Consider the following 123,992-nt stretch of genomic DNA (forward strand, 5'->3'; position numbering starts at 1 on the left):
GGGAAGACAGAGGAAAAAAAATCACCAATGCTACACACGTGATACATATACTTTTACTAGTTTTTGTGACTCATCATGGGATATCACAACATTACATTCAATGGTTTAGTCCATCATATACTTACTTTTAATACTGAAGAACTCAATACTTGTTCTTAAGTCTGCTACTTATCAATCACTATTTGTCAAATCACTAAGTTACAGCATGCTTTTAAACATAAACACACTCATACATGAGCTGTGTGCTAGCATCATAAATAAAGGAAATTAAGTGCAAATGATAAGAATGTATCACAGGCAGAACAAAAAAAAAATGCTAAAACAAAATGACCCCTAATCATGTTTTCTTAAGGATTCTAAGATTCAATGTGAGACAGAACCACAACCTTAGAAAAATCAACAACAATCAGATACAGTTGTGAAATATCTCATCATCATCATCATCATTTAACATCCGTTTCAATATTCTATAAATCTTGACATATATATGTATGTGTGTGTGTGTGTTGTGTGTGTGTGTGTGTGTGTGTGTGATGGTGCTGAAAATTTTCTGGCTTTGGGCAAAAGAAAATGCAGGAGGATCAGTTAATTATGATTTTATTCAACATATTCCCCTCCTCTCAGATTCCCACACTTATTGCAGTGGTCCTTCAGTTTTTCTAAACCCTGTAAAATAACTTGGAAGGTTAGGTCTCCAACCAGGCCTTTTGTGATACCCTTAAAGCCAGGATCTTTTCAGCACCACTCATACATATAGAAAGCAAAAGAACTGCTTAAAAAGCACAGAGCTACATCAATAAAAGATGAAAAGCACCTAGCAGCCACAGGGGAACTGATTAATCCAGATTAGATCTGGATTTATGAGTAATATCATCTGCTTCTGAGAGAGGGTCAAAGAGTATGGTAAGTATCTAGAGACAAGATAGAGAGTTACTAATTTAAAGGTTATTTCTCAGAGCAAACTATATTTTGTTATTATTATTTATGGGCGACCTTTTCTTTGGGATGTTGATTTCAAAAATCAAACTTGTTTTTTCGAGGATGTCCCATTGCTGACCTTTTTTGGGGTAAACATAAATACATAACCACATTTATATAGCTGAAGATATATTTATAGCTTTCATCTTTTATACAACTAGTTTTCCATGTTAGTATAGACTGAACAGGTTTGTTTTTTTTTTGTCACCAGTTCTTTTAGTCACACCTTATGACACACAGGAACAGAATGTACTTATTCTAATTTTAGTCAATTTCCAAACCATGTGGTTTTGAGTTCAGTTCCACTGCACAGCAACATGAGTAAGCACCTTCTACTATAGTACAGGGATCTTTTTTAAATAAACCAATATTTGTCTTCCTTTAAAATATTAACCCACACCCCACCTCACCCACAAATTTGTCCAAAAAATATAATCAACAATTAAAATGTTTGAAGAAAATAATTTGGAATTTTTTTAATAGTCCCTAGGGGTCATATGTAACAAACACTCTATCCCCGTGCCCCTGGAATCTACCAGGACGTCGTTTCTACTGGAAACATCCTGCAGGAATCAACTCCGCCAGTTAACCTTCTTGGCGTAGGACGGTCGTTGTTGAGGTATAAATTTTGGTAAGTGCAGGGGCACTTATCAAAATTTACTGTTGTTTAAACCCCTAAGCCAGTCCTGATCAAGCAAACTTATGTTTCAAGGTATTCTGTGTTCTAGTTACTATGATCGTTGCATCAGTTTAAATATCAAGGACTCGGGGACTCCAAAAGACGGAAGGGTGATTGGAAGATGATTTGACTAGTTGATAATTATAGCAACTTAAGCGACCAAGGAGATGTTACATCATAGGAGGGGTGTCTTAGACAAGACATATACCAGTAGTATATTAAGGACCGATTCAGTCGACTGTGTCCTTCTAGAGAAGTCCACCCTTGATCAATGTAGGAAAAAAAAATACGAAACATTCCCAGAAAGTGGTTCGTTACTTGTTTACTTTCGGTGAAAACTTGACTTAATATAACTAAAATTCAGCCTTTGGTTCCAACAGAATTAAGGAATCGCTGTTAATATCTGGAATTGTGTGGTTCTACACATGTTCAGCATTAAAAGTAGATTGTCAAAAGTGTGAAGCGAGGAAAGAAAATAGGAAATATATTTACAAAAAACCAGTCGATGTTTTTTTTTTAAATATAATAGTAACTGGAATGATATAAGTGATTTACAAGGAGTCTTTAAAAGTATTTCGAACTATTACCGCTAATTGAATCCCTAAAGGAATTCTTAACAAGACTGGAGTAGTAATAAAGGGACATATTTCGAGAGAATAGAGGGAAAAGTCGGTTTTTTTTCTTCTAAATTATACATGTCAAATATATGAATATATATATAACTATATATTAATATAAACGAACATTTATATATATATATAAATAACCTGAACTATCTTTGTAAAAGAAAAGTGTTATTTATTAAGGCAATTATTAGTGGTCAATGACGGGGTTTAATAAAGGAGTAAATCTACAGGTCAGAGTAAATCTAGGCGTGAGAAGAGAGCAAGAAATTAGTTTAACTGGCAATATAAGAAAGATATTCATGCACCACCCCGGATATAATAAGAGTATTATAAGAGAGAGTTGAGGCTTGTAATGCTTTGTTAATGTTCTCGGCTTTGAAAGGTCCATGCTGTGAGAACACAAGCAACAGAGGTCCGACGTGGATCTTTAAGAAAGAAAAACAAAAATAAAACTCCCCTCCACTAACCTTCCAACAAAGTCAGAGTTGGTATTAAAGCATTAGGTATGAAATAACACTTTGCATCGGAGATTCTTTGCATTCCAGATTCAAAACACAAAATCTCCAACATAAATACCGGAAGTGAACTGAGCTCCATACTAGTATCTCGGAGCAAATGATAAACGAAGAAGAAAGGCATCTTTTCTCTTAAATTACGGTTATTTTTTACAATTTTCACTTCAAAATTTATATTATATCATAAAAATGACATTAGGTTGCAATTTTGCGAATAGTAAAATATTTTTATTATTATAAAGATATTCATTTGGTGTACCGGGTTTTCAAATTGGTGATACCAAAATTTTGATTGGACATAATAACTGTTTTCGTTTCGAAAAACTCCTTGCTACAAAAATCCCTTTTAAGACGAAAAACACTATAATTTGTTGCGACAAAGAAGTGAAAGGTTCAGAAGAACAGTAGAAATTATTATATAACGAACAAAATTATTTGTTATATTTAGTTACGTCCCTTTATGGGCTAAACACAGATCCAGCAAGGGTTAATTTTAACTTCTTCCGGCTGTAAAATTCAAGATTTTGTATACTGTCTACTCTTCTCAAAAAGGCATGGGAAACTTCTAGTTAATTTATAAAAAGCCGGATCAATTTAAAGCAGCAAGAAAGATAAACTTAATGACCTATTCAACTAATTGATTTGTACTTTAGTTGTTCTCACAGGGTTAGCAGTGTGTATTCCCTCCCAAATACTAATCTGTGTCCAGCTTTATTATTTTTTTTTTTACCGTTTACTTGTTTCAGTCATTAGACTGCGGCCATGCTGGGGCACCGCCTTGAAGAATTTTTATTCGACTGAATCGACCCCAGTACTTTTTTTTTTTATAAGCCTGATACTTATTCTGTCGATCTCATATGGCGAACTGCTAGGTAACCGAAACGTAAACACAAACGGTGATGGCGGACAAAGACACCCACACACATATACATTTGAAATTTATAGAAAAACAAAAGGCGAAGACAGGTGTATGAACAACAAGCAAATGTATAAGTTTGACACTCAGGAAAAATAAAGAAAAGTCTTTTACGTTTCAAGCCTGTGCTCTTCAACAGAAAGGAATAAGAGAAAATAAAGGGAACGGAGAGAGAATGAAAAAACTTGTATATATATATATATATATATACAAGTTTTTCCATTCTCTCTCCGTTATATATATACATATCCAAATTGAGGGAGCCGAACAGGTAAAGTTCAGACATATGTTTCCTAGTTCGAAGCTTACAAACTTCCTACACTTAGATCCTTGGATCTTATAATTACATATCCCATCCAAGGGACATAACTCCTGGCCCCTTTTTCGTTTCAGCACCTTTATTCACAGCAGTTACTGACTGATTGTGCTAATCCACCTTCAACAATAGAGAGCAGTCGCTATACTCCTTTCCATATCTGCTAACCCTGATGAGTGTAAAGTTATATAATCGGATTGTTACCTAACACTCCATTGTATTCTTTACACAAAGCCGATTGGAAATATCAGCCATGATAGATATTTAATACTATAATTTTCGGATAATATATATATATATATATATATATATATACATATATATATATACATATATATACATATATATATATATATGTATAACGGGAAGCTTTATGAAAATAAACAAAAGACGAAGGCAGGTGGAAAACAAACGAACAATTGTATTAGTATGTATTAGTATGTATTAGTATGTAATTGTATTAGTATGTATATATATATATGTAATATATATATATATATATATATATATATTATATATATAATATATATATATATATATATATGTATATATATGTATATATATATATGTATATATATATATATATATATATATATATTATCCGAAAATTATAGTATTAAATATTTATCATGGCTGATATTTCCAATCGGCTTCGTGTAAAGAATATATTATATATATATATATATACATATACATATATATATATATATATATATATATATATATATAATATATATATATATATATATATATATATATACACAGCGCAAGAGTGGCTGTGTGGTAAGTAGCTTGTTTACCAACCACATGGTTCCAGGTTCAGTCCCACTGCGTGGCACCTTGGGCAAGTGTCTTCTACTATAGCCTCGGGCCGACCAAAGCCTTGTGAGTGGATTTGGTAGACGGAAACTGAAAGAAGACCGTCGTATATATGTATATATATATGCGTGTGTGTGTCTGTATTTGTCACCCTAGCATTGCTTGACAACCGATGCTGGTGTGTTTATGTCCCCGTTACTTAGTGGTTCGGCAAAAGAGACCGCTAAAATAAGTACTGGGCTTACAAAAAGAATAAGTCCCGGGGTCGAGTTGCTCGATTAAAGGCGGTGCTCCAGCATGGCCGCAGTCAAGTGACTGAAACAAATAATAATAAAAGAGTAAGAGTATATATATATATATACATATGTATATATATATATAATTGCATAATAGTGGATTTTATCTAATTTATATATTACTAGCAGTATCGCCTGGCATTGCTCGGGTTTGTTTCGACTTTTTAGAATTGGAATTTTTGAAAAGTAAAAATTTTGTTATTCTCTTTAAGTGAACATTTTTCTGGTTGAAATACACCGAAAAATGGCAACACAACAGTCAAAAATTCATAAAAAATAGGGATTTTCATAGGAAAAAAGCATCTTTTTGATGTAAATAATTTTTGGTGTTAACATGGTTCGATTTGAATTTTATCTTCTATGGAATGAAGAGCAAGCCTTCTCCTATCATACTCTCAATTTTGGTCAACTTGCACCACAGGGTGTCGGAGGAGATAGTGTTAGTTGAAGGCTACCAAACCTGCCATACACAGACAACTTCAGCTTTATATATATATGTTAATCAATTTGTGTTGCAAGATCCCTGATGTGAGATCATGTGTTGAGACCGATTGTTGTATTTCGGGACAGTCATTTATTATTGTTACTTTTTTTTTTTTTTTGCACTATAAAGTTTTTCTTCACTCGCTTATTACTGTTCTTATTTTATTATTTTAACTCATGTCCATTGTCCAGAAATCTTTCATCGCAAGTCTGTGACCTCTTCAGTGACACTTTTCTTTTTCATGTGTGTTCTTGCTCTAACAACAGCAACAACTACCATTATGGCAACACCGTGAGCTAACACACATACACAGAGGAATACAGGAACTGTACCATAATATCGGGTCTTAGGACAGCAGCAGCACAATGGGGTGAGAAGATGGAGTTGAGGGGAAAGCCTCACTGCTGCTAAAAACTATGACACTCACGTAAGCATACACACACAAACAAACAAGGACACAAACGCATGCACGCATAAAGATACACATCTCAGAAGAACAGAATGAAGTAAGGGGAGCAAGAACACATGAAAACAAGAAGTGTTACTGAAGAGGTCACAAATGTGTGATGAAAGATTTCCAGACAATGAACGTGAGTTAAAATAACAAAATAGGAACAGCAATAAATGAGTGAAGAAAAGATGTCTAGTGCGCATGTATATTTGGCAAAAAAAGAAAATGACCATCCCAAAAAACAGCAATTGTATATATATAGGAATGGCTGTGTGGTAAGTATCTTGTTTACCAACCACATGGTTCTGGGTTCAGTCCCACTGCGTGGCACCTTGGGCAAGTGTCTTCTGCTATAGCCTCGGGCCGACCAAAGCCTTGTGAGTGAATTTGGTAGACGGAAACTGAAAGAAGCCCGTCGTGTATATATATATATATGTGTTTGTGTGTCTGTGCTTGCCCCTCCCCCACATCGCTTGACAACCGATGCTGGTTTGTTTACACCCCAGTCACTTAGCTGTTCGGCAAAATATACCGATAGAATAAGTACTAGGCTTACAAAGAATAAGTCCTGGGGTTGATTTGCTCGACTAAAGGCAGTGCTCCAGAATGGCCACAGTCAAATGACTGAAACAAGTAAAAGAATACACATATATATGATGGGCTTCCTTCAGTTTCCATCTACCAAATCCACTAACAATGCTATGGTTGGCCCAAGGCTATAGTAGAAGACACTTGCCCAAGACGCCTTGCAGTGGGACTGAACCCGGAATCATGTGGTTCGTTAGCAAGCTACCACACAGCCACTACTACGCCTATCATCATCATCATCATCATCATCATTTAGCGTCCGTTTTCCATGCTAGCATGGGTTGGACGGTTCAACTGGGGTCTGGGGAGCCCGAAGGCTGCACCAGGCCAGTCAGATCTGGCAGTGTTTCTACAGCTGGATGCCCTTCCTAACGCCAACCACTCCGAGAGTGTAGTGGGTGATTTTATGTGCCACCGACACAGGTGCCAGACGAGGCTGGCGAACGGCCACGCTCGGATGGTGTTTTTATGTGCCACCGACACAGGTGCCAGACATATATATATATATATATTATATATATATATATATATATATATATATATACATATATATATATATATATATATATATATATATATTAGATTCAGATGAATATGGTACTTAAGTTAAAGGCACCAGAAATTGGCATGGTATTATCCATATAAATCAAATGGGTTAATTACAATCAAAATCAGCAACAAGGATATCCAAGGTAGTGCAGTACAATCGTTTCATGCTACTTCATTTTATTAAAGAATGTAAATATTACATCAGTTTTAAAATGTAGAGCAATCTTCAGCCACATATAGAATTTTTTTAATTAAATAGACAATGTACATTTTTATACTTATTCCATTTGCCAACATTACAAAGAGGGTAGATATATAGACAGAGGGGTTAATTTCATCATTAAGAACATGGTAGTAGAAGGTCCTTCCCCATGGGCAGATTTTTTTAACACTGATTTCACTTTGTTATTTAGATTTATCAATGGGGAGGATTTTTTTATTTGGTTCAATGGAGACAAACAAGAATTTTTTTCTATTTATATTTCTTGTTTGTCTCCATTGAACCAATTGTTAGCTTTATAGAAGACTAACAGTATAACCCGGCTTTGCCCAAGATTAAGTTAGGATTATTAAGCTAATCAAGTCCTTTATTTCAAACCAAACTAAGTAACATCAACGTCAAATTTGGGTGAAATCCGATGAAATTGGTTTTTATAGGTGGGAATGATGGTGAAGATGGATTAATAAATAGTAACCCTAATTTGCATATCAACATGATCACTAATAATGAAAATAATACTAATACTAATAATAATTTAAATAACAGTAATGTGAGTGAACTATCCTTAAATAATTGAATACTATCCCCCAGTTGTAATTGTAGGATTAGATCAAAATGTCCGGTATCTGGTCTCCAAAACGTAATTTATAAATGCACGTTAATAACTTCTAACAATAGCTTTCTTTATTTTGGATGTTCGGTGGATTTTAAAAGACATCTTAACAATCATTTTTCCTCTTTTAGACTAAAACATAAGGCAGGTTGCACAACACTATCTAGCAAAATTTGGGAACTAAAAACAAATAATATAGGATTCAACCTAAAATGGGATATAGTTAGAAGGGCGAAACCTTATAGAAATAGTAGGGAAGGTTGCCAACTTTGTTCTATGGAAACTTATGAAATTTTAAAACATCAGAGTAATATAAATCTGTTGAATAATCGTCTGGAGTTGGGAATTATCTTGCATACATTCCACAACCCGAACGTTTAAATACTTTAAATAAAAATTGTGAGTATTCCTATATTTTTCAAATTTTAACTTTTTATTATAATAATAATAAGAAATATACTATACTAGCCTTCAATTTAACTTTCATAGATGACTAGAAAAACTTCACTGTAAACTTGAAATTGGAATTTTTTCTAAATCTAAAAATTAATAAAGCTGTCCCCCAGTTATAAAATACTATGCTTACTCATAATAATAAGTGATAGTTTTTTCCCTACTCTCTGTAAAGGGGATTAATGACCATTTGACATTAACCTAGTTTCTTCTCACCAAATAGCAGTAATTGGCATTTTGTTAGTGGCAACTTGAATTCCTTTTATGGTATTCTAAAACCTCCTTTACCCCATTCCTACAACTAAAAAAATTCTTTATTACTTCTAATCTTATAGCAGTTAGATACAACCATAGCTTGGTCAGTTAGTGGCTGGACTTCACAACCTCATATGTTCTTAAAATTTAAATCTACATCTTTGTCTGTATATCTACCTTCTCTATAATGTTACTACTTGATTTGAAAGCTTTTTTATTATTGGAAAACCTACATAATTGGCTGATTAGCACTCAGCATCTTAAATCTGCTGTAATACTTACAACTTTTAATAAAATGTTGTAGTGCGAAACAATTGTACCAAATTACTGGAGTCATTCTTGTTGCTTATTTTTTATTATAATCACCCCGCAAATTTTTATGGATAACACCATACAAAATTCTGGTGCATCTAAATTAAGTACTATATTCATTTGAATCTAAATTGTTGCTGAACTTATATATATATATATGGGCAACACACACACACACACACACACACACACACGTACGTACACCTATTGCATACATGTTTTTTGTATGCATTCATGTCTGTGTGTGTTGCCCGTATATCAACAAAACACATTTTTCCTCAATGGAAAAAAAAACAACAAAGGTTTTAACAAAAACCTACTCGTCGCTAGAAAGGGACTTAATTCCTGTTTGCAAACAATGGTGATTTCTCCGACTTGAAAATTGTTAAAAGTTTTGGTTGAAAATTTATTTTTACTGCTATTCACTGGTGTGTCTGGGAAAAATAAGTTGACGAAAATACAGCTAGGATCATGACGAATGTCCTCCTAAAATTGGAGCGACATGCGTGCTAATTTGTGGACATGCACAAATTACATTCACGTACACACATACACACACACATCCTGTCTTTTATATATACAGATATAATAGACCAAACTTATACATCTCAATAGATGTATACATATGCATCAATATATAAATATAGATATGACTGGCGTATGGGATTACCTGGGGTTTCATGTCCATAAGGTGTTTGGCTTTACAGCTTTCCTTCAGACCCTAAACCCATTGACCTATCAATAGATTTCAAATTTTGGCACAATACCTGCAATTACAGAAGAGGGGATAAGTCGATTACATCAATCCATCTACTCAATTGGTATCTATTTTATCGATCCAGAAAGGATGAAAGTAAAAATCGACCAAGACAGACAAAACGCTGCTGAGCCCTTTGCCCGACATGCTAACGACTCTGTCTGCTTGCTGCCTTCACATATCTCATTATTAAACAGGATATATGACAAGTGAGACATCAAACCCAAGGAAAGTTGGAAGATGAAGAAAATGAGTTAAAATCCTTGCGTGGGTTCAGAAAGACAATGGAGAATCCAGTTCAATGTAAGATTGAGCTACCATTAACCATTTATGTATGATGTTCTTGATGTTTAGATATTGGTGAAACTCAATTGAATTTTACATCTTTTATTTGTTTCAGTCCCTGCTGGGGCACTGACTGGAAGGATTTAGTCGAACAAATCGACACCCACCCCCACCAGTATTTATTTTATCGGTGTCCATTTGTTGACCCGCTATGTTTCGGGGATGTAAACAAACCAGCACAGAGTATCAAGTGGCAGACACACACATATTTGATGGGCTTCTTTCAGTTTCTATCTACCAAATCTGCTCCCAAGGCTTTGGTTTGCCTGGGGCTGTAATGGCAGATGCCTGTTCAAGGTGCCACTCAGTGGGACACGGAACCACTGTGGTTGGGAAGCAAGCTTCTTACCACATAAGCATGCCCAAAGATCAATGATGTTCCAGCCATTACTATCGCTTATTTTTTGTCTCCGAAAAAGTGCATCTAGGGTTATATTTGAATTGTTTAACCACATTCCGTCCGTGATGTATCCCGCAGCTTTTGATACTGAGAGAAAGAGACTTCAGACATTTACCAAATGCTATTAGAACTTTAAACTCTGCAAAAGACGAGCGCAACCCTTTCCCACTATTCTCTGGAAATGTTATTCCTTCTCTTTAACTACTCTAGTCTTGGCGATCTAGTAAGCCTGTGGTTGTTGTGATTAAATTTTTGACAATACAACAAAATAACCAGATGTATGATTCTATTGTAGCATATGAGATTTTACACAAACTCCATTAACTGAATATTGCACGCAGTGTTTACACCAACTCTTGGTGCTCTTTTGTAAGGTATGGCCCAGAGGTTAATTAGACAGAGGACATTCTTGTAAGGTCCCGCATAGTAGTTATGTTGAGATAGGATGATCTTGCAAGGTGCGGTGCGGTGATAATAAACTAAAGCAGTGTTTCCCTTGGTGGAGAAGAACCATGAGGATTGAAAAAGTATGGGCAAATTTCTGTGTTTTATAAAACTACGATGGTTTTATAATTTTTAAACTTGTCCAAGTTATAGTGAAGAAAGAATGGTGCCACTTTGGTGTGTGATCTACAAGGGAGATTACTTAGCATTGTAAATGTATTTTTTCCAAATTCTTACTATTTTAATAAGAAAACCATGTTTCATTTATGTCTTCATAAATAGTAACAAAAACCCAAGAATCATCATCATCATCGTTTAACGTCCGTTCTCCATGCTAGCATGGGTTGGACGGTTCGACCGGGGATCTGGGAAGCCAGAAGGCTGTACCAGGCTCCAGTCTTATCTGGCAATGTTTCTACAGCTGGATGCCCTTCCTAACGCCAACCACTCCGTGAGTGTAGTGGGTGCTTTTTACGTGCCACCCGCACAGATTGGTGCAATTTACGTGCCACCGGCACGGAAGCCATTCGAGGCGGCGCTGGCATCGGCCACGAGTCGGATAAACAATATAATAATTAAAATAAGCAGTAGATCACTCAGCAAAGTAAATTTGTTCACATAGATTACATGGCAAAGTAACATTAACACAAAGTAAGCTAAAAAGTAACCCAAAGTAATCTCACTTTAAATTGTAGATCACACACCAAAGTGGCACTGAAAGAAATACATTCTTTCATTAGTTTCAGTCACTTGACTGCGGCCATGCTGGAGCTCTGCCTTTAGTCGAGCAAATCGACCCCAGGACTTATTCTTTGTAAGCCTAATACTTATTTTATTGGTCTCTTTTGCTGAACTGCTAAATTACAGGGATGTAAGCACACCAGCATCAGTTGTCAAATGATGTTGGGCGGGGGGGCAAACACAGACACACAAATATATACATACATACATATACAACAGGCTTCTTTCAGTTTCCGTTTACCAAATCAACTCACAAGGCTTTGGGCGGCCTGAGGCTATAATAGAAGACATTTGCCCAAGGTGCCACGCAGTTGGACTGAACCTGGAACCATGTGGTTGGTAAGCAAGCTACTTACCACAGAGCTACATCCAAACTCTGTTTTAATTTCTCATTAATAAAGATGGGGTGGGGGAATAACAATTTCAATGATATTCGAGGAAAGAGGCTTGTATTCGTCCGTTTGAACTAAAAGCACCCAAGGGTAATGGATTAAGCTTACAATGGGAAGAAAATAGGGATCTGACGCTCTCTGCTTTCATTTTATGTTGAAAATCCTAGCGGTTAGTTCAATATGAATAAGCTGATATGAAATATATATTCTCAGTGTCCTTATTTGTTGTCAAATATTCTGTCTAACCATGCAAACATGGAAAAGTGGACGTTAAAACAATGAGGGCAACGACAATGATGATAATGGTGATGGTGACGATGATTATGATGATGACGATGCTGCGACTGCCGATGTCATCGATGATGCAAATGTACCACTATTGCTAGGACTGCGACGACAACCACGTGTCACACTCACATGAGCTATTTTTCCATATTATTAGCATTCATAATCAGCATCACTATATTTTGTCTATTAGCATGACTGTGTAAGTGTGTGTATGTGTAATGACTGAACCTGATAAGCTAAGTTTCTGTAAGGGACCTAAGAAACATTAAGTTGCATGGAGCCGAAGGCGATGAGCTGCCAGAATTGGTATTACACTGGGCACAATGCTTTGCAACATTTTGTCTGTCATTACATGCTGAGTTCAAACTCTGCCGAGGTTAACTTTGTCTTTCATCCTTTCGGAGTCGATGAAGTAAGTGCCATAAGAGTGATGAGGTCATGTAATCGACTTTCCCGTCCCTGAAATTAAAGAATAGTTTCAAATTTTGTGCGCAAGGCCCGTAATTTCAGGGACGGGAAAGTCGATGTAATCGACCTCATCACTCTTATGGCACTTATTTCATCGACTCCGAAAGGATGAAAGACAAAGTTAACCTCAGGAGAGTTTGAACTCAGCATGTAATGACAGACAAAATGTCGCAAAGCATTTTGCCCAGTGTACTACCAATTCTGGCAGCTTGTTGCCTTCGCCACTTTAAATAATCTTTTCTACTATAGGCACAAGGTCTGAAATTTGGCAGGAGGGGACTAGTTGATTACATCGACCCCAGTGATCAACTGGTACTTATTTTATCAACTCTGAAAGGATGAAAGCCAGTCGACCTTGGCGGAATTTGAACGTAAGGGCGGACGAAATACCGCGATGCATTTTACCTGGCGTGCTAAAGATTTTGCCAGTTCATCACCTTAACAGCTTTAAATAATAATATATGTATCTCCTACCAATGTGTTGAGTGCCTCTTACTTTTGTTTGTCCATATCTTAGGCTCTGTATAGGTCACACATCAACAAACTGGACGTCTTTCGTAAAGGCTGACTTTGGGCAATCTGTAGTTGCATTCATGAGGACAAAATAACACCAACCTCTTCATGAAGCGTAAAATTACATGCATTGAGATCGTTCTGATGCAGTCACAAGTACACGGGGTTGTCCATGTCACTAAAGCCTTTGTAACGGTGAAGTTTTATTCAAGTTTTAAGGAAATATTTATTTACCGTTATGTTACAATACCTTGCCTCGACGGGCAGGTTATGATAAATCCAAAAGCATGTGAAGTAAAGTTTGTTTGTGTTCTCTGCATTGTTTAGTAGTAATTAAAGAGAGAGATAGAATGATGCAAGAGAAGAGAATTTGAGCAAGTGACAGCATGGTGCAGCTGTGCATTTAGTTGAGCAAATTGACCCCAGGACTTATTCTTTGTAAGCCTAGTACTTATTCTATCAGTCTCTTTTGCTGAACCGCTAAGTTACGGGGAGGTAAACACACCAGCATCAGTTGTCAAGCGATGCTGGGGAGACAAACAGAGACACACAAACATATACACACACATACATATATACAACGGGCTTCTTTCAGTTTCCGTCTACCAAATCCACTCACAAAGATTTGGTCGGCCCGAGGCGATAGTAGAAGACACTTGCCCAAGGTGCCATGCAGTGTGACTGAACCCAGAACTATGTGGTTGGTAAGCAAGCTACTTACCACATAACCACTCCTACGTCTATTTATATATATATATGTGAAATCGAAATTGGACCAAATTCGATGACTGGCACTCGTGCCAGTGGAGCGCTAACAGCTCCATCCAAGCGGGATCACTACCAGAGCAGCTGTCTGGCTTCTGTGCTGGTGGCATGTGAACAAAACATTCGAGTGAGGTTGTTGCCAGTGCCGCTGGACTAACTCCTGGGCAGGTGGCACATAAAAAACACTATTTGAGCGTGGCTGTTGCCAGTACCGCCAGACTGGCCCTTGTGCTGGTGGCACGTAAAAGCACCCACTACACTCTCGGAGTGGCTGGCTTTAGGAAGGGCATCCAGCTGTTGAGACTCTGGCAGATCAGATTGGAGCCTGGTGCAGTCATCTGGTTCGCCAGTCCTCAGTCAAATCATCCAACCCATGCTAGCATGGAAAGCAGACGTTAAATGATGATGATGATATATATATATATATATACACATATATATATGTATATATACATATATATATATGTATATATATATATGTATACATATATATATATATATACATATATATATATATATATATATATATATATATATATATCTATATATATATATATATATACATATATATCGTTGAAAGTGAAAGTCGATGCATGTAAGTCTGTGGTCTTGACAACATTGCTTTATGGTGCTGAGTTTTGAACTTTGTACCGAAAGAACATCAATCAGCTTGACACTTTTCATATGCAATGCTTGAGTACTATCTCCAGCATAAAACTGAGTGAGCATATTCATAACAGTGAGGTACTAAGAAAATGCAACGTATCAGGTATTGAAGCTGTCCTCATTAAAATACAGCTTGGATAGTCAGGTCATCTCTCATGTATGAGTAATATCAGAATTCCAAAGCCACTTCTCTTTGGCCAATTCCCAACAGGAAGGTCAGTTGCGCTTCAAAGACAAGCTAAAAAAAAAAAATCTGAAGCGATGCAACATTCCCTTTTCTTCCTGGGAAAACAAAGCATCCAAACGCAGGACCTGGCGCCAGTCCTGCTTCTCCTCATTTCGAAGACTTGAGCAAAGGCGACTCTGACATCGGAACCAACTTCGTGGGAGCATGAAGTCAATCTGGCAAAACACTGCTCCTCTAAATGGAAACCTTCCCTGTCATTGTGGCTTTGTGGCACGAAGCAAAGCAGGCCTTGTTTTCAATTCAAGAAAACATGAGATAAATGATCCACAAGCACTCGAGCAAACCAAGTCCTCACCTTGTTCCCTTTGCCTAAAGGTTTGCAAGGCACCAGCAGGCCTCAAAAGACACATTTGTGTTCATAGAATATGATTACCACTTTATTAACTGATACTTATTTTATCGCCTGAAAAGATGAAAGGCAAAGTCAATCTCGGCAGCATTTGAACTGATAACGTAAAAATGGATGAAATGCCGCTAAGCATTTTGTTAAGTTTATTAACGATTTTGCCTGCTTGCCGCCTTTTGAGGAGTAAGTCGATTACATCAATTCCAATACTCAAATGGTACTTATTTTACCAACGTCGAGAGGATGAAAGGCAAAGTTGACCTCGGCGGAATTTGAACTTAGAACATTTTGTCTGATCAGTTTAACGATTCTGCCGGCACACCGCTTTCATAGCCCAAGAATTATATAAAGTAAAACATGAGCAATTCATAATAATCAGGAAGAGGAAATGAGATTGTACGGTATTCATGCCTTTCCATAGTTTTTGATATGAAATGGCTATAAATGAAGAAAGAAAAACAATATCGTAAAGCCAACTTAGTCAGTTCCCATGCGACTCCGCAATCGTTAAAAATAGGAATGGGACAATAAAGTCCGTATCATTTCTTAAGAATTTCACTGAATAGTATTTTCCAACCAATCGAATAAAAGACAAATTTTAATATATATGCAAAAGTATTTATGGAACAATTGGATGAAAGACAAACAAGATTTTTAGATAATTAATAATAATTTTCTTTTCAGTTCCAACACCTTTTGTTTAAGTTTTCTATCAATTTCGTTTTCGTTTTTCGTTTTTCCAGTCCCATTTATTAGATCCGGTCTCTTGTTATCAAAATGGCGGGCCTCGTGTGCCGTGTTCATCCCGTGGTCTTATTTTCCATCGTCGATGCTTACGAACGAAGACAAGAAGATGCACACCGAGTTATTGGAACACTATTAGGTACAATTTATTGTTGAATTTTATTAACATGTCTTATCACACTCTCCCCAACCATCATAAAATAGATGTCTTTTCTTCCCCCAAAGCACTCGTTGCTCATCTTTTATTAATTAACAAACACTAAATTTCAAAACTATTTCCTTTTTACTAATTTATACGTTCTAAGATTATTCATTATAAATCATTGAATTCTTTTCATAGTCACGCTGCTGTGTTTTTTTGTTTTTTTTAATGATCTTAATTTTGTGACGTTTTTATCTTGTTAATTAACCGAATAAAGCATATGTTGGTAATTGCTCATCAGATGCTCCAAATGTCGGAAGTTTAGTATTAAAAACTAGGATTAAAGTATATTTTAACGACGTAAAATCCGTTTGTGTTATTTTTCAGTTTGTTTCTTCACAAGTATTAAAAGGATGGTCTGTGTTATAAACCCGAGTATATTTTAACTCGGCCTTTTTCTAAATTACATAGAATAAAACTATATTGAAGTTCTTGTTTCGACATTAGTAAAAACAATTTGGTTTGAAAGATCACACTCCACATGTTACCCCGCTAAAATATATTTTAGCCAGAATTGAGTCAAGGTTGGAATTTTGTTTCGATTTCTTGTTAATCGGTTCAGAATATGACAATATATTATTTGTCATCCAATTATCTCGTACACGTAACATGTTAAGTACGAAATTGATAAATCAATGTATAACTAAGTAGAATCGAAATGGTAATTCATAGTCGTGTTTGTTGCCACAATTGTTTCGTTCATGTATTTGAAGTACTTATCTGGCTTTTCTGGAAAAGTAGACTAGCGTTTTATCCAGGAGAGATAATTATCTCTTCAATTTAGCAATAAGAGGAACCACAAAATTATGTACTCGTTGTGATTTTTGGAAAAGATTCAGTAGTTGTGTGGTAAATAGTTTTGTTTCTTAACCACAGGGTACCGTGTACAGTCCCTCTGCATGGCACCTTTGGTAACACAAATGTCTCTTGTTATAGCTCCGGGTTGACCAAACTAGTGTGAATGGATTTTGTAAGTAGAAACTGAAAGAAGCACGTCGCCTGTTTATGTGTGTGTGTGTGTCACACCATCGCTTGACAACAGGTGTTCACTTGTTTACATTCATGTAACTTAGCGGTTTGGTAAAAATCCCCGATAGAATAAGTATCAGGCTTTAAAATCAGATAAGGGGCCGATTTTTTCAACTAATCATTTTCAGGCTGTGCCCCAGCATGGCCACACTCCAATGACTGAAAGAAGTGAAAGGTAAATTACTTAAACTCAGAAAAGGTTTCTGAACCACATGATTATAGGTTCGGTCTCACTGTATGGAAACTTGGACAAATGTCTTCTGTAGCTGACCAAAGCCTTCTGAGTAGATTTGGTACATGGAAACTGAAAGAAACCCAGGCATTCCTTCGATATAACTCGACAAAATCAAAACATTTCACTTGAGGTATTTCCGTGGGTTGTGGTGTATAGATATAACGAAATTATACCAGCAATGTCTCATTTTAAACTTGAAGAGAAAAAGCCTTGCATATTTGTTCTTACCTGTTTCAAGTGTGTATGTAAAATCCGCAAATTTCCAAGCAGAAAACAGAATCGAACTGTCATTTGCTTCCACGGAAATCCCCGAAGAGAAACGTTTTGATTTTGTCGAGTTATATCGAAAGAGTGCTGAAACCCATTATATGTGTGTGACATTGTGCGATAGCTGTAAATAAGTGTCACTGTCATACAAGCAGTGTCGTCCATTCCGTGTAAATGTCAAGCTATGGGGTAATATTAACTTGCTTTGACACAGGTGAGGGTGGGTGACAAAAAGATCATCTTGCCATTGAACGTCTGCTTCAATAAAACTGATCCATTGCAAGTATGGAAAAAAAAAATAACATTGTTTAACATCCACTTTCCATGCTGGCATGGGTTGGACAGTTTGACTGAGAACTGGTAAGCTGGGGAGGCTGAACCAGGCAAGGTTTCTGCCAACTACTCTGAGTGTGATGGATGCTTTTTATGTGCCAGTCAGGTGGCACTGGCATCTGTCCTGGTTGGATGGTGCTTTTTATGTCACCAGCATGGGTGCCAGTCAGGCGGCACTGGCATCAGCCATGCTCAAATGGTGCTTTTTATGTGCCACTAGCATGGATGCCAATGAATAGTTGTGAAATAAAATAAATTATAAAAGAGCAAAAAATTTTTGTTGTCTAGCAACCAAGGTCAACCTCTATGGCATGGACACAACAGTTCAAAGGCATTCCACTTCTGTGGCCCCTGTCTTTTTGCAGGCACAATATCTCTAAGGATATATTTAAGATAGATTTTGGTTTGTGTGTGATTTTGCTACTATTTTGAGCAGGTAACCTCTTAGACTAAGAATTGAAGAAAAAAATGGTTATTTTTTTACATGGCAGGTATGAACGATTGGAAGGGGGGAAAAAAGGAAAATTTATAAATATCTTCATAGTTTTTTTGTTTAGTTTTCTTTTTAAATCGCATCTTTGATGTAAGTACTTGAAGCTGACAACATAACCATCTTTCCTTCCTGTCCCTTGACTGTGGGGTACTGTGCTTGGAGCCATCGAGTGAGAGACAAGGAATTGATTGAAGATCAGTGATGTCTGTCCACCTGACCATTCCTGGTTAGTTGCAGCTACCACATACCAAAGGTACTACCTCTATTCAGAGCCCCTTACACTCCAACTGTACCATAATATTGTGACAACTAACAGCACCAATCTTACCAAATTTTGAGGGTATGTGAAAGCAGTGGACATTGCCTCATTCTTCAAGCTAGTGGTGGGGGGAAATTCAAAGGCTGTAGAGGCTACCTTTTTCATGCTTTTATGTATGAGAAAAATAGATTTAAGTGATTTCCTTTCATTGAATAAGTAAATATACTGGTTTCGACCAGCTGTACCTCTCCTCAAATTTGTAGCCCTCTGCCAAATTAAAATGTTGTTGTGTTATAAAGTTGGAGAATTGTCTCTTGTGAGAATAACAAATGAAACCTTCTGGATCTTTGTCTTCAGTTCCATCATTCTCAGTTCGGTAGCCTTTGATTTATTGTTCATCTGTGATGTGTGTGTTTTGTTTGTAAGTTTGAGGTATTGAAAGAATAGCGCAGGGGTGGCTGTGTGGTAAGTAGCTTGCTTACCAACCACATGGTTCTGGGTTCAGTCCCACTGCGTGGTACCTTGGACAAGTGTCTTCTGCTATAGCCTTGGGTCGACCAAAGCCTTGCAAGTGGGTTTGGTAGATGGAAACTGAAAGAAGCTTGTTGTATATATATATATATATATATATATTATATATATATATATATATATATATATATATATATATGTCTCCCCCCACCAATCGCTTGACAACCGATGTTAGTGTGTCTAGTTAGTAGTTCAGCAAAAAAGACCGATAGAATAAGTACTAGGGCTTACAAAGAATAAGTTCTGGGGTTGATTTGTTCAACTAAAGGCAATGCTCCAGCATGGCCACAGTCAAATGACTGAAACAAATAAAAGCGTAAACGTGTGATGTATTCTCTAATATATCTAGTAAACATATTTTTTTTCAATTATTTCTCTTGATTTAGGTACCTGTGAGAAAGGGGCAGTTGAAGTTTCTAATTGCTTCACCGTTCCACATAATGAATCAGAAGATGAAGTAAGTATAGATGTACATAAATCATCATCATCATCATCATCGTTTAGCGTCCGTTTTCCATGCTATGTGTGTGCTTATGTCTTTATTGTTATTTATCAGCTTTTAACCTTTTTGCTACCAACCTACCTGGGATTGCCCTTTATTGGATGATACCAAGTCCTTCTTTAAAGGGATCTAAAAACTTGCCATAAAAATTTCGTATTAATTTATGCTTCAAACACTTGATTAATAAGTACAAAGTTATTTTACTAAATTCTTCATCATCGTCATACATCTGTTGTCCATGATGGCATGGGTTGGACAGTTTGACCAAGGCATGGTTTCTATGACTCGTTACCTTTCCTAATGCCAACCACTCTGAGAGTGTAATGGGTGCTTTTGCATGCCACTAGCACGGGTGCCAGTTGCATGACAGCAATATCTACATGACTATGATTTCACTTGGCTTGAAAGATAGGTCTTCTCAAGCACAGCATATTGTCATAGGTGTTGGTCATTTATCATTGCCTCCATGACTTCGCTTGGCTTGACAGGTCTTCTCAAGCACAGCATATTGTCATAGGTGTTGGTCATTTGTCATTGCCTCCATGATTTCGCTTGGCTTGACAGGTCTTCTCAAGCACAGCATATTGTCATAGGTTTTGATTACTAATCATCATCATCATCATCATCATCATTTAGCGTCCGTTTTCCATGCTAGCATGGGTTGGACGGTTCAACTGGGGTCTGGGGAGCCCGATTATTTTCAAAATTGATTGAAACAGAAGCTGTGTATTTGAATTTGAACAGAAATATAGTAACAAAAAAAGTTAAAAGACAATGATATATATGCCTTCTTTAGCTTTCATATCAAAGCAACCATTATGATCGGTTGTTATTCAGTTCTATTTCTATCCCCCTCTTTATCATAACCTTCTCTCTAAAATACCCTTCCACTTTCATGAGAGCACCCATTTAGGATGAATAGCTATTCAGTTTCACATCTATTTCCCTTTTTTCCATAATCTGTTCCCTCCACTTTCATACAAGAGCAGTCATTATGAGCAATTTATATTAAGTTCTAATGTGTCCCTCCTTTTGTAAGATGGAAAAGAACGGCTGTTTGGTAGATTTCTTGCAGATGGAGCTTGGTCCTGCAGTTGGGCTCTTTACCTCCTTTTTCTCTTGACTTGGTGCCAATTCTTTTCTGATACTTATAAAAAATACAATAATGCCTTGGTATACCAGTTAATTTGTTCCCGGAGATCACTTGTAAAGCGAAAACTCATAAAATTTCCCATAGTAGCAATGTTATAAATTGTAATTGATTCCCAGAAAAATATTTTGCCTGTGAGATTTATAATACTTGTAAATAAATGGCAGTAGAATGTAAAGAATATTTTATGTAAAACAAAAAGAATGTCAAGTTCATTTATAATAAAAAATATTATAGGCGTAGGAGTGGCTGTGTGGCAAGTAGTTTGTTTACCAACCACAAGGTTCTGAGTTCAGACCCACTGCGTGGCACCTTGGGCTAGTGTCTTTTACTATAACCTTGGGTCGACCAAAGCCTTTTGAGTGGATTTAGTAGATGGAAACTGAAAGAAGCCCGTCATATATGTTTGTGTGACTGTTCCCCCCCCCCCCAACATCACTTGACAACCGATGCTGGTGTGTTTACATCAAAGAGACCAATAGAATAAGTACTAAGCTTACAAAGAATAAGTCCTGGGGTCGGTTTGCTCAACTAAATGTGGTGCTCCAGCATGGCCACAGTCAAATGACTGAAACAAGTAAAAGAGAGTAAAGAGTATTATTATTGTGTTCTGAATCACTTTCACTCACACTAGACCAGCGCACAGCATCGCTTGTAGATGTGATCACCGATTCACAAACATTCATAAACGACTTGTAGATTTCTTTTTAAAAAACAAATCTAGAGTTGTTTGCTAAGAAGAAACTTTTTTCGCTCTCTCTAAATTTCTCAGTAACATGCAGAAGCATTTGAAGGTAGTAGAAACTTTAGCACTTTGTTCAAAATTTGGATTTTGTGCTGGAAAAATATTAAATTGTAAAACCAGGGTCTTGTATAGCGAGTCCTTGCAAAGTGAAGTACTACTGTATTGTTTAAAGATGTATATTCTCTACCTTCCACTTGAAGTTGACTGAAGGGTAAAAATATACATCTCTTCTGAAGTTAAGAACTGTTCTGGTTAAGTTAGCCATGGAAGCTGAAAAACAATGCAGAGTTTTATGAATAATTTTTGTGAACTTTGTGGTTATAATGGAATAATGGAATGGTCTGCTGGGACAAATGGGAAGCAAATCCAGTGCAATGGTGTGAGACCAATGTTCAAGAAAGGATGTGTTGTCATGCGTGTGTGTGTGTAGTTAAGAAGTTTATTTCCCAACCACATTGTTCCAAGTTCAGTCCCACTGTGTGGCACCTTTGGCAAGTGTCTTCTACAATAGCCTCAGGCTGACCAAAGCCTTGTGAGTGGATTTGGAAGACGGAAACTGAAAGAAGCTCATCATGTCTGTATTTGTCTCCCCCATTATCACTTGACAACTGGTGTTGGTGTGCTTATATTCCTGTAACTTGGCAGTTTGGTAAAGAGATCGATAGAATAAGTATTGAGACTTAAAAAAATAAGCCCTGGGATCAAATTGTTCAACAAAAATACTTTGGGGTTGTGCTCCAGCATGGCCGCAGTCAAATGAATGAAACTAGTAAAAGAATAGAATATACACGCACAGAAAGAGGAACAAGAAATAATAGGCTTTTGTTATATAATGTTTACAGGGTTTTACACCTAAAATTATGTAATTATCTGAAACGATAGTTGAATGGTTTCACTCCTATTACAAGCCTGGTTCTAATTTCTTTCTTAAATTGGGACTTATAGGGGTTAAAATTCAAATTCAGTCATACTTAATTTTTGCTTTTTGTTTTTGCTCTTTCTGGATTGATGAGATACCAGTCATATACTGTGTTTAGACCAATTGCCTTAATAGCTCAATTCATTATATTGTGCAGTGATAAAGAAATTGTTATTTTCATTCAGGTTGCTGTTGATATTGAATATGCTCGAAATATGTACGACCTTCACAGGAAAGTCAACAGTTCGGAAGTCATAGTCGGCTGGTAAGTTGCTAAGTTCTGTGATCATTTATCTAGAAAATTAATACGGTTATTATAATTAGAAAGATGGTGGTGATGGATTGGCTGAATTGTTAGAATGTGAGAAAAAAATACCTTGCAGTATTTCTTCCAGCTCTTAATATTCTGAGTTCAAATCCTGTCATAGGAGTGGCTTTGTGGTAAGTAGCTTGTTTATGAACCACATGGTTCTGGGTCCAGTCCCACTGCGTGGCACCTTGAGCAAGTGTCTTCTACTATAGCCTCGGGCCGACCAAAGCCATATGGGTAGTTTTGGTAGACGGAAACTGAAAGAAGCCCGTCGTATATATGTATATGTATATATATATATATATATATACATATATATATGTATGTTTGTGTGTCTGTGTTTGTCCACCCAACATCGCTTGACAACCGATGCTGGTGTGTTTACGTCCCTGTAACTTAGTGATTCAGCAAAAGAGACCGATAGAATAAGTACTAGGCTTACAAAAGAATAAGCCCTGGGGTCTATTTGCTCGACTAAGGGTGGTGCTCCAGCATGGCCACAGTCAAATGACTAAAACAGGTAAAAGAGAGTAAGTCAGCTTTGCATTTTAACCTTCTAGTACCAGTAAAATAATTCTGGGGTCAATAAAAACCAGGTGTTTCCTCTCCCTTCCAAATGTCTGGCCTTGTGCTAATGTTAGTTAGTTAATTTTTTGGCTCAAAAAGCAAAAAGCAAGGCCATGTAGGGGGACATGGAGTTATGTACAGGGTGGTGTTCATGTAAAGAGTTCAGGCCACTTGAGGTCAAGGGAGACTTTGAACCGAGTGGTCGTCGACATCTTCACCATCTCGTCTGGCAGCTTATTCCACGGATCCGCAACCTGGACGAAGAAAGCCTCTCTCCTTCGATTGAGATGAAATCGTCGCAGATAGAGCTTTTCGGAATGACTCCGCAGCCGACGCTCTGGAGCAGGAGTGAAGAACAGCTTTCGAGAGGTTACACTTTCCGCTTATGATGTTGTGAGCAAGAATGAGATCTCCATGGCGGCGGCGTTTTTCTAGAGAATAAAGGTCGAGCGTCTTCATCTGTTGTTATGAAGATGAATACTTTTCTCTTTGGCTAATCCCTGATCACTTGAAAAGAAAAATAAAGTTCAAGAGGGAAGTGTTATCTTCTAACCATTTTGCTGAGAGGTGGGTGAATGGGCCTATCCTGAGCATACACCTGTAGTTGAAAAAAAAAAAGGGCACCTGCCCCAAAAGTCAGGGTACCTGTGATTTTTTTTTTTATAGGTTTTTTTTTTTTCCATGAGCAGCCCTCAACTGTCTCCTCCATATTGAAAATAATACATTTAAAAAAAATTTTGTTGGTCTTATATACATGCAAAACCACACACACACATTCTTTGTTTTATCCTCTACTGTCCATAATGTTTTTCTTAATGTAAACCCTTGTGGCTGATAAAAAAAATCATTATCATTATCATTCCGCCGAGGCTGACTTTGCCTTTTATCCTTTCGGGGTCGATAACATAAGTACCAGTTGAACACTGAGATCAATATAATTGACTCACCCCTTCCCCCAAAATGACTGTCCTTGTGGCAAAATTTAAAACCATTATTATTATATAAGGTGGCAAACTTATAGAATCGTTAGTACACCAGACCAAATGCTTAGCAGCATTTTGTCCATCGTTAGGATCTGATTCAAATTGGTTCAAATTCTGCTGAGGTCAACTTTGCCTTTCATCCTTTCAGGGTTGATAAATTAAGTACCTGGCATTGATGTAATCGGCTACCCCATCCCCTGAAATTTCAGGCCTTGTACCTATAATAGAAAGAATTATTATTATTATTATAAAGTAAGGTGGCAAGCTGGTAGAATTGTTAGCAGGCAGAGCAAAATGCTTAACATTTTGTTCATCGTTGCGCTCTGAGTTCACATTTTGTCTAGGTTGACTTTGCCTTTCATCCTTTCAAGGTTGAAAAATTAAGTACCAGTTAATCTCTGGGATCAATATAATCAATTTACTCCCTCCCTTGAAATTGCTGGCCTTGTGCTAAAATTTGAAAGAATTATTATTTATTTACATTCGACGAATATTTGTCCTCATCTTCTTTGTTGTTAACACAATGTTTCGGCTGATAAACCCTCCAGCCTTCATCAGGTGTCTTGGGGAAATTTTGAACATGGATTCTCATTCCTAAGGTATTTTTTGATGTTATTATTATTATTGTTTAGGTCACTGCTTGGAATCAAGCTCGAAATCTTGGGGTTAGTAGCTCGCGCTCTTAACCACTACGCCATATGCATAGTGGTTAATAATAATGATTTTATTATTTACTAGCTGGACCCACGAAAATTTCACGGAAAACATAAGAAATGTCAACATCTGTAAATTGTGTGCTGGTACCATAGGAAATGTTTCCATACTGTGACACAGAATATAGAAAGACATGTAAAGCTGATAACTGTATAATCCACCCAGAATATCTCAGTTACACGAATGTAAACAGAATTACTATTTAGCTTTAAAATACATCGTACATATTCAAAGAACCTTCTTGGTTTAGCGGTATGGAACGTTCTTCTGGTATTCTTTTACTTGTTTTTGTCACTGTGGCCATGCTGGAGCACTGCCTTTTAGTCGAAGAAACAGATTTTTTCTTTTCTTGACATGTATATACAGTTTTTTTGGCATACTGTGTGTGTGTTGTCCATGCTGGCATGGTTTGACCAGAGCTGGGGAGCTTCACCAAACCCCATTGGCATGGTTTCTATGACTGGATACCCTTCCTAACACCAACCACTTTACAGAGTTGGGTAGGTGCTTTTATGTGGCACTGCACAAATGCTTTATGCCACCAGCAGGGTCAGCCTTAACACTTCTGCTACAGGGTATGGGTCTTGAGTACAGTCAAATATCTCGGTCCCTTGTTTCCTGAACCGTTCAGGGTAGGCTTCTTTCAGTTTCCAGAAGACACTTGCCCAAATTGCCAGGCAGTAGGACTGAAATTGCAACTATGTCTTGTTTGTTTTTTTGATCTGATCTGGCTTTTTTATTGTTGAAATGTTTTTCTGTTTATTATTATTATTTTTCAATTTATAGGTTTTCCAGTAGTGGTGAAATATCCGAGTACTCTGTGCTCATTCATGAGTATTATGCTCGTGAAGCGAAAAATCCTGTACATATTACAGTAGACACATCTTTGATGACTGGAAAAATGGGTGTTAAAGCTTTTATTAGGTAAGTAAACAAATTAACCTCTTAGTATTTAAACCAGCCATATCTGGTCAAAATATTCTGCTTGTTTTATATTCAAACTGGCCAGATCCAGCCTCTCACACCTACCAAACAATGTCATTTTAAAAATAAAACAACCACACCATCAAAATCTTGAATCTACAAGATAGGAGTGACTGTGTGGTAAGTAGCTCGCTTACCAACCACATGGATCCGGGTTCATTCCCACTGCGTGGCACCTTGGGCAAGTGTCTTCTATAGCCTCGGGCTCACCAAAGCCTTGTGATTTGGTTTGGTAGACGGAAACTGAATGAAGCCCGTCATATATATGTGTGTATATATATATATATATATATGTCTGTGTTTGTCCCCGATTTGGCAACCGATGCTGGTGTGTTTACACCCCAGTCACTTAGCGGTTCGGCAAAAGAAACCGATAGAATAAGTACTGGGCTTACAAAGAATAAGTCCTGGGGTCGATTTGCTCGTCTAAAGGCAGTGCTCCAGCATGGCCACAGTCAAATGACTGAAATAAGTAAAAGAGGAAAAAAGATAATGCATGATTAATTCAAAACAAAATGAATAACTAAGTATTACATTTGACAGGGTTAAATCTAATATTTTAAACCCTTTTGATAACTACTCCACCCAAGATTCCCTCTGGTTCTATGTTATATGCTCCTTGTTTTAAATTCAAAATCTCCATCAAAATTTTGTTATAATTGCTGATGCAAAAATCAGCTTAATTAGTGGTGAAGTTATTTCATGAAATTTTATGTTATTTTAAAAGTTAACTGAAACAAAATGCATCTTGACAGAAATGTAGTATCAAAAGAATTAAGAACTTTACGCTGTAATGAAGGCTGCATTTCTCAGACATCTTAAATACATATAAAAATGAGTTAACAGTTTCTGATGGAACTTTTCTGCTGTCACTTGACTGGCTAGAAAGAGAAGCCGAATTTGTTTAGATTTATACTGTATAGTCTCAAAATGGGAGCGCGGTTAGGACTTTGATGATGTATACCTAAAAAATTGGAATGGTTACAATTGACATGTCTTTGTTCAAATGTGTGGTGGAACAGGGATGACCACAAGGTCATCAATAAAATAAAAAAGAAAAAAATTAAACTTAGTTTTTAATCTTTTAGCATTGTTTACTCCATCAAATGTAAGGCTTATTTATCCACATTGTTTTAAATTAATCATGCATTGTCTCATACCTTTGAAATTTCAACGACGTGATTGTTTATTTTTAGAATGACATTGTAGAGTAGGTGTAAGGTGCTGGATCTGGCCAATTTAAGCATAGAATAGGCAAAATATTTCGGCCGGTTTAGACAGTAAAGAGTTTAACCCAAGTATAATAATGCTGTCACAGGGTGAATTGTCACAGCTGGTTAATTTCGTCAAACAGCTGTCAAGTCATATTCTATAATATAAGCAGTGAACCATCAAGAATTTCTGGCTGTAGTTCCTGTATCTACCAGCGCACAAGTTGAAATTTTCTGACAAAATTTTACAGCCAAAAAAATGATTGGTTGATGACGAAAGGAACATACCATGACGATTTTGGAGGACCAAAAATTCCATAAGAAATGCTGCAAGATTTTGAAAGCTAGTTTACACTACATCATCATTTAATGACCATTTTCCATGCTGCTGTAGGTTGGACAGTTTAACGGGCTGGCCAGCTGGAGTGTTGCCTGGGCTCCATTTGTCTATTTTGGCATGGTTTCTACACCTGGGTACCTTTCCTTGTGCCACCCACTCTACAGAGTGTACTGGGTGCATTGACTGTGACACCAGTACATGTTTACACTATACTACATTGACTTATATTTCAGAAAATATATATGTATGTATGTATTTATGTATGTCATGGTTGATGCCAGTGCCCTCTGGCTGGCTCACGTACTGGTGGCATGCAAAAAGCACCATCTGAATGTGGTCGGTGCCAGTGCCGCCTCGACTGGTTTCCGTGCTGATGGCATGTAAAATGCACCCACTACACTCTGAGTGGTTGGCGTTAGGAAGGGCATCCAGCTGTAGAAACCTTGCCAGATCAGATCGGAGCCTGGTGCAGTCATCTGGTTGCCAGTCCTCAGTCAAACTGTCTAACCCATGCCAGCATGGAAAGCAGACATTAAACAATGATGATGTTATGTGTGTGTAATATTTTTATAAATATTTAGGCATGTGTAGAGATGTATTTTGAAGTATGAAGCATAACTGTTTATTATTTTTCTCTTATTGTCATATTCCAGTACACCGATGGGTGTTGCCAACAAGTCAACCGGTATCATGTTTACACCAGTTAATGTAGAAATAATTAAGTACGAGACAGAGCAAGTTGCAAGTAAGTAGTTCTTTGAAATATCTCTGTCTGTGATTCCACTGCCTGTTATATGCACTCATAATTTACGTGAAGTACACAGAGTACTGAAAAACGACCTCAAGACACTGAACCTCTCAGGCAGGATGACAACGGACTGAGATGCTTGGTGCCTTGCTGTATTCAAGGAGACCTGTACTCTGTAGCAGAAGTGTTAAAACTGGATCCTCTGGTGGTGTCATGTAAAAGTGCCTGTGCAGTGCCACATGAAAGCACCTGGCACACTCTGTAAAGTGGTTGGCATTAGGAAGGGCATCCAGCAGTAGAAACCATGCAAAATCAGACTGGAGTTTGGTGCAGTTCTCTGGCTTGCCAGCTCTGGTCAAACCGTTCAACTCCTACCCAAATGGACAACAGATGTTAAACGGTAATGATGATCAGCTGCAATGGTTCAGTACAGAAAGCCTGGCTACTTTTTGTCTATATATTGAATCTTTTGTGCTTCTTGAATATGACTGCTTTGTTGATGGTTGCTGAGTCCTGTCTTCTTGCTAGCTAAAAAACATTTGCCTATGATAGATTGACTGTTAGGCCTTTCAACCCCCAGGGCTTGTTTACATGTTTAGTAGTTTTTAAAATTCTTTGTTGGATTCAGCTGCAAGAATGATACCATCACTATGTGGCAGTTCTTACAAAAAGGCAATCTTAAGCTCCTCTGTTACAACCTGGAGAATAGGAGGGGGTCTGAGAACTGAACTGTAGTGGATAGGAAGTTTTCACTGATGTTTTCAGAATGGTTCACCTTGAAATGGGTGTATTTTGGGGTCACGTCCATTTCAGTAATACCATTGTATGCACCCCATAAATCAATATATGGTCGTACCGCCTGACTGGCCCTTGTTCTGGTGGCACATAAAAGCACCCACTACACTCTTGAAGTGGTTGGCATTAGGAAGGGCATCCAGCTGTCGAAACTCTGCCAGATCAAAATTGGAGCCTTGTGCAGCCATCTGGTTCGCCAGTCTTCAGTCAAATCGTCCAACCCATGGTAGCATGGGAAGCGGACATTAAACGGTGATGATGATGATGATGATGTGCATGCTATTAGCCTGTTACGTTCCCACTGGAACTTTGCTCCATCTGCAGATAAGGTTTATATATTTTTAGTAGCTTGTTATGTAGAAATATGTGGTTTGAGTAAGAGAAATTGTTAAAGTGATCTAAATTAAAACCTTTCATCATCATCATCATCATGTTTAACATCCACTTTCCATGCTGACATGGGTTGGACGATTTGACTGAGGTCTGGTGAACCAGATGGCTGCACCAGGCTCCAATCTTGACCTGGCAGAGTTTCTACAGCTGGATGTCCTTCCTAATGCCAACCACTCCGAGAGTGTTGTGGATGTTTTTACGTGCCACTGGCATGAGGGCCAGTTGAGGCAGTACTGGCAGCAGCCATGCTCAAATGGTGCTTTTTATGTGCCACCTGCACAGGAGCCACTCCAGCGGCACAGGCAATGACCTTGCTCAAATGTTTTGTTCACATGCCACCAGCACAAGTGCCACTAAGGCGACGCAGGTGATGTTGATTTATGTTCCAAACATCAGATTAATAATGATAAAGTTATTTTTCTAAATTCTTCATTATTATCATTAATTGAGATAAAGGCAATGAACTTCAACAGAAATATGTTAATGAAAAGGGGTCAACTTGTGACGGTCACTTGGGTGTGGAGTTCATTTTAGTTGGGTTTTTTTTTCTTTTGTTTTGGATTATTTTCATTTTATATTGACAATATTTGTTCATGATTTTTCCTTCTGTTTCTTAATTACAGTCAACTTGATTCGGGAAAGCCAGCTTTCTTCTAAAAGGTCCGTCTCTATGGTAACTGATTTACAACAAGTAGACATACTTTGTGGACGACTGCAGAGCATGCTTGCAATTGTTCAGCAATATGTTGAAGATGTTCTGGTAAGTTGGTCCTGAACTCTCTCTCTCTCTCTCCTCCCCCCCTCCCCACTAGGACATCATCTTCAATGAAGGTGTGAGACAAGTGGGAGTTGTCAGACTGGAATAAATTTCACTTACACAAAGTGGTCAGTTTGCTAGTTCTGGATTTGTGTGTATGTGTAAATATTATTGAGTGTATATACTCAATTTATATCTTTTTACCCATTGAGACTCGTAGATTATGTGATGCGAAGTAGAATTCGCATCCATTCCCTCATAGCCATGTGCAGTGTGTTAAAGATCAAGTCTGCAATTAATACAGTTTTGATCAAGGAGTAAATATTTTTTCCAATTAATTATAATAATAATAAAGGGTAAAATCATAAATGAGTTTTACCAAGTGGTCAGTGTGAAAATAAAACCTTGTAGGTAAATTAATATAAATATTTTATAATTATATACATAATTATAACAAGGGCTTGGCTTGCGCCTCACCATGCACTTAAAAATAGACGTCTAAAGACACTATTACCACCATAAATTCTCTAAGAAAAACACATAAGATAAGCGATGGCGAAGCTTGCTTACATACTCGTAGCCACTCGTATTTATATGGCTGAGTATACCGTCGCTGACGAAGGCAAAAAGGTAAAGTTTTGTATTACTTTAAGCCCGAAACAAAGTTTGTAATTCATGTTCTTTCTTCTGCTGGCATATGTGTAGTGTGTTTTTCTCAGAGAATTTATGGTGGCAATAGTGTCTTTTGATGTCTATTTTTCAGTGTGTGTGGTGAGGTGCAAGCCAAGCCCTTGTTATAATTATGTATATACTGTGCGTATATATATATACACACACACACAGAGGCTCTACCATGGCTGTGTGCTTAAGACGCTTACTCCCCAACCACATGGTGACATGGTGCCTTCTGCTATAACTTGTTTGACCCAAAGCCTGTGTGAATGGATTTGGTACATGAAAACTGCATGAAGTCTATTGTGTGTGTTTCTTATTTCTTTATTGCCCACGAGGGGCTAAAGACAGAGGGGACAGACAAAGGGTTTAAGTTGATTACATCGGCCCCAGTGTGTAACTGGTACTTAATTTATCAACCCTGAAAGGATGAAAGGCAAAGTTGACCTCGGCGGAATTTGAACTGAGAACGTAACGGCAGATGAAATACCACTAAGCACTTCGCCTGACGTGCTAACATTTCTGCCAGCTCACTGCCTTAATTTGTATTTGTATGTTTCTGTCTCTTTGACATCACATGGCACTTGTAAATGAGAGTCCCTGTCATATAAGTGGTGTTGGTCATGGAGAAGTATTACCTTACTTGGCAACAGGAAGGGCATCCTACCATACAACATCTGCCTCAACTACCTCTGTCTGATCCATACAAGCATGTAAAAGTGGATGTTAAAATGATGGTACATTCAATTGAATTATTAAAACTCTGAAACTGAGAAGAAAATTTGAAGCAGGCCTATTTTGCACAAAATTTCTTTTTTTTTTCTTTCTTTCATTTCTCTGCGCCACTTTGGAATTAATGATGCACCAGTGCCATGTAAAAGTGCCTTTGCCGGTGCCATATAAAAAGCACCCAGTACACTCTGAAGTGGTTGGTGTTAGGAAGGGTATGCAGCCATTGAGACCATGTGTAAAGAGACAGTTTGAACTTGGGCAGCTGCTGTCAAACCGTCCAACTGTCAAAACGCCAGCATGGGATGTGGACATTAAATGATGATGATGATGATGATAATATGTATTATACACTGCTTAATTACTGTTGCTAATGGAGTAGTCAAATTCAGAGAACTACAACCCTGCACAGTGGGACTGAACCTGAAATCAGATGGTTGGTGGGCAAATTACTCATCCACACGACCAAACCTGTGTCTGTTTTTGTATGTGTATGCGTTGGGTAATTAGGATTAGAAACCGATACCAAAAATTAGGTTACCTAAAACCCTTCGGGTCTCTAATCATGTTTACCATACAAACTAATCACAGTTATTCAGTTAAGGTACAGGTGTGGCTGTTAGGTAATAATTTTGCTTCCCAGCCACATGGTTCTGGGTTCAGTCCCACTGCATGGCACCTTGGGGAGGTGTTTTTCTACTATAGCCTCAGGCCAACCAAAGCCTTGCAAATGGATTTGGTTGACAGAAACTGAAAGAAGCCTGTCGTATGTGTGTGTGTGTCTTTGTTTGTCCCCCATTACTGCTTGATGACCAGTGTTTGTGTGTGAATGTCACTGTAACTTAGTGGTTTGGCAAAAGAGACTGATAGAATAAGTACCACACTTTAAATAAAAGAAAAGTCTTGGGGTCTTATTCTTCAAGGTGGTGCCCCAGGATGGCTGCTGTCTAATGACTGAAACAACCGGTGAAAAAAAAAAGGGTGGGGGGAATGGCATTTATTTATTTTATTTTATTTTCTGTATAATTCAATTCAGGATGGTAAAATTGCTCCAGATAACAGCACAGGACGCTTTCTGATGGAACTTATTCACAGTGTCCCAATGATTGATCCTGACGAATTTTCTGCAATGCTAAATGCCAACATAAAGGTGAGTATGGTTATGGTCGCTTCTCTGTCTCTCTCTCTCATAGTTTGAGTGCAAGAGATGATGACTACGTTGACTCCAGTGTTCAACTGGTAATTTTGTCGACCCCACTGAAAGGACGAAAGGTAAATTTTACACCTCAGCAGCAGACTTTGAGCTCACTACATACAGATAGGTAAAATGTTGCTGCACTTTCTGTCTGCAGTGTGCTAACCATTCTAAGACTCAGTATTAATAATGTCACTCTTTGACTCTTTTAACAAGGGTGACTGTCCATTTATTGACGACTTAATGTAATTGTTTTGTATGGTAGTAGAATATGTTGGGCTGGATCGGCCAGTTTAGATGCCAAAAGCTTAAATATAACCAAGTATTCAGTGGTTTAATCTTAAGTTAATGGTTCAGAAATTTAATTTAGAGTTTCGTTAACTTTCAGTATTATTTGTGAATTGATTTTTATTCTTTATTTCTTTCCAGGATCTTCTGATGGTTACTTACCTCTCCAATTTAACTCGTGCCCAACTGGCTCTGAACGAAAGGCTCACTATGTTTATAGCTATGGGTGCTAAAGAGTAGGCAAAGATTCAGGATGCATTTAATTATTAATACAATGACTCTTCAAAGTAATTTCAATTATATTGAAATAAAATTAAAATGTAATAGAATTTTGAGTTGCCTTTTTAACTATTTTATTTTATTTATTTATTTTTTTTTTGTCTTTGGTCAGTAAGTGTTATTTCCTTTGCTTCTACTTAGAAATCAAAAGAAAGGACTACTATTCCTTTTATACCTTGGTTTTATGACCTGGACATCAATGTTGTGAAACTGACCTTATTTTTCCATTACGTTTCAGACAGATTCGGTGTTGAGTTGCTGAAGCAGAAATATCGTTATACCAAATCTTCTGCTCAATACCACAGATTTGCTTCTCAGTTGCTTGACCATAACCTCTTGAGCATGTCCCTTAGCAGCTGATAATACGTGCATCTCTGATCATGAGCAGGAGTAGTGGGAGAGCATCATAGCCATGTGTTGAGTGGGATTCTTTGGGGTTTGAATAAATGTTAGCAAAGTTTGAAGGAAATATTAGCTATTTATCATTCTTTCTAGAGGTAAGCAAATAGGAAATAAGTTATTACTCAAGGACAAAAACCGTGTTAAGCAGTGCAATGTTTCATTATATGCCTCATTATCAATGGCTTAGATGGGAAAATATTCTGATTTGTAACTAGTCTGGTACTGTTTACACGACTAGGTGTCATACACTTAATGAGAATTAGATCAAACCTATTGTATAGGTATTAATTTTATCTTTTACATGTTTCAGTCATTGGACTACAGCCATGCTGGGGCACAAATTGATCCCAATACTTATTTTTTTAAGAACTGGTACTTATTCTGTAAGTCTTTTTTTGCCAAACAGCTAAGTGACAGGAATGTCAAACCAATACTGTTAGTCAAGTGCTGGTAATGGACAGACGCAAACAGAAATACACATGCACACTCACATACAATGGGCTTCTTTCAGATTCTGTCTATCAAATGTAGAAAAGGACGCTTGTCCAAAGTTCTGCACTGCAGGACTGAACCAAGCACCATGTGGTTGGGAAGCAAGCTTCTTAACGTACAGCCACAGAGGCACTTGTAAAAAAAAATACCTCTTTGGGTGAAAACTGCAAAGGGCATGTCTACTAAATATTAAATATTAACATAACAATTACTAAATAATTTTAATGTTTAATTTCAGATTTAAATAAATTTTAATGATTATAAGGGTGTCTATTTACTTCTGGCGTATGTGTGTGTGTGTGTGTGTATGTATGTACATCATCTTCATAATACTAAAACTCTAGGGATGTTTGTTTGTGTGTAACTGAAATATCTCAGAAATAGTATATTTTATCTTAAGTTTTTTTACATATTTATTTTCATACTTACCTTCAGCAGTGCAGTACAAATTTTTGTGACATTTGGACCTCTATTTAAACTATTAAACAATTTTTGTTTTTTCTTGGCTTCCGTGACATCAACAGACATACAGATTAGACATACATATAATGAAAGTCAATCAACACAAACACATGTCCGCTATCTGTGACATATACACACACATAGTCTTTGCACTGTCTAAGAAAAAAACTGTCGACTTTGATATACCTAAATGATTAAAATATTATTTTAATCATTTAGAAATATTTTTAGCTGAATGTGATTTCATCATCCGGAGTTCGTTAATTTCCATAAAAATGTTTTATTTATTTACTTTTGTTTTAAAATGAAAGCGAGGAGAAAGTGAAAGATGTATGTACGTATATACGAAATAGATGTACATATGTGAAAGAGAGAGAGATTGAGTGAAAGGGTGTGTTGTCATGTATATGTACATATATCAATACATATGTGTACATCTTATTTGTATGTACGTGTGAGGTGAGTGAACATGTATGTGTAAGTGGCACACACTCTTTCTCTCTCTCTCTCTCTCTTATACACGCACACATCCATTTCATATAATGTTCATACATCTTTCACTTTCTCCTCTATTTCACTTCAAAACAAAAGTAACAGTTGATTTTCAGGATAAAAATTATATTAAAAAATAGCTTCTACTCATGTAAATTGATTACTATTGTTTGGATAGTTCCCATTAAATAAGTCCAGAAGTTGGGTTAAATATACACACATGTATAAGTACCATGAATCCCCATTCTACAAAATGGCAAACAATTCAGTGAATACTTTACTGGACAACACTGGGTAAGCTCACAAGGAATGAAGCCAGTATGCTCCGATGGATGTGTAATGTCAGTGTGCATACTCGACAGAGTGTAAGTACCTTGAGAGAAATGTTGTACCTAAGAAGCATCAGATGTGTGCAAGAGAGATGACTGTGCTGGTATGGTATGGTGAGAATGATGAGGACAGCTGTGTGAAAAGTGCCACACCCTAGCGGTTGAGGGAACCTGAGGAAGAGGTAGACCTGGGATGAAGTGGTGAAGCACGACCTTTGAACTTTGGGCCTCACCGAGGAAATGACTAGTGACCGAGACTTTTGGAAATATGCTGTGTTTGAGAAGACCCGGCAAGCCAAATGAGACCATAATCTCGTGGCCTATGCCAGGGGCATTACCAGCCCACTTATGCATACCTTTTCCTTCTTTGGACACTAAAACTCTGCTTGCGAAAACCTGTTGAGACAAGTGAAATCAAAATCAAATTCAATGAACGGCGTCCGTGCAAGTGGGGTACAAAGAGCACCATACAAGTGTGATCATTGACAGCGGCTAACCGGCTTCCGTGACAGTGGCACTTAAAAGGCACCATTCGAGCGTGATCATTACCAGCATCGCCTTACTGGCACTTGAGCCCCGTGCTAGTAGGGTATTAAGAGCACTATCTGAGTGTGACCATTGCCAGAGCAGCTCTCTGGCCTCCGTGCCGGTGGCACGTAAAAGACATCATTCGAGCGTGATTGTTACCAGCATCGCCTTACTGTGCTGGTGGCATGTGTAAAAGATTCGAGCGAGGTCATTGCCAGTACCACCTGACTGGCCCCGTGCCAGTGGCACGTAAAAGCACCCACAACAGTCTAAGAGTGGTTGGCGTTAGGAAGGGCATCCAGCTGTAGAAACTCTGCCAGATCAAGATTGAAGCCTGGTGCAGCCATCTGGTTCGCCAGCCCTCAATCATCGTCCAACCCATGCTAGCATGGAAAGCGGACGTTAAACGATGATGAGGATATATATATATATAATGAAATTATTGTGTATAGTGCTCAGGTGCACTACAACTCATGTACAGTACATAGAATTGTGTACAAAAGTGAATAGTGTACGGGTCATAATATGCATCTGTACTCAAGTTCCACAGAAGTAAAGTTGACCTAACAAACTTAAAGAATTAGAGAAAAATGCTGCATAGAGAGGGTGGTGATATAAAATTGTCACCACCCCAAGGAATTTTAGAAGGAATACAAGAGAAGACTATCATCTACAAGGTTTATTCTATAGAGGAAAAGAAGATAGAAGTAATGGCAATAGAAAAAGCCTTAAGACCAATCTGGCAAGATATGTAATATGTTGCCAGGGGAAACAGATATGGCACAGTGGTAGTGTGTCTCAGAGTGGCAGTGAAGGCAAAGCTAATTTTGGTGACCCCATTGAGAACAGAAAGCGTGGTGCTTCTACCAATGTACCTTGCAAGGAGGGCTTCCAGATTGAGGATAGAAGGAAATCCACCAGAAATTGATGTGGCCTGGGTAGCGGCTGCTGTTCTCCTAGGCAATGAGGATGAAATAGCAGTCCTCCAGGTCATTAAGACAGAAGTAATGAACTGGAAGGGGCAGACATTGGGGTTGATTATCCCAGGATTGGTAGAGAGCTCAAAAAAATGGTGGTGACATGGTATGAAGAGTTAGGGTAGATGGCAGAATCCCTCGATGCTTCAGATGTAGCCTAAAGGGCCACATTAGAGTGGACTGCCCTTCACCAAGAGAGAACACAAGAAGAGCTAGCAGAGAAAGATGTACCAACGGAAGAGGTAAAAGATGATGTATCATGGAAAGTTGTAGAGAATAGAAGAAAAAGGAAGAAAGCGAATCAAACAGGTAAAACCCACACCTTTTCAACCTCCCCTCTCTCCACTGACACCAGACTCACCCACTCCCTTCCGACACAAAAATAAAAAGGAAAAGCGCTGACACACAGGAACCCCCAAACTGCCCCTCCCCCCAGCCAAAGAAGAAAGTTGTTTTGCGTGTGTGTTGACCGAAGGTGCAAGTGAGGAACTGATAGGGGAAGCAGTGAGTATGAAAGGCGCTGTGTCGGTTGATTTAGAGGGAGATGTGAACATTAGTGGGAGGCAAAAGGAAAGAGTGGAAAGATATAAAGGTGGGTTCACGGTGTGGAAGGTGAACATAAACATAAGCAATTTGCCGGGTGACATATTCTACACGGATCTCACAAAAAAGAGGAAAATAGACATTCTAAAATAAGCGTTCAAAGTGGAAGGAAGTAAGTGAAGTTGCTTGGAGTGGGACGAATAACTTTGTTTTCTTTGTCATTCATGTTTTGTCATACGCTTTTTCTCATTTTTTTGTAACGTTTTGTGTCCCCACATGTCTTTCTTTTGTCCCCTCTATGTTCGTCCTTAGTGGGCAATAAAAAATCAGTCATGATATACATATGTGCATGCGAGGATATCAGGTGTAGTATTGGCGAATTTCAGGAAGGATGCAATGCCTTGGCAACTAACAACTGATGCAGATAGTTCGTTCCGTATCCATATCAGCTATCTGAAAAAGAAGCACACTTTAAAGCATTAGATCAGTAATATATATACATATATATATATATATATATATATAATATATATATATATATATATATATATATATATATTTAAGTAGTTGAATGAATTATCCTAGTATGGATAATTCGGTTAACCGATACCCGGGTAGCAAATTTACGTCAGAAATCACGGTTGAAGCTACATGCCAAGGGCAGAAATCACGTGCTTTCGTGTGGAAATTTGTGTGTTTTTTGTTAAATGGTCGTTCGACTCCATTCTTTCATTTATATATATATATATATTCATTCATTCAGTTAAAAGTCATGACCATCCACCCTATAGCTGTGCACGTGTCTCTCTCCCTCCCTCTTTCTCTGAATAAATCAATTGCGAGTTACCTGCCCCTGTCCACTCGGTGCGTAATTTAAATCTTTTTCCGTCTCTCACCAGATTTCGGATCAGAAAATGGAATCCGTTTTATGTTCTGGACACAGTAAGTTTCAAAAGTATTTTAAATATTTCTATAATAGACATTTTAATTAATTTTACAAATATTTTCAAAGAGCTATGTATCGTTTTTCAAGAGCGTTTTCCCATTTATTTTCAATATTTGTTTTCCGATATGAACATGTGTGTAGTTAATTTCGTATATACACACACACACATATGTATATATATATGTATATATATATGTATATATATATATGTATATATATATATATATAAGGAATGGTAATGAAATATTTCGCGTTATCGGAGATTAGTAGACCAAACTCACGCTGGTATTCCTTAAATATTAGCATATATACTGACTGACCTGTCAATGTTTTATGTCTGTCTTATTGCGATAAATATGACAGCAAATAAACCGAGAGATATAAAATATTTAATGCAACGAAATAGTCAAGGTGTACAGTTACTATTCTATTTATCAATTTGCTTTTCCTTAAGTTTTTCTTTTATTTAATTCCAAATTACGTTCATTAAAGAGAAACTTTAGAGATCAAATGTCATCTTTGTCGTTAAAGTAGCAGTGAAGGATCGATCGGGATTGACTGCTTTGTCTATCACTTCTTCATAACATTGCTGGCCATGTACCTAAATTAAAAACCGTTTAAGAATAACTTTCCTCTGCTGACGTCTGTCTCCATATATTTTAATTTGCTTATCCAAGTAAACAGTGCAAGATCGTGTGCGTTTTTATGTAACCGTTTATCTGTCTTGAAAAATAAATTAAAGTTTGCTTCCAATAAAAATGATGATGATTTCTCTCATTTGCCATCGGGGTGTCAGATGATGGGTAGGTTACAAGAACAGTTCACAATTTGTGTGGGAGTTAACATAAAAGGTGAAGGAAAGAAAGGGAGGAGAAGGTGAAATGAGATAAAGTTATCCTTAGTATAGAAAACATGTGAACACAACTATGATGCAGACCTCCTGAAGGAGAACCTTCAGTTAGGGCCTATCAAAGAATTCTACAGATGCAGGATCACCATGACCACCTCGGATACAATCCTTCACCCAACTGTTGTTCTCCAATCTGTATGCACATGCTTAGAGTAGGTTTCACCCTAGCCATTTTTGCTACTATCCTTTACCCTTTGACAAATTCTCTGGGAAATAGAACACTTATCTTTTCATCCTCACTTTCTTTTCCAAGTAGAACTTAACAAAGTTGATGAGCGCTTGACTGAAGAGGAATGTATATTTCTTTGATCTTTTTAGCCCTGTCCACCACACAACCTCTCTTTCACTATTGCCTCTAGACAGAAGAACAATGCCAGCCCTGTCTTGGTAAAGATTGGTGGTTGGGCAAGCCTTATGATGGACTTGACGAGTAGCTGGATTCATCCTAGATACCACAACAGCTGTTTGACATAACAGCAATGCTTGGACACTGCAGTGCAGTTATTTTGCTCTGTAAATATCTTGGGCTGTCCCATTTGTGTTTATCTCAAGCTGGCAAATGCCCCTTAGTTGTTCTGCCAGGCTAAGGATTCCTGGAAGTTATCCGTAATAGTTTCTGGTTAAGAAGTCCTGAAACAGACCGGCGAGTTCATCCTTGTAAACTCCCAGGATTTCCCTGAGAACATCACTCTGACCCACCACTAGATCACTATATATTGCTAACATAGAACTTCCACTGACCACATTTCCTGACTGGTAGAGAGTGGTGAGTGCCTGATGACATTCCAGGTACCAGACACCCAATTATGCTCTTTTCTTGTCTCAGAACTACAACTTCATCAAAGATTTGAGCTACAGAAGGACATGTCTTACAAATGGGTACTACACCTGTTCAATGTCCTGGAAAATCTTCAAGTAGTGTAGCCTTAGCATGTATTTGCTCATCAGCAGCCACAGCATGCCAAGCCTGCCTTTCAGAGAGCACTGGTACCAGATAGACAACTGCCTGACCAGTTGAATGCATCCTTTCCACAGGAAGTGCCTTACAAATCTTGTATGGCATGGACTTGCCTCTCCATATGCCAAGCTGACTCTTGATTAATTTTTGCTCTAGTCAGCATTTTTAGCTCCATAGAGCAATGCTGATTACCTCAAAGTGCCTTCTGTCCAACACTGCATTGGTGACATCATCTGCATTGATTCTTCCACATCCTAGTTCATCCTTCAATCTTATTAAAGGCTTTTGATTGATCAAAATCTATCATGTTTCCACCCATGTCAGATTCCTTACTCATTCTCTCTATAATACATCACATTGAGAAGAGGTTATTGTGGATACATCTGTTTGGGATGGCACATATTTGTGTATCTCCAGTCAGACAATCGGTGATGAGTGCCAGCCTCTTTGCTAACACCTTGGCCAAAATTTTGAAATCTGCATTTAGCAGAATCATGAGTTGAAAATTATTGTAAATCTCTTTGTTTGGGTCCCTTTTCAGTAGTGCCACCACTTCTCAATTCACAGAACTGGAGATTGTTCCATTCTGCTGCTAACTGCTAAGAGTCTCCAAAGAAAACAGTTTGCCCACTAATGCATCCAACCATTGCTTCCTGTATTTCCATGGCTGTTATCAGCTTTTTGCAACACTCTACCATTCTTGCTGAAAGTTGTGACTGGCCATCAAGGCAGACACCTACATCTATTCTGCAATCTGGCTTGCTACACACCCCAAACAGTCGAATAAAATGCTTCTAAAAGCTGTGTGTATCTGGTTGGGTTCAAGGAACACATAGCCATTATCATCTCTCAAAAACTAAATTGTTGCTTTGTTTCCATGTTGTGCTTCTTCCACTCAAGCACATTGTGTCACACTTGGAAGAAAGAAAGAAGTAAACAAGCTTAGAAAAGTGGGGGGGGGGGAGAGGAAGGAAAACAAAAATTAAGATTCCTCTCAGAATTTCAAGGAAGAAGGACTGGTTACTTTCAAACCTTAACACATAAGATTTGGAGTAAAGGGTAGAATCGCTACCATGAAAAAATGAGACGTAGCTGTGTGCATAAGAAGATCAATTTGCAATCATGTGATTTTGGGTTCAATCCCGTTCGGCAGCAGCTTTAGCAAGCATTTTCTACTCTAGCACCAGGTTAACCAATAGAGGGAATCTGTGCAGAAGCCCATTGTATATACACACACACACACACACATATATATATATAAGGCGCATGGCTCAGTGGTTAGAGCGTCGAGCTTACGATCGTGAGGTTGTGAGCTCGAATCCCGGACCGGGCTGCGTGTTGTGTTCTTGAGCAAGGCACTTTATTTCACGTTGCTCCAGTTCACTCAGCTGTAGAAATGAGTTGCGGCGTCACTGGTGCCAAGCTGTATCGACCTTTGTCTTTCCCTTGGATAACACTGGTGGCGTGGAGAGGGGAGGCTGGTATGCATGGGCGACTACTGGTCTTCCATAAACAACCTTGCCCGGACTTGTGTCTAGGAGGGTAACTTTCTAGGTGCAATCCCATGGTCATTCATGACCGAAGGGGGTCTTTACCCTTTATATATATATATATATACAGGGGTTGGACAAAATAATGGAAACGCCTAGCATCATAGTATCGTAATTTTGAAATATCTATAAAACCATCAAAAGCTTGTTTATTTTTATGCTTTTTGATTTATTATTAGTGTTGCTTAAGATGTTTTGCTAAAATTGCTGTTTCTTTTCAGATATCATGAGAAAAAAGTATTTAAAATTCATTAAAATGATAGATCTATCGGACTTTCAAAGGGGTCAAATTGTTGGTGCTTGAATGGCAGGCACTAGCGTAACGCAAAACAGCTGAAATGTTTGGTGTATCAAGAGGTATTGTCTCGAAAGTAATGATAACCTTTGAGAAAGAGGTCAAAAAATCTTCTCATTGAAACAAAACTCTGGAAGAAAACCAAACTTTCAGATAGGGACCATTGGACTCTTACGCAAATTGTTAGAAAGGATCACAAAAGTGCAGCTTCCAAAATTACTGCAGAGCTTAATGACCACCTCAAGAAGCCAGTTTCCACAAAAACTGTTTGCCAGGAGCTGCACAAAGCTGGATTTCATGAAAGGTCTGCAATCAGAAAATCACTACTTTCAAAAACAAATGTTGCAAAGTGTTTCGAGTGGAGTAAAAACCTACAGATTTGGTCCCTAGAGCAGTGGAAGAATGTTATTTTCTCAGATGAGTCGCGTGTGGAGGCAGCAAAAAGAAGCATTTGACCCAGACTGCCTTCTTCCAACTGTTAAACGTGGAGGAGGATCTGTGATGATCTGGGGGAGGGGGGCTATATCTTGGAAATCCACTGGCCTAATGGTTTCCCTTCATGGCAGAATTAATAATCAAGACTATTTAAGCATTTTATTTGATCAAATTCATCCTATGGTTGCGGAATTGTTTCCAGAGGGAAACGCAATCTTTCAGGATGATAATGCACCAATTCACACAGATAAATGTGTTATTGAATGGCTCGAGGAACATTCTAGTGAAGTTGAACATCTTATCTGGCCACCACAGTCCCCAGATCTCAATATTATTGAATATTTATGGTGCATTTTAGAAAAGCAAGTAAGGAGTTGATATCCTCCACCATCACCACTACCAGAACTGGAGACTGTTTTAGCTGAAGAATGGACAAAAATTCCTCTGGAAACAATTAAAACTTTGTATGAGTCTATACCTCATAGAAATTGAGCTGTAATTACTGCCAAAGACGGTCTTACCCCATATTAAAATAAATTGCTTAAAATTTTAAGGTGTTCCCATTATTTTGTCCAACCCCTGTATATATATATATATTATATATATATATATATATATATATTTATAACATATTAGGGAATAACAAGTATTCCAGGTTGTCAGGAAGTTAATTAATTTACATGAGGGTATCCTGAAATTGTAGTTGCTTATCTATTGGTAAATATCCCAAATTTGTAATAATATATATATATATATATATATATATATATATATATATATATATATATATATATGTACATACATACATACATCATCATCATCATCATTTAACGTCCGCTTTCCATGCTAGCATGGGTTGGACGGTTCAACTGGGGTCTGGGGAGCCCGAAAGCTGCACCAGTCCAGTCAGATCTGGCAGTGTTTCTACAGCTGGATGCCCTTCCTAACGCCAACCACTCCGAGAGTGTAGTGGGTGATTTTATGTGCCACCGACACAGGTGCCAGACGAGGCTGGCAGACGGCCACGCTCGGATGGTGTTTTTTTATGTGCCACCAACACAGGTGCCAGACGAGGCTGGCAGACGGCCACGCTCGGATGGTGTTTTTATGTGCCACCGACACAGGTGCCAGACGAGGCTGGCAGACGGCCACGCTCGGATGGTGTTTTTTTATGTGCCACCGACACAGGTGCCAGATGAGGCTGGCAAACGGCCACGATCGGATGGTGCTTGTTACGTGCCCACAGCACGGAGGCCAGTCGATGCGGTACTGGCTACGGCCACGTTCGGATGGTTTTCTTATGTGCCACGTGCCACCGGCACTGGTATCACAAAGATACAAATTCCATTGATGTTCATCTATTTTGATTTGTTTTGATTTGATTTTCACTTGCCTCAACAGGTCTTCACAAGTGTCACAAGAAGGAAGGTATGCACAGGTGGACTGACTACGTCCCAGGTAGGGGCCATGGGTTATGGCCTGACTAGTCTTGCCGGGTCTTCGGATGGTGTTTTTATGTGCCACCGACACAGGTGCTAGATGAGGCTGGCGAACGGCCACGATCGGATGGTGTTTGTCATGTGCCCACCGCACTGACTACGGCACTGATGGATTTCTTGTGTGCCACAGGCACTGGTACCACAAGATACAAATTCCATTGATGTTCATCTATTTTGTCTATTTTGATTTGATTTGATTTTCACTTGCCTCAACCGGTCTTCACAAGTGTCACAAGAAGGAAGATATGCACAGGTGGACTGACTAGTCTTGCCGGGTCTTCGGAAGGTGTTTTTATGTGCCACCGACACAGGTGCCAGATGAGGCTGGCGAACGGCCATGATCGGATGGTGTTTGTTACGTGCCCACAGCACGGAGGCCGGTCGATGCGGAACTGGCTACGGCCACGTTCGGATGGTTCTCTTGTGTGCCACCGCCACTGGTACCACAAAGTGTGTGCCACCGGCACTGGTACCACAAAGATACAGATTCCATTGATGTTCATCTATTTTGATTTGTTTTGATTTGATTTTCACTTGCCTCAACAGGTCTTCACAAGTGTCACAAGAAGGAAGGTATGCACAGGTGGACTGACTACGTCCCAGGTAGGGGCCATGGGTTATGGCCTGACTAGTCTTGCCGGGTCTTCGGATGGTGTTTTTATGTGCCACCGACACAGGTGCTAGATGAGGCTGGCGAACGGCCACGATCGGATGGTGTTTGTCATGTGCCCACAGCACGGAGGCCAGTCGATGCGGTACTGGCTACGGCCACTTTCGGATGGTTTTCTCTTGTGTGCCACCGGCACTGGTACCACAAAGATACAAATTCCATTGATGTTCATCTATTTTGATTTGTTTTGATTTGATTTGATTTGATTTTCACTTGCCTCAACAGGCCTTCACAAGTATCACAAGGAGGAAGGTATGCACAGGTGGACTGACTACGTCCCAGGTAGGGGCCATGGTTTATGGCCTGACTAGTCTTGCCGGGTCTTTGGAAGGTGTTTTTATGTGCCACCGACACAGGTGCTAGATGAGGCTGGCGAACGGCCACGACCGGATGGTGTTTGTTATGTGCCCACAGCACGATGGCCAGTGATGCGGTACTGACTACGGCCATGTTCGGATGGATTCTTGTGTGCCACCGGCACTGGTACCACAAGCGGTACTGACTACTTTTTATGTGCCACCGACACAGGTGCTAGATGAGGCTGGCGAACGGCCACGACTGGATGGTGTTTGTTATGTGCCCACAGCACGATGGCGAGTGATGCGGTACTGACTACGGCCACGTTCGGATGGATTCTTGTGTGCCACCGGCACTGGTACCACAAGCGGTACTGACTACGGCCACGTTCGGATGGATTCTTGTGTGCCACCGGCACTGGTACCACAAGGATACAAATTCCATTGATGTTCATCTATTTTGATTTGTTTTGATTTGATTTGATTTTCACTTGCCTCAGCAGGTCTTCACAAGTGTCACAAGAAGGAAGGTATGTACAGGTGGACTGACTACGTCCCAGGTAGGGCCCACGGGTTATGACCTGACTAGTCTTGCTGGGTCTTCGGATGGTGTTTTTATGTGCCACCATGTTCCCACAGCACGGAGGCCAGTCGATGCGGTACTGGCTACGGCCACGTTCGGATGGTTTTCTTGTGTGCCACAGGCACTGGTACCACAAAGATACAAATTCCATTGATGTTCATCTATTTTGATTGATTTTCACTTGCCTCAGCAGGTCTTCACAAGTGTCACAAGAAGGAAGGTATGCACAGGTGGATCGACTACGTCCCAGGTAGGGGCCACGGGATATGGCCTGGCTAGTCCTGCCGGGTCCTCTCATGCACAGCACACTTCCATAGGACTCGGTCTTCAGTCATTTCCTTGGTGAGACCTAAGGTTCGAAGGTCGTGCTTCACCACCTCGTCCCAGGTTTTCCTGGGTCTACCTCTTCCACAGGTTCCCTCAACTGCTAGGGTGTAGCACTTTTGCACACAACTATCTTCAGCCATTCTCGTCACATGACCATACCAGCGCAGCCGTCTCTCTTGCACACCACAACTGACACTTCTTAGGTTCAACTTTTCTCTCAAAGTACTTACACTCTGACGATTATGAACACTGACATTACACATCCATCGGAGCATACTGGCTTCATTTCTTGCAAGCTTACGCATATCCTCAGCTGTCACGGCCCATGTTTCACTACCATGTAGCATGGCTGTACGTACACACGCATCATATAGTCTGCCTTTTACTCTTAGCGAGAGGCCTTTTGTCACCAGCAGGGGTAAGAGCTCTCTAAACTTTGCCCAGGCTATTCTTACTCTAGCAGTTACACTTTCAGCACACCCACCCCCGCTACTGACTTGGTCTCCTAGGTAGCGGAAGCTATCAACTACTTCTAGTTTGTCTCCCTGGAACGTGGTAGAAGTTGGTCTCTGCACATTTCCAGTGTTTATTTCTCCTGAGCATCTGCCACAGACAAAAACTATTTTCTTAGTTAGCCTTCCTTTGACATTGCTGCACCTCTTATGTGTCCATAGCTTACACTTGGTGCACCTTATAGAGTTTCTACCTACACATATATATATATATTACATATACATACATATATATATATATTACATATACATACATATATATATATATATATTACATATGTCTAAAACTTGTGGACATGCTTAAAAAATACAAAAAACATCATAGCATGCTTGACTTTCGGAAATATTTGTTTATGCTGAGAATTGCTGAACCATGGAATAAACTACCTTGATCAGTTGTTAGCAGCTGAGATACTACATCCTTCAAAATTTCCATGCTTCTTGAAATTTACCAACACTTCACCTGATGTCCCCCGCTGTTTCTTTTCTTTTCCTTTTTTCTTAAGACTTTTTCACCGTTCACTTCCTATGCATATTGTATATGCTGTTCATGCATATATATGTGTATGTGTGTTTATATATATATATATGTGTGTGTATATATATGTATATATGTCGCTTTACTAGCATGTGAAAAGACATTCGAGCAAGGTCATTGCCAGTGCTGCTGGACTGGCTCCCATGCAGGTGGCACATAAAAAACACCATTTCACCATAGCCGTTGCCAGTACCACCAGACTGGCCCTCGTGCCGGTGGCACGTAAAAGCATCTATTACACTCTCGGAGTGGTTGGCATTAGGAAGGGCATCCAGCTGTAGAAACTCTGCCAGATCAGATTGGAGCCTGGTGCAGCCATTTAGTTCGTCAGTCCTCAGTCAAATCGCCCAACCCATGCTAGCATGGAAAGTAGACGTTAAATGATGACAATGATGGTAATGATGATGATGATGATATATATATATATATATATATAAGACAAGGCATACATAATGGTCATTACATATTTTTCTTTATTGTAGTAAATTTGACTTTCCCTTGTTTTGCATATTACTCTGTGCAAAACCCAGTGTGACTGGAGCACAATGATGGATTTACAATATAGAATGGTGATGAACCTTGGGCCCTGCCACAAGAATATGTGGAGTTCTTTACTAACCTAACCAATATTGATAGTCTGGTGTACTAACAGAAAGCTTATAAAGTATTGATAACCCATCACGAATCTCTCTCCCTCTCTCTTTTCAATTATTTCCTTTTAATATTTGCAGAAAAAGAATGTTACCTGAAAACAGGAGGAAAACCTGGCCCTAATTTCAAAAGGAGTTTTTATGTGTGTAGCGTACGCGAGTCTCGTTGTGACTTTGTTCAACCTGTCAGGTAAGTCATCGGAGTTACTTAAAAATCTTATATTTCATTATCTTTTTTGCTTGTCAGTCTTTGTGGTATTAAGGTACTGGTTTAGTTTAGTCTCAGTCATAATTCCAATTCCTTTATAGTAAAATGGAATCCTTCTCAATGTTGCTGTGATTTTTTTTCTGTCTCTGTGTCTTTATCTGTCAGTCTGTCTCACTACTGTATTATAAGATCTATTTATTTGTTGTGTCAACCTAATAGCTTATATGTACAATCTCTCTCTCTCTCTCTCTCTCTCTCTCTCTAATCACAAATGAAACCCATACCCATACAATGACAAAACTCCCCCATACCCTATTTACACCTACATAGTAATCCCAATATATTCTTCCATACATGGACGCAAGTGCGTGAAGCACATGAACATAATTAGTACGTACAACCCCTAATACACACTAATATATACGTATCAAGCTCGACCTCCACAGTGATAAGTTTACACACAATCACAACCAGATGGGTGAATTGCAAAACCAGTGAATGCTCACACATACGGGCGCGATTACATTGTTGCATATATCGAGCCAAAATAGTATGCATATGTACATGTGAGGGGTACACGTAAATGAAGTGAGCGTGTACCCCCTGTATTTATACCCGTGCGTGAATATACACATGGAGACTAATTTTTGAGTGGTGTTCGTTTTGCCACGTGAATAACCGGGTGGTGGACTAGCGTTGCTTGGAATGTGAATGGAATAGTGTAGTAGTGAGGTAGGCATAGAGAATGGGATTGGGTTACTGCAAGTTGTTTGTTAGAGATGCTAAGGTGAGTTAAAGCTCATAAATGTATATAATGTTTTTTGTGGGTGTGTAAGTATTGTTGTATATGTCGAGTTTAGTGAGTATGTATAGGCGTATATGTGAGGGAGTATATGTATCTTTTGTGTGTGAGTGTTTTGCGTGTGAGTGTGTGTTTTGTGTGTGAATGTGTATATGGGTTTGTTATTTAGGTTTTGGGATGTATGTGTTAATTTGTCTGTGTGGGGAGGGAGTGGGTTTTGGTGTATATTGAGGTTTATAAGTTAGTATACGTATGTGTATAAGTCGTGAGTCTGTGGTTTACGTGTGTGTATTTGTGTGTGAATGTTTAGGTTAGGGGGTTTACTTTATAGGTTTGTTATAGAGTTTAGTAAAGGGAGATTTTATCGTTATATGTTTTTAAGAGTTTTGTTTTATCATGGTTTTTTTAGGGAATTCGTGGTAATTAGTCTATATTTTCGATATGGATTATATATAGGTTATATATGGATTATATACTTATATTTTTTCATTTATACTTTAATTATTTAAAAGTATTATTTTTATATTTTAAAATTTTGATTTTTTAGATTGGAAGTCCACCTGAAGATTGTCGATCAAGACAAGAAACGATTGTAGTGGCAGTTTTTTTGACTATTTATTAAATTTTATGTATTGATTAAGTCTTTCCTTGTTTGTTTTGCAAAATAGTGGTTTTGTCTCAAATAATATTTTATATATATATATATATATATAATCATCATCATCATCATCATCATCATTTAATGTCTGTGTTCCATGCTGGCATGGGTTGGATGGTTTGACTGGGCTGGCACACTGGAAGGCTGCACAAGACTCTAGTCTGATATGGCATGATTTTCTATGGCTGGATGCCCTTCCTATTGCCAACCACTCCAAGAGTGTAATGGGTGCTTTTACGTTCCACCGGTACAAGTACCATTTGCACGACACCAGGGTGTGTTTACGTGCCTCCAGCACGGGTGCCAATTTGCATGACACTGATATCTGCCATAACTGTGAATTTACTCAGCTTGATGGGTCTTCTTCTCAAGCACGACATAATGCCAGAGGTCTCAGTCATTGCTTCCGTGAGGCCCAACACTCGAAAGGAACTCAACCACTTTGCCTTCATGAGGCCCAACCCTCAAAGCAGCTCTAATGTAATAAATATTGTTAAATACATATACTAATGTATATGTTACCAGCGTTGCCTTATTGGCACTTGTGCCAGTGGCACGTGAAAAAACATTCGAGTGAGGTTGTTGCCAGTGCCACTAGACTGGCTCCTGTGCAGGTGGCACGTAAAAAACACCATTTGAGTGTGGCCATTGCCAGTACCGCCTAACCGGGCCTTGTGCTGGTGGCACGTAAAAGCACCCACTACACTCTCAGAAGGGCATCTGGCTGTAGAAACTCTGCCAGATCAGATTGGAGCTTGGTGCAGCCTTCTGTCAAATCGTCCAACCCATGCTAGCATGGAAAGCAGACTTTAAATGATGATGATGATGATGATGATGATGCTTTGTGTATTTTCTGGTGGCTGCAATGGCATAGCAGAGTGTATAATTCTCATGTCACCTTTTATTCAGTCGTGATTGAGCTAACCATCATCATTCAGTCAGTCAAGACTGAGATAGAACTAAACATAATCATCATCATTCAGTCAGGATTGAGGTAGAGCTAAATATCATCATCATCAGTCACCACCAATCGTCAACCATCACCAATTATCATTCAATCAAGACTGAACTAGAACTAATCATCATTCAATCAAGATTGAGGCAGAACTAAATATTATCAACTATCATCATCATTCATCAATCATCATTCAAGCAAGACTGAGCAGGAACTAAACCTTATAATCATCATCAATTATCATTCAATCAAGATTGGGGTAGAACTAAATATCATCATTACCTACAATCTTCAACTATCATCATCAACTGTCATTCAATCGAGACAGAACTGGAGCGAAATATGATTATCACTACTACTGCCACTACAACCCCCTCCTTCATCTACATCCCGCTTAAAGATGACGATAATTTTCTTCCTTTTCTTTCCAGCGTAACTCCTAGAAACTGTGATAAACATCCATCAGCTATTGTTGAGTTGCAGGCCATTTGTCGCAAAGATGGCGAAAACCGGTAAATGTTTCCCTCCTGTTTATTCTATCAATTAATGTTGCGTGCATTTAATGGTTATCACACGAATACATGAACATTGAAGAAATATTAAAGTATTGGATATATTCTGGCAGCATTATTAATAGCAGAACTGGCAGAATTGTTTGCACATGAGGCAAGTTGCTTAGCAACATTTTGTCCATTTGTACATTAAAATTCTGCTGATGTTGACTTTGGCTTTCATCCTTTTAGGGTTGATAAAATAAGTACCTATTTCTTTACTACCCACAAGGAGCTAAACACAGAAGGTACAAACAAGGACAGACAAACGGATTAAGTCGATAATATCGACCCCAGTGCATAACTGGTACTTATTTAATCGACCCCGAAAGGATGAAAGGCAAAGTCAACCTTGGCGGAATTTGAACTCAGAACATAGCAGCAGACGAAATACCGCAAAGCATTTCGCCCCGTGTGCTAACGATTCTGCCAGCTCGCCGCCTTCATGATAAAACAAGTACCAGTTGAGCACTGGGGTTGATGTAATCAACTTATTCCTTCTCCCTGAAATTGCTGGCCTTGTGCCAAAATTTAAAACCAGTATACTCTTGCAGGGAATGCATATATAAGTGTATTGGGTTGGAAAGAAGGTCTTGTCATATCTTTGACGTATCATTTTGGAGGTACTTTTTCAATATTTACAGTAAAGTAAAAAATTTTATATTCTACTGTTTCCTTGTTTCTTTGTAGATTACTTTATACTACAGTGGTTCAATTCATACCAATTTTACCCTTTTAAAATGAAATTAGGTTAGTCCTATGTCAGACACTTCATGCTGTACAAATTCCTTTGGAGCTCTTCACCAAAGGAAGCAGCAAGAAAAATTCATTCTGTTTATGGAAATGAAGCATTAATTGTCTGGTTATGCCAACAAGGATTTGGTCAGTTTGGCTTTTGGAAAATTTTTTTCTTGCAAACTCTCTTTAATCTGGAGAGCCAAGTTCTACCCACAGTGAACTTCTGGAAACAATAGCTGGAGAAAATTTGAAGCAAAATGCACAAGAATTAGAGAACCAGTCAGTTCAGGTTACACTTCGATTGTAAAATATTTTCAGGAACTAAGAAAAGTGTTAAACTTGTTCAGTGGGTTCCTCATTATGTGAGTGCTTCTCAGCTCAAAGAGCTACTGCCTGCTTCTCATCGAAGAATAGACTTGCTACTAAAGCTTTCATGGATATAATCATAACAGATGGAAAGTGGGTTCTCTATAATTACTTCCAGTGAAAACAAGAATGGTTAGTAATCAGTGTAAAAGAGGAATTCACAGACAAGGACTACAGCCAGAAAATGTTTATGTTCTGTGTTTGTATTTTGCTTGTTTTTGTCAGTAGACTGCGGCCATGCTGGGGCACTGCCTTGAAGGACTTTAGTTGAACAAATTGATCCTAGTACTTATTTGTCTTTCCTTAATCCTTTAGTATTCGGATTATTCTGTCAAATGTAATGCTTATTGATTCACATTGATTTGAATTAATCATGTATTATCTTGTAGCTTTGATTTTTTTTTCCAATGACATTATCAAGTAGATGTGAGAGAGGCCAGATCCAATCAGTTTGAACATAAAACAGGTGAAAAATTTTGGGGTGGATGTGGCCGGTTTAAATGCTAAAGGGTAAAAGCTTGGTAGTTATTCTATCAGTTTCTTTTGCCAAACTGCTAAGTTACAGGGATGTAAACACACCAACACTGGTTGTCAAGTGGTAATGGGACACACACACAGCCAAGAGTGAAGCAGAAAGGGAGAAGTTTGCCAATGTTCTGCAGTGTGAGGACTAGCAGTTTGAAGTGTTTTGGCTTGCAGAACTGTGTGCCAGGGAAAATTGTGATGCCGTGGGAGAGAAGTGTATTCATAGTGATGTGGGTTATGGCCTAATCACCCATATAGTTAACCAGGTTGCACACGAGGGAGTCATACTGGTGTAGCAGCATCATAGTCAACTGTTACAAAGGTAAAGGCAACGCCTTAGACAGAAATAATTACAGAAGTATCAAACTGTTAGATCAGGCAATGAAAGTTACAGAGAGGGTCTTAGTCCAACTAATTAGGAAGTGAGTTAGTCTAGATGGGATGCAGTTTGGTTTTGTGCCAGGAAAAAACACCACTGATGCTATATTTCTGGTAAGGCAGCTGCAGGAGAAGTACCTAGCCAAAAATAAACCTCTGTACTTGGCTTTTGTTGACATGGAGAAAGCCTTTGACAGGGTTCCCCATTCCCTTATCTGGTGGTCAGTGTGGAAATTAGGGATAGAGGAGTAGCTAGTGAGAGCTGTACAAGCCATGTAGAACTCAAGAGATTCTGCTGAGAGCCAAATGACAGTTGGCAACAAGCCACTAGTGACGAATTCAGGGTACAAGTAGAGGTTCACCAAAGATCAGTCCTCAGTCCGCTTTTGTTCATCATAGTTCTCCAAGCAATAACAGAGGAATTTAAGACAGGCTGCCACTGAGAGCTGCTCTATGCTGATCACCTTGTTCTCATAGCCTAATCACTTCAGAACTAGGAGAAAAATGTCAAGTGTTGAAGCCAGGTCTAGAATTAGAAGGTCTTGGAATTAATCTAGCAAAAACCAAAGTCTTAGTATGGAGGAAAGTGGACAGATCACAAATCCCTTCAGATAGATGGCCCTACTTGAGCTGTAGAAAAGGCGTAGGCAGGAACAAAATGTAGCTGGTGCAAGCTATGGATACATAAGGGGTGCAGCGATAACAGAGGAATGTTAACAGGAAAAATAGTCTTTGTGTATGGCAGATGTACAGGTACAGTAAACATTACAAATGTACAGAAAATAGACTCCATCATATGCTGGTGTGGAAAACTAGAAGTAGTTGGTAGCTTCCGGTACCTAGGTGACTAAGTCAGTAGTAGAGGTGGATGCTCCAAAGGCGTAGCTGCTAGAATAAGAATAGGCTGGGCAAAGTTCAGAGAGCTTCTACCTCTTCTGTTGGTAACAAAGGGCCTCTCCTTCAGAATGAAAGGCAGTCTGTATAATACCTGTGTGTGAACAGTCGTGCCATAGGACATGTGAAGGGTTGAAAGAAATGAAGCCAGTATGCTTCAGTGGATGTGCAATATCTGTGCATGTACAACAGTGTAAATGTCTTGAGACGAAAACTGGGCATAAGAGGCATCAGATTTGATATGCAAGAGAGACAAATGCACTGGTATGGTCATGTGATGCATATGGATGAGGACAGCTGTGTGGAGAGGTGCTGAACTCTAACTGTGGAGGGAACCTGTGGTAGAATTAGACCCAGGTGATGAAGCACGGTCTTTGAATGTTGGGCCTAACAGAGGTGATGACAAGTGACTGAGAGTTTTGGCGATATGCTGTGCTTGAGAAGACTCGTTAAGACAGGTGAAATCATAGTCATGATTGTTAATGAAACTGTAATTGTGGCTGAAAACAGAAGCAAAAATACCCACCTATGCACACACGCACACACACACACGCACACACGCACACACACACTCACACACATTTGTGTGTATATGTACATTCATCCATTTACATTATTTTCTTATATTGGTTTCTTTCTCACAGGTGTTACTTCCGATGTCATCAAAAAAAGGAAGGAACAGACTGGTGTGGTTTTAAGATAAGAAAAGCTCTGCAGGTAACATCAATTTATCATCGTCATTTAATGTTTGTGTTCCATACTGGCACGAGTTGGATGGTCCAAGAGGATCCAACTAGCTCAAGGTCTGTGTTGGTCTTCAGTGTCTGCTTTGGTAAGGTTTCTGCAGTTGAATGCCTTTCCCAATGTTACCAACAAGGCATTCATGACAAATGACAAATGACTGCCTTTATGGAGACCTGCCAAAAGTTAGCAAGATCAAGCAAAGATGGCTGCAACAACCTGGTCACTGCAGGTGTTACCCTGAACTGGAAGCATCCAATTTAGTCTTGAGGAACCCACTTACATCAACAACTTGATTGCAGACACTGGCCTGGAATGTGTCCAGGACATAGAGGCAGTGATGATGGAGCGAGAAGTGTGGCAGGTAGACTTTGTTGCTGTGACCCGAGTTGGAACCTGGCAATAATGATAATATTAATAATAATAATAATAAATGCCCTGATGCAGTACCAGGCAGTGGCTCTCATGGCTTCTGAAAATTCTAACTGGGCCCCACCTGCAAGGTCATGTGCTGTTTATCTTGATATGAGATCACAATGTCGCGCACATATGGTTGTGATGCATGTGCCTAGTGTATCCTTATCAGATGAGTAGTCATGATGGGTATACTGGGCTTCGTATATTTTACCCGAGTGTCACTTTGATGGCATGCACTGCTCTCTCACTCAATAATAATAATAATAATAATAATGCTACCAGGTGTTTTTTTTTTTTTGTGCCACCAGCACAAGTGAGGTAACCGTGCATCTTGCAAGACTATAAAACTCAAGAGAAGGGGCAGCCTAATGCAAGGAGATGAGGAGTTAAAGTATGAAAGAAGCAGGGAGGAGCAGAGCAGGGTCTTGTAGAGAAGTTCAATGGCTGTTTACATTTAGTAAAGTGTGTGAGAATGATGAGTGGGACATCGTCATCATTTGTTTCCCATGCTAAAATGGATCAGATGGTTTGACTGGGGTTGGTAAACTGGAGAGCTGCACTGGGATTTAGTCTGATATGTCTTGGTTTCTACAGATGGATGCCCTTTTTAACACCAACCACTCCACAGTGTGTAGTGGGTGACATTCATGTGCCACAGGTGCAGGTGCCTTTTACACGTCACTGTCACTGGTGCCTTTCATATGTCACTGGCACTGGTGCCTTTCAAGTCCCTGGCACAGGTGCCTTTTATGTCACCAGCACTGGTCACGACTTTGCTTTCACTTAGCTTGATGTGTCTTCTCAGGCATAGCAGCAAATCACCAAAGGTCTCTGTCACTTGTCATCACCTCCATGAGACACAACATCCAAAGATCATACTTCCCCACCTTGCCCCATTCCTTCCTGAGTCTGCCTCTTCCACAAGTTACCTCCACATTTAGAGATCAACACTTCATTACGCAGCTCTCCTCCTCAAATAAAGGTGATGAGGTATCCAGGCAGTTACCTCCAAACTTATACAATGCTCCTGAACCCTCTCGCATTCAGATTATTCTGGCAAATGTAATGCTTATTCCTTCACGCTGTTTTCAATTAATCATGCATTATCTCATAGCTTTGAGATTTCAACAATGTATTTGATTTGAATGGCATTGCTAGGTAGGTGTGAGAGGCCAGATCTGGCCTTTTTGAACCTAAAGCAGGAAGAAAATTTGGGGCTGGATATCATCATCATCATCATCATCGTCGTTTAACGTCCGTTCTCCATGCTAGCATGGGTTGGACGGTTCGACCGGGGTTCTGGGAAGCCAGAAGGCTGCACCAGGCTCCAGTCTAATTTGGCAATGTTTCTACAGCTGGATGCCCTTCCTAACGCCAACCACTCCGTGAGTGTAGTGGGTGCTTTTTACGTGCCACCTGCACAGGTGCCAGGCGGGGCTGGCAACGGCCACGGTCAGATTGGTGTATTTTATGTGCCACCGGCACGGAAGCCAGACGGGCGGTGCTGGACCAATTTAAATGCTGAAGGGTTGAATTGATAGACTACTGACGAAATAGGTGTCAGGTCACCGGCTTTAGACTTGGCCCGCTTCTTAATGGCTGTTTTTAAATCCTTGCTTACCTTTTACAGTGTTCTTTGAGAGTGGAAACGGAGCATTAATTAGGGATCTTATTCTTCCAGGGAAATGAGAAACCCGTCAAGAGTAATAAAGAAGCAAAGCCATCATCCAAGGTAAGGATTGTTTATTAAACGAACATCTTTTATGTTTAATAACTTGTTTCAGCCATTTGACTGCAGCCATGCTGGGGGCATTGCCTTGAAGGGTTTTAGTCAAACAAATTGACCCCAGGACTTATTTTTTAAGCTTAGTACTTATTCTGTTGGTTTCTTTTGCCAAACTGATTGTAAACTCACTGACACTGGTTGTCAAGTGGTGGAGGACAAACGCACACATGCATGTACACACACACACACACATACACACACACACAATATCCATCATCATCATCATCATTTAACGTCCGCTTTCCATGCTAGCATGGGTTGGACGGTTCAACTGGGGTCTGGGGAGCCCGAAGGCTGCACCAGGCCAGTCAGATCTGGCAGTGTTTCTACAGCTGGATGCCCTTCCTAACGCCAACCACTCCGAGAGTGTAGTGGGTGATTTTATGTGCCACCGACACAGGTGCCAGACGAGGCTGGCGAACGGCCACGCTCGGATGGTGTTTTTTATGTGCCACCGACACAGGTGCCAGACGAGGCTGGCAGACGGCCACGATCGGATGGTGTTTGTTACATGCCCACAGCACGGAGGCCAGTCGATGCGGTACTGGCTACGGCCACGTTCGGATGGTTTTCTTGTGTGCCACCGGCACTGGTACCACAAAGATACAAATTCCATTGATGTTCATCTATTTTGATTCTCACTTGCCTCAACAGGTCTTCACAAGTGTCATAAGAAGGAAGGTATGCACAGGTGGACTGACTACGTCCCAGGTAGGGGCCACGGGTTATGGCCTGACTAGTCTTGCCGGGTCTTCGGATGGTGTTTTTATGTGCCACCGACACAGGTGCCAGATGAGGCTGGCGAACGGCCACGATCGGATGGTGTTTGTTACGTGCCCACAGCACGGAGGCCAGTCGATGTGGTACTGACTACCGCCACGTTCGGATGGTTTTCTTGTGTGCCACCGGCACTGGTACCACAAAGATACAAATTCCATTGATGTTCATCTATTTTGATTTGTTTTGATTTGATACACAAACACACACACACATACATACATACATATATCTGAATAAAAGGCACACTCTAAAGCAGGATTTCTCTATCATTTTTTATCTATGGACCCCCTTGATTACTATTTTATTCTGGTGGGCCCCTGTTGCCATTAAATGTTTAATAACTAGTTTCATAGAAACTTCTTTCAAGATTCCTATTTGGTTTTTCACACATTGACTTGTGAAGGTTGAACCATGTATAATGTTAGAGAAAGAAACCCAGCTGTTTCTTGCAATACATACCAATCCATACATCTAAAGCAAATTTTTTTCAGGGTCCCTTAAAATACTATTGTGGATCCCAATTTACTATTTTGCTCTGTGGACCCCAAAAAATCTTATATGAGCTCCAGTTGAGTGACCAGTTTCGCATCCATCAAAGCTGCAGCCTTATGGACAGCTCATCAGTCTCTATACAAAGACAAGTTTAACTTTTCACTAATGAGTGAGTCAGTGTAGTTAAGGAATATACTCATCAAGAATTATTAAAAAGCACCCACTACGCTCTTGGCATGGTTGGTGTTAAGAAGGGCATCCAGCTGTAGAAACCTTGCCTGATCAGATTGGAGCCTGGTCCAGCCTCCTCGCTTGCTAGTCCTCAGTCAAACTGTCTAACCTATACCTCCATTTTAAGTGCTGCAAAATTGGGATTCTCTGTTTGCTGATTAAGCTCCATGAGATAGATTCCTATTTCCCAATACTGACTTGTCTAGGAGAGGCAGACCGTCCTCACCAATGTTAGAACTTTCTTTCGCTGATGTCTGTTTGACCAATTGACCGTAACATTTTTCCACTCCTGAAAGATGAAGAGTTAAACTTGTCTATAGAACCTGATGAGCTGTCCACAAGGCTGTGGCTTTTGTGGATGCAATACCATTGGTCGCTCTATGACCAGACTCTAACTTCACTGATTTAATATACATATATCTATCTATATATATATATACATATATATATATGAATTTATATAAGTAAGGATAAGATCGATATTTAAATACCGATCTTATCAGGTGGCCAGCATGGGAATAAAAACCTTCTAAGGTAATAATTATTTAAATTATAATTTAGGGTATCTAAGAGATACCACCACGCTGGAAACAGCTGTCAAAACTTGACTCTAAAACCACATTAAGTGTTCATACAGCACCAGGAGGGAAGACAAAGAGACAAAATAAACTAGCAAAAAAATTACTGGATAATTCCAGATCCCGGATTTCTGACTCTGCATAAGAAAAGCTTTGCTTCATCAGTGGAATATACACAGATAGTAACATAAATACACACACACACATACACATACACATATATATATATATATATTTACATACATACAACATACGATATACTTACACATACAAACGTATATATACATATATATGCACGTATGCACACGACCAGTTTACATTGCCTGCCTATATATATATGTATATATGTATATATATAATGGGAAGCTTTATGAAAATAAACAAAAGACGAAGGCAGGTGGAGTACAAACAAACAATTGTATTAGTATGGCGCCCAGGAATATAAATAAAACAAGTCTTTTACGTTTCGAGCCTACGCTCTTCGACAGAAAGATACACAGAAAAGAAACACGGAGAGAAACAAGGAGAGAAAAAAAATGCGTGCAGAAGCTAGCAATTCAACATGGCGATTCAACATGGCGATATATATTGTTTGTTTTTTGTTTTTTTGTTTTTCCAGTTTCAGCTCTTGAGCTGTGGCCATGCTGGGGCACCGCCATTGTGGTGAAAGAGTACAGCAGGGATCACCACCCCCTGCCGGAGCCTCGTAGAGCTTTTAGGTGTTTTCACTCAATAAACACACACAACGCCCAGTCTGAGAATCGAAACCGCGATCCTGCGACCGCGAGTCCGCTGCCCTAACCACTAGGCCATTGCGCCTCTACTATAGGCCATTGCGCCTATATATAATATATAATATATCATCATCATCATCATCATCATTTAGCGTCCGTTTTCCATGCTAGCATGGGTTGGACGGTTCAACTGGGGTCTGGGGAGCCCGAAGGCTGCACCAGGCCAGTCAGATCTGGCAGTGTTTCTACAGCTGGATGCCCTTCCTAACGCCAACCACTCCGAGAGTGTAGTGGGTGATTTTATGTGCCACCGACACAGGTGCCAGACGAGGCTGGCGAACGGCCACGCTCGGATGGTGTTTTTATGTGCCACCGACACAGGTGCCAGACGAGGCTGGCAGACGGCCACGCTCGGATGGTGTTTTTATGTGCCACCGACACAGGTGCCAGATGAGGCTGGCGGACGGCCACGATCGGATGGTGTTTGTTACGTCCCCAAAGCACGGAGGCCAGTCTATGCGGTACTGGCTACGTCCACGTTCGGATGATTTTCTTGTGTGCCACCGGCTCTGGTACCACAAAGATACAAATTCCATTGATGTTCATCTATTTTGATTTGTTTTGATTTGATTTGATTTTCACTTGCCTCAACAGGTCTTCACAAGTGTCACAAGAAGGAAGGTATGCACAGGTGGACTGACTACGTCCCAGGTAGGGGCCACGGGTTATGGCCTGACTAGTCTTGCCGGGTCTTCGGATGGTGTTTTTATGTGCCACCGACACAGGTGCCAGATGAGGCTGGCGAACGGCCACGATCGGATGGTGTTTGTTACGTGCCCACAGCACGGAGGCCAGTCGATGCGGTACTGGCTACGGCCACGTTCGGATGGTTTTCTTGTGTGCCACCGGCACTGGTACCACAAAGATACAAATTCCATTGATGTTCATCTATTTTGATTTGATTTGATTTGATTTTCACTTGCCTCAACAGGTCTTCACAAGTGTCACAAGAAGGAAGGAAGGTATGCACAGGTGGACTGACTACGTCCCAGGTAGGGGCCACGGGTTATGGCCTGACTAGTCTTGCCGGGTCTTCGGATGGTGTTTTTATGTGCCACCGACACAGGTGCCAGATGAGGCTGGCGAACGGCCACGATCGGATGGTGTTTGTTACGTGCCCACAGCACGGAGGCCAGTCGATGCGGTACTGGCTACGGCCACGTTCGGATGGTTTTCTTGTGTGCCACCGGCACTGGTACCACAAAGATACAAATTCCATTGATGTTCATCTATTTTGATTTGATTTGATTTGATTTTCACTTGCCTCAACAGGTCTTCACAGGTGTCACAAGAAGGAAGGAAGGTATGCACAGGTGGACTGACTACGTCCCAGGTAGGGGCCATGGGTTATGGCCTGACTAGTCTTGCCGGGTCTTCGGTTGGTGTTTTTATGTGCCACCGACACAGGTGCCAGATGAGGCTGGCGAACGGCCACGATCGGATGGTGTTTGTTATGTGCCCACATCACAGAGGCCAGTCGATGCGGTACTGGCTACGGCCACGTTCGGATGGTTTTCTTGTGTGCCACCGGTACTGGTACCACAAAGATACAAATTCCATTGATGTTCATCTATTTTGATTTGGTTTGATTTGATTTGATTTGATTTTATATATATATATATATATATAGCGAAAGCCACTATACACAATTTAAAACCGAAAAGGAAAAATTCAATTGTCACTAATTGTAACTGAAGGTGCCAGGTAGCACCTATATTGCTAGAAATGAGAGTTAAAAACATTTAGAACTACAATTACACATATTTTCATACACTGACAGGGGAGATAACTGTCCTACAGTAATGGAAAGTACCTAAGAGAGACAACTCTGAACAAATTTTATAAAGCAACAGCTTTATGTGAAATATAATCAACGTTGTTGACTGATTTATGCTGGTAGTTCACCCTATGTGTGTATGTCTTTGTATCTGTTTATCCTCCATCACAACTTGGCAGCCGGGGTTGGTGTGTTTACGTCCCTGTAACTTATCGGTTCAGCGAAATAATCGATAGAGTAAGTATCAGGCTTAAAACGAAAAAAAAATACTGGGGTCAATTCATTTGATTGATTTTCAAGGTGGTGCCCCAGCATGGTCGCTGTCTAAAGACTGAAACAAGTCGAAGATAGGAGATAAAAGCAAAAGTGTTGTTAAATCGTGAACATATAATGCGTGGCTGTTCTGTTTAAGGAGCTTGCTTTGTGATCATGAGGTTTCAGGTTCAATCTTAAAGTACAGCACTTTGGACAAGTATCTTTTACTGTAGTCCTGGGCTGATTAATTCTCTCTGAGTGAATTTAGATGGAAACTGCGTGGAGGCCTGTGTGTGTGTGTTGCATTTATCCTTCACCCCACTGCGTGACAACTGTGTTGGTTTGTTTACATCCTTGTAACTTTCTGGTTTGACAAAAGAGATTGACAGAATAAGCATCACCCTTAAAAAGAATAATTGCTGTGGTTGATTTGTTTGGCTAAACCCTTCAAGGCAATACCCCAGCATGGTTGCAGTCCAATGACTGAAACCAGTAAAAGGTAAAAGATATGTGAATTAGTAAATATCAAATATGTGTAAATTACTAAACCTGTGGAAGAGTCAACATAAATTGTAAGTAAATCAAGGAATATGAAATATGTATTTTAGCATTCAGAATACTTTGTCAAATTTCAAACCTATTTATTTACATTATTTTTAATTAATCATGCATTATCTCATAGTTTTGAGATTTCAATGATGTGATTGTTTATTGTAAGAATGACATTGTAGGATAGGTATGAGAGGGTGGGTTTAGTCAGATTGAACATAATACATGTAGAATATTTTGGGCCAGATATGGCCAGGTTGAATATTTATTGGGTAGAATATTTTGGGCAACATATGACCAGTTTGAATATAAAACAGGTAGAATATTTGGGCCAGATATGGCCAGGTTTAATATATAACAGGTAGAATATTTGGGCCAGATATGGTCACTTTGAATATATAACAGGTAGAATATTTGGGCCAGATATAGCATGTTTGAATATATTTGGGCTAGATATGGCCAGTTTGAATATAAAACAGGTAGAATATTTGAGCCAGATATGGCCTGTTTGAATATATTTGGGTCAGATGTAGCCAGTTTAAATATAAAATATGGTATAATACTTTGGGCCAGATATGGCCAGTTTGAATATGTAGCAAGTATAATATTTGGACCTGATGCGGCCAGACTGACTGTTAAAAGGTTAAACTGCAAAATATTATGTTTATGTATACAATGAGAATTACATTCAGAAAATAGTTTTTCTTTTATTTTTGATTAATTATTGCCACCATGAAATCACGAAGGAATTGGCTAAAGGTGAAAAGAAAGAGCTGCCATCATTTTCATCATTGAGTAATTCTGAGCACAAAGCACCATTGTTTGGAAAACAAGATAAGTTAGAAGACATTAAACCTGTGAAGGATGGTAATGATAGCTTCACGCAATGGAGGGACAGTCCAGTCAAAGATACTTCAAGGCAGAAGGAGAAAGCCAATCTTACATCTGCTCTTCAAAAACAAAAGGTTTGTGATAAATTTAATGGTGATCTTTTAGATGGTTGTGGTGGTTGTTGTTGTTGTTTACTTTTAATATGCATGTTTGTTACAATTACTCACCGAGACGCACCCAGCGTCCTGGAGTGAGTGAAGGATAAAAGATGTTACAGTATGACTGGAAACTTGGGGAGGGCATGATGCTTCCCTACTATTCCCCAACATAATTGACTCGCCATCTCCCGTAAAATTTCAGGCTTTCTGCCTATAGTAGAAATGATGATTATTGTTGTTGTTATCATTATTCTTATTAAGTTGGCAAGCTGGCAGAATCGTAAGCACACTAGACGAAATGCTTAGCGATATTTTGCCTGCTGCTACGTTCTGAGTTCAAATTCCACCAAGTTCGACTTTACTTTTCATCCTTTTGAGGGTCAATAAATTAATTATCAGTCGAGTACTGGGGTTGATGTAATTGTCTATCACCATCCCCCAAATTTCAGGCCTTGTGCCTAAAATACGAAGGAATATTATTATTATTATTGTTATTGTTATTTATTTCTTTATTGCCCACAGGGGGCTAAACATAGAGGGGACAAACAAGGACAGACAAAGGCTTTAAGTCGATTACATCGGCCCCAGTGAATAACTGGTACTTATTTTATTGACCCTGAAAGGATGAAAGGCACAGTCGACCTTGGCAGAGTTTGAACTCAGGACGTAACGGCAGACGAAATACCTCTAAGCATTTTGCCCGGTGTGCTAATGATTCTGCCAGTTCACTACCCTATTATTATTATTATTAATACTACTAAGGCAGTGAGCTGGTAGAATTGTTAGTGCGCTGGACGAAATGCTTAGTGGTATTTCGTCTATGGCTATGTTCTGAGTTCAAATTCTGCCGAGGTTGATTTTACCTTTCTTCCTTTCAGGATCGATAAATTAAGTATCATTTGCGTACTGGGGTCAATCTCATCATCTGGTCCCCTCCCCCAAAATTTTGGGCCTTGTGCCTAGAGTAGAAAAGATTATTTTTATTATTATTATTATTATTTTTATTATTATTATTATCATTCGAGGGCTGAAGCAGTGCGAGCGCATTGTGGCCGGCGATGTGTGATAGCATCTGATGGTCTGGTCGGTCGCGTGATCACGTGATATATATATATATATATATATATGTATATATATATACATAGGTGTGGGTGGCACGTAAAAAGCACTCACTACACTCACGGAGTGGTTGGCGTTAGGAAGGGCATCCAGCCGTAGAAACACTGCCAGATCAGACTGGGCCTGGTGCAGCCTTCTGGCTTCACAGACCGCAGTTGAACCGTCCAACCCATGCTAGCATGGAAAGCGGATGCTAAATGATGATGATGATGATGATGATTATTATTATTATTATTATTATCATCATATGCGTAGGAGTGGCCGTGTGGTAAGTAGCTTGCTTACCAACCACATGATTCTGGGTTCAGTCCCACTGCACGGCACCTTGGGCATGTGTCTTCTTCTATAGCCTCGGGCCGACCAAAGCCTTGTGAGTGGATTTGGTAGATGGAAACTGAAAGAAGCCCGTCGTATATATGTATATATATATATGTGTGTGTATGTTTATGTGTCTGTGATTGTCCCCCCCCAACACACACATATGTACATACTAGCAGAAATAGAACAAGGGGCGTCAGAGCTGGAATAGTTGAACAATGTGAGAGGTTACAACAGGTAGGCAAAAATTCAAAAAGGTAATACTCAAAATATAATCACAAAAAAATTAAAAAAAAATAGCAAAAATGTTGTAATAGGGAATCCTGTATCAAGAAAAGAAGTGGACGACTAATGTTTTGAGTGAACGCCTTATCAATGTATTGGAAGAAGAAAGAAATGAGCAAAAAAAAAAGAAATATAAAAGAAATATAACTGTTTAAAACACAAGCACCTTTTGAACACATGAGGTAGTGCTGAAAGGTTCCTGGTTTTAGGGGTGTCACGAACTGCCTGGCTGGAGGCCCAACCTTCCAAGTTCTTTTACAGGGCTTAGAAAAAATTGACGGACCACTGCAATAAGTGTGTGAATCTGAGAGGGGAACATGTTGGATAAAAACATCATTAACTGACCCTCCCGTATATTCTTTTACTCAAAGCCAGGAACTTTTCAGCACCTCCTCATGTGCTGCAGAATGGTTTCTTGACATCACGTGATAGTTTTAAATGAGTGTAATTGTTGTACAAACAGTGTCCTTCGTGTCCAGTTTTCTGTGAGAACATATCTGACTATGAGGAAATATCTTGCTCGGAAATAGGTGAGGGTTGTTAACAGGTGGGCAGCCAGCCATTGAAACTTCACTTAAAGAAATTCTATCCAACCTGAGTCTAGAAAAATAGACATTAAAAAAAAAATTAAATATTAATAAAAATTAGCAATGAAATACTGTATGCATGGGTGAGAGGTATGTATACCTAATTTCTCTGATTGTCTGTAATACAGGAGCTGTTGTCTCGTGTGCAGTTGTCAGCTCTCCCTGACAAAGGTGCCCGTCTCAAAGAAAATATTCAACACTTGGAAAGTAAGATCCAAAATATAGATCTGAATAAAGATGTTTCCAGAAGTTCTAAGAGTAAGTTTTATTTTCAAATATTCTCCTACCTTATCACACTTGGATCACTGCTTATTTTATATTTTTGTTACTTGTTTGAAGCAAATTTTTCATGCTTAATTTTCTTATTTCATTACTGCCCACAACGGGCTAAACTTAGAGGGGACAAGCAAGGACAGACAAAGGGATTAAGTTGATTAAGCGTAACTGGTACTTAATTTATCGACCCCGAAAGGATGAAAGGCAAAGTCGACCTCGGCGGAATTTGAACTCAGAACGTAACGGCAGACGAAATACCGCTAAGCATTTCACCCGGCGTGCTAACGTTTCTGCCAGCTCACCGTCTTTCATGCTTAGTTTTCTATCTACACCCAAGGGAGTGGGTGGTTTGAGGCAAGTCTTCCTGCGTTGTAACGGGCTAGCTGAGTATTATAGAGAGTGGTGTGAAGCGACTAGAGTATTATGTTCTATCATATTTGTCTACTGAATCAAATAGTGTTACGTTTTATATTATAGTGTAAGGGGAATATTGTAGTATAAGGGGGCTTGAAGCAAGTACAATATTGTGTTATAACTAGGATTGAAGCAAGTATGGTATTGTATTTTATATTATAGGGTAGATGAAAGTAAGGAGAATATTGTGTTCTTTTCTTTTAACCTCTGGTCAGTCCTGATCTAAAACATTTTAGACATGACCATCCTAATACTTTTTTTCTTCTAGAAGTAATGTCTTTAGATTTACATTATTCAATGTGTCCATTCTTTATTAAGACAGTTTGTGATCTTAGAAAGATTTAGACACTAAGGCGGCGAGCTGGCAGAATCGTTAGCATGCCAGGCGAAATGCTTAGCGGTATTTCGTCTACCGTTACGTTCTGAGTTCAAATTCCGCTGAGGTCGACTTTGCCTTTCATCCTTTCAGGGTCGATTAAATAAGTACCATTTACGCACTGGGGTCAATATAATCGACTTAATCCGTTTGTCTGTCCTTGTTTGTCCTCTCTGTGTTTAGCCCCTTGTGGGTAGTAAAGAAATAGAAATAGGTATTTGGTCTGCCGTTACGTTCTGAGTTCAAATTCCGCCGAGGTCGACTTTGCCTTTCATCCTTTCGGGGTCGATTAAATAAGTACCAGTTACGCACTGGGGTCGATGTAATCGACTTAATCCGTTTGTCTGTCCTTGTTTGTCCCCTCTGTGTTTAGCCCCTTGTGGGTAGTAAAGAAATAGGTATTTCGTCTGTCATTATGTTCTGCATTCAAATTCCGCCGAGGTCGACTTTGCCTTTCATCCTTCCGGGGTCGATAAATTAAGTACCAGTTACTCACTGAGGTTGATGTAATCGACTTAATCCCTTTGTCTGTCCTTATTTGTCCCCTCTATGTTTAGCCCCTTGTGGACAATAAAGAAATAAGATTTAGACACTATTTCTAACAGGTAAAGCAACTACATAGGAGCTCTTTCGATGATCAGTGAATGTTGTTGTTTCCTATATTGTAGACTGGAGAAAGCAGAGCATTATTTATGTGAAACAAGTAGAGCATTGTTTACATATAAGTTGGACTGAGCTATGTTATGTATAAGGTGGGCTGAAACATGTGTCTTATTTCTTTTCCTGTGTGGTGGACTGAGGCAAGCAGGCAGAGATTTATCGACTGTGTATTTCTATATTGGGTGCACTAAAGCAAGCAGAATTGTATGTTATAGAATGTCTTTTCTTATAGTGTCACAAGCAAACATGTATATCTTGGTCAGTTGTTTAACCCAAGGCCTGGTCTGATTGAGCACACATAAAAGCATCCCAACCGTGACTGTCCTGTTCTATTTTTAACATAGTAGAGTGCAGTTTGGGAGAAATTTGGCTGAATGACCTTATCGAGAAGCTTTTGTTGCTTGGACTCATAGATGTGTCCATAAAACAGTGAGTCAGGGATGCAAACATATCTTTCCATAAAATGAGATAAAATAAATTAAAACGTTAAACATTTTTTTTTTCATCATCGTTTAACGTCCGCTTTCCATGCTAGCATGGGTTGGACGATTTTGACTGAGGGCTGGCAAACCAGATGGCTGCACCAGGCTCCAATCTGATCTGGCAGAGTTTCTACAGCTGGATGCCTTTCCGAATGCCAACCACTCTGAGAGTGTAGTGGGTGCTTTTATGTGCCACCGGCACAATGGCCAGTCAGGCAGGACTGGCAACGGCCACGCTCAAATGATGTTTTTCACATGCCACCTGCACAGGAGCCAGTCCAGCAGCACTTGCAACAACCTCGCTCAGATGTCCTTTCATGTGCCACCGGCACGGAATCAAGTCAGCTGCTCTGGCAACGATCACGCTTGGATGGGGCTCTTAGCACTCCACTGGCACAGGTGCCAGTCATTGAATTTGATTTAATTTCGATTTCACTTGCCTCAACAGGTCTTCGCAAGCAGAGTTTAGTGTCCAATGAAGGAAAGGTATGCATAAGTCAGCTGGTTACACCCCTGGCATAGGCCACAGGTTATGGTCTCATTTGGCTTGCTGGGTTTTCTCAAGCACAGCATATTTCCAAAAGTCCCGGTCACTAGTCATTGTCTCGGTGAGACCTAATGTTCAAGGGTTGTGCTTCACCACCTTATTCCAGGTCTTCCTGGATCTACCTCTTCCACAGGTTCCCTCAACCACTAGGATGTGGCACTTTTTCACACAGCTATCCTCATCCATTCTCGCTACATGACCATACCAGCGCAGTCTCTCTTGCATATCACATCTGATGCTTCTTAGGTCCAACTTTTTTCTCAAGGTACTTACACTCTGTCGATTATGAACACTGACATTACACATCCATCGGAGCATACTGGCTTCATTCCTTGTGAGCTTACGCATGTCCTCAGCAGTCACGGCCCATGTTTTACTGCCATGTAACATGGCTGTTCGTACACATGCATCATACAGTCTACCTTTTACTCTGAGCGACAGGCCCTAAGTAATTTCTCTTTCTTCCCCTCAGCACATAATGAACCCGAAATCATCAGAGTGCATCCACCAAATGAACCAGGAGGTCAACCCATACACAAAACAGTGAAAAAGCCAAGTATGTATGAGATTAGTTTTACTTCATTTATGAGTGACCGGTTATATATTACAAGTTTTGAAATGAGCCCAAGAGACAAACTAATCCAAATGAATAGGGGTTCCTGGCACAATGGTTAGGGTATCGAGCTCCCAGCTCAAATCCTGTAAATTCAAATCCTGCTATACTGTTATAAATAACGTTTGCTCTCATCAGCCTGAATGTAATTGCACTGTGTTCCTGCCGGAGTGGGAATAGTTTAAACGTATTCTCTACCAGATTCCTGTTAAAGCAGTCACGAACAAGAAATATAGAAAAAGATGATAAAATACTAAAATTAGACGACTGATTACATTGTAGTTTTGTAGCCAAGTGTGTTTATGCCTCATTGTTAACAGTGTCCCTCATACCTGTTGCTTACTTTTGTTTTTAATTGGGGAAAAAAAAACAGATTTATTTTTTGTGATGAAATGAGTGTGATAAACCTAGCACTTTGGTAAACAAGCAAAACCTAGACTCTTTGGAGTTGACGAAATTATCAATGATGTTTATTCTTCAAACAAAGAGTTTATCCTCATGCAGACAATGAGATTGATTCTGACAATCAAACTGGTGAAAGTGATGAGGAAAGTAGGGATCTTTTCGGTTTGAACAGCAGTTTTTTTCTAGCGGTGTCATATGAAATTATCACCCATAATTATGACCCTAGAATCGATCTATTGCACTTCAATCTCTTTTAGGGTTAGGGGAAGGATATCTTTTTTTCTTCACAAATGTAAATAAACCCAATCTGTTTCTTAAACGAGGGACTTTTTCATACGGGCACAGAATGCTTTTTACCTCAATAGACGTCACTGATTGGTTGAAATTGCAGAAATTGAAGAAAACAAAACAACAAATATCTTACAAACTATAGAATTTTCTCAATAAAGGCAAGAGAAAAAGATATTTTATAAACACATTCTACCAGTATACAAAGTTTAAAATTTTTTAATTACCTAGAAATTATGTTAAAAACTGCTGTTCAAACCGAAAAGATCCGAAAGTAGTGATACAGGTGAACAAATATGATAGTTGAGAGACAGACTTCTTATTCTTATGAATTTCTTTTTGCAATTCTATCTATTAGTTTGCCTGTAATGAACAAATATGGTAATTGAGAGAAAGGTCTGTTATTGCTGTTCACCTGAATATTTCTGCGATTCTGTCTATTAGTCTTCCTAACAAATATGGTAGTAGAGAGAAGGGCCTGTTATTATTATTCTCCTGAATTTTTTTCTGATTCTGTCCATTGAACAAATGCAGTAGTTGTGAGAGAGGCTTATTATTGTTATTCTGAATTTTTTTTGTGATTCTGCAATCGTTACTCTTGAGCTGCGTATGCAACTATTTTTTTAGCTTGGGAGTCCAGGTGGAGGGTAAAGTTAGATGCCGGGTCCTAGGCCTGTGAGGGTTAAGCATAGTTCACTCTTGCTCCTTACAGCAAAAGCTTTCCATCTGTCTTAATTTCTCTTTCTTCCCCTCAGCACATAATGAACCCGAAATCATCAGAGTGCATCCACCAAATGAACCAGGAGGTCAACCCATACACAAAACAGTGAAAAAGCCAAGTATGTATGAGATTAGTTTTACTTCATTTATGAGTGACCGGTTATATATTACAAGTTTTGAAATGAGCCCAAGAGACAAACTAATCCAAATGAATAGGGGTTCCTGGCACAATGGTTAGGGTCCAGTGCCTTGCAAAAGTCTACACCCCCCACTTGAAAACTGGATGTATTTTGTTTATTTTGATAGGAACAATTAATATTTTAAACTCCTATAATTTGCTTTAATAAGCAGATCTATCTCACTTTTATTTAGTACACAAAATACAATGCCTGGCACAATGGTTAGGGTATTGAGCTGCCAAATCAAAGCATGTAAGTTCACGTCCTACTGTACTGTTATAAATAATGTTTACAGTCATCATGTCCCTGGTATGGCGAGAGTAGTCTAAATGTAATCTCTTCTGGATCCCTGTTAATGTGCTAAAGAATATGAAATGTAGAAAAAGAAGATAAAACTGTATGGCTGCAAAGTAAGTTTGTTAACAACCACACAACCATGATTGTAACATCTTGGTTGGAGAGAGACTCCCTCATCTCCAAGCTATGTGCCGCCTTCCAACACAGGAATATCCATAAGTAATTACTGAATGCAAAGAAAGAAAAAAAAAATGAAGAAGAGAAAGAAAACTATTAGAATTTTTGTCCAATTTTTTTTCTCTAGTTTTATTAAGTAGTCATGGCTATGTGGTAAGAAGCTTGCTTTGCAACCACATGGTTCTGGGTTCAGTCTCACTGTGTGGCATCTTGGTCCTTGGGCCCACTAAATCCTTTTAAGCGGACTTGGTAAATGGAAACTGACAGATGCCTGTCGTGTGTATATATATATATGTGTGTGTGTGTGTGTGTTTGTCCTCCACCACGCACTTGACAACCAGTGTTGATGTATTTATGTCTTTGTAACTTAGCAGTTCAGCAAAAGTGCCCAATAGAATAAGTACCAGACTTAAATGAAAAGTGATTAAAAATTCAAGGCAGTACTCCAGCATGGCCGCAGTCAAATGACTGAAACAAGTAAAGGATAAACGGTAACTGTTTTAGCCTACATCTGTAGTTCTCAACCAGGTTTCATATTAGGTTTTTGGGGTACTCACAAGAATAATAGTAAACTGGGGACCCACTGCAGTATTTTAAGGGACCATAAAGAAAGAAAAAACTGATTTAGATGTATTTATTGCAAGAAACAGGTCTCAGTTTCTTTCTCTACTATTTTACAGAGTTTACCATGTTTCTGGCCATTGAAACGTGCTCTCTCGGAGAGTTCTATTACAAACCTATACAAGTGAACGGGTGAAAAGCAAAATAGGGATTTCGAAAGGATATCAGGTGTGACTGCTTGGTAAGAAGCTTGCTTCTCAACCACATGGTTCCAGGTTCTATCCTACTGCATGGAACTTTGGGCAGGTGTCTTCTACTATAGCATCAGGTCAACCAAAGCCTTCTGAGTGGATTTAGTAGGCGGAAACTGAAAGTAGCTAGTCAATATACATACATACATATGTATGTGTGTGTATCTATGTATATATGTGTATGTATGGGTATGTATATCTGTGTGTCTTTGTGTTTGTCCTCCCGTCACTGCTTGACAGCCAGTGTTGGTGTGTTTATGTACCCATAACTTAGTGGTTCAGTAAAAGACACAAATAGAATAAGTACTCCGCTTAAAAAAGAAATATAAAGCGAGTCCTGGGGTCGATTTATTTGGCTAAAACCCATCAAGGCAGTGCTCCAGCATGACCACAGTCAGATGACGGAAACCAGTATAAGATAAAAGGTAAAACTAGTTTTTAAACATCGAATGGCTGTGGGGATCCGCCAGAGTGAAACGGTAATCAAAGGAGTCCATAGTTAAAAAATAGTTGGGAGCCACTGATTTACATGATTTGTGAATTTCATTTCTTTCTCCAGGCCAGCAGGAGGAAGTTGATAGTGATGATGAGGATGGACCATTGTCAGCTTCTAATTACTCTGAAAACTCACAAATACATAAACATCACGATCCTAAAAATTTAAGACAAACCAAACTCACTGAGGCTTTTGCTTTACCAAAAGAATTTCTTGAAGGAAGTTATTCACGTAAGTTTATCATTTGTTTCTACATCTTTCTTGAATTCTTTTAGTCCTTTGTTTCATCATCATCATCATCATCATCCAGTTCTATATTTAAGAGATGAGGAATTATGTACATTATTTACATTTGATGGATATTTGTCCTCATCTTGTTTGTTGTTAACACAATGTTTCAGCTGATATACCCTCCAGCCTTCATCAGGTGTCTTGGGGAAATTTCGAACCTGGGTTCTCATGCCTAAGGAATTTTTCGATATTGTTGTTGTCGTCATTGCCACCGCTGCCATTACTACTACCGCCGCTGCCGCCATTATTATTATTATTCCGGTCACAACTTGGAATTGAACTCGGAATATTGGGGTTAGTAGCCTGTGCACCAGGTTCAAAATTTCTCCAAGACACCTGATGAAGGCTGGAGGGTATAATAACCGGAACGTGTTAACAACAAACAAGATGAGGACAAATATCTGTTAAATGTTAATTATGTAAATAATGTATCATCATCATCGTTTAACATCTGCCTTCCATGCTGGCATGCGTGGGACGGTTTGACAGGAACCTGCTAGGTAGAAACCTGCACCAGACTTCTGTGTCTGTTTTGGCAGGATTTTTACAGCTGGATGCCCTTCTTAACACCTCCCACTCAGCAGAATGGACTTAGTGCTTTTTATGTGACACAAGCACAGGCAAGGTCAGTTTTGGCAAGGTTTTTACAGCTGGATGCCCTCCCAAACACCAACCACTTTACAGTGTGGACTGGGTGCATTTTAAGTGGCACCAGCACTGACAGGGTCACCAAGTACTTGCAAAACATAAAAGAAAAAAAACCCTTTTAAGAGGGGAAGAGGCATTGTTTCTTTTTGTTCTGTTCTGTTGTATGGTTTTGGAGCAGCAGCTCAGACTGTTTGGCCATGGTGGATGATTTTCCAAGTTAGGCTCTGCTAACCTGAGGATCTGGCTGGGTCGACTGCTCGTGTTGGTTGACCACACGGTCATGGCAGATGAGGATGTATCTTGCGGATATGGGGACTGACTTGGACTGCAGTAAAGAGGGAGGTGGCTTTATGGTATGGGATGAAGGATTAAAGTGTGAGAGAAGGGTCCAGAACAGAACAGGGGCTACATGGTGTGGCAGTAGTTGAGGTGGGGAGCTGGAAAGAGAGAAAAATGGAAAATAGTGATGATGAGGTGTTTTGTGGGAACCCTCAAGATATGAGGTGAGTGGAAGCAAGGGGGGGGGGATATGAGAATGGAAAGTGTGGGCTGGCAGAGGTTTCAAGAGTATGTGAAAGTGTGAGGGATGGTTAGAGATAGGAAATGGGTGAAAGGGTAAATATAGGTGCAAGCATAGCTGTGTGGTAAGAAGCTTACTTCCCAACCACATAGTTCCAGGTTCAGCATCTTGTACTATAGCCTCAGGTTGACTAAAGCCTTGTGAGTGAATTTGGTAGATGGAAACTGAAAGAAGCCTGTTGTATGTATGTATATATATGTTTGTGTGTCTCTGTTTGTCTCCTCCACCACCACTTGGCAACTGATGTTGGTGTGTTTATATTCCTGTAACTTAGCAGTTCCGCAAAAGAGACCGATAGAATAAGTGCTAGGCTTCCAAAGAATAAGTCCTGGGGTTGATTTGTTTGACTAAAGGTGGTGCTCCAGCATGGCTGCAGTCAAATCACTGAAACCAATAAAAGAATAATGAACAAGCCTTCAGGAACGATAAGTTTCTTATTTCTTTATTGCCCACAAGGGGCTAAACATAGAGGGGACAAAGAAGAACAGACAAAGGGATTAAGTTGATTACATCGACCCCACTGCATAACTGGTACTGAATTTATCAACCCCGAAAGTATGAACGGCAAAGTCGACTTCGGCGGAATTTGAACTCAGAACGTACCGGCAGACGAAGTACCGCTAAGCATTTCGCCCGGCGTTCTAACGTTTCTGCCAGCTCACCACCTTCAGGAATGATAAGTTTCTGATTACCAGACCCACATAGAAGGCTTTGGTCAGCCCAGAGCTACATAGCCGAAGATGTTTGCCCTGTTTGCTGTACTGTGGCACTGAACCCAAACCATCATGGTTGAGAAGCAAAGTTTTATAACTACACAGCCATCACCAGGGCCTAAATACCATCATCATCATCATACTTGCAAGTGCTTGTGTATAGACGTGCAAACTTGCTTTGTTATGGGTATGTACTAATACTTATTTGTATATTTTTACATGTATTGCACTGATGATGAGGAAAAAAATCTGTCTAAGATTTTAATCTTTGAAATTAGCTAATTTGCAATTAATGTGGAGTCTTTTTTAAGTATCTTTTCACTTGCCTGCTTTCAATTGCATGTATTTCTGGAGTTTTTCTTGGTAGCTTCGTAATGTTTAGACATTCATTCAGCATGGAGGAGAAAAGTCATGTTTCAACTTTCTCCTTTAATATAATTATATATACATAATCAAAAGTAAGCAACAGGATATCCAGAAGTGATGCAGTACAACCGTTTCAAGCGGCTCCATTTAATTGAACAATGCAATCGTTACATCAATTTAAATGCAGGGCTATCCTCAGCTACATAAATAAATAGAATTTTTTAATCAGTTGGACATATTAATACAATTTTACTTAAATACTCAAATAGAGTAAGACGAGAAAGTCCATGCTGTCACCATCAGCTTAGAATTTACTAGACATCAGGAAAAAGTTTGTTGGGGTCATAGCTTGTAACAGATTTTGGTTCAGTTTTAATTTATTAGTCTTGTTTAAAACTGAACCAAAATCTGTTACAAGCTATGATCCCAACAAACTTTTTCCTGGTGTCTAGTAAATTCTAAGATGAAGTGGTGACAGCATAGACTTTGTCTGTCTTCTTACTCTATTAGAGTATTTAAGTAAAATTGTATTAATATGTCCAACTGATTAAAAAATTCTATTTATTTATGTAGCTGAGGATAGCCCTGCATTTAAATTGATGTAACGATTGCATTGTTCAATTAAATGGAGCCGCTTGAAACGGTCATACTGCATTACCTGGATATCCTGTTGCTTACTTTTGATTTTATTCACCTTATTTTGAAGTTGTACGGATAATACCGCACTAATTTTTGGTGCTTCAACTTAAGTACCTAATTGAACTGAATCTCAATTATTTTATATATATATATATATATGTATATAATTATTAATTTAATATGTATATATTTGTGTGTGTGTCCCTCACCACCACTTGACAACTGGTGTTTGTTTATGTTCCTCGTTTAATGGATTTGGTAAAAGAGACTGATGAAATATGTACAGGGGTCGATTCGTTTGGCTAAAAGCTCTTCAGGGTAGTGCTGCAGCATGGCCACAATCCAGTGGCAGAAACAAATGAAAAATAAAATAAAAAATAAAGCTTTTCTTTTATTTGAATGCACTTTCTTTTGGAATCATTAACCAAATAAAGGTTATCAAATTCTTGTCTTTTCAGAAGCCAGTTGGCAGCCTGTGGCGCTGTATGGAGGTCGAATGACTGTAAAGCGTCTGGAAGAAGTGAGGAATGCAATGGATAAAATTACAAACTCTTTGCACGAGTAAGCTCTTATTCTTGGAACTGAATTTCTTAAGATCTCAATCAAAGACAGACTTAAAAATTCCAGTTTGGTGTGGTGATTGTGTTGGTGTGGTAGTATAGTAGTTATATAGGAATTGTTTTAAACATGGCTGTTTTTGTGTGTCTCTTTGTGAAAGCACATAGTCCAGTGGTTAGGGTGTTGCACTTACAGTTGTCAGATTGTGAGTTCAATCCCCAGACAGGGTGGTGTGTTATTTTTCTTGAGTAAAACACTTCATTTCATGTTGCCTCCAGTGCAGCATGTATGTTGTAAAGAGGCAGCCTAAAAGGGGTAGAGGTAAGATTTGCACTCTGACCTTGCAAAACCCTCATCAGCAATGACTATCCATGCAGACCCATGGGTTGGAAGGCTGTCGCCTGAATGGTCCAGGTGTCATCCGCCAAGGAGTGGGGAATGACCAACAAATGGTGGATGCAGCGATGTAGTGTTGCATCACATGCCCCCTTACTACTACTGCTGTAATGTCTCAGACCTAATAGATGGACTTAAATTCAACACTGCAAATTCACAAAACACTTGTTATTTGTACAGTGTTCCTGCTATTAATGTGTTTAATATGTATTGGGTTGTCTGGAAAGTTCATGTCGATTTTTAAAGGAAAGAAAAAGGTCAATAAATACTTGCCATTACATTTTTAATCAACCAAATATGAACCATTTTGTTGCACAATGCATCTCCATCTTTCCTTTAACTTGAAATTAACCTCTTCCCAGAATTGAGGGGGTTTCATGGCAAAGAATTCATCAAGGTATCTTTTTACATCATTCAAAGAATTGAAACTTTTACCATTAAGACTATTCTGCAGAGACCTGAATAAGTGGAAATCCGAAGGAGCAATATCTGGTGAATATGGAGGGTGGGGTAACACATCCCAGCCGAGCTGCAGCAATTTTTGTCTGGTTCCCAAAGCATCAAGTGCCGAAAATGAACTTTCTTATCTTCCATTTTAAAGGGTTACAGAATTAACACAGGTTATAGGAACATAAACCTTCTTCCACAAAAAGATAGCTTAAGCTGTGCTCTAAATGGAGGTGTAGTCAAATCCTATTTTATGGACTCAACAATGTTCTAAAATAAGTCGAAAGATAAGCTACTATAAATCGGCACGAACTTTCTGGACAACCCAATATAATTGTTATATCATCATCACCACCATGATCATTGTCATCATCATCATCATTGTGGGTTTTATAGCCATTCATTTTGCATAAATGTTTTTTTCCCCCCCATCCTTGCTTAGGTTGATTGGTTATGGAGAAAGTTGACCTCTGAAAGACTGACTTCTTACCCATATATGCTGGAGATGCCTACCATCCTTTTGAACTATCATTAAATGGTGACAATACATGCAAATGAAACGCATGCTCAGACACACACACACACGCATTCAATGGTTTCATAGTTTGGTACAAGGCCAGCAATTTCGGGGGAGTTGGGTAAGCCAATTACATTGCCTCCCCAATGTCCAACTGGTACTTCTTTTATCAACCCTGAAAGGACAGAGAGCGAAGTCGATCTTGGTGAAATTTGAACCCATAAATTAAAGGCAGATGAAGTGCTGCTAAGCATTTTGCCTGGCAGGCTAACGAGTCTAGCAGCTCACCACCTTATATACTAAACGATACAAATACATAATCTCTCTCTCTGTCTGTCTCTCTCTCTCTCTCTGATATAAATATTGGTATTTTACAGTCAGAGGGGAATCTCAGATTAATATTGATTCTTGTCTATCTTTGATCATCAGGCAACTCAAAACTTGTCCAAAGGAAGATGAAGAAGAAGAAGATCCTCGAGGGTTGAGGGTCTCTTTGATGCCTCATCAGAAACATGCTTTAGCCTGGTTACTCTGGAGGCAGAAACAAAACCCTTCAGGTGGTATTTTAGGTAAGGAAATCATGATTATTTTTGTTTTTTTGTTTTTGCTTGTGTGTCCAGTTGGGGTGCTGGTATGCCTAAATGGTTAAGCAGTTTGCTTTGCAATCATGGGGTTTGTGGTTTCATTCTTCTTCACAGAAGATGAAAATTTTCATGAAGCTGCTTTTGTAACCGTGTGGTTTTATCACAGTCCTACTGCGCAGTAATACCTTGGGCAAGTTCCATTGTAACCTCGGGTTGACCAATGCCTTGTGAGTGAAATTGGTAAAAGAAATTGTGTTGACTGCAGCCATGCTGGAGCACCGCTTTTAGTCGATCAAATTGACCCCAGGACTTATTTTTTGTAAGCCTAGTACTTATTCTGTCGATCTCTTATGCTGAACCACTAAGTTATGGGGTACATAAGCACACCAGTATCAGTTGTCAAGTGATGGTGGGGGACAAACATAGACACACAAGCATATATGTAGATATACGTTGGTTTTCTTTCAGCTTCCGTCTACCAAATCCACTCACAAAGCTTTGGTTGGCCTGAGGCTATAGCAGAAGACACAAGGTGCGTTGCAGTGGGACTGAACCTGGAACCATGTGGTTGGGAAGCAAACTTCTTTATTTCATTAAATTTGCCACAAGGGCAGCACACAGAGAGAGGCTTGAGGGCTAGACAAAGACATTAATGGGTTGAATGATGATGATATATGGATGATAAGGTTGGGAGAAGACGAAAAGCGCCCACCAACTTTCGCTTCTCTAAAACATTGTTCTTTTTTGCTTTTTTTTTTAAAAAAACACAATGAGGCAATAAACCTCTTACACAGTTCAAAATTAAAAATAAAACACAAACACGAGGCAATAATCCTCTCACTTTTTACATTTTTACTCTCTTTTTGAGGTAATACACCTCTTCAATTTTTCCGCCCGGCCAGGCTCCTTGCTTCATCGAAGCACCTGGTCCGTTTTGAACTTAAAGGTTTCAACATAAATCTGAAGGAGTCCTTCGGGAAGGAGTTCGTTATCTTCCCTAGATCGTTCTCCCATAAGACCTCCGCAGCCACCTGCGAAGGCCACTCAGGGTCCTCCGTATAGGACAGAAGCCCTTCCCACCGGCACTTCCTTTCGATTTTTTTATTTCATTTTGCAAGGTTCCTCCCTTGTGGAAGAGGACCAAAAATTCCTCCTCCAGCAGCACACCCGCCAAAGGAGAATCGAGACACGCCGGCAGCGTGTCACAACCTGCCGGCGATGTCCCGTTTTTCTTTTTTCTTTTCTTTTTCCCTTGGGCTGCGGGAGGATGGTGTTCCCTTGCTGTGTCCAGCAGGTCCTCCTTTTCTCCCGCAGCTCTCGGGTTCTTCGGTGGGCAACCATTGTTGCCCACCATTCGCTTTCGTTTTTTCAAGGAGGTGGAATCCTCCTTGACATCTTCCTCCTTCTCTCCCGCCACTGAGGGAGCAGGGAGTGGTTCCTCTGTTAACTTCTCCAGGATCCTATTTTGGTCCTTGGGGCAGTTTTTCTTGATGTGGCCGGTCTCCAGGCACAGGTGACACTTGGGGGGGGGTGTCCCTCGAGCATCACCAGATACCTAGATCCGGCCATCCTCAAAAAATCTGGGAAAACCAGACTTTTGGCTGATTGGGTCCATAGGGTCAACACAGCTTTTGACCCCTCCCAATCAGCCGCAGGCAAAATTTTTACGTTGAGCAGCTTGATACTGCTACCACCCAGACCCCGGCGGATAGAGTCCTCTATCCACTCGGGCTCAATTCCGGGTGGCAAACCGCAGATCCAAGCTTTCAATAATTTCTTTCCACAGTAGCTTGGAAGAAACATTATTTCCTTCTCCTTGAGGGGCTGGCTTGCAAAATCGCAAGCTTCTTTGGGGGAGTCAAATAGCAACCAGACCGTTGCAAATTTGACTCCCCGTGAAATAAATTTAATAGCTGGCATGTATTCTGCCAGCTCTTTCAAAATTGTGGCTTTCGGGAAGACGGTTATGGTATTGAGTGACTTTGAATAAGTCCTCAACACCACCGTCTTCCTTTCGAGCTCTTTTAGCCATGATTTGGGAGGTGTTAATTCCCCCACTAATATTTCCTTTGCCATTTTTTTTTTAAAATAAAAAGTTCAAATACAGTTCGTCAATACGTTTTCAAATAAAGAAAGATACACAAAAAAAGAAAGAAGACACAACAGAAGGGAAGAAAAAATAAAAATAACAGTTCAAATAAAGTTCTTTTTTTTTTAAATAAATGATAGCTGTGAAAAGAGAGTTCAAATCCAGGCAAAGAAATAAATTTCCGGCCAAAAGGTGCTCCTGGCCAATCCTTTAAATCCACGTGGGCACAAAAATTTTCAAATACAATTTCTCACAATTATCTGAGACAACACACACGTCTCCACAGCAAGGCAGACAAAAAGCCCCGAATCCAGTAAGGACTCCCTGCCTGTTCAAAAAAATAAAACCAACAGGCAACAAATCCTACCGGACTCAAAAAGCAAAAAGTCTTACTTTACAGCGTCTTTCAGTTCAACTTTCGCCAGCTGCATACCAGCGTGACGACTTCAACAGGTGCGTGAAGAACACTGTTTTTGTTCTTTTTAGGACGGAGCTCAGACCGAGGCGACCTCTCAGTTCAACCGGAAGCAAGCTTCTTACCACACAGCCACGCTTGCACCTATATCTACACAACCATGCCTGCACCTCTATATGTATATATCTGTGTGTGTCTTTGTGTCATGTTTCTTCATAACTTGACAACCGGTGTTGGTTTGTTTATGTCCCTGTAATTTAGCAATTCAGCAAAACAAGTCAATTGAATGAGTACCAAACTTAAAGAGAAAGTAAAGAACATAAGTACTGGGGCTGATCTACTCAGTGAAACCCTTCAAGGTGGTGCTGTAGCATGGTTGCAGTCTAGTGAGTGAAACAAACAAGAGAGATAAGTTTTTTTTTTATCATACCTTTCATCATCATCTGGCTGAGCTTGCTTGGACATTCTTGACCTACACATGCCATCCATCTCAGTCCTGCTTTAGTTGAGGGGGAGGTCTTCAGGGAGGCATCCATTGTCTCTATTGAGTTGATCTACATACGTTGTGTTTGGATGACCTGTTTAAGGACGACTATGCTTTGGCGTCCGTAGTAGTAGTTCTCTTGCCAGGCTCTTGTTTAGCTCACTAACAATGTCCTGCGAGGCGCAAGTTCTTTTCCCTTACAATGGAGGAAACAGACAGGAGATCTCTGTACAGCTGTTTCTTGGCAGGATGAATTCTCCAAGATATGTTTAAGACTTCTCTTAACATTTGGGTGTAAGTTCCATCCAGCTTGGATTCCAGTTTGTCGGTAAGTGTCCAGGTTGTTCCACAAGAGAACCGACTCTACTGTTGCTCGGAAAAAATTTCTTTGAGGTTGTCAGACAGGGTTGATTTCCAGGCAGCATCCATAGCTTAGGGCTGATCCAAATTTTGTGAAATAGATGGAAACTATGTGGAAACTTCCTTTTAGTTAGACTACTTCTAATTGAAAGAACCTTGTCCTAATTCTGTCTGAGTATTAAAAGTGCATATATCATCATCATTTTAACGTCTGTTTCTTCATGCTGGCATGGGTTGGACGGTTTGATAGGAGCTGGCCAACTGAAGAACTGCCTGGGCTTCCATGTCTGTTTTGGTGTGGTTTCTACAGCTGGATGCCCTTCCTAATAGCAACCACTTTACAGAGTCTGCTGGATGTTTCTATGCAGCACCAGCATGGGCGGTTTCACATGGCACAGGCATGGGTGCTTTTATACATGACACCAGCCCATAAGATAACAATCATTCAGCTAAAGCGGGATGCAGGGGGCATGTCTGTACGCAAGGATAACAACAATTTTACTTAGCTTGATGTGTCTTCACAAGGACAGCAAAGCACCAGAAATCTCAGTCCCCTGTCATCCCCTCTGTGAGACCCATCTGAAGATCCTTTCTCACCACTTCATCCCATGTCTTCTTGGGTCTATCCCTTCCACAATTAGAGATTGACACTTCTTGACAGTTCCCTCCACAATTAGAGATTAACACATTTTTGTAGAATGCTCAGCCACTTATAGTGAAGTGAGAATGAAGATGTATAGCCTCATGGTTAGAATGTTGGGCTTGTGACCTTAAAATCACAGGTTCAATTCCTGAACCAGCCAGCATATTGAACTCTTAAGCAAGGCACTTCTTTTCACAATGCTCCACAATACTCAGCAGAATTGAGTGCCAGCCAACTACTGGTATATCGTTCTCTCCCTCCAGCTGTGACATGCTAGATGTTCTGTTAGGTCCAAGAGTCGGAGAGGTGGCAGAAACGTTAGCACACCGGGCGAAATGCTTAGCAGTATTTCGTCTGCTGTTACGCTCTGAGTTCAAATTCCACCAAGGTCGACTTTACCTTTCATCCTTTTGGGGTTGATTAAATAAGTACCAATTATGCACTGGGGTCGATATAATCGACTTAATCTGTTTGTCTATCCTTGTTTGTCCCCTCTGTGTGTAGCCCCTTGTGGGCAGTAAAGAAATAAGAGTCGGACAGCTGACAGGATGTCTGTTTCTGACCACTTGGGTATTTAAAACAATTAGCAAAAGCATGATATGGGTGCAGGCATGGTTATGGTCTTGGGTTCAGTCCTGCTGCATGGCACCTTAACCCTTTAACAGTCATATTAATCTGTTAAACGTATATTTATTAAATGTTTATTCATTCACATTGTTCTGAATTAATCCAGAAACATCTCGTAGCTTTGAGATTTCAATGGTGTGATTGGTTATTTTTAGAATGACATTGTAGGATAGGTGTGAGAGGCTGGATCTGGCTGGTTTTGAACATAAAACAGAATATTTGGGCTGGATTTGACCGGTTTAAATGCTAAAAGGTCTTTTGTAACCTTGGGCCTAATAAAACATTGTGAGTGGGATTTAGTAGATGGAAACTGAAAGAAGCTGTGTGTGTGTGTATACCCTTGTCTTAACATCATGTAAACTGGTTGTAAACAAGTGTCACTGTTATACAAGCAGTGCTGTTCATTTCCATTCTTCTGTGACAAACATGTCTGGTGATGGGGAAATATTACTTTGCATGGTAGCATGTGAGGGTTGGTGACAGGAAGGGTATCCAGCTGGGGAAAATCTGCCTCAACAAATTCCGTCTGACTCGTAGTAAGCTTGGAAAAGTGGACATTAAACAATGGTGGTGGTACATGTTATTAAGTCAGCCTTGATTCTGAATGTCGTCTTTAGTTTAGGTTTACCCTATAATAGAATGAATAGGTAAGCTGGTAGAAGAACCGTTAGCACACTGGACAAAATGCCTAGTGGTATTTCTTTTAGCTTATATGAACTGCTCCAGTGTATCTACCACCTATGAACCCTACATTTTCGGACACTCTGCTTGTGATTCCACTACATCTCTTGTGCGTCCACAGCTTACATTGAGTACAGCATATGGAGTTTATAGCTACTCGGTTTCTGCATATTGAGCAAGGCCATTTCCTTGAAGGTATCGGGGTTGTGTCTTCTTTCCTACTTACTAAAACCTTTGTCTTTTCTCCGTTTATCTTAAGGCCTCTAAATTCCAGGTTTAACTTCCATTCCTGGAATTCCTTCTCTAATTTCCCTATGGATTCAGCTATGAGAACTAGGTCATCAGCATATAGGAATGTCCATGTCCAGCCAATGATGGTCTGTAGGACTATGATTGATGGGAGGGGGCTAAGAACTGAACCATGATGGGCTCCAAACCTCACACTAAATCCCTCGCAGAAGTCGTTGTTGACTCACTTTACTTACTGTGTCTTTGTACATAGCTTGCACAGCTCTTGCAAGCCATTCGTCAATGCCTAATTTCCGTAATGACCACCAGATAACTGTATATGGTACCCCGTCAAAAGCCTTCTCCAAATCAACAAAAACCAAGTATTATTTCTATTGTAGCCTCACTAGGAAGATTGCATCTGTTGTATGCCTTCCAGGTACAAAACTAAACTGCATTTTATCTAGATCTATCCTGTCACAAATCAGTTGCGCAATGACTCTCACTGTGGCCTTCTTCACCTGATCCAGTAATTTAATGCCTTCATTATCATTTTAACATCTACTTTTCCATGCTTATATGAGTCGGATGGAATTTTAGCTGAGGCAGATTTTCTACAGTTGGATGCCCTTCCTGTGACTGACCCTGCCAGATTTTGCTTGCACGATGGTGTAACTCACTTAAAACCATTAAGCAGTGTCAAGACATGAGCACAGTAACACAGACACGCAAATATATATATATATATCTATTATATAAAATCTGTTCTGTGTGTGTGTGTGTGTCTTCTAGGATCTCGGGCATCCTCCATCCGATTGCACTCAAATTTGATATGTAGATACCGATGGTATCAGGGTGTGTATAAGTCTTGAAAAAATTACAAAAATCAATTCTGGGTGAGAATGCAATCGATAAAGCCGTGGGAACGTGCATTTGTACGTGCAAGTACGTCAGCTGTTGCCATCGATATTATGCATACGCGAGAAAAATGCACGTGCAGTTTGCACAAAAAAAGCCGGCTGGCTTGAAATAATGGCACAAAATGCAGAATATTTAAGAGACCAAAAAAGTAAGATGCAAAAGAGATATTTTCTTCAAACATGGCATGAAAGAAAGAAAGACTATTTGGTTTCTCAAGAAGTTTTTTTTTTGCCTTAACTTTCTATCTTTATTTCTTCTTTTGCTGGTGTCTCAAATTTAGTTTAAATCAGTGTTTCTCAAAGGGGAGGCCTATGGGATGGTCGGACAAGTTGTTTTGAGAAAATTTGGTTTAAATGTTTGACAACTCAGCACTGCCCCTTGGACAGGGGGCGTTTTGCACGTATATATATACACACACACACACACACACACACACACGCAAATACATACAATGGGCTTCTTTCAGTTTCTGGCAAACAGATCCTCATGCAAGGCCTTGATCAGCCTCAGGCTATAGAAGAAGACACTTGCCCAAAGTGCCACATACTGGGATTGAACCAGAGACCATGAGGTTGGGAAGTAAACTTCTTACTACGCAGCCACACATGCATCAGTATTGTTCGGAATTCCCCGTCATCAGCTCATTAATTTTTTAAACAAGTTTTTTTCCTTTTTCTTCCCTTGTTTTGGAGGGGGGTGGGGGTGTAATTTTTGTAACTTTTTGATTGAGTGGATCAGACAAGGTAGAACAGTGTCTAAAATCCTTTGTAGAGCCTCCAAGGCTAGGGTCGGGCTGGAGAGACATCCTCAGACTGGAAGTCTAGCCCATGGTAGAATAATTTTAATACACAGCAAGTTTCATTCTAAACCAAACAATGTTGGTGCAAAACATTAATTTCTCTTGTAAAGAAAAATGTTAAACTTAAATTTTTTTTTCTTAATTTTTCTATTTTTCCTCTCAGCTGATGACATGGGTCTTGGGAAAACTCTGACTATGATTTCCTTCATTATGAAACAAAAACAAGAAGATTCCAGCTTAGAAAAAAAAGAGGAAGAAGAATGGTTGAAAAAAGGTATGATGTGTTCTTTTATTTGCATGCTCCTGTGAAATTTGCTGGTGAAACGAAATGGTTGAGTGGATAAGGAACTATCAAAATAATGAGTTCAAATCTCTGCCAGTGATTTGTCGTCTTTCTTAAGAGAACATATTACCCTACCTCATTTCAGTTCACTCCACCATGTTTGTTTCTCATCACCATCATTTACCATTCATTTTCCATGCTGGCATGGGTTAGGTGGTTTCACTGGAACTGCTAAGCCAGAGAGCTGTACCAAGCTCCACTCTGATTTGGCTTGGTTTCTATGGCTCGATGCCCTCCTTAATGCCGACCACTCTAAGAGTGCCTTTTATGTGTCACCAGCACAGGCAACAACTACTATTTCACTTGGCTTCACATGTCTTCTCACATAGCATATCATTAAAGGTCTTTGTCTTGATATCACCTGATAATCAGATAAGCATTGTCATGCCTTTCCAATATTTCGCAAAAACATGTCTTTCCGTAGAGAAATACTGTCTTATATTTTTAAACAGGTGAGGGTTGGTGACAGGAACGCCATCTGGCAGTAGAAAGTCTGCTTCAAAAACTCTGTGTGTGTGTGTGTGTGTGTGTGTGTGTATATATATGATAATAATGATAATAGTAATAATAATTTCTTAAGTAACCAGAAAATAGATTTGGTATTAATCTTTATTTTGTACAACAGTTAGTTTGACCCTTCTACTGTCCATTATGGGTGGGAATCGTTCAATGCAATATGTTGAAAGAAGTCCCACCCATAAGGGACAATAGTAGGACAAGTCAAAACGACTGTTATATAAAATAAAGATTAATACCAAATCCATTTTCTGGTTACTTAAGAAATTATTATTATTATCGCAACAAACACTGTGGAATTCCTGTAGTAGATCCAACGGAAATACATCCCAACAGTAGATGACACCAGATTGCCCAAACGGTGCCAGTGCTTTACTCAACACTTCAACACACTAATTGACATGCACTCATTAGTCCAAAAATAATTGAACCAAATTCGATGACTGGCACCTGTGCCAGTGGAGCATTAACAGCTCCATCTGAGCAGGATCACTGCCAGAGCAGCTGTCTGGCTTCCGTGCCAGTGACATGTAAAAAGCACCATTTGAGTGTGATTGTTACCAGCGTCACCTTAGTGGAACTTGTGCCAGTGGCACGTGAACGAAACATTCGAGCGAGGTTGTTGCCAGTGCTGCTGGACTGACTCCTGTGCAGGTGGCACATAAAAAACACCACTTGAACGTGGCTGTTGCCAGTACCGCCAGACTGGCCCTCATGCCGCTGGCACATAAAAGCACCCACTACACTCTCGGAGTGGTTGGCGTTAGGAAGGGCATCCAGCTGTAGAAACACTGCCAGATCAAGACTGGAGCCTGGTGCAGCCATCTGGTTGCCAGTCCTCAGTCAAATCGTCCAACCCATGCTAGCATGGAAAGCGGATGTTAAACAATGATGATGATAGATACACACACACACACACACACACTACGTATGTGCTCATACGCTTCAGGCATGTATATAAATACATCGTTTATCTTGCTATTTTTTGTACTTCCCACTTATCAAACCTGTTCAGTATTCTTGCTAAAGCCAACAGCTGATTTCTTCTGTGTCTTCCTTCACATAGACAGCAGACATGTAATGAAGAGTAAATCCACCCTAATCATCACACCAGCTTCCCTGGTACACCAGTGGGGAAAAGAAGTTGAGGCCAGGTGCAAAAGAGGTTCGTTAGATGTCCTCATATACCATGGACCAAACCGAGAAAGGAATATCAATGTGTAAGTAATGCTAACATTGTTTTCTACTCTAAGCACAAGGCCCGAAATTTTTGGGAAGGGGACCAGTCGATTAGATTGACCCCAGTACGCTACTGGTACTTAATTTATCGACCCAGAAAGGATGAAAGACAAAGTCGACCTCGGCCGAATTTGAACTCAGAATGTAATGGCAGATGAAATACTGCAAAGCATTTCGCCCCTGCGTGCTAATGTTATTTCTTTACTGCCCACAAGGGGCTACACACAGAGGGGACAAACAAGGACAGACAAAGGGATTAAGTCGATTACATCGACTCCAGTGCATAACTGGTACTTATTTAATCGACCCCCGAAAGGATGAAAGGTAAAGTTGACCTCGGCGGAATTTGAACTCAGAATGTAACAGCAGATGAGATACCGCTAAGCATTTCGCCTGGCGTGCTAACGTTTCTGCCAGCTCGCTGCCTTAAGTAATTCAATCATTATCACCATAATGATAATGATGGTGATGGTCATTATTATCAGTTCTCATCATTGCAATCACAATCAACACCATAAATATTATTGTGGCTATTTTCTTCACCATTGACATCTTGTCTTTTTTATCATCATCATCATCATTGCCATCATCCTCATCCTCCTCCTTTCTGCTATCATAAACATCGCCATCAACATCATTGTTATCATCATTATCATCACCAATATTATTGTAGCATCACAGCTTCTACGTTGACAAATCTTTGAATTTACGTCTTATAATCTTTGTCTTCTCCCTGAAGTCTGTACTAATATACATAAAATTCTTTCAGGATAACCTCTAAGGATATTGTTCTCACTACATATAAGGTTGTTAGTTTGGAAATTGGACGGAAGGAAGACACTGCAATTGCTGACCGATCTCTCACTGAAGAAGAAGAGAATGAGGTAGAAAATGAGGCAGTAAGTAGAAATTTTATACTGTTGTTGTTGCCATTGATGAAAACACTTACTTCTATTGATACGAAGCCATATTGAATTATTGATATTTAAACTGAAAATGTGATTGAAATCTTGTTACAGCGTGAATGACAATGAGATTTCAGTTGGTTAACACTAACTTGATGCCTGCCAACATTTAAACTAATGTCAGGATGGCCGAGTGGTCTAAGGCGCCAGACTCAAGGTACATATGATGCACCTTGACCGGAACATTCAGATGTTTTAATTCTTATGCTCGTGCAGGAAAGGTTATGTCAATTCCCAACCAATGGATCTTGCCCCTGCAGCATTAGTTTTGGAGGGAAAAAGTAAAGCCAGATAATTTTCAAATGCACCTTGTACTGTTTATACAACGTGTTTTCCTTTCCTGAAATAAAAAATAGCATCAAATGGCAAGAATGTATCTCATTTCCCTCCATTGTCATTTTCAATAAAGTGTCCACTTCAATGATATAAAAAGATTTGTTGAAATATTGCCTTTCAGGAAATATGTGTTATATGCTTGTGCCATATGAAAAAAAATAGGTGTTTAAACGCTACCAAGTGAAAAATGGTGCAAACCCTCACCCATGTTTGTGTGTGGGGGTGTATATATGATGTGCACTTTTTTTATACAAAATTAAGGATAAAACCACTTTAATGATTTTATCAAGTGGCCAGCATGGAATAATAAAAACCATACAGGTTACATATTATACTAATTTATAATTATATAATATAATTATATTAAAGGGTGTAGATAACCCCCACCAACACGCTAGAAATAGATGCCAAATGGTTCTAAAAACCACATTGTGTAGATGTGGTTTTTAGAGCCATTTGGCGTCATTTTCTAGCATGTTGGTGGAATTTATCTGCATCCTTTAATATATATTATAAGTTAGTATGTATATATGATGTGTGTATAGGTGCAGGAGTGGCTGAGTGGTAAGAAGCCTGCTTACCAACCACATGGTTCTGGGTTCAGACCCACTGCATGGCACCTTGAGCAAGTGTCTTCTACTATAGCCTCGGCCTTGTGAAGCCTTGTGAATAGATTTGGTAGATGGAAACTGAAAGAAGCCCATTGTATTTATGTCTGTGTAGGTTTGTAATTTGTGTCTGTGTTTGTTCCCCTACCATCACTTGACAACCGATGTTGGTGTGTTTACATCCCTGTTAATTAGCGGTTTGGCAAAAAGTGACCGATAGAATAAGTACTAGGCTTACAAAGAACAAGTCCTGGGGTCAATTTGTTTGACTAAAGGTGGTGCTCCAGCATGTCCACAGACAAATACCAGAAACAAAAGAATAAAAGAATATGTACACACACACACATATATGTACTGTTTATACGTATACCTATTTGTATATATATATATATATATATATATATACATATATATACCTATTTGTATATATATATATATACATATATATACCTATTTGTACATATATATCCCGTCCATTTGTGTCCGCTGCCAGCCTTGCCTGGCCCCCGTGCTGGTGGTACGTAAAAGCACCATCCGTTCGTGTCCGTTGCCAGCCACGCCTGGCCCTCGTGCCGGTGGCACGTAAAAGCACCGTCCGTTTGTGGCTGTTTGCCAGCTCCGTCTGGCACCTGTGCGGGTGGCACGTAAAAAGCACCCACTACACTCACGGAGTGGTTGGCGTTAGGAAGGGCATCGAGCCGTAGAAACACTGCCAGATCAGACTGGGCCTGGTGCAGCCTCCTGGCTTCCCAGACCCCAGTTGAACCGTCCAACCCATGCCAGCATGGAAAACGGACGTTAAACGATGATGATGATGATGTATGTGTATTTCTCTTTCGTTTCAGGTGTGTCAAGGTAAATTGCCACTGCTGTTGCAAATACATTGGAAGAATGTCATTCTTGATGAAGCTCATGATATTCGAAACTATAAGTCCCTCACTGCAACATCAGTTACTCGATTAAAAGCTTCGTCCAGGTGGATGTTGACAGGTACACCCATCCAGAATAAATTGTTAGATATGTATTCTCTACTCAGGTGAGAATTTTGCTTTGTATATTTTCTACTTTTTGTCTTGAAAAGCATTTGGACATTTTTGAAGTTTTTGGTTGGTGGAAAGATGGGCAGTTTTTTATTCATCATTATCAGTTTATTCTACATCAACTACTTTTTATTCTTCCTCTACTTGCTGCTCCTCTTCTTATTCTTCTTGCTCTTCATCCTCTCATTCTTCCTTTACTAATTCTTCTTTCTCCTCTTTTTCTTCCACTTCTTCTTATTCCTCCCTTTCTCCTCCTCCTCTTCTTATTCCCCTCCTCTTTTTGCTCTCCTCCTGTTAATCCCCTTCTTGCTCTCCCCTTATTCTTCCTCCTCCTCTTATTTTTCCTCTTCTTATCCTCCCTCCTCTTCCCCCTCATCAATAGCAATCATATTACTATGTTCAGTCTGAGTTGAAGCTCTTCTCTCACTTTCTTGCAGCTGTTTCCATAGGTTCATTTCTTTATTCATTTGTTTTACATCAGTTATTTTCCCTTCCTGTATGGGTTAGATGGATACATATCTCCAAGGTATTGCTTTACAGCCAGATGTTATCCCTGTTACTAACTCTTACCTGTTTTTTTTTCCAAGTTAGGAGTGTATTTCATTCTTCCCATCTTTGAAAACACACATCTAGAGGATGATTTGTTGACGGATAATATCAACAACGTTCACCATTTGTTGTTCATGTTTCATGGGAAAAATAGAATGTAAACATTCAAACACACACTGACACACAGACGAGGGGTTGCTGAAAAGATCCTGGCTTTAAGGGTATCGTGAAAGGCCTAGTTGGAAGCCCAACCTTCTGAGTTCTTGTACATGGCTTAGAAAAACTGAAGGACCAATGCATTAGGTGTGTGAATTTGAGAGGGGTATGTGTTGAATATAACCATAATCAACTGATCCTCTTGTATTTTCTTTTACCCAAAGTCAGGAACTTTATAGCACCCCCTCGTATGTGGACATGTGTATTAGATTAGGTTAGATTGCCCATATTTAGTCCACTGCAGGATGAAGTCCTCAGCACGAGTTCTCCATCAACCAGTCTGATGTGGAGGCTGTGAATTTGAGCTTGAGATCAGACTGGTTCAGTGAGCGCACCCTGCTACACTGACTTGACATGGTTGGGCAGTGGGATGCAGTTTTTATACTCAGGAGTAATCAAGTCAATGACATCAACCCCAGTGCTCAATTGGTATTTATTTTATCAACACCAAAAGGATGAAAAAGCAAAGTCAACCTCAGTGGAGTTTGGAATTAGAGTGTAAAGACAGCTGAAATACTGCTAAGCATTTTGCCCAGCATGCTTACAACTGTCAGCTTTCTGCCTTGTGTATACATTTATAATACATGCCAAAGCAGACAGTGGAACCTGGTGCAGTCATCTTCTGGCTTCCCAGACCCCAGTCAAACCTTCCAACCCATGCCAGCATGGAAAAAGGATGTTAAATGATGATGATATGCATATACATTTACATATCTCTACATGTATGCACACACAAATATGTGCGTGAATATCTGAAACTATAGTAGGAGACACCTGGGATTGAACTTAAAACCATGTATTTGCAAAGTGCCCTTCTTAACCATGTAACCCAAGTAAAGCTCTGAATGTAAGCTGCTGGAACGCATGTCTGCTTTCCACTCATTTACCATCATGTGGATGATGTCTTGGGCAACACTAACAACTTATTTACTTGTTTCCATTATTTTCCTCTTGAATTCAGATTCCTACGTTTTAGACCATTTGACGAATATAAAGTATGGAAAAATCAGGTGGAAAGCAACGAGAGCAAGTATTTCCTTTCTTTTACCTTTTTTCTTTCTTTTTATTTTAAAGTCGGGCATTTATGGCGATTCCAATGAGAGTGATCCAAGACAATCAAACTGAGGATAAGAGAAGTTGTGAACAACTGGCAGTTGAGAGATAGGCATCTTTATCTCCTGAATTATTTTTGTCATTCTGTCCATTCGTTTACCTGCAATTGCTACTCTTCAGCTGTATTTTCAACAATACATGGTTAATAAAAACCATGTGTGCTAAAATTTTGTCCTTATTATGTAAAATCGTCTCTATATAGTTGTGCGACTCATCCCAAAAGATTGTGCCGTTGCTATCACTTTTTCACAGTGTTTTATCACAGCCAGTTTATCTTCCAGCGCTATAGCATGGCGCTTAGCGCTTTCACTATGAATTTTCTTCGGAGCCATGGGGACAAAAAATAAAGTCACAAATGAATGAGAATGAGAAAGTAGCCAATAAACTGACCTAAGCAAATCTGAATTCAAAACAATCACGGGAATCACGTGTGATAATGACACCTAACAGTAGATATTGGAACTACAGTGCAATATGAGCTCCGAAAGACCGATAAATAAAACAACACAGCTGATTTCATGATTTCGTTCACTAAGCTACACTACTTTATGGTGTGTGTCTTAACATTTACTGTACGTATTTTAATATGATTTTATATGCTTTTATTCTTATTTATTGTACAGTAACCTGATTTTATGTGCTTTTAACGGTTCTCTAGTGATTTCACGATTCCAATATTTGTGGTGGACAGACGTAAAGTCGAGTAAAATGACTTAACTTGATTTTTATTTTTCTATATATTATTTTTGAAAACTGATGTATAATTGGGAACGACTAAAATCAAAATGACTAAGTCGAGGTATGCCTGTACGTGTAATAATTAAAACCTAGGCTAGCCTAAATTGTTTTTATGTTAGCCTGTGAATTTGGTAAATTGTTAGGCAAGCCTTGGCTGCTTTTATATTAGAAGGAAATAATTTCAAATACTGTACTGTTACCTACCTGATGGCTGATGTAGGTGTTACTTGTTGAGGCTGGTGTAAGAGGAGGAGGAGATTACTCACTAGGATGTCGATGGTTGGGGATGGTCAGCTGACTCCTATTCCGATGGTGTAGATCGTTGTGTGAACTCGTCTAAAGTTCCTTGAACTGTCTTTTTCTTCTTCTCTTCAAGGATTAGGTAATAAGTTGCAAAAGTATCTTGACAACCCCCAATATTTTTACAAAACATTGGGGGTTGTGCACTGGGATCCATTTCCTCAATTAAAGCAAGACATTTATCTTCATGAGAAAAAGCCTCTTGCATTTTCTTCAACGTAAAATGATTAGTCCTGGGATCAGGTTTTTCTTCTTCCTTTTTCTGTCGTTAATCAAGTTCCTTCAACTCTTTGTTTATCGGGGACTGTTTATCTTTTTCAAATAATTCATTAAAATCCTCTTCTCCCAACTCCAATTCCAGTTCATTGCTCAACTCCACCAACGTCTTGTTCTCAACAACATTGTCAAAGCCCTTAAAGTCACTGACAAATTGTGGGCACAGTTCCTTCCACACACCATTCAGAGCCGTGGTCTTCATCTCATTCCTCACAGCTGCTATGTTCACTATGGCTTTGCAGATGTCATAACTTTTCCAAAAGTCATGGACTGAAATGCTTTCGTCGATGTCAGTTGCACATATTGCTTGGTGTAATGTATGCTTTATATAATAGCACTTAAAGATGGCAATTATCCCCTGGTCAGTTGGTTGCAGCAGTGAGGTAGTGTTAATGGTAACATTGGGATGGATACCTCTGATGTTTTACGGGTGGCCTGGAGTGTTATTTAAGACAAGCAGAACTTTAAAAGGAACTCCCTTTAGCCTTACAGTACTTTTCTGCTTCAGGAACAAAATGATGGAAAAGCCATTCTTCAAAATTAATGACAGTGACCCAAGCCTTTGAATTAGCCATCTATATTACAGGAAGGGATGCCTTAGGTACGTTCTTAGGAACTAGGGTGTTCAGCGCATGATACACAAGCAGTGGTTTTAGCTTGCTATCACCTGCACAATTACCTCCCAACATCATCAACATTAAGGTCAAACATTCTTTTGATATTTTGTAACCAGGAATTCTTTTCTCTTCCTTGGATATGAAAGAATGATCTGGTAATTTTTTCCAGTAGATACCGGTTTCATCAACATTGAATATTTGTTCAGGTAGAAATCTATTGTGGAGGCACATGGCCTAGTGGTTAGAGCAGTGGACTCGCAGTCAAGGGATCGCAAGTTCGAATCTCAGACCGGGTGATGTGGGTGTTTATGAGTGAAACACCTAAGCTCCACGTAGTTCCGGCAGAAGGTAATGGCAAACTTCTGCTGACTTTTTCGCCACAACTTTCTCTCACTCTTTCCTCCTGCATCTTGCAGCTCACCTGCGATGGACCGGCGTCCTGTCCAGGTGGGGAACCTATATGCCAAGGAAACCGGGAAACTGGCCCTTATGAGACAGGCATGGCTCGAGAAGGAACAAACAATAGAAATCCATTATCTTTAATAATCTTCGCTAATGTAGCAGGAAATTCCACTGCAGCAACATCATCAGCTGATGCACTTTCACCTTGTTTTTTGAGAGAGTGCAAATTCTGCTGCTGCCTTAAATTCTACGTCTTTCTCATCTGAATATTTTTTTTTCAAATCTTCAAACAAAGACAATGCTTTCTCCTGAATTATTTCCTGTCTGCAATTTGCTTGCTGACGATTCTGCTTTTCAATCCAAAAGGCAAGAAGCTCTTCCATCTCTTTGTAGATTCGTCCTCTTGTTGATGATAATGTTTTTCATCGCTGGAACATCATCTTTCAGATGTGCCATAATCCTATCTTTACGGTTTTACGGATCATCCCAAACGATCATGCAATGGCTACAATCTTTTCATCCTCTTCGTATCGTTTCATCACATCCACTTCATCTTCCAACAATATAGCTTTGCGCTTACCAATTTCACTAGGATTCTTTTTCGGAGCCATGGGGCTAAAAGGGCTAAAATGTAAATTGCAAAAATATCAGAAATACCAAATTTTACAGCATAGTCAACATGAACACATTTGAAAAGCTTGCAGCTGGCGCATGAATGCCACCTATCAGAAAACATCTGAACTAGTACACTTGTTGTAATTTGTATTACTTTTAACCTGTAACTTTTAATGCTTTTGTTTTTGAATGAAATTTAATTCTTGATGATGCATTCTGTACTTTAACATTAATTTTAATATGCTATACAGATTATGTTTCTATTGCTTTTTTTAAAAATTTATTTCCCGATTACAAGTGTAACCAATCAATACAACCCAGGACTAATAGTACAGTTTAGTATGAACATTATTGCTGTTTTGCCAGGCAATGTAAATTAATACTGTATTGAATATTTATTTAATATTCTAGAAAGACTGATGTATCTTCGGAAATGACGTAAGTCGTTTCAACTTAACCAGAGATATATGTGTATACAGTAATCCCTTGGCATATCGTTTCTACTTCGCAGATTTTCACCTATCATTGGGTGTTTTGGAATGTAACACCTGTGATAGTTGAGAGATTACTGTACACACACATTTACATATATACACTGGGTTTTTGGGTTAAATTTGATTTTTATATCTCCTTTTTGGCAAACAGTCAATGGCAATGTAGAACATGAAGAAAAAAGCTGTAGTTGAGAAAAAGTTAGTTGAAGTGGAGGACTGGAAAGCATCCGAATATTGGAAAAGAGTTGCCTGTATCTGGATGATTCACGCTTGACATCAAAATGCCGATGTTATGACTGCTGTTCAATCCTCTGTGAACACTGTAAAGGCTGTAAGATGTGACATGGACAGTTGCAATGAAGGCTATGAAGCCATGGCCGGCAGGAAGGGACGCAGCAGGCATTCTGACTGCATCCACATGACAGAATTTATCCCAGATCTTTGAATGGGGTTTAGGATCAATTCAGATAGCTATGTGAAGCTGCTGGAGGCTGGTCAGTCGCTGACCGGAGAGGGTTTCTGTTGGAAGGTCATGTGTGGCAGTAAGATCTGGCACCTCAACATTCCTCCAGAAGAAAGAGTCAAAAGTGGTTGTTGGAGAATTTTGGGGACTTTGCCAGCCTCAGTTTCTGACCTCCTAACCTCCCTGATTGTAATTCCATAGATTGCAAGGGGCATGGTTGAGAAAAACACCTTCTGCTCTGCCAGCAGCCCCAAGGCTGAGCTGGTGGCCAAGATTAAGGAAGTGTTTGAAGCTCTTCCCAGGGACACAGTTAGGAATGCAATGTTTATGTCACCATAACTTAGCAGTTCAACAAACGAGATCAATAACAAAAGTACCAGACTTAGAAATATGTTCTAGGATCAATTTGTTCAACTAAAACCCTTCGATGCTGTACAATGACTGAAACAAGTGAAAGAGAACAGAAAGATTGGCACAAGTCTTTGAGTTTTTAAAACAAAAGAAATGGGAGGTCTGGGTGTTTCCAATGGCATTAATCCTTTTGTTACCATATTTCTCTTGGTGTGTATGTATATATATATATATATATACATATACACACACACACATACATACTACCTTTCTCTTGGTATATGTACACTACCTTTGTTTGAAGTAATTTCAAAAACAGTGAAGAATTCTGTCGTTATTAAGCTGGTGTTTAGAACATAAATTAACATGAAATGGTAGGTTTTAAGTTAAAACCCTTCAAGAGAAGAAATTTCTTTCACAGGTGTAGGGGCAGTTTTAGGCTGGTTGGTATCGAAAAGGTTAATAGCTTCAGCCATCAATTAGATGTCCAGCGGTTAGCTTGCCAAAATTCTCCAGTCTCCTCCGTGTCGTGCTGGATGCATACACTCAGCCATTTTCTTGTCTCCGGTCCAATCTTTGATCTCGTTAGTCCCTGTGCATCCTTTCCAGTCGCTTGCTCTCTTCTTCTGAACACTTCTTGTGAGGATAGTCTTTGGTGCTGGATACACTTTTCATCATATTCTTCTTCACCTGATTCCCGATAAAGGTGTCTTTAGACTTTTGGCTTTCTTGCAGTACAGCATGTGACTCTGTTTTCATTGTTTATGTAAGGTGAAATAATGTTTTAATATTTTATTAAGGCATTGTGGAACTAATAACCAGGTGTAGAACTCAATATATGTATGCTTTAGAAAGAAATATTAGACGAATATAGACCTGTAAGAAGAAAATGAGATGACGAAGGAATAAACAATTATCTTGTGAACTTCATTAGCTTACAGTTGTTTCTGTTATAAGAAGTGCCTGATTAACACCTTATAACTTCATTCGAACCTTGAAACAGCTGTAAGCTAATGAAGTTCACAAGATAATCGTTTACTCTTTTGTCATCTCATTTTCTTAAGGTGAAATGACTTCAACTGAAGTGTGAAACTCTGCTGTGTTCTCTGCTGCTTGCTTTTTTTACAGTGTTTGCCAAATAACAGTGATCTCTTTGCTTGACTTTTGTTACAGGAACAGGTAAAACTCGCTTGAACATCATTGTACAATCTTTATTGTTAAGAAGAACCAAAGATCAGACGGTGAATGGGAAACCACTGGTAAATAGGATGTTTTGTTTTACCAAATTTCTTAAAAACTGGTATGCTACTTGGCAGTGAGACATGAGCTGTGACTACTGAGGATATGTGGAGGCTTGAAAGAAATGAAGCCAGTATGCTCCACTGGATCGGTAATGTTAGTGTACATATATGACAGTGTAAGTGATTTTAGAGAAAAACTGGGTATACGAGGCATCAGAATAGTGTGCAAGAGAGAAAACTGCACTGGTATGGCCATGAAATGTGTATGAATGAAGACAGTTGCATCAGGAGGTGCTGATCTCTGATTGTGGAAGGGGTAGACCCAGGAAGATGTGAGATGAAGTGGTGAGAAAAGATCTACAGCCGTCGGGACCCAAAAGGAATGACAGGACCCAGACACCTGGCAGTTTGCTGTGCTTGAGAAAACATGCCAATCCAAGTAAAAGCATGGTTGTCCTTGTGTACAGGGGCATGTCCCCTGCATTCTTCTTCAGCTGAGCCTTCCTAATCTTGCAGGCTTGTGGGTGCTGGTGCCACGTGATAAAACACCCATGCCAGTGCCATGTAAATGTACCCCTGCCAGTGCTGTGTAAAAGCAACCAATACACTCTCTAAAGTGGTTGGCATTAGGAAGGGCATCCAGCCATAGAAACCATGCCTAAACAGGCATGGAACCCGGGCAGCGCTCCAGCTGGCCATCACCTGTCAAACCATCCAAACGTCTGTTTTGCAGCATGGAAAGCAGACATTAAATGATGATGATGAAGTCGTGCCACAAACTGAAACTGCAATTCAGATGTGGTGGTCACTTTTCTTTTACTCTGAAACTGAAAGAAGCCTGTCATATGTATGTGTGTGTGTGTGTGTTGTGTGTGTGTGTGTGTGTCTTTGTATTTGTGTGTGTCTCTACCATCACCACTGCTTGATAATAGTTATGTTTATGTCCCCCCATAACTTAGCAGTTTGGCAAAAGAGACTGATAAAATAAGTACCAGACTTAAAAAAAATTTCTTCAAGGCAGTGCCCCAGCATGGCCACAGTCTAATGATTGAAACAAGTAAATGGCCTTGGAAAACTTATGAATGTCAGCTATGGCACAAGAAAGGTATTCAGTATAAACTGGAAAAGTTGGCGTTAGGAAGGGCATTCCGCTGTAGAAACCATTGCCAAAGTTTACATTGAAGCATGATGCATGCATGATGATGATGATGATGATGTCACAACTCAGAATTTCCTGACTCCACTGAAATCAATGAGGATCGATTAATCCATCATTATTATCATTTAACATCTGTTTCCATCTGAAATGGGTTGGGCGGTTTTACAAGATCTCAATTTTGTGGTGGTAGGCCGATGGTTTTCCCCTAGAGACAGTATTTCTGAGCAAAAGATGGGTTAGTCAAGAAGAAAATGTTTTGGAATATAGTTCAGCCTGATAAGAGCTTGGTCTAGACAACAACACTGACAACAACAACAACAAGTAACTGATTTAAAGCAAATTATTTTTTCCAGATTAAAATGACCAAGAAGAAACTATCAAATTACAAGCTGACATTGTCACCCGAGGAACAAAAGCTGTACAGTAAGATTTTCAAAAGAATTCAGTGAGTATAGTTTGGAATTAGTTTCAGCTACTGATTCCTTATTACTTTACCAATATTCGAACTCTTTTTCTTTCTGCTTTTCTAAGTTTCTTCAGTTTCTTTATGCATATGGAGTTGATAGAAAAGGAACAAGGCTTATAATCAGTCGATGAGAAACTGAAAGAAGCCCGTCGTGTGTGTGTGTGTGTATGTCTTTGTATTTGTGTTTGTCTCCACTATCACCACTGCTTGATAATAGTTATGTTTACGTCCCTCCATAACTTAGCAGATTGGCAAAATAGACTGATAAAATATGTACCAGACTTTAAAAAAAAATTCTTCAAGGCAGTGCCCCAGCATGGCCACAGTCTAATGACTGAAACAAGTAAAAGAGTAAAAGATATATATGTGTGTTTGTGTGTGTGTGTGTGTGTGTGTGTAGTGGTTAAATGTGTATCAGGTGAACAAATGCGATAGGCATGTGGACGCCTTTGAAGTAAATAAATAAATGACATCAGTTCATAGTTAAAATGATTTATTTACTGAATTGTGTTTGCCTTTGGTATACAATATTCTTCACTACATGTAATTGTTGACAACTGCAACGAGTTGCTAGTAATAGAAACATGGCACATCTGTAGAGGTGATATTTCAGAACTGAATATGTGTGTGTGTGTGTATGCGTAGTTCATCTGAGAAGGTAGTCTGCCATGAAACTTCATTCAAACATTTCTCTCGTTCTCTGCATGACTGTCAAAGCCTTCTGTCTGCGTTGTGGGCCTTTCCTTGTCTCTCCCTCTGCTGACCATCGTATTTCTAACAGCTGTGGCAGCTAGAAGGACAGACATACAGCAGCAGAGATTGTGCCTAAATAGGTCAGCTCCTGTCCATTTGAACTTTGCCTGACGTGGCTGAGGTCATAGGTCAAAGGGAGATGATTTATCATTTTTCTGACGGGACAAAGAAAACCTTTTTTCGTGCCTGTTGGTTGTGGTGGTTTAGATGACCCAGAATCCTTAGATTTAGTTTCGATTCTAAGCTTGGGGAAGAAAGTGTTAATTTTTACATATATATAAAGTAACAAACTGAGGAAAAGAAATGCTTCAAATGGGTTAAACATCCCAGTCACTGGTATGCGTCAGTTGGATGCCATATAAATATTGGTATAATTCAATTATAAAGATAAAATATAGAGACATACTATTGACAATCCAATAATTTATTTATATTACAATATTACATTAAATACTATGAATAGAATATAACATAACAATATTATATAACATAAATAACTACTGGGGTATTAAACTGCTGGATCAGGTGATGAAGGTCACAGAGAGGGTCATAGTCTATCTCATTGGGGAGAGAGTCTGCTTAGATGAGATGCAGTTTGGTTTTGTTCCAGGTAGAAGCACCACTGATGCCATATTCCTGGTTCGACAACTGCAGGAGAAATACCTAGCTAAAGATAAACCCCTCTACGTAGCTTTCGTGGACTTGGAGAAAGCCTTTGACAGGGTCCCCAGATCCCTTATCTAGTGGGCAATGCGGAAACTGGAGATAGACGAATGGTTAATGAGGGCTGTACAGGCCCTATACAGAGAGGCTGTTAGTAAGGTTAGGATTGGCAATGAGTATAGTGAAGAATTCTGGGTAGAAGTAGGGGTCCACCAAGGTTCAGCCCTCAGTCCCCTTTTATTCATCATAGTCCTCCAGGCAATAACAGAGGAATTCAAGACGGGTTGCCCCTGGGAGCTCCTCTATGCTGATGACCTGGCTCTCATAGCAGAATCACTACCGGAACTAGAAAAGAAATTTCAGATGTGGAAGCTAGGTTTAGAATCAAAAGACCTCAGAGTAAATGTAGCAAACACCAAAGTTATAGTAAGTAGGAAGGCAAACTCATCACACACCCCCTCACGTAGGTGGCCCTGCTCGATCTGTAGAAAAGGTGCAGGTAAAAACTCCATAAGATGTACCCAGTGTAAGCTATGGACGCATAAGAGGTGCAGCAACATCAAAGGAAAATTAACCGAGAAGATAGCTTTCGTGTGCAGCAGATGCACAGGGGCAATAGACACTACAGATACTCAGAAAATAGATTCCATCACACTCCAGGGGAAGAAACTAGAAATAGTTGATAGTTTCTACTACCTAGGTGATCAAGTTAATAGTGGAGGTGGATGCCCAGAGAGTGTCACCACTAGAATATGAATAACCTGGGCAAAGTTTAGAAAGCTTCTACCCCTACTGGTGACAAAGGGTCTCTCGCTCAGAGTGAAAGGTAGATTGTACGACACATGTGTGCGAACTGCCATGCTTCATGGTAGTGAAGCATGGGCTGTGATTGCAGAGGATATGTGCAGGCTCGAAAGAAATGAAGCTAGCATGATCCTCTGGACGTGTAATGTCAGTGTGCACACACTACAGAGTGTAAGAGTCCTGAGAGAAATGCTGGACATAAGAAGCATTGGATGTGGCATGTAAGAGAGACATTTGTGCTGGTATGGTCATGTACTACGGATGGATGAGGAGAGATGTGTGAAGAAGTGCCGCTCCCAAACAGTTGAAGGAATCTGGGGTAGAGGTAGACCCAGGAAGACATGGGATGAGGTGGTCAAGCATGACCTTCGAACGTTGAGCCTGACGCAATGACGAAAGACCGAGACCTCTGGAGATATGCTGTGACTGCGAAGACCCGACAAATAACGAGTTCATGGCTGTTTCCTGCACCAGCTTCACATAGAAGCCCCAGCCCATCCAAAGTACCTTGGATCGCAGAATGACCTGCTGTGCTTACCTTGGATCGTAGGGCAACCTGCTGTGCTTGAGGAGACCTATTGAGTCAAGTACATCAACATCAAAATAAAAAATCAAATGGAAAATGTAGTTGTGATACCTGTGCTGGTGGCACGTAAAAAGCACCATCCAATTGTGGCCACTGCCAGCCTCCCCTGGCATGTAAAAAACACCTACTACACTCACAGAGTGGTTGGCATTAGGAAGGGCATTCACCTGTAGAAACACTGCCAGATCAGACTGGAGCCTGGTGCAGCCTCCTGGCTTCCCAGATCCTGGCCGAACTGTCAACCCATGCTAGCATGGAAAACGGACGTTCAACAATGATGATGATGATAAATAATTATAAAAACCATAAAAGGCCATCAAATTGTTTTGACTTATATATATTTTTTTCTGATATCTATAATCACAGTTCCCCTATACATAAAGTTTCTTTAGGGTCATGGTTTAGAAAAAGACGAATTCACACGGAATATATTTATTATTTAGTTTTTGTCATGGATTTATCCTGTCTGTATAAAATATTTAATAAAATCGTATCGGGTTGTCTCACATGAAATGTCGCATTTGTAAAAGGAAACATTAAAATTGCTTTTTAAGTTTTAGAATATTTATTTAATTAAAATATGGTCCTTGTTCATTTATGAACTTCATACAATATTCCTAAGGCATATATTCCATCTTCAAAGAATTTGTCATCTTTTACACTGATATTGAATGCTTCAATTATCTCTTCTTTGGAAATAATACATTTCTAAATCTCTCAGAGAGATTTATGCAGTAGCAGCACAATAGAGTGATAGTATGTTGTCAACTTAATGTGACAGTCCCATGAAAGGGAAGAATGCTACTGTTATTTAGCCCTAGGAAACACCGTTTCCTGTTGGACCTGACACATTTCCTGTGTCTTTATGTTTTCAAAGTGGAGACAAGCACCTCTGCCCAGCAAAGCCAGCATTTAGAGATTAGTTTCAGAGTCATTGCTCATCATCAGTCTGGAGTAGCATGGCTTGCTGGCTGCCAGTGTCTATCTGCCTTTGAAAACATATAGATTTCAAGTGAAATACATTCACTGATCAGTGAATGTTTTATTATCAATGAATGTTTTATTGCATGTAGCTCGAAGCATTTAGATATGTGATAATCAGTAGGAGAGATATAAGGAGGATGTGCCAAAATTTCATAATTCAGGCTTTGCAACTTGTGGACTGTAGCTTGAGAAGTGTGAGGAGGCTGTGCATTATCATGAAGCAAAATTGGGCCATCTCTCTTCGCTAATCTGGGTTGCTTCTTTATTAATTTTTCATGCAAACAATCAATTTCCTGACACTAGGATGTTGCTGTTACAGTTTTTCCTTGTTGCAAGAATGAATAATGAATAACCCCCTTTGTTGACCACCATATAGTGTCCATCAACTTTTTAGGGTGCAATGGTGGTTTGGGGTAGTGTTTTGGCAACTCTTCTGCATCTAAGCACTGTCCTGTCCCCCTGCTGTTATCAAAGAGTATCCATTTCTCATCACATGTAATGAATCAATACAAAAATGATTCTCTTTCCAACCAAGAAATCAACAGGGAACACACTGTAAGGCGTCGGTTTCTTTGAATGTGTTTAAATTGATGGGGAACAAACCTATCCATCTTTTTGACTTTTCCAATTTTCTTCAAGTTTTAAGATACAATTGCAGGAGATGTCTGCAGCTCTGATCCAATTTTTCAGATTGTTCTCAGATTTTGTTTAATCAAAGCTTTCAATTCATCATGCTGAATAACTGATTTTGTTCCCCCTCCTGGTTCACTTTTAAGGCCTTCATTTCCTGAATGAAATCTTTGGAACCATCTCGGAGTGGTTCTAATGTCAACAGAATCATTACCAAAAGCCCGTTTCATGTTTTGTAGAGCTTCAGTGGCAGAGTGACCCAACTTGTATTCGTACAAGAAAATCACTCGGTATTGTTCGGTTGTCAACATTGTCATAAGAACTGTGGGTAGCAATTTTGAATAATAGAACAAAAAAGAGTTAAGGGTAAACACAAGCATAATACATAGAAGCTCATTAAAAATCCATTTATAGAAAACCATTTAAAATATGACATTTCATGTGAGACGACCTAATATAATATATATATATATATATATATATATATATATAATATAATTCGAGACAAAACCACTATTTTAAAACCAAACAAGGAAAGACTTAATCAAAACATAAAATTTTAATATAAATTAAATAAACCGCCACTACAAATGTTTCATGTCTGCTCCGACAATCTTCAGGTGGATTTTCGATCTTCTAATCAGTATCAAATTTTGATACTGATTAGAAGATCGAAAATCCACCTGAAGATTGTCGGAGCAGACATGAAACATTTGTAGTGGCGGTTTATTTAATTTATATTAAAATTTTATGTTTTGATTAAGTCTTTCCTTGTTTGGTTTTAAAATAGTGGTTTTGTCTCGAATTATATTATATAATATTTTACTATAAAATTGGATTTAACCCTAAATCTGATTTTTCCCTGTAATTTTGGATTCATTCCCTAATATTTATTATTATATATATATATATATATATAGATAGATAGATTTATGTAAATATTTGTAAAACTGGTTATTGATACTTTCAGTTACTTTTGGATATAAATGAGGTAAAATAGGACATTAAACTACACATCATTTAACGGGTGCCCTAGTATATATAGTTAATCCAAACATGAAAACACAAAGAGAGAAAACACAACAATGCGAGGATGTGCAACAAGTATAGTGTTATTGGACGGCCAGGAAAGGAAAGAAAGAAGGAGGATTTAACGTTTTGAGTGGAGCTCTTTGTCGGAAACATAGGAAAAGGAAAGATCCAAGGAAGGGAAGATGGAGGGAAAAAAAATCGCCAACAGTACACATGCGGTCACATTTTGAATATACACACACACACAGTTGTTTTTTTGAAGTTTATGTTGTGTTGTGTTTACTTGCACTTAAAATTCCCATGTTTTTAATCAAAACTTGTTGCTATAGTGACAACCATCCACCTGTCTACCTTTCACACAAACACACACTCTCTCTCTCTCTTTCTCTCTCTCTCAACAACAACCTTTTTCTCCTCTTCATTTAACACACACACAGACAACCAAAAAACTATTTATATCTTTCACAGCTTGTTAGTTATGATGGTGACACCTATCTATCTATCTATCTCTCTTGCTCTCTCTCTCTCTCTCTCTCTCTCTCTCTCACACATGCACACACACACACTATTTTTCTCTCAACAACTTTTTTTTCCTTCCCTTCTCGTCTTCTAAAAATATGTTGTGACATATTTTGATTCCTTCTCTGCTTTCTCTCCGTTATAGATGTTACAAACAGACAGACATGGAGATCCACTTGTCTTTTATAATCTAAGATTATTATTATTATAATTAATTATGTCAATCATCTGCTGTTGTGTGTAGGATGGATCCAGCTATCTGCTGAGTCCATTGTGAAGATAGCCCCACTGCCTTCCTTTGACTGGGAAGGGTTGGCTGTTTTTATTTGCCTGGTAGTCTTAGCGAAAGAGGTTGTGTGGTGGACCAGATTGAAAGGGCTGAAGACAGATACTTTTCTCTTTGGTCAAACCCTCATCAACATTTTCAAGTTTCACTTGGAAAAGAAAGTGATAATGGAGAAGAAAGTTCTGTCCCCCACCCCAGCAATTTTGTTGAAAGGTGGGTGAATGTTGCAAGAATGGGCCTACTCTAAGCATGTGCTTATAAAGTGGAAAGGGTGCTGGTGGTCAAGACTATTGTAGACTTGTGGGGTTTTCATGAGCAGTCTTAGGAGAGGTCCTTCTTTTGGGGAATTTTGTTATGTATTTTTGCTTTTTTCATTGTTTACATGACTTTCAGGTAACCCCACATCGTATTTGTCCTGTGTTGTCCATAATGTATTTTTATGTAAACCCTTTGTGGTTAATAGAGAAATCATTATTATTATTATTATTATTACAACAGATCAGTGGTCCAAGCTTACATTAGATCACATATGGACAAGGATTCACTTCTTGCAGGTAATTCTTCATCCTATGAGAATCATCACCCAAAACATAACACTGCTTCCCAAAGTGGATCCACAGCTACAAAGAAACCGACTGGTAAAGATGTCTTGGTGTTTCTACTCAGATTAAGACAGTGCTGTTGTCATCTTAGTTTGTTAAGAGAAGTAAGTGACTGCAGTTTCAAGCCTTGCTTACACCAGTGTCTTTTTTAAAAAACATTTTATGTGAGAATGGGCTGGAAGTTCGCAGGTTGATTATAAAGGAATGATGGTTGGAGCTGTGAAGTCTTGCATACTTTAATTTCAACTCTTCTTATTAATAACTGCATTGTTTCTTTGATGGTAAAAAGTAACTGTAGCAGCTTTTTGAAAACAGACAAAATTTGACAGAAAAAGGGTTTAGCCCCCAATGACATTAATGTTCATAGATTGCTACATTAAGGGATGATACCCCAGCTTTGTCAACTGTGCAATAACGGGGAGCTGAATTTAGGAGGGAAAGAAAGAGTCTTGAAGGTGATCCAAGGTCTGGACATCTTGCAACTGCCAGCACTAAGGAAAACCTTGACCATGTTCATAACATGGTGAAGGATGATAGGTGATTGATTATAAATCAGATAGCCAATGCTGGTAGCATTTGCTGTGGATGAACTTGACATGACAAAAGTTTCTGCTTGGTGAGTGCCATGTCTTCTGACACCTGGTTAAAAGCACACCAGGCTGATCACATCACAGGAATGTCTGACATTATTTGAGGCAGGTTTCCCTGAACATTTCCTTCATCACTTTGAGCCAGAGACAAAGAGACAATCCATGCATTAGAACCACCCCTCCTCACCTGTTCTAAAGAAGGCCAAGGTGAAGAGAAAGGGATGGTCTCAGTGTTTCTTAGGATACAAAAGGCATTGTGATTATTGACTATCATCAAGAGGGCCACACCATCGGTGGAGAGTACAATACCAGCTTACTGAGGCAGTTACAAAGGATTATTAAGACCAAACGCTCAGGAAACCTGATAAAAGGGGCCGTGTTTCATCAGGACAATGCTCCAGCACACAAGTCCTTGGTTTCAATAGCTACTGTGCAAAACTGGATTTGAATGTAAGAAATTTTTATTGATTTTGAATCAGTAAACACTGTAGAAACACCACCAGATCAGACTGGGCCTGGTGCAGCCTCCTGGCTTCCCAGACCCCAGTCGAACTGTACAACCCATGCTAGCATGGAAAGCTGACATTAAACGATGATGATGAATCAATAAATATTTAATCAATAAGTCAACAAATACTAAGACATTTTTATTTATTTCCCTTTCTAGCAACAGTATAGTTGCAGTTTCTTGGTTGAGTGTAATTGAGTGCCATTGTATTTTTTCCTATATGTATTTCTATGGTCATTGTTCTGATAAACTTTCTGATCTATTCCTTGAAGCATGTTATCAACTCCTCTTATTCCCAAGTGCACTGTCTGTGTTGAATTTCCTTTCATTCAAATATCTCCTTTCCTCAAACTGATGCTCTCTAGAACTCATTACCATTATCTTGTTCTCTTTCTGGATTATGATGACACTGCGTAACAAAACTTTAGTTTTTTGTCTTTGGTCATTAAGTGTTATTTCCTATTTGCTTCAATCTAGAAATCAGAGGAAATGACTTCTATTCCCTTCAAACTTTGCTTTTGTGACCTGGACATCAATGTGTTGAAACTGACTCATTTTCCATTACATTTCAGACAGTTTCAGTGCCGAGTTGCTGAAGCAGAAATATCGTTATAGCAAATCTTCTGCCCAATACCACAGATTTGCTTCTCAGTTGCTTGACCTTACCCACTTGAGCATGTCCTCTAGTGGCTGACGATATGTGCATCTTTGATGATGAGCAGGAGTAGTGGGGGAGTATCGTAGCCATGAGAGGGATTCTTTGGGGTTTGAATAAATGTAACAAAAGCAAAGTTTGAGGGAAATATTATTCATTTTTCATTCTTTCTAGGGGTAAGCAAATAAGAAATAACATTTGCTGCCCAAGGACAAAAGTTGTGTCTCACAAAGTTATATTCTCTTCAAATTTGTTCAGAGTCCATGCTAGGTGACCATAAGTGTCTATTGCTATACTAAAGATGAAGCACAAACCTTTCAACTTTTTAACTGTCAGGTCTGAGATAATCTTAAAATAATACTTCTTTGGTCCTCAAAGGTCTATAAGAGCTGGTGGTTAGATCCACAGAGGTAAGCTACCTGTCTATCAAAGTCAATACTTTCACAGGATCTGGTGCTTATTACAGACAGGTAAATGAATTAAGGCAATACAGAAATTGTGATCATCATTTGTGTAGTTTTTAAGAAGCTTACTTCTTAAACCTTGTGGTTTCAGGTTCAGTCCCACTGCATAGTACCTTGGATAAATGCTTTCCACTATAGACCCAGGCTAACCACAGCCTTTTGAGTGGAAAGGTTGATGGAAACAGAAGACAAGCCTGTTGTGTGTGTGTGCGTGTGTGTGTGTGCGTGTGTGTGTGTGTGTGTGTGTGTGTGTGTGCACCTGTTTGTGATGGTTGGAAATGGAAAAAACCGTCATCCAAACAAGGTTGTTCATTTCCAGTCTTCAGTGAAAGAAATGTCTAGCCATAGGGAAATATTACATTATTTGGAAACAGGTGAAGGTTGGTGACAGGAAAGGCATTCAGCCTTAGAAAAATCTACCTCAACAAATTCCGTCTGACCCATGCAGGCATGGGTAAGTGGATGTTTGTTGATGACAATGATGACGAGCTGGCACAATTGGTAGCACATTGGATGTCATGTATTTCTTATGGTTTTACATTCTGAGTTCAAATTTCACCAAGGTTAGCTTTGTATTTCAAGGGTCGATAAAATATGTACCAGCTGAGCCCTGGGGTTGATGAATTGACTAGTTCCCTTCCCCAGTATTTCAGGCCTTGTGCCTATAGTGGCAATTATTATTGTTATTATTATTATTATTGTGGTATTGAGTAGAATATTTGCTGTAGCTCATCTTTTATACCAAGACAAAACATGTACATGAGAGCATTTCCAATCAGTTAAGACCAGAAGCCATGAGAACCGCTGCCTATTAGGTCTCTGAAACCTTATTGCAGATGTTATTACCTTGTTGTTGTTGCTTTGTTTTTAAATTTCTTTTTCTTTTGTTTCAGTCACTTGATAAAGAGATGACCGAAGAAATTGGCCTAGACTTGTCTTTGACTGAGCAGCTGAATGACCTAACCTTACAAGAGAATGATTTAAAGGGATATCTTGATGAAGATAGTAAGAATGAAAACAACAGCCAACAGGATGTTAAACAGAAAGACAGGGATATCTTCCGCCTCGAATGTCAAAGTACAAAGGTAAATAATACTTTTTAGTTCTATGTATTGTAGAGAAAAACGTAAAAGAGAGATTGAGTTTTTAAAATCTTTTCAGTAATAAAAGGCATGGGTGTGGTCGTGTGGTTGAGAACCTCACTTTGTAACCATTTGGTTTCAGATTCAGTTCCATTGTGCAGCACACCTTGGGCAAGTTTCTTCTACTATAATCCAGGGATGACCAATGCCTTGTGAGTGAATTTTGTAGACAGAAGCTGTGGAATCCCATCGTACATATATATTGTTGTGTTCTCATCCAAGATGAAGACTAGCACCAATGTTACATGTGATAATTGCTGAGATTTCTCTTGGCAGGAAACCAATGGTAGCCTTGTTAACCCACAAATAAAGTGTGTGTATATATATATATCATCGTCAACATATCATCACCATTTAGTATCTGTCTTCCATGGAGTCATGAGCTGGATAGGTTGACAAGAGCTGGCAAACTCCAGAGCTGCGCCAAACTCCGCTATCTACTTTAGCATGATTTCTATGGCTGGATGCCCTTCCTAATGCCAACCACTTTACAGAATGTAGTGGGTGCTTTTTTTACAAGGCACCAGCACCAGTGGGGCCACCAAATAACTTGCAAGTGTCCTCAACTGAGATGGGGAGTTGTATTCAGTGAGGTGGCTTTGTGCCAGGTGTTGAGAAGTTAAACTATGATAGAGGGACAGAAACAGGTGTCTTGCTGTAAAGGAACGACTACTCACAGATTTCTGTAGTCAGTGGCAGCATTGCAAAATTGATGAGTGTCAAAGAAGAGACCCAGTGTTTCTTCAGCATGTCGTAAAAGGCAAGTAAAACAGGTAGGATTTGCACTCTGACCTCAAAACCCTCACCAGCAACAAACTACCCAAAGAGACACTTTGGTTGGGTGCTGTTGCCTGATTGGTACAAAGGTATTACCCACCAGCTGTAGGAAACCTCCAGCAAAAGGTAGATGCAATGATGCACCGTCATAGCACATGCCTCCAGACAACTACTACTGCTGCTGCTGCTACTACTACTAATACTACTACAACTAGTAGTCATAATAGTAGTAGTACAGAAGCGCAGCACTGCCTGTGACGGACATCATTTATTAAAAGGCCCAAAGTGTATTTCTTGAAGTCAAGCTTCATTGATGTCCCTATGACCAAAAGAGATTATTACCTTCACTATTATTGTCATCATACACACACACACACATACACACAACCTGTGCCCCCTTATATACAACCATATACACAAATATTGCATTATTTATTCATTATTTTTTTTTTCCAGATCAAAGCACTTCTTGAAATGCTTCAAGCAATCTATAAGAACGCAGAAGACAGAATCAAATGGTATTCATTTTGCTTTTTTATTTCATTTATATTTTTGTATTGACTTTGTGTAGATGCAGGAATGGCTTTGTGGTTAAGAAAGGGGCTTCACAATCACATGGTTCCGGGTTCAGTCCCACTGCATGGCACCTTGGGAAAATGTCTTCTACTAAAGCCCTGGGCTGACCAAAGCCTTGTGAGTGGATTTAGTAGACAGAAACTGAAAGAGAAGCCTGTTCGCATACGCATACATATGTATGCATACACACACGTACACATATATATATCTATATATATGTATATTATATATGTGTTTATGTGTGTGTGTATGTGAATTGGTATCCCCTTGTTTTGACATTGTGTAGTTGTTGTAAAGGAACATCACTGCCATTCAAGCTGTGTCCTTCATTTTCAATCGTCCATCTACACATGTCCATCCATAAGGAAAAAAATTACTTTACTGGGAAATAGGCGAAGGTTGGCAACTGGAAGAGCATCTGCTTTGTAGAAAATCTGATTAAATACGCTCCGATCCCTGCGGCATTGCAAAAATGGATGTTAAAATAATAATGATGATGATGATGACTATTGAAGGCATCTCTATGTGTTTACTTGACTTGCTAGAAATGTTGATGCAGGAGTGGCTGTGTGGTAAGTAGCTTGCTTACCAACCACATGGTTCTGAGTTCAGTCCCACTGCGTGGCACCTTGGGCAAGTGTCTTCTACTATAGCCTCGGGCCGACCAAAGCCTTGTGAGTGGATTTGGTAGACAGAAACTGAAAGAAGCCCATCGTATATATGTATATGCATGTATATATATATGTGTGTTTGTGTGTCTGTGTTTGTCCCCCTAACATCACTTGACAACTGATGCTGGTGTGTTTACGTCCCCGTAACTTAGTGGTTCAGCAAAAAGAGACAGATAGAACAAGTCCTGGGGTCGATTTGCTCGACTAAAGGCGGTGCTCCAGCATGGTCCCAGTCAAAAGACTGAAACAAGTAAAAGCGTAAATCTTCCAGTAATCATACCCTACCTTCATAGAAAATAAAATGTGTTTGGTAAACAAAGAAGTGTTGGTCATATCTGTAATGTCTTATATTTTTTTTTATCATAAGTCTGCTTGATCAGACTAAACAACAACAACAACCACATTAACATTATTAACTCTTGGAGTATGACTGTTACGTATTTGTCTGTCTTTGACTGCAATGTTTATGTAGACGTACTCCTTCATGAAATGTCTTAATTTTTCAGTGCTTTCTATTGAAAATCGGGAGAGAAAACTTTAAAAAGTGATTGGATTGCACCACTAAGCCTTTAATATTCTTGGTAGTATAACATGGTTGCATAACAAAATACCGTGTCCCTAATGCCAATTAATCAACAACTTTGTATTATATATACATGCATACACACATATGTATGTACCTATCGCGGTTTCGATTCTCAGACCGGGCGTTGTGAGTGTTTATTGAACAAAAACACCTAAAGCTCCACGAGGCTCTGGCAGGGGTTCATGGCGATCCCTGCTGTACTCTTTCACCACAATTTTCTCTCTTTCTTCTGTTGGCCTGCTCGCTTAGCCAGCGGGGTGGCATCATTTGAAGGCTAAAACAATGTGAAGCGCATTGTGACCAGTGATGTGTAGCAACATCTGATAGCCTGGTCGGTCACGGTGATCACGGTGATATATCTATATATATATCTATATATATATATATATATATATATATATATATATACACATATGCATACATACATGCATGCATATATATATGTGTGTTGATCTTCATCATCATCATCGTTTAACATCCACTTTCCATGCTGGCATAGGTTTGACTGAGGATTGGTGAGCCAGAAGGCTGCACCAGGCTCAGTCTGATCTGGTAAAGTTTCTATAGCTGGATGCCTTTCCTAATGCCAACCACTCAGTGTTGTGGGTGCTTTTTGCGTGACACCGGCACAAGGGCCAGTCAGGCGGTGTGTGTATATGTATTAGTGTGTATGTATGTGTACGCATATGCGTACATGTAAATGTATATACATATATGTGACAGTTCCTCTCATCTATTTATCTCTAATTATCTGTCTAATCCCATTTAAAGAAGTAAATTACTCATGGTACTATCCAATGATTATTTTATGGCTCTCTGACTTCTGACACCATAGCCATTTAAATCTAGCTAAGGCTTGGTGTGTTTTCACTCCCTTCAAGGATGCCTAGCTGGGAGGGTCGGTCATATCTTGTGGCATTTTTTCATCCAAACCAAATTTTTAAAAGGTTTTTTTCCATGATGCTATTGAACTATGCATCAATAAAAAATGTGTGTGAAACAACTGTTGTGAACTTTCAACCCATTTGTGTTCTTGGAGTGGCTGTGTGGTAAGTAGCTTGTTTACCAACCACATGGTTCCGGGTTCAGTCCCACTGCGTGGCACCTTGGGCAAGTGTCTTCTACTATAGCCTCGGGCCGACCAAAGCCTTATGAGTGGATTTGGTAGACGGAAACTGAAAGAAGCCTGTCGTATATATGTATATATATATATATATATAAGTATATGCGTGTGTGTGTTTGTTCCCCTAGCATTGCTTGACAAGCGATGCTGGTGTGTTTATGTCCCTGTAACTTAACAGTTCGCCAAAAGAGACTGATAGAATAAGTACTGGGCTTACAGAAGTATAAGTCCCGGGGTTTAATTGCTCGATTAAAGGCGGTGCTCGAGCATGGCCACAGTCGAATGACTGAAACAAGTAAAAGAGTAAAAGAGTAATATCTATTTATGTAGTTATTTTTCAACTATAGTCTTTGATTTGTATGGATTCTCAACCCCTTTTCTACTAAATGAGAGGGGTTACTGAAAAGTTCCTGGCTTTGGGTAAAAGAAAATATTCACAGATTCACACACTTATTGCAGCAGCCCTTCGGTATTTCTAAGCCCTATAAAAGAACTTGCAAGGTTGGGCCTTCAACCAGGGCTTTCATGATCTCCTTAAAGCCAGGAACTTTACAGCGCTTCCTTGTATGTCTGTGTACGCGTGTGCACACACGCACACACACACACACACACTGTGATTGCCTCAGTAAACAACTCTTCCTGAAAGCAACAATGCTATTTTCACAAATCTCAAATATAAAATGAATAAATAAAATATAATATGTTAGTTTTTGTGCAGTATACTCAGCCAGTTGTACTATTTTTCCTTTCTTTCCTTTGTAGTGTTGTTGTATCACAGTGGACAAAACTATTGATGATTGTAAAATACCACATTACACAGGCTCATTTTACCTATCATCTCATTGATGGGGCCGTTCCTCCAAAGAAACGGTCAGAGATTGTTGATGACTTCAACACAAATCCAAACGGTGCAAAGGTAAGCAACTCTATATCATCATATCATCATCATCATCATCATCATCATTAAGCATCTGTTTTCCATGCTGGCATGGGTCAGACTGTTTGACTGGACCTGGTAAGCTGGACATCATTGTTATAATGTCCACTTCTCCATGCTTGCATGGGTCAGATGGAATTTGCTGTGCCAGATTTTCTACAGCTGGATACCCTTCCCGTCCCCAACCTTTACCTGTTTCCAAGCATGGCAATATTTCCCCATATCTATTTTGTACTTGTTTCAGTCATTTGACTGTGGCCATGCTAGATCCCGGCTTATCTAGCCATATTCTTCATAGAAGACTGGAAACTAACAACACTGCTTGTATAACAGTGACACTCATTTACAACCATCAAATGATATCAAAACAAAGGTACACATAAGCACACACACTTATATCTATGTATGTACATGATGGGCTTCTTTCAGTTTCCTTCTACCAAATCTACTCTGATAAGCCTAGTTCAACCTGGGGCTGTAATATCTTAGATGCTTGTCCAAGATGCCAAGCAGTGGGATTGAACCACAAACAATGCAGTTGGGGAGTAAAAACATCTTAATTACAAAACCACACCTGCTGCACCATGGTAACTAAAACAATAAACCGGAGCATGTTAATTGGTTCTGTGTTTTGCTCTGTTGGGGTTGACAGCCGTGCTGTGCTTACACTGTTGCTATCTATCATTCTTTTATCTATTATATATACCGCAACAGAAACTCTCATTTCATTGAAAGGTGTCTTGGGCCAACAAGGGAACCCCTATACAGATGTTCATACTGCTAGAAATAGCTAAATCTCCTGAAAAATGTCAGCTTGCCATCTTAAAATAAGACAGTCATTATAAAATGTTGTCATAGATAAATCTGAAAAAAAGAAATGATGAGGTGGTCACTGTTGGAACACATTTGATCATAGGTCGACTTGATGATCAGGATTGAGGTGGTTAGGTGTGTATCCCGGTGGTTAGGTGTGCAGCCCGGTGGTTAGGTGTGTAGAATGATGCTGAAATGAAAGAGCCCTATGATCTAATAACATTACTCACGGCCCAAAATAAATCTACGAGGGACGTTCAATAAGTAATGTCCCTGAACCATTTGCAGTTGTTTGATCTAGCTGAAATTTTTCATGTGCAATCATTTATATCTCTATAGAGTAAGTGACAAATTACAGCTCTGAACTAATTGTGGTTTCTGATTTACAGGTGTTTGAACTGAGTCAAGTGTGAAGTGGAGCCTGTTGAGTGTCGAGCAGTGATCCGGTTTTTGTATTTGAAAGGACGCACACCATGGGAGACTTTTGATGAAATGAAAGTAACTCATGGTAATGATGCCCCATCATATGACCTTGTAAAATGCTGGCATCGTGAATTCAAACACGGTCGGAACTCTGTGGAAACAGCTCTCAGATCTAGTCGCCTCCCTTCTGCCATTGATGAGGCCTTTGTCCGTCAAGTTGAGGCTGCCATTTTGGAAGATCGACGCATAGTTATTCGCCAAATAGCCCATGAGGTCAAGATTAGTACTGGGTCTGTGGAAACTATCATTCATGACCATTTGCATATGCAAAAGGTGTCTGCCAGATGGATTCCCATGTTGCTCACGCCTTTCCAGAAGCAAGAACGCGTCGAGTGCTCGAGGATGAATTTGGAGATGTGCCAAGAAGATGAGTCAAAATTTTTCAAAAGACTGATTACACAGGATGAAACCTGGGTCCATCACGATGATCCAGAGACCAAAGCCCAGTCAATGCAGTGGAAGCACTGTGACTCACCCCCTCCAAAGAAGGCAAGGGTGCAGCCCTCCGCTGGCAAGGTCATGCTCACAGACTTCTGGAACCAGGACGGAGTAGTGATGACAGATTTCCTGGCAAAGGGTACCACAATTACAGGAGCCTATTATGCTTCACTTTTGAGGAAATTAAGAGAAGTTATCAAAATCAAGAGGCGGGGCAAGATCAGCAAAGGCATCCTCCTCCTGCAGGACAACGCTCCGGTCCACAACTCGCTTGTCGCCAGATCAGAAGCACAGGCGTATGGCTATGAACTCCTTCCCATCCCCCCTACTTTCCTGACCTTGCACCCTCTGATTTTCACCTTTTCCCAGTCATGAAGTTGTTTTTGAAAGGAAAGCGTTTCCCAGATGATGCAGCCTTGATTTCTGAAGTCACGTTCAGGTTGGAGGACCAAGCTGGGGTCTTCTACAAAAACGGTCTCCAGAGCCGCATCAAACGATGGTAGAAATGCGTAACTCTGGGTGGTTCCTCTGTAGAAAAAGACTAATAACTGTACCAAGTTTCGTTGCTCTACTGCTATGGGAAGTGGGTCAGGGGCATTACTTATTGAACGCCCCTCGTATATCTACAAATGTCTAAGTAGAAAATTTTGTCCCAAAACTATTCCGGCTGTGAAAGATCTTCTTGCATCCAATTATATTCAACAATGTCAAACATGACAATACACAAATATATGAAGGTTCATGGCTCACTGGTTAGAGCATTGGACTCACAATCATGAGATAGTGAGTTCAATTCTTGGACCAGGCAGTGTGTTGTATTCTTAAGCAAGACACTTTATTTCATGTTGCTCCAATTCACTCTGCTGTAGAAATGAGTTGTGATGTCATTGGTGCCAAGTTGTATCAGCCCCTTCGCCTTTCCCTTGGATAACATCAGTGATATGGATAGGGGAGGCTGCTGGTCTTCCATAAACAACTTTGCCTGGACTTGGACCTTAGAGGGAATTTTCTAGGTTCAATCCCATTGTTATTCATGACAGATAGGAGTCTATATTAAACTAAAGTCTTATATTCCAGATATTGCTTCTGTCATTAAAAGCTGGTGGTGTTGGTCTAAACTTGATTGGTGGCAGACATTTGTTTTTACTTGATAATCACTGGTAAATATTTTTCCTCTTTCTTTTCTTCTTCTTCTGATGCTGAAACTGGAATGTTCAATCAGCCAAATTACTTGCTTATTAAATTAATAAGTGGCTGAGTATTTTTCAGGTGCATGTACCTTTTAAGGCAATTTTCAGATAGAATTTACCTGTTAAAATGCATGACAATGGTATACCTTTAAATTGCAGATACAATCCGCTCAGTAGGCTTCTTTGCAGTTTCTATCTTGCCAGTTTCACTCAGAGAGTTTGGTTCAACCTGGGTCAAAAGAAAATGACATTTACCCAAGATACTATACAGTGTGATTGAACCTGGGACATTGTGGTTTTAAAGCAAACTTCTTAACCATTCAGCCGTATTGCATACCTGCATTATACAGGCATGCATACATATCATCATCATCATCACCATTTAACTTCTGTTCTCTGTGCTGGCATGGAATAAACAGTTCGACAAGATGCCAGAGAGCTGTGCCAGGCTCCATTTGTCTGCATTGGCATGGTTTCTACTGCTGGATGTCCTTCCTAGTGCCAACCACTTTACAGAGTGTACTGTGTGCTTTATACATGGTACCAACACAGGTGCTTTTTACATAGCACCAGCAAAACACACACACACACACACACACACACATATGACAAGTGATCAAGGCCTCTCATGTAGCTGTGCTTGAGAAGACACGTGAAGCCAAGACATAGTCACGGCCAGTGCCATGTAAAAGACACCTGTGTTGGTGACATGTTAAAAGCTCCCCTCCTGGTAACACGTAAGAGGCACTTGTGTGAGTGACATGTTGGAGGCACCTGTGCCAGTGACACATAAAAGGCACCTACTACAGGAAAAGGCATCCAGCCTTAGAAATCAAACCAAGACAAACCAAGCATAGTACAGCTCTCCAGCTTACCAGTTCCAGTCGACAGAAGATGCCAGAGAACTGGATGCCTTTTCCTGTAGTAGGTGCCTTTTATGTGTCACTGGCACAGGTGTCTTTTACATGGCACTGGCCGTGACTATGTCTTGGCTTCACGTGTCTTCTCAAGCACAGCTACATAGAAAATGGACAGTAAATGATGATGATGATGATCAACACTCATGTTGTAGATGAGAGATGGGAGTTCTACCATTCCTTGTTGAACAAACTGCATACAGGGTTTTTACAGTGATTGAGTATTTGTGCTGAAATTATAGCTATTAATTATAGATATTAATTATAGATATTAATTATAGATATTAATTATAGATATTAATTATAGATATTAATTATAGATATTAATTATAGATATTAAACTATAGTCTTATATTCCAGATATTACTTCTGTCGTTAAAAGCTGGTGGTAAATTGACATTGCCTGTACAGGTGCACTAAGATGTTTTGCTCACAAACACAATATACTGCCAGGTCTGGGAATTGAAACTATGTTCTTGCAGCTGTGAGTGCAACACCCTAATCACTCGGCCACTCCATTTATACATTATGCATGCTTTATATGTAATATACGGTCAGTCATTCAATAATGTTTTTTTTCAGTTTTTAAAAATGTTCTTTTTTTCACTTCTTGCAGGAACCCAGCTTTGGAAGAACAAGCCAGTGACCGTATCTATAGAGTTGGTCAAAAACATGATGTTGAGATTCATCGGTAAGTTTTGAGTCTTTTATTTCCATTATTCCACATCATGCCAGTCATTCCTTTTATGATTTAGTCAGAGGGGAAGTTCAGCAACTGTGACCTGGACATGTTTTTTACAGGAGAATGGAAAGGACCAACGCTGGTTGTATGAATGGTGATGTTCCTTTACTATTGTCACACAATGTCATGACAAGGAGACATTAACACATACACAATGGCATGCGCATACATACACACACACACCTTTTTACATGTTTCAGTCATTTGACTGTGGCCATGCTGGAACACTGCCTTTAGCTGAAGAAATCGACCCTAGGACTTATTCTTTGTAAGCTTAGTACTTATTTTATCAGTCTCTTTTGCTGAACCACTAAGTTTTGGGGACATAAACACATCGACATTGGTTGTCAATAAAGACACACACACACATAAATATATATACGACAGGCTTCTTTCAGTTTCCATCTACCAAATCCACTCACAAGGCTTTGGTCGGTCTGAGACTATAATAGAAGACACTTGCCCAAGGTGCTACGCAGTGGGACTGAACCTGGAACTATGTGGTTGGGAAGCAAGCTTCTCACCACACTGCTACACCTTATACACACATGTAGCTGAGATTGGATGAAACTTTTGGATGGAACTTGTGAAAGAGGGAGACCCAGGAAAACATGGGGCGGTTTCAGGACACTGAACCTTATGGAGGAGATGACAAAGGGCCCAAATATCTGGTGCCTTGTTGTACTCAAGAAGACCCTTGCTCCACAGCAGAAGTGTTAATGTTGTTTCCCTTGCTGAAGAGGATTGGCCTGTAAGGGCCCTGTGCTGGTGCCACCTAAAAGGCACCCAACACACTTTGTAAAGTGGTTGGCATTAGGAAGGGCATTCAGCTGTAGAAACCAAACCGAATCGGACTGAAACCTTGTGCACCTCTCTGATCAAACTCTCCAACCCATACCAGCATGGAAAACAGACATTATAGGATGAGGATGATGCTGTATATATACACAAACGATGGGCCTCTTTCACTTTCTGTTTATTACATCCACTCAAAAGGCTTTGGTCAAGCTATATAGAAGACATTGCGATGGGATGAGGCTGAACCTGTAATCAGGTGGTTGAGAAGGAAACGGTTTAACCTTGCAACCACGCCTCTGGTTAAGTTTTATATTTCTTGTCAAGGTGGTGAGCTGGCAGAAATGTTAGCATGCTGGGCGAAATGCTTAGTGGTATTTCGTCTGGCGCTACATTCTGAGTTCAAATTCCCCCGAGGTTGACTTAGCCTTTCATCATTTTAGGGTCGATTAAATGAGTACCAGTTATGCACTGGGGTCGATGTAATCGACTTAATCCCTTTGTCTGTCCTTGTTTGTCCCCTTTATGTTTAGCCCCTTGTGGGTAATAAAGAAATAAGAAATAAGTTTTATATTTCTGAATTTTATTTTGTTAAAGAAAACCCGAGTTTTATCAAGGCAGAATCTCAGACAAATTTTTATCTATTTATTTTTTTTCTAAGGTTTGTCTGTCTGAACACAATTGAGGAGAAGATTTTAACATTACAAAGTCAGAAACGTAAATTGGCCAAAGATGTATTGACAACGTAAGTTTCTCTTTACATGTCTTCACACTGTTTGACTATTTCATTTTAATATCTGGTTTGCGTGCTTCTTGATGTGAACTCGTGTGTTTAAAGATATTTCGTTGTATTTCAGGGTGGGGTTGGTCATTATACCAATAATAAACACACATGCTGGTTTTATTTTACTTCTTTGTTTTCATTAGTAAGTTGGTCAATGAATTAACTAATCAATTATTTCATTAATTGTTCGGTTAATTAGTCAATCAGCTAGGTTTGTCAGACTCCATTTTTGTTTTTTTATTGCTGTTTGTGACCACAACAACAACAACATGCCCTGAAACAGACCTGGAATAGAGAGGGCATATTATAAGGTTGTGAATGATAATGACAGGACTTTGACAACCTTGGCTGATTGATTGACTAACTGAACGTTAAAAGCACACTCTGTAAAGTGGTTGGTATTGGGAAGGGCATCCAGCCATAGAACCCATACCACAACAGACCATATGTCAGTATGGAAAATGGACATTGAATGATGATGATGATGATGATTGAAACAAATGGAAAGTGGCTTATTCAGTTGAATCAATATCTGGTCCTTGTATATGAGATGTTCACTGTTGGAATCTCTGCAAATGACTAGCATGGTCAGCTTCTTGTGAAACTGGGTTCACTTGCTGGAATGAGTTCATTTCCTCCGAGGGTTGAATACCAACACAAGTGCAACTATTTTGCTGCTCCAGCTAGGGAAAGATGGGGAAGAATCTATAAACATTGTCTTTTCTTAAACACATCAATAAAGGTTGAAGAAAATTTACTCTCCTTTTCTTTTTGTTAACAGGTCAGGACAAAGCAACAGTCGCTTGCAACTGAATGACTTGCGAATGCTGTTTGAGATTAAATGAACAGAAAGGAGAAAAAGACAAAAAAGGCAAATCTTCCACTTGTGTCTCCTTCTTGTTATGGTTTATTCTTTTAATAAGATTATATTTTTATATTCGTGAAATATCCAAAACAACTGGACTCTAAATTGAGATGATCTAGTGTAGTTATTTAGCTAAGTTGTTCCTAGTTCAAATCTTGTAGAGTTTCACTTCATTACTGTTACTTGTTAATTATTAAATAATTATAATTACCCAATGCTGAGAAAACAGCAGAAAGATTGGCTATTTTACACTTATAAAATGGAAAAAAAGGTTGCCAAGGGTGACTGATAATATTTTTTTGTCTTATCTTAAAAGGGTTGAAATATCCAGCCTTTCTACTGTTTTCTTAGCTATACTACATTTGAAATTTACTTTCTTCTCTGTAAAATACCAAACACATTTGATGCTTCCAAAGTTTGTTTATAAAGTTATAACTATTGTTAGAAACTGTGGAACAATGAAAAGCATTTAGTTTCCTTGTTGGCATCTTGAATTCAAATTCTGCAGGGATCAGATGCATGGACGTATCAGACAATTTAGGCAGTACATATTCAGGAAGAAATGATTTTAGTGCATTAACCTTTTAGCTTTCAAATTACTCCATCGAATATAGTGCCTTTTTTTATACAAACTGTTTTGACTTAACCTTGCATTATCTTATAATTTTCAGACTTCCATGATATGATTGTTTCTTTTTAGAATGTTAGTGTAGGTTGGGTGTGAAAGATTAGATGTGGCCAATTTGAATGTCAAACATAGAATATTTGGACTGGATTTGGCTGGTTTAAATGCTAAAGGATTAAAAATTATGTGAGACCCAACTTCATCTATAGGATACAGAGTGATGTTTTATTTTGAGACATGCTTTTCAAAAACATGCATGTTAAGCCATCAAATATGGCACTACTAATTAATTTTGTACTTAATTTGTAAGATAATTATTTTTATTAAAATTGTTTTTAATATTTGTTCTCACGTGTACAGTGATTATTTTAAAATAAGCAAATTAAAATCATATCTTCTTTTGTATTTATATTAAGCCACAAATTTATATTGTAGCAGAAAGACGGTCGACTTCTATAGAAGGTAATCAAGCTGTGTAGCTGTGAGAGAGTGTTAATCTCTTTTTGAACTGACCATTGTCGTCATGTAATAAGAGAGGACTTAAAGATATCCATCTGTGAGTGACAAGTAAAGCCTGATTGAGATAACGAGTGTGTCCACTTTTTGAAAGATGAACGTAAGTGTAGCTTTCCTGCCCCCTCCCCATCATTTCTGTCCCATATACACACACACACATGTATATACTCATACGTGAATACATACATGTATGGATATACACATATATCCATACACGTATATATACACACATATCTATACATACATGTATATAAATATATATATATATATATTGGTAAACACGGTAAGATAACAAAAGAAAGAAAGAGACCTCAATATTATGTAAATAGAGGAAATTTATCTATAAATTAATATGTTACAATTACTCAATAGTCAAGATAAAACTCTGAGTTTCAGATGCCGAATTGGAAATCCACAACACGATCCCTTTGGTTATCTGGCCATCTGAAAAAACGCTATGAAAAAAATACCGTTATACAAAGGGAAATTACTGTGTTATAATTCTGCTACTTATATAAAATAAGATTAAAAGTTCATAGTAAACATGTAAACACGGCTAGTCATATGCTCACATGTGCACTCGGTATTTTTTCATAGCGTTTTTTCAGATGGCCAGATAACCGAAGAGATGGTGTTGTGGATTTCCACTTCGGCATCTGAAACTCAGAGTTTTATCTTGACTATTGAGTAATTGTAACATATTAATTTATATATATATATGTATATATATGAAAAAACAAGTCAAGATAGAAAATGCTTAAATAATTTTATTAAGAATATTTCAGTACCGGTTTCGGTCATTTTGAGACCTTTTCAACTGTAACGATTAAATAATTAAATTTAGAAAAATTAAAAGAAAAGTTTTTTTAAGGGAATATTTGTATAGTGTTCAAATATAAGTGGCATTTTCCTTGTTTCTGCCTTTCTCTGTCTCTCTTGTTTGCACTTGTGGGTTCCAGGTCGTTGTGAATTCTTGGTAGGGTAGAAGAAGAAGGTTGATGAGGAGAGGGTGTGGAAAAATTTGGGAGTGCCTTGATGGTCGTATTTTGAATGGTCAGTGACAGTTAGCAGTCAGTGACAGTTAGCTAGCAGTTGCAGTTCAATTCAGGAGAATATTTCTATTGAAAGGTTTGTTTATGGAATTTGCTTAGGTGTTATACTATAAAGCATTAGTGATA

The 123,992-nt window shown here is 39.3% G+C and overlaps 3 protein-coding genes across 5 annotated transcripts in view; 2 read left to right on the forward strand and 1 right to left on the reverse strand.

The window, feature by feature from the left end:
• Positions 1–2,904, reverse strand: part of LOC115218421 (nuclear factor related to kappa-B-binding protein) — an 87,074-nt gene extending 84,170 nt beyond the window's left edge. Inside the window, exon 1 of the mRNA XM_029788226.2 lies at positions 2,751–2,904. The gene's annotated coding sequence lies outside the window, so the exon portion shown is untranslated. The remainder of the gene's footprint in view (positions 1–2,750) is intronic.
• A 13,281-nt stretch (positions 2,905–16,185) lies between these two features.
• Positions 16,186–33,857, forward strand: LOC115218411 (eukaryotic translation initiation factor 3 subunit F). The gene is made up of 8 exons (XM_029788206.2): positions 16,186–16,325; positions 19,922–19,992; positions 23,037–23,116; positions 26,212–26,349; positions 28,614–28,705; positions 30,520–30,656; positions 33,091–33,204; positions 33,679–33,857. Exons 1-8 carry the CDS (start codon positions 16,220–16,222, stop codon positions 33,775–33,777), a joined length of 837 nt encoding a protein of 278 aa, XP_029644066.1. The 5' UTR covers positions 16,186–16,219; the 3' UTR covers positions 33,778–33,857.
• Positions 33,858–38,893: 5,036 nt separating this feature from the next.
• LOC115218510 (transcription termination factor 2) lies at positions 38,894–121,671 on the forward strand. Of its 3 annotated transcripts, none has more exons than XM_036508105.1 (27): positions 38,894–38,983; positions 48,292–48,400; positions 51,265–51,345; positions 54,930–55,002; positions 57,125–57,175; positions 63,417–63,650; positions 66,112–66,241; positions 69,211–69,294; positions 70,800–70,883; positions 72,789–72,956; positions 76,421–76,523; positions 78,310–78,449; positions 85,875–85,985; positions 87,637–87,790; positions 88,579–88,712; positions 90,568–90,754; positions 92,485–92,549; positions 98,066–98,151; positions 99,646–99,737; positions 106,514–106,721; positions 109,728–109,919; positions 111,210–111,271; positions 114,472–114,625; positions 117,458–117,540; positions 119,104–119,178; positions 120,686–120,769; positions 121,590–121,671. In XM_036508105.1, exons 1-27 carry the CDS (start codon positions 38,956–38,958, stop codon positions 121,651–121,653), a joined length of 3,036 nt encoding a protein of 1,011 aa, XP_036363998.1. In that variant the 5' UTR covers positions 38,894–38,955; the 3' UTR covers positions 121,654–121,671. The 3 variants fall into 3 exon arrangements, with proteins under 3 accessions (XP_036363998.1, XP_036363999.1, XP_036364000.1); XM_036508106.1 differs by having other exon boundaries at positions 88,579–88,708; positions 90,564–90,754; XM_036508107.1 differs by lacking the exons at positions 117,458–117,540; positions 119,104–119,178; positions 120,686–120,769; positions 121,590–121,671 and adding an exon at positions 118,848–118,922.
• Positions 121,672–123,992: the final 2,321 nt, after the last annotated feature.

Source organism: Octopus sinensis, linkage group LG13, assembly GCF_006345805.1.
Source record: "Octopus sinensis linkage group LG13, ASM634580v1, whole genome shotgun sequence".
Lineage (NCBI taxonomy): Eukaryota > Metazoa > Mollusca > Cephalopoda > Octopoda > Octopodidae > Octopus > Octopus sinensis.

What these genes read in the sequence shown, in the direction of transcription:
- LOC115218510 (XM_036508105.1), top strand. Translation starts at nt 38,956, where the DNA reads ATGGAATCCGTTTTATGTTCTGGACACA. An exon ending in ATTACAAACTCTTTGCACGA is followed by an intron (nt 76,524 to 78,309) that starts GTAAGCTCTTAT and finishes TTTGATCATCAG; the next exon opens with GCAACTCAAAACTTGTCCAA. An exon ending in GATATGTATTCTCTACTCAG is followed by an intron (nt 90,755 to 92,484) that starts GTGAGAATTTTG and finishes TCTTGAATTCAG; the next exon opens with ATTCCTACGTTTTAGACCAT.
- LOC115218411 (XM_029788206.2), top strand. Translation starts at nt 16,220, where the DNA reads ATGGCGGGCCTCGTGTGCCGTGTTCATCCCGTGGTCTTATTTTCCATC. An exon ending in GGTGTTAAAGCTTTTATTAG is followed by an intron (nt 26,350 to 28,613) that starts GTAAGTAAACAA and finishes GTCATATTCCAG; the next exon opens with TACACCGATGGGTGTTGCCA. An exon ending in CGAGACAGAGCAAGTTGCAA is followed by an intron (nt 28,706 to 30,519) that starts GTAAGTAGTTCT and finishes TCTTAATTACAG; the next exon opens with TCAACTTGATTCGGGAAAGC.